The sequence below is a fragment of the Sceloporus occidentalis genome, unplaced genomic scaffold (assembly GCF_023333645.1).
Source record: "Sceloporus occidentalis isolate IW3139 unplaced genomic scaffold, rSceOcc1.0.p SCAF_3, whole genome shotgun sequence".
NCBI classification, from domain to species: Eukaryota; Metazoa; Chordata; class Lepidosauria; order Squamata; family Phrynosomatidae; genus Sceloporus; species Sceloporus occidentalis.
Window position 1 is genome coordinate 46,307,044 of NW_028316983.1, and position 140,453 is coordinate 46,447,496.

General features: G+C 41.0%; 2 protein-coding genes across 3 annotated transcripts; both read right to left on the reverse strand.

The window, feature by feature from the left end:
• Positions 1-16,536: 16,536 nt before the first annotated feature.
• Positions 16,537-72,359, reverse strand: IGFN1 (immunoglobulin like and fibronectin type III domain containing 1). Of its 2 annotated transcripts, XM_089514330.1 has the most exons (24): positions 72,200-72,359; positions 57,284-57,345; positions 54,530-54,649; positions 54,041-54,180; positions 51,080-51,179; positions 48,370-48,414; positions 48,172-48,217; positions 47,140-47,317; positions 46,110-46,226; positions 43,822-43,993; positions 41,053-41,325; positions 36,186-40,265; positions 35,970-36,094; positions 34,920-35,061; positions 34,046-34,342; positions 33,231-33,530; positions 31,605-31,778; positions 31,207-31,335; positions 30,256-30,558; positions 28,371-28,459; positions 26,628-26,823; positions 24,784-25,083; positions 22,585-22,911; positions 16,537-18,564 (listed from the first exon to the last, which is right to left on the reverse strand). In XM_089514330.1, the coding sequence occupies exons 2-24, from the start codon at positions 57,300-57,302 to the stop codon at positions 18,560-18,562; spliced, it is 7,677 nt and encodes a 2,558-aa protein (XP_089370456.1). In that variant the 5' UTR covers positions 57,303-57,345; positions 72,200-72,359; the 3' UTR covers positions 16,537-18,559. The 2 variants fall into 2 exon arrangements, with proteins under 2 accessions (XP_089370456.1, XP_089370457.1); XM_089514331.1 differs by lacking the exons at positions 16,537-18,564; positions 22,585-22,911; positions 26,628-26,823 and having other exon boundaries at positions 24,931-25,083.
• Positions 72,360-81,669: 9,310 nt separating this feature from the next.
• LOC149315870 (uncharacterized) lies at positions 81,670-96,231 on the reverse strand. The gene is made up of 6 exons (XM_089518279.1): positions 96,146-96,231; positions 89,430-89,547; positions 86,498-86,557; positions 84,931-85,101; positions 84,721-84,805; positions 81,670-82,871 (listed from the first exon to the last, which is right to left on the reverse strand). The coding sequence occupies exons 1-6, from the start codon at positions 96,229-96,231 to the stop codon at positions 82,615-82,617; spliced, it is 777 nt and encodes a 258-aa protein (XP_089374405.1). The 3' UTR covers positions 81,670-82,614.
• Positions 96,232-140,453: the final 44,222 nt, after the last annotated feature.

The following is a 140,453-nucleotide window of genomic DNA, read 5'->3' on the forward strand; positions in this document are numbered from 1 at the left end:
AAGGGCCCCACCACACTACCCAAATAAAACACTGTGATTATAGGTCAATTGTCATGGTTCTATCTTATGGAATCTTGGGATCTGAGGTGTAGGGAACGGTATTTAACCTTCTCTGTCAGACAGCTCCAGTGCCTCACCAAACTACAAATTCCAAAATTCCATTAGAGTCACAACAGTTAAAAATGAAATTATAATGTTATAATTGTGTAGTGGGGAAATGTCCCAGTATGTGAGCTCTTCCTTCAAGCTTTGTTGGGTGTGGCATTAAAATATTATGCTAGGGATGGTAACCCAGGAAAAATGCTTCCACCTCTTCTTGTAAATAACATTACATTATAATGAATTCACAGCTGCTCTCAGAGTGAAATAATATGATGTTAACGACATTTGCATGGTGGACATCAGCAGCTAAAAGAAGCTGCAGCTCAGGTGCTTGGTCTCACACATGCAACATATTGTGCACTCAGTAGAACATGATAATGCCATGAATCATACTGCACACCCTGAAAGCTAGGGACACACCCAGAGGACTAGGCTTGTTCAAAGCATTTTTGTTTTGCGTTTCTGGGGACCCTGCCAAGGCATTGATTGCAATCACAAGTCTTGCTGGCCCTATTTTGCTGCCAAAATGCTCAAGATCCTTAGTTGGAACTTGTCAAAACCTCTCAGATGGGTGGAATCCATAAATCCCTGCTTACAGTGTCTTCCAGGAAAACAATGGTTTGCATTAGGGCAAATAGCAGGATGCTTTAATGAAGGCTGTTATGCCTTCCTCACTTAGCTACTAGTCTAATATAGCCCTGCCTATCTATGGGAAATGGATTTGGCAGTCCGTGGCAAGAAATGTGTTCCCTCTGTAGAAAAATACCACAGGAATGGAAAAATTAAATGTGGTGTTAATAGAGTTTCCAGATCAACAACATCCCATGCCCTGAGGTTTCAGGGCAAAAATCTGAGCCATGGGGAGGGCTTCTTATAATGTAACACAAGTAGGATTCTGTCACAGAAAGGCTCTCCAGACCGCCCCAAAAGGGCGGGCTGGAGGCACCCAGTTTTCCTCTGGAAGGACGCCAAAGCACGCAGTGTACCTCTGCCCCCCCCCCAAAAAACTTGGAAAAACTGGGTTCTTTGTGGTGCACATTAACAATGTCATCAATGCAGCACTGGCGCACTGTGGCATATCCATGACACAAGTGCGGCACCCGGACCTGCGAATGTGGCGCCATGCTTGTGTCATGGATGCACGCCCCATGTGGGCAGGGCTGTGCAGTCATGGCATTGCTGACACAAACTAGAGTTTCGGAGCATGCGGTTGCTGTGCACTCCAGAACCCTAGAATCAGCACCGGCATGCTGTTTTTGGACCGTTTGTAGCAGGCCAGAGACAGAACAGGATTTCTGAAACTTCTTCTAAGCCAACAAACTGTGGAAATGGGTACAAATCAAATCTGAGTAAATGAGCACAGAATACTGATAAAACCTACATAACCAGACAATATTGTAAACCAGAGGTGTGTTTGTGTGTGTGGTTCATTCAGAAAGCAGCTAAGCTGGAGGTAAATTTGTGTCAAGTAGCTGCATCCCCACTATTCATGTGCCTCATAGATGTTGTCATCCCCACTGTTTATGTGCCTCAGTAGATAACCTAAGGCTGCTGCCACACTGCAGAATTAATGCAGTTTGACACCACTTTAACTGTCATGGTTCCATCCTATGGAACCCTGGGATTTGTAGTTTGTTGAGGCATGAGAGCGCTCTTATAGAGAAAGCTAAAAATCCCACAAAAACTACAAATCCCAGAATTCCATAGCACTCAGCCCTGGCAGTTAAAACAATGTCTTGTTGTTGTGTGCCTTCAAGTCATTTCGGACTAATGGTGACCCCAAATCAAACCTATCATGGATATTTTTTTCGACAAATTCCTTCATAGAGGGTTTGCCATTTTCATCATCTGAGACTGAGACAGTGTGACTTCTCCAAGGTCACTCAGTGGGTTTTCATGGCCAAGCTGAGATTCAAACCCTGATCTCCAAAGTCATAGTCCAACACTCAAACCACTACACCACATCAAATTGCATTAATTCTGCAGTGTAGATGCAGCCTTAAATGCACAATAAACTCAGAGGCATAGAAGAGGCCAGACATTTCTCATTCATGAAGAGGGAATGCCTATTTGTTCATCTGTGAGAAGTTCCCTTTTGCCTTGCACATTGGTTGCTGCTGAGTGCTGAGATTACTTTGTGCCAGCCTGACCGCGAACTAGGGCTGTGGACGCAGTAGGGCGTAGCATTCACACACTCCCAAACCCTACCGTGCATCCCAGGTGCCATCTTGGCATGTACCCATCCATACAGGGCATGCCATGATGATGCACATGCGTCACAGCACCCAAATGGCGCTGGCTGGAAGGGGAGTCATGATGGTGCGCGAGCGCCACTATGGCGCCCGTTCCAGGAAGCTGCTTATAGCAGCTTTTTTTGCTTCTGAGAGGGAGTGGATTGTTATCGCGGCGTGCGGTTGCCATGACAACAATCTGGGGCAAACAGGGGTGATGGTTAGCCTCCCATCTGTCAAGCCTCTACATTGCAAAGTTCTTGCAAAATTCTGTATAGGTGGCAGAAAAGGGACACTGGAAATTATGATACTTGGTAAAATCTACTACATATTAGATTAGCACTGCATATCTAGGTGTGGGAATGTAAATTTTTGCTCCAGACAAGAAGGTCAGATATGGGATTCTAAGAAATCCTATATGTGAATCACAAACTCATTTGCCAGGTGTGGCTCCCTATGTAGCCAAAATAGTACTTTGCACACAAAGGGGTGGGAAAGATCAGCAACCCTTGAGAACCAAAGTGTACAAAATTGTACAACATCTTGAAAATATCTTCAGGAAAAAAACACTTAAGGCTGTGGAATACAGAACAATGTAATGATTATTGGGCATGCTAAAAATATATATAGTACATACCCTCAAACTGTCCCAGTTTGATAGGGACATTTTTCAATAACTCCTCTCTTGTTCTGTTTTTTCAAATGCTTTTAAAATGTCACTATTTCTCTCTCCTTCTCCCATTTTCTCTTTGTCCTCAGCTGACTTTAATTGCAACAAGCTGAGGTCAAAGTGTAAAAGTAGCTGGCACTATATTAAATCATCAGGAGGCGGAAAATAGAATCTTGCTTTCCCAGTAGGCTCAGGCAAAAGCAAAGTGCTGCAGGCTGTCCTAGCTTGTGTATTTTTTATCATAAGAAAGGGTAGGCAGTGGTTCTGTTGCAGCAAAAGAGAACCTGGTGGCACTTTAAAGGCAAGCATATGAAGTATTTTGTTGCAGGAGCACCTGTGGGCCAGAGGCAGAGCCCACTTTGTCAGATGCACAGAATCCAGTCCTTAGCTGGTAGATTACATGTAGGTATAGGAAGAAGGGAGTGGGTGAGGTGTTATTACAATGTGAGGCCAGAGGCTCAAGAATGTGAGAGGTAGGTGTAGCACGTTACTATGTAAAGTAATGTACTCATATATGATCTGCCTAGTAATATGCCACACCTTATTTTTTACATTGTTGGGCCTCTGGCCTAACTTTGTAACACCACCCTTCTCCCTTCTATAATTGTATGTGTGTGCATGCTTGTGTATGTGCGTGTTTATCTCAGCTGACAGTATCATTTCATGCATCTAGCAAAGCAATGAAAAAGTATGCTGCAATACATTGTTGTTTTGGTTGTTGTTTTCTATTAGGTGATGTGTTCGATTAGGTGAGGCAGTAGGAGGTTGGGGCAGTAAGGCAGTAGGAGGAGGTAGATTTCCTTCTACTCTTCTGTCATTTATTTAGGGTCCTAAAAATTCTCCCAAACATGGATGTAATTCCTTGCTAGTTGTGTTCTTAAAGGAAACGATAAGTAATTTTAGCAATTTTCTTCCTGCTGTGAGAGTCTTTGAAAATTGCAGATTGAAAAGACTTTTTGTAGATTGGTACTTATTCTGAACAAAAGCACCACATGATATTTTTGCACAGAAAACAGCATTTTCTGTGGAAAAAATAGAATTTTCTGTGCAGAAGGTTTTTTTGTTTTTGTTTTTGTTTTTGTTTTTTGTCAAGAAAGGAAATCATGCAACAACAAAACCCCTAAACCACATATTTCTGCACGGCATAATTTCCCCAAGGACTTTAGAATATACAAGTACTAGGCAAAAACTGTGGAGAAATACACATTTTCTCCACAGTGGAGACAAAACTGCAGACATTATTCATTCTCACTTGTAAACACAAAGTAATTAAATATTTACATCTTTATTTCATTTATTAATTTTTTTCCTCTACTGCCTGCACTCAGAGTTACTTTGTTTTCTGTCATTTTTCATAACAGCAAGGCTACTGTAGTTTGTAGGTGCTATGCATAATAACACCAACTGGTTAAAAACGTTTGTATGAAAACTCATATTTATTTTTGAATACATATTGTACTCATATTAATTTTTCCTCTAATGTATGCATTTTTAAACATTTCCACAATGTATTTATTTTATGGTACATCTCTCCCATCATATGCACTTTCCTAATGCAGTGATGGTGAATCTTTTAGGGACCGAGTGCCCAAACTCAAAGGTGTTCTGGCACCAGGTGTTATCCGGTACCAGGGGTGGAACTTCCAGGGAGGTGGGGCTTCCAGGGGTGGGACTTCTGTCCTCCCATACAAGTTTCACTTTTACTTAAGGGAGGAGACAGACATCCAAAAAACAGTGGTGTGCCGGTGCTCATTTTTGCTCCTCAGGGACGGCACAGCCCCCAAATGGCATACCGCCACTGTGGAGCAAAAACCTGTAAGAATGTTCCGAGTGTCCGAAAAGCTTTGTTTCTAGTTGTTTCTTTGTGCGATGCTGCAGTGATGTTGTGAGTGCACCATTGGTGGTGCTTACATCACAATGGTGGTGCCCGTGCACACTGGGGGCCGCCATTGTTACGCCGCCACCACGTAGTAGAATTGCAGGGCGTGTGGTCGCTCTGCTCCTGGGCAACCCTAGTACGTGTCCAGGCCCCATTGAAGTACAATTTTCATTTCTTTGAGTTCCTGATGTAGTCATTCTAACAGCACTAAATGATTTGATAAGGCTATAATAAATTTCCCTTCCACTGAAGGTAGGATTTCAGGAAAGGTGAACATGGTATTGTTTGGCAATAAATGTTTGAACGATACAGCTTGGCAGAAATGTACTGCAGGAGGTGTGGCAGCAATATGCGATCACAACTAGGGTGGTGCTCAGTGTAGCTTATGGAGAAGTGTACAACCTCAAATGTACATTCTGCTTATGTAAGCAGGAAGTGAAAATCAGAAGGTAGGTGGCCAGGCGGTACTTCAGTGTGATGATGGAATTGACTGTGGTTAAGCTCATAAAAAAGAGGATACTTACTAGAGGAAGAAATATTCTGCAGAAATGGAGGGTGATTTATTTGTTCATAGAGGCATGTAGTTGTGTATTGCTTCTAGCTCAACATAGCTATCTCAGCAATGTATAGTGGGGGGGGGGGATTAGACCTATGACACAAGTACATTTTTTTTTAAAGGGAAAGAACGTATCTTGTCAGTTGTGACAATAAACTAGTAAAACATGACAAGAAGTCAGAAATGATGAGAAGTATGTGTGAGAAGAAAACCCTGATTCCTGTGTGCAGAGTTTGTCAGGGGAGTAGCAGAGATGGCTGGTAGGTGGAAAGACACAGCTGGGCAGAATGAGCAGGGGATTGTTGAACACAGTACAGTACAAGCCCTGTTTCCCCAGGTCTGGTACCCATGGGTACAGTTACCTAAGTCCCCCAAAATATGTTCTCTCTATGCATTTTCTAGGTTCTCCAGTATGATTCTATGGTATGCTTCCAGTGGAAGCTGACTATAGAGTCACACTGCAGGACCTTGAAATGCCTAGAGAAGTATTTTCTCCAGGAATCTCTAGTTTCTCCATCATGTCTCTATGGTGAACCTGTGACAGAAATCATTCATTCCAAAAGGGTTTGGTATTATCCACATAACCATGGTAAACCCAGGAATGTGGACCCCACAGATATGAGGGTTGTGATGCAAGTTAAGTTCTTAGTCCTAGATGCAACACAATGCCTGTGCAACTCCTGGTTTCATGAGCCATTGCACATTTTTCATACTTATGTTAAAGAGGCATTCTACATTTCTTTGTGGAAGTGGTTCTCACCATTATAGAGATACTTGACACATAAACTGGATAATGTAGCAGGACAGCTGATATGCCTGTTTGGTGCTGGTGGGACACACAAGCAGATCACAGTGTATCCACATGCCCAGAGCCAATACTACCTGCTAAATCTGCCTGTTATGCTGGCTGGAATGCTTCATCCCTCCTTCCTTCACTTTCCAGATCCCATGTATCTGTGAGCCTTTTGCTGTGCTGGCACTGAATTGGATATTGGCCTGAGAGAAATGACTGGAAGGCCTAAAACAATTGTTTCTTTTCTCATTTCCTCCTATTCTGTCCCTGCAGCATTCAAATAGGATATATCTCCAATTAACTTTGCAGGTCATGATCACACCCATCAGCAATTCATAAATCCCAAACCAAGTATTTTTACATATAAAGGGCTATACTGCTCATCTTTAATCTCTAGACAGGTTAAACTACATAGGGAGAATCTTTGCTGACAAGAATGCTAGGCTACATCGACACTGCAGAAATAATCCAGTTTGACACTACATTAACTGCCATGGCTGAATGGTATTGAATTTTGGGAAGTGTAGTTTTGAGAGACATTTAGCTATGTCCGAGAGCTCTGGTGCCAGAACAAACTACATTTCCCATAACTGCATAGCACTGAGCCAACATAGTTAAAGTAACATCAAACTGAATTATTTCTGCAGTACAAATGCAGCCGTAGTGAAAGGGTAGTTTATCCACAAAAGGATTTATTTGAGCAAATGGCTAGTGTTACTGACAAAACAGAAAGAGCACCTTGCTAATCCTCGTCCTCTTAAAATCTTTATAAGTATTCTGCCACATGAGAGATGGAGGAATTTCCATGCTTGACTCCTACCACTTAGAAGATAGGGTAGGCTGTCTGTTTTAATTGAATTGTCAGGGACACTGTGGGAGTATCTGTCAATCTTATTATACTATCTCTTGTTTCTATTCACATTATTTTTTTTTTCTTTTTCATTGGCTGCTGGCGGATTGCATCAACATAATGCTAATAAAATGTTTTATTTATATATTATTTTATTGTGTTTTGTTTTTAATTTCTGATCCCCAGGGAAACTTATAGCAGCATTATATTGTTATGTGTTAACTAGCAGAGTTTCTGAATATTTATATCACTGTAGATTGTCTTGAATTGGGGGTGGACAAAGTGCAACACTTAAGGATCCACAAGGGATGGACACACACACAGAGAGAGCCATACTTTTTGCTCTCAAATCACCAACACGTTCCCAAGCCTCTGGTGGGGTGTTATAGTCACCGTCATTTTCTGAGCTGGTCTCATCTTTTTAGGGTGTTAAAATCTTCCCTTCAGCTGATACACTCCTATCTTAAATGCAGAAAGTGATTCACTTCTTGTATTCAAGCAAGGATTTTATGGCCTGAAGGAAGAGCTCTAAAGGCCTTAAAAAGATATGAGGGGGCCAAAATGCCTGAAAACATGGTGGGATTTGTGGGTGTTATTGGCTATTTTGGGACAAATCATTGTCCCACAAAATTATTGTCCCGCTAATTGAGGGAAATGGCTGGCATAAATTCAGGTTTTTTCCCCTGTAAGAATCACAGCCAGCTTCCTGCAACATAGAAGATTTTCATACCTGGCTCCAGTGTCACTCCAATGTGGCTGAGTCATCACTTAAAGGTAGAGGAAGGACATGTGTCTGAACACCAGGCACATTTCCTTAATCGTCATGGAAACCTGACTCCCTATAGTGTCCCTGAATCATTGCAAGGGGAGCATATTTCTTATGAATGCAAACGTTTTGTTCATAGGAAATCTGCTCCCCAGGAACAATTCAGGGACGCAAAGGAGGGAGCGACGATTGAATGATGATTAAGGAAGTGTGCCAGGCTTCCAGGCACATGTGCTTCCAACACCTTTGAGCGACAATTGAGCCAAGTATGAAAATCTTCCTATGCAGGCACAACTGAAACCTATAGCTGCCTGTATACTTTTTTTGGTGTTGGCAGATGGAGGAATTCATCATCTCTTCCTCCCTATGCCACTTACCTGTCTGCAGGCCGGTTGCTCCCCCTAGCCATTCAGTGGTTGGAAAGCATGGAGGAAGGCAGCAGGCAGATGCAGGGGGGGGGGGGAGAATCCCAAGCATCCTTGTGGAACTCTTGGGGGTCATCTGGAGGCCCAGGAAAAGGATATCCTCTTGCAGGGCTCCCGCTCTGTGGCATTTCTTTCCCAGCTACTGCACCCTGAATGACCATGGTAGGAAAACCCAGCTGGTGGTGGGGGGACACTTAGTTTTGCACTCAGTCATTATGATGGAGGATTCTGGCCTCCATTATTCATGTAAAATTAATACTGATATGCAAAAAATACCAATTTTGCATCCCAAATCCAAATGTGTTTCTGGAAACAGCGGGAAGTCTTTGTATGGAAATCTATTTAAAAAAATACCTCCACTGCACAAATTTCATGCACCTCCTCCCCCATATACTACCCATAATAATATTCTGCTATACTTTGGTATGTGCAAATACTCAGTGAAAACTGTATGGAAATACTTGTTTTCTTCCACAATGGGGAGAAATTGACCAAAATTATTCCTCCTCCTATGCAAGGACAAAACAGCCAAAATTCTTGCAATCCAAATGCCTGCACACATACACTTTCATGGATGCTTAAATGCTTCACCACCTTCACATCCCAAAGTCTTTCTCGCGTCTCTGCATTATGCACAGAAAGGTTCTCCCATCTTTCTGCATAAAACTTGTCTCACGTTATATAGCCTTGACCCCAGCCAGACTCATTCATTACATCATTGGTCTATATTTAAAGAGAATTTAAAGCTCTCTCCTTGCTCTTCATCTAACACAGTATCCTTTTCAAATAAATTCAAACAACACAGAAATTTGGCAGATCATAGAATAATCAGAACTTCCATGTTTATTAGGGATCACTGTGAGTATTTGTTATGTTAGCCAGAGAGAGAGAGAGAGATGGATGATCAATGTTTGAAAAACACAATTCAAAGTGTTGTACATGACCTATAATGGCCTCTATAGCTCAGATCCAGGCTATCTGGCAAACCATATTTCCCTGTATATGCTTTCTCAGACTCTGAGATAATCAAAAGAGGCCTTCTCAATTCCACCATCTTTATAAGCATGGTTGTTGGGGATGTGAGAGAGGGCCTTCTTAGTCGCTGACTCTGGAAATCCCTTGTTGTGCTTCCACTGGCAGACTTAGGGGCCAAAGAGATGGCTCATAAAAGCCAGCTTCCAGGCAGCATGGGGCATGGCATTTGGAAGCCATACAGCCCCAAGACACCCGGAAGTCTGCTACTATTTGGGCCACCAGTGGGGCAGATTAGGGCCACAGCATGTGCTTGCCATGGCTCCTGGGCAAGCAGCTTCAGGGCAGCATCATTCTGCCCTTTTGGGGCAGTCTGTTTTGCCCCTAAGACATTTTTATTCAGACAGTCTTTTAATACAGAAAGATTTTACAACAGGCCAAGGGGTTCTGTACTGTTTTAAACTGTACTGTTTTTAATAGCTTTTAAATATTTAAAATTGCATTTTATTCTTTTAAGTAGAGATATGAATAAATAAAATAATAATAAAACTTTTATTTGTATCCCACTTTTTGTAAAAACAATCAAAGTGGCAAACAACAATCAACAATAATATAAACAATATTCCCTCTTAAAAAAGAATTAGAATGAAGTGTTAATATTCTGACTTGTTTAATTCTATTTTAATGTTCACCTTTTGTACATTTTAACTGTATTGCTCTTTTAAACTGTAAGCCGTCTTAACTCCCAATTTTAGGAGGAAGGAGGGATACAAATATAATCAGGAGGAGGGGAGGAGATGACAATAATAACTATTAATTTAAGGGGAAATAAGAGATCTTCATGCAAATTTAGAGATCTGACTCATCAGGATGACCATCTCTAGCCACATTTTATAGGCACTAAATCCTGAATTATAACACATTTTTCATGTAGAAAAAATATTCCATTTTTCTACACCTGTGATTTGTTCATTATAAAATTTATGCTGACATGGATAAACCAAAGAGGAAAATTTGTTTAGTTTTAAACCAGATGATTGAAGACGTTTCAATCCAAATTAAGAATAAATTCTATAAATTTATAAAACACCTTATAGCCTGTTTTTAGAAAAGATTCTGGAAATATTTAACATAATTCTAGAGGTGTTTTATGTAGACAAGATCTATCAGATACAGCAATGATCTCCATTTGTACGCGACTATTTCCCCCTTTGGTTAGAAGTTACTTTCTCTGCTATTATGCAAATACCTACATGTCTGGTTCAGACTTGCAAAATTACATAATCCAGGAGAACTGTGAGCATAAGGAATCATGTGGCATACTTTGCACTGGAATTCCTTCTGTGATACCACTTCATGTATTCCCTCATGAATCCAAGAACTTGCACATTCACTGCTTTTATTCAACTGGAACTAAGGTCCTCAAACATGCTGTTTGCCTGGCTCATTTAGTTTTATTAGGAATCATCTCACTTCCTTGCTCTCAGCATTTTGTTCTTACATTCAAGGCTGCTGCTGTGATGGAGCGACTCAGTCCTCCTGAGAATCTTTGTGGCTTTCTGTCTCTGCTAGAAAGATCACATATATGCATTTCTGTATTTGTACCAGTATGTTATATTCTACTCCATGTTTTTAGCTCTGTCATTTGTAAATTGAGCCACACTATTGATTTTATCCCCTTTGCCATAAAATCAATGATAGCAAAAGCCACTACCCACTATCCCAAGAAACACAAGAGAACACTGGTCAGACTTGGCACTGGCTATGAACTTGGGTTCATTTGCTAGCCAAAGTTGTCTTGAATGCTATAGGAACTGAGGAGAAGAAAACAGTACAGTGGTGGAAAGGAAATGTGTTTCCTATGGATGCACATTGTGTTTGTGGCCTGTGCCACTCTCATTAAATGAGTTTCAATGAACATGCTAGAACCCTTCAATATCATGCCATGCCATGTACGAACTGATTTTTCTTTTCAGTGGTTGGCAGGGTGAAGACATTTGCATTTCATCCATTCCTTTTACTGCTAAATGAAATGGATGCTCTTGCCCTCGTAGTTTTAATTATTTTATTTTTATATTCATTCCTATATATATATATATATATATATATATATATATATATACTTCTCACTCTTAATTAAAGTACATATAAAATATTGATATAAAAATAAAATACATATGCAAATAATACATTCTATTTGCTGACATATAAATTGCATTGTTGTGACTGCTGCTCCCTATGGTGGTCACTTACTTATCACCAAAAAAGACATTGCTTTGCATGTGATAATTCATAAGTAGAGACTAAAAGTTAAATCCTAACTTTAGAATTAAGTGATACATTTTTGCACTTCAGGACAGTTATTACATTCTATCCAGTGACAACTAAATTGTGAAGAATGAAAGGATAAATGTAATCGAAAGTATAAATAGCCCGAAAAACACACCAAAACTATGAAAGTATAAATGTTTGTCTCTGGTATGTCGCTGAAAGTGAGTAATTAATAGAACATCATCAAGCAAATGCAGGTGGTGGCGATGGTGGTGGTGAAGGACCAATCTCATTATTTCTCTTACCTCCTTAATTCCGGTAATCTGAGAAACAAAGATGTCCACTAAAATAGTAGGCATGACCATGTGTTGATCTCTCTGTCTCAGTATTATGTTTTGCTGTCCGCAGTAGCAATAAGGAAACTGGCTTGAGCAGCCTTTCCTAATGGTGGACTTTTTGTATTTCTCCCCAAGAATCCTAGACATCATGTTATGCTGGACAGGATGTCCCATCAGTACTATAAGAATTTTATTCAACCTATAATTGTTACAACCAAAATTGTCATTCCAAAATTGCACTTACATTTCAAGGAAAATTACCCCTGTGTGCCAATGAAGGCTTCTTGAAATTACAAATAGGGGCTTTAAAGAGGTCATTTTTGTCAGGGTCAGGACAGGGAGAAAAAGAGTTACATTTCTCCTCTGCATCACCAACAGTCATCCATCTGCTACTCAGTATCCCCACCGTCCATGTCACATACATTATTATATAGAACAGGAAAAATGTAAGTTCAGCTTTGTATGCCTGATGTAACAGTCAAGATATTAGACTGTTACATCAGGCCTACAAAGCTGAACTTGCATATTCAGAAGACAAATTGTGATAATGAAGTAATATCCATCTTTGAATCCTCTAGAGCCAGGGAACGGGGTGAGGAGGGGTGATGGTACAGTTGAATCTTCCAGTGAGGCATGACCAAAATAAACCTCTTGAGGCAGCATTTGGCTATCAAGAACATGGCAGATTAAAAAAATGAATACAGAGAAGCACCAGGAGAAATTGATAGCTGGCATTTTTCAACAACCTAGGGGAAGTGTAAATAAAGTGAGAGCAGGGAATGATTTCCAGTCTAGTCCCAATCTGTATAACTATTGTGGCTGGGAAGATTCAGAGAATGAGTTCAGAGAATGTTTGATATGTGATGGGTACCTCTGGGGAGAAAGGTGGCATACAAATGAAATAAATAAATAAATAAATAAATAAATAAATAAATAAATAAATAAGCAAGCAAGCAAGCAAGCAAGCAAGCAAGCAAGCTTGGAAATAAAGATATTATAAACTATTTTTTTTTAAAAAACTAAAGGGGCAGGAAATTTATGCTCACAATTTTCTTCATACTAGTCTCCCAAGCCAAGATAGTGACATACTGAAAGGTGTAGGGTGGGGTAGAGGAACGAGGCTGGGTTTGTAATAATGGGAGACAACACCCAGTTTCTGAGCTGGAATGCTGGCATGAATGCCAACAGAGCAATATTTTTTTTCTCCACAGGAATAGCTCACTGGTCTTGCTCTGGGGCTCTGCTACTTAAAAGGCACGGTGGAAACTCCCAAATAATGTTCTTCTTGTTTCTAGAACAGGCTCAGGAAACACAACAGCTATCATCCTTGATTAGGAAGCAGCTACATGTGACAATTTCTATGAGAGCTATGATAAGGGTTTTCTCCATCACTACACAAACTAACAACTCTACAGGGAAATGTTAATGCTTCTTCTCCCATTGTGACTGCCTTTTTATTGCCGGATTTAGCACATCCTGACTCAAGGTGAAAGAACTCACGTGGCTGCTACTGGGAAGGCCCATGATGCAACCCTCTTTCCTATTTCACAGGATCGGCATTAGGTCTAATTAGCTGTTAGTAAAGTGTTTGGGAATGGCCAGATGAAAAGGCAGTTCAGCATACCCATCAAGTGGAACATTCTGGTCTATGAGATCAAAGATGGGAAGGAAAGAGGAGTCAGAAGGGAGTTGCATCTAAAGCAGCTTTGTCTACTCCAATGGTAGTATTGCAAGAATGGAAGAAACAAAAACTCTCACAGATAGACATTGGGTGGAGGATTAATTAAGAATGGGGATATTAATTTAAGTAGCATGATGGAGTTGCATAGCTGTAACAAACTTGCCAGTAGTTTCTTTAGATTTCTTGGAAATCCTTGTCAGTCTGCAGGAAAATCATTAATCCCAAATCTACAAAAGGATCCTTTAGCACCCCCTGTTCCACTACTGGCAATCCTCACTTATCCTTCAATATCTAAAAGATGAAAGTAAGTGCAACAGAAAGCAAATGAAGTGAACATTCTACTTGCAGGAGATCTTGTATATCCTTAATTAAAACTTCTGGGAAAATTTATCTTGAAGATACAGACAACCACAGGGTGAAGCAGATGGGACCTAACATGGGTATGGCTTTTAATATGTTGAAACTATCATCTGAAGAATAATAGTTTACAGCATGGTGAGAACAACATCCAGATGTTGATAAGCCACTATGCCACAACATCTGTATTGATCGGGAGTGGACATCTGTGTCAGGATAGGAAGCTGCATTAACTCCCTGGTGGACCTTAAACGGATGTACCATCTCACCAAACCTGCATCCACAACAAAGTTTTCCCCATACCATTTAAAGGACAAGGGGAATTTTCATCATGTTAAAGACACACTTCATGTTCATTTCTTGTTTTTTAAAAAGGCCTCTCTTGGGCCTAAATTGGCCAGGGTGGGCCAAAATGTAATGGAAATGCCCCTTCATGCTCCCTAGAAGGCATTTTGAAGCAAGAAAAGGGAATTTGGAAAATTAAAAAATGTGTTTGATTCCTCCCTGCAAAGCCCAGTGGGCCCCCAAGTGTGATGGAAATGCTCTCCACACACCCCTAAAAAGCATTTTAATGTCATTTTTACCTCCCTTTGGACCCCAGGGGCTATAAAAATGGCTCTAGGGGCCTCATGCAGCCTGTGCTGTACATTCAGCATGTGAGTATCTAAGGGCCCAAACAGACAGGCCAAAATAAAGCTGCTTCGGGTCACTTTGGAGGTATGCTATTTAAATTATGCATACATCCTAAGAGGACGGAAGCCACGCTCCAGTCCCAAAGACTAGAACACAGCTTTGGTGCAGCTTCTGGCCTCTTAAGATACACATGTCATTTAAAAACAACATACGTCCAAAGTGACCTGAAGCAGCTTTATTTTGGCCTGTCTGTTTGGGCCCCAAGATTTTTAATTTCTAGCTTATTTGGTCATACAGCAGATAGGCCTTGGTTTATTACACTGTAAATACATTTTTTTTACATTGCTCTTCCAGAAAATGACAAGTCTCTTTATGGGATGCAAAAGACATTTGCATTGTTAGTCTTGTGATGTGAACCAAAATGTAGAACACAGATATCGTCAAATTGTGTTATGCAGGTCTTCGATGTGCATACAATTTAGAGAAAGAGTAAACAAAATTGTGATATAAGTGAAAACAACAAACATAAATACTATAGGGAAAATGACTTGCAAAAAATATATTTTAAGAAAAATTGTGTACAAAAATCAAAATTAAATCTCACCTGGAATGGGAAAAAATGAGGAATTGAGATAAATTGAAATTGACAAGTTTATGCATCTCCATTTTTATCTCTCTCAAATTTTTTTTTTTAATGTTCCTCAAAATCCTGCCAAATACTTAAGGTAATTCAGAGCAGACATTAATTTCTTTTTCCACTTCCGAGTCTGTGATTTGTTTCAGTAACTTTCAAAAGAGAAATTGAAAAGTTTTCCTGGTTCATCAGGAAAAACATGTGAACTTGTTTTGTAGCTGATGTATGGTAGCTTTTCATGCAACAAGGTTGGGGACCAATAGCAGGGGAATGGGATGTCAGCAGAGGCTGAGAGCAGAGAGAAATGGAGAGGACTGTGAAGGAGAGGTTAAACCTGTACAAGTAAATGAACATGACAAGTGTTCTGTTCATTCTTCCTTAGGTGAGCATCCAAATTGGATGAGTGTTAAGGGGGGGGGGGGTCTTTTAATTCTTATTTCAAACTCTTTAAAAAAAAAGACTATATGAGGTTCTGCCAGAGCAAGATGAACAATAAACACAAGCAGATTTTTATCTTGTGGTTCTTTTTTGTTGATTAGTTTCGGTTGCTCTATTTCATTGCTACTCAAGATAAAATTGCTAAATTGTAATTTAATTAAATCAGCTGACATGCAAACAAAAGGTAATGAATTAAAGTGTTTTTTAAACAACCCAAAATGGATTCTTTTTCTTTTTTTGCTGTAGGAAAAGCAGTAGATCTCCCAAGCAGTTGTCATACTTTTAGCAAAAACAGCTGCCTCCCAAGGAACCTGGTGGAGAGTACCAGAAGTTCGATCAACTGAGGTATTCCTTTGCTGTACTAAATCCAACAGTTTTACACATGCACAGTAGATATATGTATGACAAATAGAAGTACACATACTGAGAAGTAGAATCATAGGGCCATTCAGTCCTTTTCCCTGCCATGCAGGTACACAAAATCAAAGTGCTTCTGACAAATGGCCATCCAGCCTCTGTTTAAAAATCTCCAAAGAAGTAGACTCCTCCACTCTTCAAGACAGCATTTTCCACTGTCAAACAGCTCTTACATGATACAAGTAGTTTCTTGTATCATGCACATTTGTACCCACTACCTCGAATAAGCACATATTTAGCTGTTTCTGAAACATTGGTATCTGATTCATCCAATTTGCATTGGCATTTTATTTGTCCAAAATGGCTAGAATGTCACATATTACGTTGGCAAAACACCAAACATGAAAAACTACAGGCACTGATGAAGCAGCAGAATATGTAAACCTGCCCTTTCTGCTTCCCTTAAGTCTCCCTTTGATTCTTATCCATGCCCATTTGCTGTATGTGCCAAATCTAAAGTCAAGAAAGGTGCCATAACTACAAACTTTAAAAAATGATTTCACAATTTTTTTTCCATACCAAGTTTATTGAAGCCAGTTTTGTCATGCCAAATGTTACACATCATATAAAAACATTTTAGGGCCATGTAAAACCATAAAGGTAAAAGGTAAAGGTAAAACCATACACATCCAATTTTTATTTGTGGTAAGTTTGCTGAGATTTTTCATTTGTCTATGCACCCACTTAAAGCACTTAAAACAAAATGTAACCAAAAACAAAAAAAAAACAAAACCCTAGCAAGAACAATCCCTGTTCTTTCTCACTCACTTTTTCCATGAAGGCAACAAATGCTTCCAGCCTCTTGATTACTTATCACTGTGCTTAAAAGGACTCCCTCTAGTGGAGAAACTTTTCCTTCCTATTTTCTTAGCCATGTAACATTTTGAGAATTTATAACCACGTACTTGTTACTGTTGTGTTTTCAAGTTGTGTCTGGATTATGATGACCCCAAGGCAAACCTATCATGGGGCTTTCTTGCAAAGATTTTTGCAGAGGAGGTTTATCATTGCCTTCCTCTGAGGTTGAGAGCTTATGACGTGCCCAAGTAGGTTTCGTGGCCAAGTAGGGAATTGAACCTTGATGTACTGAAGAATATCATAACACATATGTTAGGCAGTGAAGAAGTACTGACACATAGATCCTCAGTTGAAAGGGTTTCTCAGGTAGTTGTGTTGGGAAAGAAAGACCACTTCCTGCAAGAGGGTCACTCATAACAGCCTGAACTAGGAAAGATGAACTAGAGGATGGGCTCAAGTTTATATGTTCAAGACTTCACTGATAGTTTATTTAAAAATAGGGTCTTTCTTATTTAGGTTTAACAATATGCTTTTATTTTTCTTTGGCCCATACAGTATCATTTCACAATGTGGCTAAAACAAACTTTTTTTAGGGAGAGAGGGGGACTTGTTGAGTAGCCTTAGCCTCTTGCAAGCAGCCTGATGTCATGATAGCTGAATTAAATTTAGTGCAATTTCATTGGACTTTTTTATGGATTCCCATATCCCAGATGAAACACACTAAATCACCAGAATCATGTATTCAAGCCAGGTATTCAGGGGCAGATGGACACCCAATTAATGCTGAGCATGAACAAATATTTGGCAGTATTATTTAAAGACATATGAATAAAATGGTGTTTAGGTTTAATATAACTGTATTTTTGCTTTTAATCCATCAGATTCTGGAATCATATTTGACAGAATGATGTATCAGTCACAGTGCATAGTCATACTGCCCTACTGTACGTATTTTGCTATTCTGCTTTAGGCAACTGAATGCTTTAAAATAGGAATATTAGCCAACTATTAGCTGAAGTGAAAAATTAACAGAGCTGGTAAACTTCCATTTCATTGGGATATTTGGAAAACAATGAAGATGCAAATGACTTGCAACAAACACCTAAAATATCCTTGACTTTATCCTTGTTGATTAAGCAAATGCTATCAGCTCAGAATAAAAAAAAACATTTTCAATGCGCATCAAGATTAATTGCATTAAATAATCTGTCTTTGCTACCCCACATATTATAGGGATGGCATTCCCTCAGTTCTGTTATTTGTCAACCTTACTGATATTGAATAGGTGCAACCAAACTGATATATGAAACCAGTGAGATCTCTTCTTTACATTTTGATATTTTCAGACAGAAGGATTCTGAATGTTCAAACTCTGATCTCAAAACATCTATAGACAACATGTTGAAGTTTGGCTGTTGTGTATGAATTCAGAACATCTCATGGTCCACATCTGAGGGGATTAGTTCCAAGTATTTTGGCAGGTACGTTTCTGTAGGGTTTTTTTTTTTTTTCCTTTATAAATCTCAGTTTCAGTCCTGTTGATATGCATAAATAATCCATTATTGTTGCAGGACCACCTTTCTTTGCTGGGACCCTTCATGCGAACTTCTTTTTTTCTGTTGTCTTTGTTCTTTGTAAAACTATTGGGCAGAATTGCATGCATCCTTTCAGTGGGGTTTCCGCTCATGAAAAATTGTAGAAAAGAACGGCTGTTTTTTTAACCACACTTGCTGTGCCAGGCAGCGCCATCAGGCTGTTGACATAAGGATAAATATGCATCCTTCAGTAAGAGTGACACATAGTTTTACAAGAAAACATTATCACACCGCACTCTGGACAAAGCTGGTACAGTGCAGCCCATGCTAGTAAAAAATGGGATTTTCCACAGGAAAGAGAGAAGACAGAAAGAGAAATGTTAAATGAAAATGTTATGGTTTTATATGGAAGTAAGGAGAATGTGCATAAAAAGGGATTACACGTATTAATAAAATAATATTGTTTTCTAAGGATGATGATGATGTCTATAAATTGCCTAACATAATAAATACTCAACTCATTCTAAGTCTGTGATGGCAAACCACTTTTAATGTAAATATCATGAATTGGTGATTTGCTTCTTCACATCAATTGTAGCAAAAGCAGCAGAAAGGAAAGTCTACATAATTTGAGAAGTCAGAGGAGAGGAGAATAGCAATAGCAATAGCAAATACATTTCTATACCACTTATCAATGCGCTCAAGCACCCCTAAGAGGTTTACAGTGTGTAAGCCAATTGCCCCCAACAAGCTGGGTACTCATTTTAGCAACCTCAAAAGGATGCCAGGCTGAGTCAACCCTGGAGACCCTGGCTGGGATTGAACTCACAACCATGTGGCTTGCGAGTGAGTGGCTGCAGTACTGGCATTTAACCACTGCACCACCAGAAGCAGAATGAAACCATGAAGAAAACATTACTGCTCTGGCATGGGGGTGGGGAGTCTGTAGACATGCAGATGTTTTTGAACTTATTTCCTATAAGTCCCAGCCACCATGGTCCAAAACACACTGCTGAAATAATCCCATTTGAGACCACTTTTACTGCCCTGGCTCAATACTGGGGAATTCTTGAAACTGTAGTTTTGTAAGACATTTTGCCTTCTCTGTGAGACAGCTATGGGGCCACAATGAAATACAATTCCCAGGATTTCCTAGCACTGAGCTAGGGCAGTTAAAGCGGTCTCATTATTTCTGCAGTGTGTTTTTGGAGTGGAGTCAAGTGGCCAGGGATGATAGAAGTTGTGGTAGACAGAGGTCTTAATTCTAGGAAATATTAACTTCAGGAAATGTATCTTCTTTAAGACTGTGGTGTTAAAGAAAAGGAGAGATAGGTTAGTTTCCCTTTCCATGCATGATCTGAATCCATCAGTGATCAGCCCCCCCCCACCATAACTAATGTGATTTGCATTTCTAAAAAACACTGCATGACAGATATTTAACATCAATTATTTAACATCAGGTGTAATTGGTCCTGAATCTTTATTCAAACATGATCTTATAATAGTCTGGAAAGGTATTTTTTGAAAGTAAATCATTGGCCCGTTCCAAACAGGCAGAAAGTATTTGCTGCGCACATACTAGGGTTAGAAAGGGGCGTCCTTTCCAGATGTCCCTAACCCTAGTATGTGCTCGGCGCTTACAAAATGGCAGTGCCCATTCTACATGGGCGCTGCCATCTCAACGTCGCGGATGCCTAGTGTCCGCCCGTCGCATGGCGGAAATGACACCACGAGTGCGTCATTGGCACCTTGTGGCGTCATTTCCGTGGCACAAAAAGAAGCCACTTTTAGCAGCAGCTTTTTGCTCCACAAGGGAGCCCCGCGGTATGGAAGCTGTGGCTCCCTCGTGGAGCGAGCGGAGGCGCCGGCAGACCAACCTTTTCGGGTGGTCTGTAAAGGGCCATTGCTATTCTTTCTTTAAAAAAACCCATTAATGACACTCATTATTTTAAGAGTGCTATGTTTATAACATATTAATTGCTTTTTATTAATGCGTTAGTTACTTTTAAAAAAATGAAAATACAAAACACTCTTCAAAGCAATTCTTTGGGAATAATGAGTAAACTTTACTGTTTATGTTAGAAAGTAACAATGTTAAATGTAAGAAATTAGTTCTGAACTCTTTTCAGAATTTCAGAATTTACTCCAAAATCCCACTGATTTCAATGAAAAAGAGATTTTTAAAATAAGTTTTGAATATTCAGTGTGCCTGTGTCATACGCAGGTGAGATATATGCTGAAAGCTGCACCGGAATTGCCTACAACAAAGTAAACAGCCTCTGTCTTCAGAATCCCTAACTGAACATGAGAGAACAGCAAAACACAGAGAAATGGGGAAAGCCTGCCTCAGTGGTTAACCCCAGAATTTGTTTATTTTATTATTTATTTAGAATGTTTAAAAGGCTACCAAAGTAAAAATCAGAAGACAAGTGGAGGCTGGTGAAAGGGAAAAAAACCCATCCCTCGATATACTGTATTTTCAAAGAAGCTTTCAATTGGTTTCTAGTGCTGTTACCACACTGCAGAATTAACGTGGTTTGGCTCCGCAGCTGCATCCTATGGAATCCTATGGACTTTGTAGTTTGCTGAGACACCAGAGCTCTCTGACAGAGAAGGATAAATGTCTCACAAAACTACAATTCCAATAATTCCATAGCATTAAGCCATGGCAGTTAAAGTGGTGTCAAACTAGATTATTTCTGCAGTATGGAAGCCTGGAAGGTTTAAATGTTTTTCTTTACTAAATTGGTTGTTTAATTTCATATATTCATAGTGTTAGGCTTTTGGGGGTAGGGAGGTTTGCTGAAATATGTTGATTTGCCCTTCTTTTGTGTGGTGTAGGAACAAACCTATCTCAGTTATATCCACATTATTTCTGCCTCTGATACAAAATTTTCTGTTAAAAAAATGATGGCCAGTAACATACCAATTTTGTTAACTAAGGCCCATTACAAACGGGCATAAATTACAGACTGGGTCCGTATTAGGGTTAGAAAGGGGCGTCCCTTCCGGATGCCTCTAACCCTAATACGGACTGAGTCTGTTCAAAATGGTGGTGCCCGTTTCACACGGGGGACACCATCTTTACGTAGCAGATGCGCTGCGTCTGCACATCGCACGGTGCATATGATGCTGCGAATGCACCATTGGCGCCTCGCTGCGTCATAACCGCGCCGCGGAAAGAAGTGCCATTTTGGGGCTTCTTTTTGCTCCGTGAGGGAGCCACGCGGTTTGGCTGCTGCGGCTCCCTCACGGAGCAACCGGCAGCGGCACGAGACTGCCCCTTCTGGGCGGTCTGTAAAGCGCTTTAGGTATATTTGAATTTTCTAGTCTCAGAAGAAACTCTCATCTGATGCATTCCACCACTATCACACCTAAATTAGAATGAATATAAGTGAAGCATAACTGTTGCACAGATCTCTCAAAAGTACAGATTGAGTCTCCTTTATCCCAAATTCTGAAATAGTCTAAAACCCACAATTTTTACATGTTTGGCTGAGATACTGCTTTTTGTTGGTTCAGTGTACACAGACTTTGTTTTATGCACAAAATCATTAAAATATTGTATAAAATTACCTTCAGGCTATGTGTATAAAGCATATATGAAACATAAATGAATTTTGTGTTTAGACCTGGGTCCCATCTCCAAGATATTTCATTATGTACATATGTGCAAATACAGGTATTCAAAAATCCGTAATAATAATAATAATAATAATAATAATAATAATAATCCAACATCCAAAAACACATCTGGTCCCAAGCATTTTGGATAAGGGATATTCAACCTGTACTCTGAATGGAATATCTGCTAAAGATGAATAGACTTCTCATACTGGGCCAGGATTTCACTTGCCACAGTGCTTTTGCCATAGTTTGTGCTTTATGGTAGATTTTCATTGACCTCAAGAAAGGACTGTACTTTGGAGCATGTAAGGTATGTTAAATAATAATATGCTGCATGCAAGTGACAGTCTTCATACGTCTTTGATCAGGCAAAAGAGGTATGTGAGGGGGCAACATGCCCTTAAATAGCCTCCCTCTCACCTCCTGCATGTGATTTCATTTCACCCTATGGGCCAAGTGCAAAGCCTTCAGGTCTCCTCTCATGAAGGCCAATAAAGTCCCTTTCCACTGCAGCACCATTCACCACATAGCTCAGAGACCAGTTGGAGCAAATAAGGGACGTTAAATTTTAATATACTGCATGCGACAAACCTCCAAGTTCTTTGACTTACCTTTTATGGTAAGTTCTGCTTTGCTGGTTGCTTCACCTAGTTCATTGATGGCCACCACCATGTACTGGCCAGCATCTGATGCTGCAACTCCTGGGATCACAAGCGAACAGACCCCAAGGTCATTTTTGCTGAAGAAGGTTGGATCTTTGGAGATATTCCTGCCATCCTTGTACCAGGTTACCTGAGGTGCTGGACATCCAGTCACAGCACAACTCATGTGACAATCAAATCCCACAGTCACCACATGAGGTTTCAGTAGAACAAGGAATCTTGGAGGTTGTTTTTGGTTGATCCCCTTGTATTTTGGAAGCCTAACTTCAAATTTACCTGCATTTGGAATAAAAATAAAACCAGGTGCATACTATACTTGACATTTCATCTTACATGCAACTGGTAATACTGATTTAGTAGGATGGAACTGGAACAACATCTTGAGAGTTTATGATCCCACTAGGCAAATAACATAAAGAGAAAGTACAGACACATCTGACTATTTCTTACCTGTATTACATTTGTTATGTATTAACTCAATTATGTTTTGTTCACTTATCTGTGATTTTTAAAAAGAATTATGAACATTCTCAATTAAATGTATATTTCTGAAATATGATCTCTTAAAATAGTCATTTCTAGATATAATGTTTCTCAAGATATATATTTTAGGAAATATATATTCCTAAAACAACTTGATAAAAAAACTGTGTCACAGTATTTGGAGCAGCATAAAATCAGAAAGACACATATGTGCCAATTAATTCATTAATCTAAAAGTTATGGATCAGGTAATTCATATCAAAATTCAGAAAGATCAAATTATTCAAGCATTCCTATCAACTACTTAACTGGTATTTTCAATAATTAAACCATTCCAATTTGTTAAATCAAAAAGCTATGGGAAAGAGGTTCACAGCAATACCAAAGCCTGAAATCAATAAAGAACAAACAGATTAGGGCAGTCATGCCTTTTATGATTAAGCCTATGATGTTTCAGATGATATACACCCTAAACAGCTAATGAAAGAGCTTCTCCCTTTCATATAATGAGCATTCTAATGAAAGCAGTAGATAGTTGAGCAGTAGATCCAGGACAGATAAAACAAAGTACATTTGTACCCAGTACATAATTTGTTTATGGTGTTCACTGCCACAACACTTGATGAAAGCCACTAGTTTAGATGGCCTTAAAAAGAACATGGACAAATTTATGAAAGATACATCTATCACTGGCTAGATTATCACTGTGATGCTATCTGAGTAGGAATAGGAAAATCTTGTCAGTTTCATTTTGTTCTTTATTTGTATGCTTCAAACCTTAAATCCTTTCCATTCTGAATATGCAGTTTGTGAATTTGGAGAAATTGTTTTAAAAAATGAATTAAAACTAAATTCCTCCTTATTTGATCAGCTGGAATAACTCCATCTTTTGCAGAAAGACTGCAAAATCTGCGCTACTTAGGTCAGGGAAAAGATGAGTAGGCAAACCATGATAGAAATGTGTAGTTGTATGGAGATGCTGACAGGGAGAAAGTTTTCTTCCTCTGTTTAAAAATAACTAAAACTCTGGCCATCCACTGGAGCTGGATGCTAGGAGATTTTAGTATAAATAAAAACAAGTAGTTCTTCACACAAACCACACAGTGGAACAATTTGATTTATTTCCATGAAATGTGGTGATTTTCCCCAATTTGGATGGCTTTAAAGAAACATTTGACAAAATTCAAGGAAGATGGGACTACTTGTGGTTACTAGGTATGATGTATACATTTTCCATCCAGTAGCAGAGGGGATGCACCTCTGTGTATCAGTTGCTGGGGAGCATGTGTAGGGAAGGCAGCAGTGTTGTTGCATGCCCTTCTTGTGGGGTTACAGAATGACTAGATTGATAGACCAACTGGGCCTTTGATCTTCTTATGTTCTTATCCTTCAGGACATACCAAGCAAACATTAATGATACACTGAATAAAGATAGAGTCAACAAAGGGCAGTTTACTTTCAATGCATTTCTGAGAACCAAGGTGTCATAGTGGTTAGACTGAGGATTCTGATCTCTACTGAGCACACTCTGTGACCTTGGGTTGACCAGTAACTCTCAGGACTGTTGTGAAAAGAAAGTGAGGAGAGCTATCCATGTCAGGTTGAGCTCACTGGGGGAAAGGTGAGATATAAATATAATACATTAATCAATTAAATAATATTTACCCCTTTGTTTATGAATACACCAGGGCTGCACAGTTTCAGAAGGCTCACTTATTCCCATATAGTTTTTTGCCAGGACTCTGAAGAAATATTCCCGGCCTGGGATAAAATTTGCAACAGTGCACTTGTTAGTGTAAATCAGGTCAGCCACCATATGCCATGACCCTTTGCTGGCATCACGTCTCATGACCATGTAGTTTAGATTTCTGTCTCTCATTTCAGTTGGTGAAGGCTCCCATATCAAAGTCACTGTCTCAGGGACTTTCTCAACAAGTTGTATAGGGCCTGGGGATTCTGGGACATCTGCAAAGTGAAAACAAGAAAAACTCAAAGTCATAGTGAGCAAATTTGAAATGGGACAAATCAATAATGTATACATTACAAAAGTTGCAAATTAATTGAAGAAAAATATTATCTACACAGAAGCTAACCAAAGGCTTCTTTGGACGCTTTCCTCACCTCATGGGGTTACTGTTATGTGAGGGGGAGAATATGGGGATCCTCCACAAGTAGAAGAGATTGTCCTCACTACAAAAATCGACTCTCTAATTCATTGAAAGTGATGAAGCTGGTGAGAAGGACACAGTGGCAGACTCTCTCTCCTTAATTCTCCTCCTCACATAACAGTAACTCCAGGAGAACACACAAAATACTTTATTGTGAATCTGATGTAAAGAATTAACAGCTAGCATCCTGTTACTGACTCACGTATGCAGAAACCCCTTTTTGGATGGGAGTCAGAGAGTATTTTCTTGCCCTTGCATTCTGTCCAAGAAGCTCCCAACTTGAAATCACCAAGCCCCAGGAGGAACTACTGCTCATCCTTTTTAAAGGTGAGCAGAGGAAGGCAATTTAGACTATGACTATTTGGCTGCTCTGAGTTCCTGGGGGAAGGAATAAGTGAGTGCATACTGTTTCAGAACACACTCTCATTTCTTTCCCCACATCTGATCTGAGACCAACTGCTTCTCTATGGTCTGAATCACCTCCCCCCCCCCCCCCCACATTCCTCTCTTCCCTACTGGAAAAAGACAGCTTGACAGCTGCCAGACAGTGGGAAGATGCACAGCTAAATATGCAAAGCTATGCACACATGTGGGACCTCTACCAAGATGTCTTGTGATCAGAAGGGTTGGAAGGATTGGTGGATTATATACCCCCTTGCTTTGTATGTTTCTTAAATTAACATATTGTTCCCAATTAAGAAGAGCTTTCTAAACAAATGCTAACAAATTTTCAACTAGCCTCAGATTGTAATAGGCTGCTGCAAACATTATTTTAATTACTCAGTTGCTGTCTATATTGAAAGTAAAGATGCAAATAGAGTCAATATCTTCACTATGTTATCATTAGTTTTAATTTGTTACATTGCAAGAGGTAGGGACAACGAGAATTCAGCTTAAATGATCTTAAAGTCAACATAAGCTTTGATCTTCCATATGGAAAGCAGCCAGTTTTCACCCTCTTTGTCTCCCAGGCAGAAATGTCTGTTGACAGTTGGTACAACTGTTTTTGTAAACTGTAAACTAAGGGGATGACAGATTGTGATAACTTGTGGCTGGTGTCTTATTCCATTGCTGACAGTTGCAAAAAAATGTCTGCTATGGTATGTGCTCCATAATCCTTTTTTTGGCAATGCTAAATATGCTGACTTGTGACCTCTAAATCCATCACAGGCTATCCTCTCAAGGACAATAGATAAGTCTGCAGGGGTGACACCACTCTAGCCTGCTTAAATAGCAAAGGATTGTCATTTAAGCAGAAATATGGTGTTCAACTAATTTTCAAGGTAAAGGGATGTAGTCACAGATGGTACATGAACCCCAGCAATCTCCCCCCATCTTTACCTAGAACTTGGACTAGGAAGCTGAAGGTCTCTTTTTCCCCAAGTTCAGATCTGAGGACAATGGAATAATGCCCACTGTCAGAAAAGTCAGCTCCTGGTATAATAAGTTGGCTCACTCCTTCTCTTGTAGCAGTTGTGGCCTTTGCAGGGAGAACATGCCCATCCTTCAGCCAATACACTTCAGGAGGTGGGGAAGCCTGAAAGTGGAAAAGAGGTACTCCCCTTATGCTCTTTTTAGCATAGACATAGTTTACATACAGCAAGTATGGTCAGCCTGTAATTTGTAGGGGCTACTTGATTTCCATACCATGCCTGAAGGTTGTAAATATAAGTTGACTGGTAAACCAATTTTCTCCTGAAGCTTGGTGCCTATCTCACAGTGAGGGTTTTAAATTAAGTGCATAGAGACTCACACACAGCACCACATAACACAGCTTACTGAGAGCTTTGAAATCTTATTCTTTTGTTGTTGTTGTGTGCCTTCAAGTTATTTCAGACTTATGTAAATCCTAAGGAAAACCTTTCATGGGGTTTTCTGGGACTGAGAATGTGTGGCATGCCCAGGGTTACCCAGTAGGGTCCCATGGGTGAGCAAGGAATTCAACCCTGGTGTCCAGAGTCATAGTTCATTGCTCAAACCACTATGCCAGACCATATACTATGTTGGATTACAACCCTCAAAACGCCCCAGTCAGCATAGCCAGTTGTAGCAAGGCCAGATTCTGAGAGCTATAGTTCAAAAAGTAATTTTTACAAGTCCTTATATTATTCTACCTATCAGGCACATAAAATGAAACGTTAAATTGTAACATTACACTGCAAGACACATCTCTGTGCTTCTTACAACATTTTTCTTCTCCTTATGAATGAAACTCAGGGCATTAAAATAATATATGGTTATGAAAAGATAAAATACATTTTTTAAAATGTAGTTGCTTTGTCAAGGGCCATACCAAAGATGTTTCAAGAACTGAATCAAGCCCATTATTGTTATGTCTCTTCAAGTCAACTCCAATTTTCTGGGACTCTATCATAGTGTTTTCTTGGCAAGAGTTATTTCCCTAAGGGTGAAAGATTGTGAGCTGCCCAAGGTAGATTTCAGTGATTGGGTGGGGAGGAGTGGTCTTCCAGTAGCCTTGTCCAACACTCAAACCACTATACCATCTTCATTCTGCAAATCAAACCTAAAAGGCAGCATTTGGCAAATGTAGGTTATAGCCTTGTCATACAAAATTGATTTTCTTTACACTCTTTCCTACTAATCTGTCTGTGGGGGCAAAGCAGCTGGGTAGCTTGGAGTGGCCTCTGACCTCTCCAGCTGTGATCAGCCCCCAGGACCACAGCGACTGGACAGCCTGCTTCCGAAGCTAACTGCCACCATGATTCCAAATGAGCCACCAGTGGTTTTTTATTGCTCCTTTTGTCAGCAGCTTCAGGCCACCTTAGCAAGTCTCAAAGCAGCTTCCAGCCACATTGGGGATATGTGCCATCTAAACGCCAATCAAGTACTTATATTAGACAGTTAATACATCTTGCAGATTTGATATTATTGTACAGATTCTGAGCTTTTTAAATGTCATTTTTGTCTCACTTTATATTCACCTTGAAGATCTTAAAAATATGACATTTTAAAAGCTCAGAATCTGTACAATAATATCAAAGCTAATAAAAGCACTTGATTCGCTTTCTAAGCTAAGAAAATATAGACAACATAGACTTTCTGCATGATAGGTTTCTTACTTACTTCAAAAGGAATGCGTACACGAATGGTATCCCCTGCTTTTACAATCATAAAGCTTTTGACAGTGTCCTTTACTAAAACCTTGGGATGAACTGGAAAGGAAAGAGTATAAGATAAATTTATATCACATAACAAACTATAAGCACCTTGCAAATACATGGAATACATAGAAAAACACTGGCTGTAAATTTTCCAGATACTCCCGAACCTGGGTTTACACAACTATTAAATCACCTTCTGTAAATAATCTGATTATCCTAAACTCTTGTATATAGGTTATAGTTTATTATGAAGAGAAACAGTTAAATCAGTAGTGCTTCCATATTTACTGAATAATTAAGTATAACAGTATTCTATCTTTCTACACAATCTGATGAAGCCACTTGAAATGATGTCCAGAACCTTAGCTATGGGGGTTGTTTAAAAATGTCTCACCTATTCTCCCTTTGTTTCTCGTTCTGTGTAACTGTTATCTATCACACTCTAATTCCTGCCATATTGTTCTGGATGTAGTAACATCATCCATTTCCTTCTGATTCTTATATATAGCAATTTTAGTGCTGATAAACTCACTGATTCCTTAATGCTTCCATTTTCCCCTCCCTCTTCTTATTGTTTCCAATTTGTGCCTTCCATATGCCCTCTCTAATTGCTGTTCTGATCATTTCCCCAAATGTGGTTATGAAACAACAAATGATCAGAATAATGGTTACATAAAATCTAACGACAGAGCTGAGAAGTGCTACTTTTTTGGACTACAATCCTCAAAATTTTCCAGTAGCATGGCCTGTGGCCATTTTTGGCAATATCTTTGAGCAGAGGTACATATCTGTGATTTGAACCATTTTGGACAAACCCATTATTCACAACCCACATCCATGGATTTCAGAATATTTGCCAAGAAGTAACAAAGATGTTCATTTCACATGAATAGAAATTGCAGGTAATTACTTCTTCATATTGTAGTAACTACCACACAGTAAATTTTAAGCACTTACTTTGGAATCCCACAGGTGTTAGTCCATATTGCCTCACCCTTGTCCCACTATTTATTTTCAGAGCTCTCTATCTCTTTTCCCAATTATACCTACTCTCTGACACCTACTTCTCTCTCCCACCACTCTGTTCAAACCCATCTCCTATAAATCACCTTCCAGCATTCCTCTCACTGTGCTCTTCTCTTTTGATGTCCCCTATGTTTAAAATTGTATCCATCTCTTGTGTTCATTAGGCTGCCTCCATTTTTTCCTTTCAAGTTTTTAAATGTTCAAGTTTACTCTACTGTAGGTCATACCTACTCCTCCAGTGGAATTTGTCTTTCTGTCTTCTATTCTAATTTTGCTTATGAAAATTCTGAGGTTTCCCACTGGCTATCCACTCTAGAAAAGTGACCATACCATGGTTGTATATGTGCACCAGCTAGCACTAAATATATGTATAGATATATATTGCTCCTTTCCCAACTGTAGAACCACCACCAGCAGCAATAACATTAGTGATATGAGATCTATCCCCATAATGAACCAGATGCCTATGGGAAGATCACAATAAGACATGAATGCAGTAGCACACTCCTAACAGCAGGAGTCATACTGCCTCTTTGGAGTCATACTGCCTCTGATACAGGAGACTGTACACATATATATCTACCCATCCATCAATTCATCATGCTGAGTTGCCACTGAGCATTTTATTGTCCATAAATTTGTCTAATCTGCTTTGAAAACTGTCCAGTTTAGTAACCAATACTAAAAATCTTGTAACAGTGAATCAATAATTGCATAATACCCATAGTTTCATAGTAGCAGTTGCAAGTATGGAATACCACATAGACTCTCTCATTGTAGACCTTTAATTGTCAAAGCAACAGTTATATATTTTGGCTTACCAATAGGAGGTATAGTTTGGACACATGTGTCAAGTTCTACTGGTTCACCAAACCCCCCATCATTGACTGCTTTCACACGTAGGAAGTACATCTCCCTGGCTTTTAGTCCTCTAACTGTATATGTTGTCATTGGTATTGGGAGAGCATTACACTGGGTCCACTTTAGTATGTCAGAGTGTCGCATCTCTACAATATAGCCTTTGGCACGACTTTCTTCTTCTGATTCTGGTTGTATCCATAACAAGGAGATACTGCAGTAGTCTGTATTCACCACCTTAAGATCCCTCACTGGACCTGGAGGCTCTGAAAAGGGAAGATGAATTGATATTTCTAAATTTAAGTGATTTATTTTTCATTGAAATTCTGCCTCCATCATTTATCTTTGTTTTATTACTCATTGTAGTATATTATTTTATTATTTAATAATAACTAAATGTTTTAATCATTTATAATTTAATGGAAAATTCCATTCTTAATTCATCCTACACCTCTGAAAATCATTCCTTATTCTTTGCTCCACTGCAGATTTTCCTCATCATAATTCACTGGAAATCCCACACTATTCATTCTACAACAAAGAAAATAATTTTTTAATGAAAGACATTATATTGTCACACATAGTTTTAATAAAGCAACATATACAAATCACAAATCTTAACTTTGTATCTGATATTTTCCCCTTACACATTTTTTCATTGCCATTTCTTTTGGTACAATTAGTAACTATTCATATGATTTTGATTTTCCTCATTGAAAGAGATTAGTTTGACAATAGTAAGACAGATAATTTAATGTCACTGTACTATCATTTAAATTAAATTTGAATTTGAAGAATGGCTCTTATCAATTGAACTTATAAGAGTATAGAATATTTTTTGTAATACATTTCTCTCTCTCATTTTCACTATGCTCTTCACATAGATTTTCTGTGCAATGCTTTATATCACTTACTCATGGGATCTCGAGCAAAAACAGCTTCCGAAGGTGCACTGACTTCACCAGTCCCTGCACTATTAATAGCAGCTACACGGAATTCATACTGCAGTCCCTCTTTCAGATCAGTCACCGTATACTTCCTCTCTGTAAAACAGAATAGTGCAATGTGAAATAATTACATTCCAAACATGATGGGGTTTGCTACATCTACAATATACAATAACAGTTCTTCTAGCTAATCTCTCTAAAGGCACTTCTTGTCATGAAGAGAAATTAGTCCAAGGGGAACTGAGGAGCAAAAGAATCCAGAAAAATTGGGATGAAATTCTAATCATACTAGTTTTTCAAGATCTTGTTCCTACTGTCAAACCCTTTAGCCCACTTCCCCTCCTAAAAAATTATGAACTTCTTACCAGTTATGGGCAAATCAGAGACAGGTATCCAGGTGTTGCTGCCTTTCTTGCTTTTCTCAACTGTGTATCCCAAAATCCTAGAGTTTCCGGTTTTATGTGGTGCTGCCCATGAGAGTGTGATGGCACCCCTGTTGGCACTGACAATTTTTGGAGCAGCAGGAGGCCCAGGAAAGACTAGGAAAAAGTGAACTTGTCACATATATATATATATATTTTAAAAATGCTACCTCATAAAATAAGAGTAATTTGTAAGAGACAACTTTACTTCCATGTACTCAGACAGAACATATTTTCAAACAGAATGTCAGTTAGGAAAGAAAAGAAAAGAAAAGAAAAGAAAAGAAAAGAAAAGAAAAGAAAGAAAGAAAGAAAGAAAGAAAGGAAGGAAGGAAGGTAATTCTAGGAAGAACACAATTTTTTCTATTCTTCAATAAGCAAGTTAAAATTCATTATTTTCTAGACTGTATTAGTAATATGCTAGAATGCTGCTACAATGGCTGAAACTATAAAGTGTGGTTGCTTACTCAATGCATTCTCACATAACAGTAGGCAAAGAAATTTTGCTGAATAAACAACAGTATATGTATGTGCTGGTTTATGCACCCTGTTTGCTTTTGTTTTGTCTTCCGTTTGTTTGAGTGAATAAGCAAATAGACTGCACTAAACTGTCTAAATAAACTGGGCTCATAAACCAACTTAAAATTTAGGTTGTTACCATTTGAAGGCTGGATTGTTAGGGGTTATTTAACAATAATTCCAGGTTTATAATTGCAGTGGGCCCTTGATATTGTCTGGGGTTTGGTTCCTGGACCTACCAAAAACAGTGGATGCTCAAATCCCATTAAATAAAATGGCATAGTAAAATGGTGCCCCTTATATAAAAGGGCAAAATCAAGATTTGCCTATGGGAATTTGTATATTTTTAAAGAATTTTCAAGCCATGGATGCTTGAATCAGTGGATAAAATACCCATGGATAAGGAGGGCTGACTGTATTCCCATGAGGGTTAGTGATAGGTTCTCCCCCTCAAGTTTGTTTAATTGCTTTGCAAAGTCAGGTGTGAAAAGAATGCATTGCATCAGTATACAGTTCATTTACACTCTGGATTACTTAGAAAAGGAAGTAATTATCATGATATGTAAACAGAACCTTTATAAATGGAGTTGTCTTTGTTTGGGGAGGGTAACCCACTAATATGAAAAGGTTTTTAAAAACCTTAGCCCATTCAGAATTGAGCTGGGGAATTTCTCACATCACCAAGAACTTGAGGGCTATTTCAGGGTTGAACAATCCTGGAAGGTGACTTCAATTTGAAGTGAAAATTATCTTGGATAACATTTAGCTGGCTGCTAGCTGGAGGGAAAAGCCCAGAAGTCATGGTTCATGTGCTCATCCATAGTAAGGAAATTAACAGAATTAATTTAGAGGATTTGCACAAGGATTTTTAAGATAATACATGGAAAGTGCTCAAGAAATGATATATAGCTGCTAAGTGACAATATTGTAATTATGAAGTAGAATTGTTCAAATCCACTTGAACCTGGTCTACATTTTAATCTAGTTGGGATGCTAGATGTTCTCATGACTATTTGACAAACAAATATGCAGAGAGGTCCCCGCTATTACCTTTGGTAGCAGCCATCACTTCATCAGATTCAAGCACCTCACTGATACCCTCGGCATTCACTGCTCTCACCCTGAAGTAATAACTTTTGTCATGTTCCACTTTGTTGGTGGTAAAAATAGTGCTGTCTCCATTGATTTCTCCTAACGTCAACCAGGTCTTTCTGCCAACTTGCTGCCTCTCAATAATATAGCTTTGAATTGGCTTGCCGCCATCATCCTTTGGGGGCTTCCACTGGATAGTTATGCCACTTGTGGAACTGTCCACAACTTCTATGGGTCCTGTTGGTGGCTGTGGTTTATCTGAAAGGATAAGCAAAAAAGATCATATTGAAAAGTCTTTGCAGCTTCTTAACAGTAATTTTCCCCCTGCTTTCTCTCTCTTTCTCTTAAAGGGAACTAGCAAGATCAATGCAAGGATTCTTTGGACAGAAAAATCGGGCCAAAGAAAGATGTAAGACAAGCAATGATAGCCTGCAATCTTCCTTGTAGCTTTTTATGCATAGCATACTAGTGAACCAAAATAAAGCTTCTATGTTATTGTTGCCCATGTCTATTGTGAACAACCTTATTTTATGCTGGTCTTCAATGATTAGTCAAAAGTGTTGCATGTTTTGCTTTGCAGCTTCCTGTTTTTTAGCAGCACCCCACAAAGTGCCAATAAAGAGCTTCCATTTCCAAATGTACTTCAGTACATATGTTAGATATTAAAGATTCATTTGAGTATTAAATAGCCCAAGTATTAAAACCCACCATAATGTTGCTTCACCATTTCGTGCTTCATCAAAATAACTGTTTGAATACTAGTGATCTCTCACCAATCACTACCAGCTTGAGAGTAGCTTCAATGATTCCGCTCTCATTTTTCAGTTTCACTTTGTAATCCCCACAGTCCTTCCTGTTGGTACTGGATATGCAGAGCCGGGTATAGTTGTCTGAATAGTCAGTGCTGATCCTGGCATCATCTAGAAGTTCACCTTCATCTTTCAGCCAAGTTACTCTGATTGGCTTTCGGCCTTCAAATGGGATCTTAACCATAGCATTCTTTCCTGCCTTTACTACTATAGGTTCCTTTTTCAGTTTTTCCAGAAGTGCAGAGTCAACATTTGGAGGATCTGGACACAGAAACAAAGGTATACTGAATTATGTTAAAATGTGGCGGTTGTTCTGTTTTTAATAATGATGATATTTTTAATAGCCTGCAACAGGGATGCAAATCCTTAACTTATATGTCATCCTCATATGCAAGGACTGATAACTATGGTAGTTGTTTTCTCCTGTTTCAGAGCAGGAGAAAACACATATTCCTTCACAGTATTCTTATAGCTAAACATGCCATAGTATTATATAGGAATTATTCCGTGGGGAAAATGTGGGGAGCTTTTTGCATTAAAAAAAAAAACTGTTTTCTGTTTAAGAAACATATCTTCTGGGTAGAAAATAGGTTGGATTTTTTTAAACTTTTAAAAAATGTGTTTTTCTCCATAAAATAATTCCTCTGCAATATTTTGGGATATTCAGATACTAGGAAAAACTGTGCAAAATTGGCTTATTATTCCTATTGCATATCTCAATTGCTGGGAAACACTTTTTCCCCCCAATTGGGAAAAATCACTTTTTAGATTGATGATGATGATGATGATGATGATGATGATGATGATGACGACAACAGTGTGGTTTGAATAAACTTGCCTTCAACAAAAATTGATGCCTCTGTTCGGACACCTTCAGCTTCAAATTTGTATTTTCCAGCATGATTATCCTGTACTTCGTCTATTATTAGTTTGTGGAGTGAACCCTCTTTCTTAATTGAGACTCCATCCAGGCCTGTTATCTTGCAGGAACATAGAAAGAAGGTAGGGGAGGGAAGTATTTAGAAAGTGCAGGCAACATTTGAATAGTTACAGACTGCATTCCAATCTGCAAATAAATATATTTTCCTGAATTTTTCCTGTACTAATTTCACATCCTGACTTTTCTGAAAGTCCTGCTCCTGCTTCAGTTGTTCAGATATCTAAAACTTAAATGTTCCTGGAGTGTGGGGAGCAAAGAGAATGAGAGGCTCAGAGAGAAATCATTGTTAGATGCACTCATTAGTTCCTACAAAAAGTCTTAAATGCACATCTGATTGGTATCTTGGGATTGTTCCAAAAATTCATATTACAGGTAGTTTATTGTAGCTCCATTATGTAAGTAAACTCCTGGTACCAGGGAGACATTTTACACAGGTGACTATCTACCCCTGAGGGTCTTAAGAATTTCACCTGTAGTAAAAGCATAGCCACCAGAATGCCTAGTGCCAATAAATTAGGATAATTAGGTTGCGAGTAAGACACAGCAGATGACTTGGAGACTAACTTATTTAAAAATAAACAGAGTAGCAAGCAGTTAAGTAGTAACACCTGTTTAGAGGAACATTGCTACTTGAAATGCCTGAAAATTGGATCAGGTATGGGCTTTTGTTGGTCTGCTTTTAATTTCTATGTTGATTTGGTTCAATATAATACAATGTTCCTCAAGCTATATACTGGGCCTTTCTGGATAGTTTGGTAGTCCTCTGCAATGTATCTGCTATTCTTCATTCCATTTTCCTCTTAATGTATAATCTAATATAGTTTATATATGGCATTCTTCCTTCCTTTTCACTTCAATCTGATTTCAAAATAAAATTTCATGTGGCCTCCTTGTAATGTTTGCAGTTTTCAGAACAAGCCTAACACAAGCTACATAGGAAAGATGTACCTTGAAACCATCTTTAAACCAGATTCCTTCAAGTTGATCATTATTGAGACTGCAAGATAACACAGTTGGTCTTCCTTTCTGAGCATGGACATCAAATAAACCTTGAGTGAAACGGCAATGTGGTTCTGCACAAAGAGATGTAACCGCCCATTTTAAAATGTGTATATTTTCAATGTTACATTGTTTAAAGGTAAATAAAAAGTGGTAACATGCTACCTCTCATGTCCTCTTCAAGCAGGTGTCCTCCTCTCCCTTTCCTGTCTCTGCTTCTTGAGGTATCGGCTGAGATAAGTCCACTGGCATCTAAATCTGACAGCTGTCTTCTTCTGTCACCAGTGTACAATCCAGCATCACGAAGGCCAGAAGACTGACCACAAGCCAAGATATCATCACCAGGAATGCCTGACATGTGTCCATGTAGTGATCCACCTGTTCCGGCTCCACCTAATCTACCATCCCTACCATACAAATTGTCTAGTGATCCCCCTTCATCAAAAGCACCAATTCCATTGAACATACCATCCTTGCCATACAGACTACCTACTCCTCCAACTCCACCACTGCCAGCTCCAACTGGCATGTCAACCCTGCCATAGAGGCCACCTGCTTCCCCAGTACTGGATCCAGGTCCACCACTCCCTGCTCCAATCGGCATGCCATCAATACCCCTAGCACCCGGATCATGAACCCCTGCTCCAATTGGCATGCCATCCTTGCCATAGAGTCCACCAATGCCCCCAGCACCACCAGGACCACCAATGCCTGCTCCAAGTGGCATGCCATCCTTGCCATAGAGTCCACCAATGCTCCCAGCACCACCAGGACCACCAATGCCTGCTCCAAGTGGCATGCCATCCTTGCCATAGAGTCCACCAGTGCCCCCAACACCACCAGATCCACCAGTTCCTGCCCCAAGTGGCATGCCATCCTTGCCACAGAGTCCACCAATGCCCCCAGCACCACCAGAACCACCTGTGCCTGCTCCAAGTGGCATGCCATCCTTGCCATAGAGTCCACCAATGCCCCCAGCACCACCAGGCCCACCAGTGCCTGCTCCCAGTGGCATGCCATCCTTGCCATAGAGTCCACCAATGCCCCCAGCACCACCAGGCCCACCAGTGCCTGCTCCCAGTGGCATGCCATCCTTGCCATAGAGTCCACTAATGCCCCCAGCACCACCAGGACCACCAGTGCCTGCTCCAAGTGGCATGCCATCCTTGCCATAGAGTCCACCAATGCCCCCAGAACCACCAGGACCACCAGTCCCTGCTCCAAGTGGCATGCCATCTTTGCCATAGAGTCCACCAATGCCCCCAGAACCACCAGGACCACCAGTGCCTCCTCCAAGCGGCATGCCATCCTTGCCATAGAGTCCACCAATGCCCCCAACACCAACAAGTCCACCACTCCCTGCTCCAAGTGGCATGCCATCCTTGCCATAGATTCCACCAATGCCCCCAGCACTATCTACTCCACCACTGGCTGATCCAACAGGCATGCCATCCTTGTCATAGAGTCCAGTTAGTTCCCCAGCACCACCACCTTCAACTACAATGTCATCTTTGCCATGAAGCCCACCTGCTCCTCGAGCAGTTCCTGCTGTACCAGCACCAACTCCTCTTAGTACACCTTCTCTCCCATGAAGTCCATCTAATCTGCCCACAGAACCAGGTCCACCAAAAGCACCTAGCACTCCATCTTCACCATAGAGTCCTTCACCACCAGGTCCACCAGTGCCTGCTCCACCTGCCATGCCATTTTCCCCATACAGTCCAGCTGCACCCCCAGCACCCCCTGCTCCAACTAGCATACCATCATCGCCATACCGTCCAGCTAATCCTCCAGCACTGCCAGAGGCACCAGTGCCATCTAGCATACCATCCTTGCCATAAGCACCACCTAATCCCTCAACACCACCCGTTCCAGCTAGAATGCCATCCTTCCCATAGAGTTCACCAGGCCTACCAGAGACTGCTCCACCTGGTGCACCATCCTTGCCATACGTTCCACCTAATCCACCAGGTCCACCATTGCCTGTACCAACAAGCATACCATCCTTGCCATAAAGACCTCTTCCTCCTCCTCTAGCACCACCAGGTCCACCAGTGCCTGCTCCAACAGGCATACCATCCTTTCCATAAAGCCCCCTTGATCCCTCTGGACTACTAGATCCGTCTATACCATGCAGTCCACCAAGTCCTCCAGTGCCTTCTCCACTTGGCATACCATCCTTGCCACAAAATCCTCCTGCTCCTCCAGCACCAGCCAGCATGCCATCCTTCCCATAAAGACTACTTTTTCCTCCCATCCCAATACCTGTTACAACTGGTTTGCCATCCTTGTCATAGAGTCCAGATACTCCCCCAGCCCCACCTGCTCCTCCAGACCCACCTAGCATACCATCCTTTGCATAAAGACCTCCTACCCCACCAATAAAGCCAGGTCCCCCAGCACCTGTGCCAACTCCCCCAGCACCACTTCCTATACCATCCTTCCCATAGAGTCCAGCACCTCCACCAGCACCACCAGCTCCAACTAGCATACCATCCTTGCCATAAACTCCACCACCTCCTCCGGCACCACCATATCCAGCTGTACCTGCTGCACCTAGCATACCATCCTTGCCATAAAGAATATCTGTTCCCCCAGCTCCACCAGTACCTCCTCCAAGTGGCATGCCATCCTTGTCATAGAGTCCACCAATGCCTCCAGCACTACCAAGACCTGTTCCAACTGGCATGCCATCCTTGCCAAAGAATCCAATTTCTCCTCTACCTCCACCAATCCCTCCTTCAACTGGAATGCCATCCTTGCCATAGAGTCCTCCAATGCCCCCAACACCCAGAGGTCCACCCATGCCTACACCAACTGGCATGCCATCTTTACCAAAGAGTTCATGTACTCCACTAGCACCAGCAGCACCTATCATTCCATCCTTGCCATAGAGTCCACCAATGCCTGCAGCACCACCAAGTCCAATGCCAGCACCATCAGGTCCACCTGTGCTAGCTCCAACTGGCATGCCATCCTTGCCTTGAAGGCCACGTAATCCTCCAGCACCACTAGAACCACCTGCACCACCTACTCCCCCAGAACCACCAGCTCCACCATTGTCTGCTCCAAGGGGCATGCCATCCTTGCCATAGAGTCCACCAATGACCCCTGCACCCCCAGGCCCACCAGTGCCTGCTCCAACTGGCATGCCATCCTTGCCATAGAGTGCACCAGTGCCCCCAACACCACCAGGTCGACCACTGGCTGCCCCAAGTGGCATGCCATCCTTGCCATAGAGTCCACCAATGCCTCCAGCACCACCAGGACCACCAGTCCCTGCTCCAATTGGCATGCCATCTTTACCATATAGTCCACCAATGCCCCCAGCACCACCAGGACCACCAGTCCCTGCTCCAGTTGGCATGCCATCTTTACCATATAGTCCACCAATGCCCCCAGCACCACCAGGTCCACCACTGCCTGCTACAAGTGGCATGCCATCCTTGTTATAGAGTCCACCAATGCCCCCAGCACCACCAAGTCCCCCAGTCCCTGCTCCAAGTGGCATGCCATCTTTACCATATAGTCCACCAATGCCCCCAGAACTGCCAGGTCCGCCAAATCCTGTTCCAACTAGCATACCATCCTTGCCATAGAGTCCATCAATACCTTCAGCACCCAGTCCACCAGCTTCTGCTCCAACTGGCATGCCATCCTTACCATAGATTACACCAGTGCCCCCAGCACCACCAGGTCCACTAACACCTGCTCCACCTGGCATACCATTCCTGCCATACAGTCTTCCAATACCATCAGCATCACCAGGTCTACAGGCCCCTGCTCCAGCTGGCATACCATCCTTGCCGTAAAGTCCACTAATGCCTCCAGCACCACCAGGCCCACCAAAACCACCTAGCATACCTTCCTTCCCATAGAGTCCTGCAACTCCTCCCATATCACCAAATTCAACAGTGCCTGCTCCCCCTTGTGCACCATCTTTACCATAAAGCCCCCTTTGGCTATTATCATCACCAGCCATGTGTGCCTCCGTTGCAGAAAACTGACCCACCCTCCCATCTTTTCCGAAAGATCTATCCATTCCCAAGGAGCTATACTTTTCTGCACTGCCATCTTGGCCTTTTTTGTATTGGCCATCTTTGCCCACACTGGCATCAGCAAGATGATCTTGATCCTCATGCCCTTCTCCCTGGCGAAGTTTTTTAGCACGGTCTTCATCTAATAGTTTGCTCTGCAGTCCAGCTTTATCACTATCTCCTTCAGTCTGTTTTCTCTTTCCTTTTGCTGCATTATGAAAATAATGATAGTTAATTGAAAATGTAAGGCCATTTACAGGATATTAATGTGAGAATGGTGACTGCAATTTCCCTTATGATATAAAGTTGTAAATGGAGATTCACATTAATCAAAGAAACATTATTCTACCCAAATTTTACATTCTGATGCTGTGTGGATCATTGTATTCTGTATCATAGTAATATGTAGAAACTGGGGTCTGTTTGTTGTTAAATACAGGGGATTTACTTGTTTCCCATTTTCAAATAGCATCTGGAATAATTACTAGCAGTAATACACATGGTATGAGCCCAGAAGACGCAGGAAGTTAAGGCCACTAAATTAAATGTCTTTAACAAAATTGATGAAGAGTGGATCTGTCAGTGACCACTAGCCATGACAGCAAAAAATGGAACATCATTATTCAGGTTGTTGCTGGAGCAAACAACATTGTGCCACTACTGTTCAAGACATTTTGCTGCACCAGACAACTTTGAAAAATGTTTCTGCAATTTAATAAAATTCTCCATGGAACTTTTTTTTAAAAAGCATATACATTAATAGTATATGTTAAACATGCAAAACAGCAATTCAAAAATAAAATCAATGTGTTACAATTTAAAGTGACAAGAGTGAACAACAATGGCAAGAAGCCTGAGGTTTCTTCCAATATCTCCCATTAAAATCAGTTTGCACTCCAGTGAGTTCTTAGATATAGTATTGTTAGGTGTTATTAGGAAAAAAATAGATTGCATTGGATTATATTGTGAGAAATCAAGATTAGATCACCACTCACATTCAACCTCAAGCCAGGCACTTGAAGTACGCCTTCCGATGTCAATGGTGTAAGTTCCTTTGTCAGAAGGCTGGGCGTTTTTGATGACTAGACGGTGAGTTAGGCCATCATTTGAGACTGAAATCTCATACTTGTCATTTGATTTTAGTTGATTTTGTTTGTGAAACCAGACAGCATTGTGGCAGGGTTCATAGACAGTACACTGAAAGACAGCATTTCCTTGCTCGTGGCATCTCGCCTCACCAAGTGGGTAGCGAAAATATATTGGAATGTCTGCAATACCAAATGGATGGTAAACAGATATAAAACAGATTCTAACTATAGGGCAGCTTTGAGAGACTAATTTAAGATGAAAGGCACATTGATAATGCCAGTTGTATTCAGTGATATCTGGGTTGGCTCTGTGCCTTTCAGAATTATCCAACAAATGCTAAAACATAAACCAAACCTTCAATTCCAACTGTGCCTCCAAAGCCCTCTGGTAGGAAGTGTAAGTGAAAAGCAGGAAATTAAGCTTTTTACCTATGCCAAAAGGAAGAATATTTTCATAACCTATGGAGGTTACATTACAGTTTGTAAGGTGGACCATATAATCAAGGCAAATAAGGAGCTGGATGCTACTGTGGATTTTGTAAACATTTTTTTAAAAAAACACAAATGGCAAGCTAATGTTTTGGGAATGAAATAGATAAAGTTACACCACAAGAAACTAAGACTGGGTTGTGAAAGACATATTTTTGTTTAATTATTTGCTTTGCTTTGATATTAAACTCTCATTCATTTAGTCATTCATTGGTTAAAATCACATTCACTTTTTGTTCTTATTTCATACATTTTCATTATTCCCATTTGTTTGCATTTCCTTTCAGTGGGAAATTCAGCTACACTTCTGCTCCATGTAACTTTATTTCCTATCCAACTGACATGACATTTTCAGGCCTTCTGCTATGTCCCCAATTCATTGAACCTACCAAATTTTAGACACACAGAGAGAAGAGGGTACAAAGGTAAACAGAAACAGTTAACAAACATCAGATTAAGGCTGCATCCACACAGCAGAAATAATCCAGTTTGCCACTACCTTAACTGCCATGGCTCAGTGCTATGGAATTATGGGAATTTGTAGTGACACCAAATGTCTCACAAAACCTCAGTTCCCAGAATTCCATAGCACTGAGCCACAGCAGTTAAAGTCATATCAAACTGGATTATTTCTGCACTGCAGATGCAGTCTAAATCCACAATTCTCTTTCAAGCCAGAGGAGCAGAAAAATCCACCAGCACACTTACATGGGATCATGGATTAATTAGAACTTTCCCCCATGAGTCCACCCCAGCTGACAATTGGTTGGAAAGAGAAGGCACAAACGCAGTTGCCACATTTGCATCAGAAAGTCAACAGGCAAGGTTCTTAAGCAAGGAAGGCTAAAGTACAACCTATAGGCTGTGTGCAACCTCCAGAGGAGTTTTTGATTGATCTCTAGGGCTCCCACCAGAATTGACAATTACTTTTGACTTTATTTGGTTTTTTTAAAAAAACTTGTTTGCCTCAAATGGCTTCTAGAGGATGTACAATTATTATTATTATTATTATTATTATTATTATTATTATTATTATTTGGCCATTTTAGGCCAAGGGGAAGCCTTTAAAAAACACTTTCTAGTCACATCCTATTGTAAATAGCAAATACAATAGTCACTTCATATTATAGATTTTTTGATCAAGGGAGGGTCCAAAAATGTGGCAATAATGTTGCCCATGCTTCCAAGGGGGCATTTTTTTTGGGGGGGGGGAGTTGATTTTTCCCCCCAGAGGAATGTAGCCTTCTGGAGAGGAATATTACTGCTTCCTCATCTTCAATAGTTGGCCATGTCTGCTCTTAAGCATGATAACAAGAGGGAAATCATATGAAAAATACCAGCTGCCAGTTTGACAGCTGCAAAAGAAATTTGTGTAGTGGCTTCCTGGCATATGTGTGGCCGTTTCATGGGAGGGGATATTGTACCCAGGTGCCAATTGGTCTGTTCAGGCTGTTGCTCTACTGAGTGATCAGGGAACAACTTATATAACGGGACACCTCATTACACAAGGTTGTAAAACACACAACCTGTGGATCAATCAGGAATTATGCTGGTGTACTGCCTCAGTAGGATCCTGGCTTTTGTATTTACTATCAGTAAAGAGGGAAAGTGTCTGTGGAATGCCAGAGAGTGGAAGAAGCAGGATTAAATAAGAACCAAATAAAAATATATTTTAAAAGGTTTTCTCAACTTAAACAAACACACACCACTGCGCTTCTTCAGTCTGTGCCATAAAGCTTTGATTACTAATGTTTCTATTTCTATTGAATCCATGATGTTTTGTTTTCTCTGAAGGCATCTTTTCCCAAGTAGCCTTCTGGCAGGAACAAACTTTCTAGAATGCTTGAGAGGCAATATAATGACAAAATGTGATCTCATGGAAATTCCATGAAGAGTGCTGGCCATGAAAGTGTCTGTTTTTCCCTTCATTTATTTTTTCCCTACACTTCCTTACAACTTCCATTTGATCTCTAGTGGCAGCTAGGTGAAAACAAATGGCTAGAAAATAAGTAGTAAATAACAAATGAACATATGACATTCATAACTCATCAGTGAATCTAGCATTCATTTCTTCATAGTAACAGTTGAAATGAATGGATCCCATTTGTTTCCATATTTCATTTGTTACACTACAAATGCACACTCTTATTGGGTTTGGTGCACCAGCTCAGGGTCATAAAGCCTTACTTTCTGCTTCCAGTTCAGTGGAGAAGATATCTACATCTTCTATCTTAATCTGATATACACCGGCATCTTCTGGCTGCAGATCGTTGATGGTAAAATTGTACTTTTTGCCAACCTTTCGCAAGCAATGCTTTATATTGTCACTGTCCAATCCAAAATTGATCATTTCTCCATCCTGAAGGTAGCAGGAGACAGAAGACAATGGGTCATCATAAAAAATACCAATATTGATCATCTTAAGTACTGAAAGTGAAACATGCTATGAAGCAGCCTATGATGTTTGGATGACCAAACCTTAGCTTAGTAGGTAGACATATGAATGCATGTAGTGGGCTGCCAGGTATGCATGTTTTATTCTTCTTTTCAAAAAAGTGAGTCAGACATCCTCAGGATGCGGCGGCCTGGGGTCAAAATTAGGGCTCAGGAGTGTGAAGTATCTGCACGCTCCTGAGCCCTAGTACGTAGCGGTGGTGCCATCATGGGGGCCTCCCATCCACACGGGGGCTGCCATGATGACGCAAGTGTCCACACGTCACGGTGCCACACTTGTGTCATCGATGCACCACAATGCGCCAATGGTGGTGGCTGTGCACACCAAGAAGAATCTGCTTTTAGCAGGTTCTTTTTGGTGCAGAGGGAGCCCGCATGGTTAAGTTGCTGCAGGCTCCCTCGGGAACAAAAATGGGCGAATCCAGCCCACCCTTTCGGGGCGGTCTGTCGAGCCCCTATATTATCCTGTTACATCCCAAATGGAAATAATAGTTAATGGCTTCCAAACAATAAAGGATATAAAGCCATGGTTTAAAACTGCTTTAAAAGTCTGGTTTCTCTGGAAGTTGTTAATCAGGTTTTCCTGGTTTGAAATGCATGGGAAACTATGGACCCGAACAGACAGGCCAAAATAAAGCTGCTTTGGGTCACTTTGCAGGTATGCTGTTTAAATGCTGCATGCTTCCTTAGGACTGGACTGGAGTGCAGCTTCTGGCCTCTTAAGATGTGTGTGTCCTTTAAATAGCATACCTCCAAAGTGACCCGAAGCAGTTTATTTTGGCCTGTCTGTTCAGGCCCTATAGTTAAGTAAAGACATTCTGGCTTGTTAACTCACTTTCACAAACGAAGGAGCAAAGCAGCTACACAATTCATAGCCAAAATAATATACTCTGAATACAGCTACAGCAAATCAAAGTAATGCCAAAGTGATGTTTGTGAATGTCTAACATGCTATTAGACACCTTCTTACATATTAGTTGCAAGAAACCTACAGATAACAAAAATGCAAAACTTCTCTACTTCAGTATCATGGATGAGCCCCTTAGGAAAGTTGTACAATAGAAAATAAGCTAACCATGGAGTTCAGAAAATGAACAATATACTCTTGATATAGAGAGTTTGGATGGTCTGTTGACTATTGTGTGATCAATGGTTCTCTTAACTGGAAGATTTGAAGTGTCTCACTTTTATTTTAATACCTCTCCCTTCTAATATTATCATGAATATTAATACTCTCATGAAGGGAAGTTTATGCTGCTGGACCACAGCATCAAATCTGCCACAAGAAATTTTGCTACCTGCAGTGGAATAGCAAATGATATTCTCACACACTCAAATGAAGGTACCCAAACCAACCATGAGTTAGCATGTGAGTTAGAAAATCATACAAACACATCTGCTGATTTCTAGTAATAAAAATATAATGACAACACTAACTAATAATTTTCTGCCATTCCATAAAAAAACAAAACCCCTAAATCTGCTGAGACTGCACTCTGCTTAATAGTAGTCCCAGCCCTGATTCTATCCTTTACCCAAATTTGCCACTATTGCATCAAGCAGTGTGGTTATCATTTCTCTGTTGTGCTCCTTGTGCTAATAGGGGAAAAACAGACTGCCCCGATAGAGTGGCTCTGCACTGCCCCTGGGAGTGCCGGATCGGGCCCGCAGCAACCATATGCTATAGCCCCAATCCGGCACTATGCCAGCCCAAAAAGGGCCAGCAAAATGCCACTCATAGTTAAAGCATCAAAAAAGTCAGTCTTGTTGCGGTGGCAGCAGCTATTAGGAGTTTCTTTGACTTAGTACATCTAAACGCTGCGCTAAAGACACACTCTTTTCTGCCCACCATGCAGTCAGGTGTTAGTGCAGCATCAGGGTGTGCAGCATGCGGATGCTATGCCCCCACTCTGTCCTGAAGCCGCCGGTCTGTTTAGCCCCCTAGTTCTAGTGCAGCAGTCCAGACTTATGTTTTAGTAAGAAACAGTGAGTTGACCTAGCCAGCCATTATTCTGTCTTACCTTGTACAGATAAATTCTGCTCTCTGGATTTTTCAGATCCATCTCTACATCAATTGAAGCATTTGCTTGCTCTTGATTTATTTTGACATGTTTTAGGTTTGCAATACTGTATACATACTGCAAAGAACAAGAAGTTGCAAACATATGAATATACTATGAGATTTCCAGGACCATTCCACTATCTAAACTGGCTACTAAAAGCTGTTCTGAGGATAACTGTATCATTACTGCAAAAGCAACAAAGAAATGTAACTCCTTTTTACATTTCTTGACAATAGCATTCTTTCTAAGAACAAAGGATTAGATTTAGACACAGTCATATTTGAAGTGAAACCTCTGTAATAGATTTATCCCATTGATTTCAATGACCCTAGTCTAAGCATGACTAAGAGTGCAATCCTAACTGGCCAAGATGGTCAAGCAACAGTTTAGCATACACTGGTCTAAAGCCCATCTAGCCTTGAGATGCTGGAAATTACTTAGGACTAGCTTTACCCTGGCCAAACTTTGTTCTGCTGCTGTGCTGGCACGTGGTTGTGTCTGTAACCTGGAGGTGGTTTGGATCGGGCATAAATAAAGCTTCTTCCTGTTCCCATCCTTTCTCCATCCCACTGTTTGTTTGTTTTTTGGCTCTTCTGACAGATTCTTCTAGTAGCAGGGCAATGAGATCAGTTAGCAGAAGAGTGTTCTGCTGGCAGAATGGAATTTCTGGTAACCTAAAAGGATTGTGCCTAATCCTAACCCACTACAACCATCACATCTTTGAGTTAGGTCATACAGTTTATCTAAATTCAACTTGATGTGCTATGAGCTATGAATACAAACCCTGGGGAAGTGTTTCTTTATGGATGCCATTATAATTCCTAGACTCTTTGGGGGAAGGGGAAATCAAATTGCACTAGAACATTTAATCAACACAGTATCTTGAGAAAAGAAATCATGTCATACCTTGTCCCTATTTGCAACATAAATGTGAAACATGATGAAAAAAATGCCTACCTAGACTTCAGTATCAAATGAATGGCCTCACCTGTGCCTGCTTGTCCTCCCTCTCCTTTCTCATCTCCTGAAGAGTTTTTAGCATCCCACGGAAGTCAACAACACCATACTTCAAGCAGATCTTCTCGTAATCCTTCTTGTCTGCATTCAGCAGTAATTGCCAGACCTGTTCCATATCAATTTCCTTCTTTGGAGCAGCTGTAGGTGTTCTGAGAATTAATCCAAGAACAGAAATCCAAATTGTATGTGAGTGGGAGAAGAAGCCTTTTTAAAATATAATTGTTTTTTGAAAGATGGAAGTTGCTTTTACGCCGATGTCCTTTTACATCTATCTCCAGCCTCACATCCCTCACCAGCCTTGCCAATGTACATACTACACTATTTGTCTTGTAGCTATGAAAGTTTAGAATTTTGTAGCATTTTGGATTTTAGATAAGGGAGACTCAACCTGTCATTAAGGAAAGGAACTTGAAAATCAGAGAGAAAAGTTACAAAGGAGCTGCAAAACAGAATCACGTGTATAAGAAATCATACTAACAATAGCAACTTCTGTTAAAAGACAAGCCATCACTACTATCAGAATCAAGAAAGATGTTTTTAATTGGATTTCATTTGCCAATATGTCACTGGGTGCAACAATTCACTGCATGGTTGGTGTATCGCTCGTGCGACCAGTCACAAAGGGAGTCCAATGGGATGGCAGCTAGGCAGGATAAGGGAGGTACTTGGCAGTCACAGGCAGTGTGTTTGTGTGATCATGTGCATACATGTACAGCATGTAAAAAAAAAATCAGTGGCCTGGCATGACATTGTGTTTTGTGGACTGCCTATGGGTGTTTGGCCTGCCTTGAGAATGGGCAATATGGACAGTGGGGGTTCCAGCTGATTTGAGAAAACCCAGGAATAGCCTCATTTTTCCTTTCCATCTGCTCAGCCCCTATGATGTCTTCTACAACAAATGTCCTGCACTTTAGTGTGGAATATCTACTTTTATTGCAGCACACAGCAATGGGTGAAAATAAATTAAAACAAAACAATGCAAAACATTATTGAAAGCACTCACCTTTTCTTTAATGTTTTTCTGAAATCCTCAATTTCCTTCTTGAGGTCTGTAAGGGATTTAAAAAACTGATACGTTGTGAAAATGAGGTTTACATAACTCAGAACTTAATAAAGAGTCTCGGTGTGGTTTACCTATTTTTGGCCCTCCAGAGTAATGTAGCCATTGGCTGAATTTTCACTGTGTAGCTGGAAAACTTACCTTTCTGTGGTGCAGCAGCCTCCTTTGTTTTTTTCTTGAAGCCAACTAATCAGTTATGGGAAGAAAAAGACAGAAAGGAAGAGAGGAAGCAAGAGGGAGAAAGAATTCTTTCATTAACAACATAGCTGTAGGAATGCCTTCTCTAAGCACTAGCAGTTGGTACAATTTTGAAGTTAAGCATACTCACTCCCCACATAATTTGAAAGGATTAAGTGTATAGGTCAGGTTCATGTTGACTGCAGTGAGATAAGTATATTTCACTTTCTGTTAGACTGACTGGGAAACCTGTTTGTTGCTTTTTAAAGTGTCATCTATATTTTTTTTCCCAAGGGACCCATTTAAAGCAGACCATTAACCATCAAGAATGGGAAATTACAGTTTAATGGAAAGGCCTAATGGGTTTTAATATGGAAATGAATTTTAATTGGTGATTTTAGTGTAGATCTAGGAAATATGTGGCCCTCCGGATGTTGCTGGGTTTCCTGCCCTAGCAGCCCTACCGAGCATACTGAAAGTTGAGGAATGCTAGGAGTTGCAATCTGACAACATCTGGACCATCATTCTTATCTCTGCATTAGTGGATAGGAACATAGGAAGCTGCCTTAAACAAAGTATCCACACTGAGTTCAGCAGGTCTCTGGTATGTTTTGCATAGGGATGATTCCCATCATCTGATACCTGATACTGAAATTGAAATGTCAGAAACTGAACCTCTGATCATCCCCTATATACAAATATGTACTAATGTTTTCCATGTCAGCAGAACAGGGAATCAACTCTGAGTTGTAGTCTAGACTAAAAACAAACAAACAAACAAAACAGTGCTACAAACTGTCTTTAACAACATCTATCATCTTTAATCATAAACAGCCACATATGCAATGACTTCAAATAGGATATGCAACCTTTCTTATAAAATAGACAACTTTGCATCCGCCCTCCTAGTTTGTTTCTGTTCTGTTTCCCTTTATTGATAGTTGTAAGTCATTGCATATTTCTGACTTTCTACTTAGTTGGTTAGGGTTTTTCTAATTGTCTCTTTTTCTTGGTTTTCTTTTTATGCATATATTATTCTACATCTTCTAAACATTACATGTATTCTCGCTTACTTTTGCTAACTCTCTGTCTTTCTTAATTCATGGCAGTCTCCAAGTATCTCAGAATTTTTCCTCTTTCTCCCTTTGTGCATTCTCATTTTTCTGTCCTTTTGTAGTCTAGACTTTGAAGGAGCTATGTAAAGTACAGAAGCCTATTGTAATATCCTGCCTGAATGAGACTTTGGATTTTTTTGCACTGCCTCCAGTTCCCGACTTACCTCTTCCAAAGTTATGCTGATTTTATCGTGTGGACTTTCCCCTCAAAATAGCTTCCCGTTGCCTCCAGTGTTGAATTCAGGCCCCATAACTCACTTTGTCAGCTATTTTTTTCCAATTCCAAAACTTCCAATCTAGAAAAAATAGCCACTGAAGTGACTTATGGGCCCTGAATTCAACACTGGAGGCAACGGGAAGCTGTTTTGAGAGAAAAGTCCATGTGATAAAATCAGTGTAACTTCTCAATTTGGCTAAATTTCAGAAGAGGTAAGTCGGGGCACAGAGGTGGTGTGATAAAGCCCTTTCTCTGAAGAGAAAGGGAAAGAGAAGGGCCCAGGAAACAAAGAGGCTGACAACACTGCCCTGGAAACAGAGCCTGGACCACACCTTATTGACCCCAAAAGTCAGGAATCAGACCCACTGCATCTTTCTAAATGTCAGAGACTCAAGAGGCAGCTCCACATTCTGCATTGTGTGACACCCCTTCTTTCCTGAACTTTGGCTTTTTTTTTTTTTTACTTCTCTATGGTGACATTCTGACTGGCTTTGGATTCTTTTTGAACTACTTCTCATGATAATGCAAGCGTTTACTGTAATTCAGAGGTTTGCCGTTATACAGTTAAAATCACATATAATTAGACAAATTCAATCTCTTCCCATGGACCATCAGACATAAGATAATTTTGTGTGCATCAAATAATTGCAAAACATTAATAAGAAATTTAGGCACTTTAGAAGATACATAATTATCAACATTAGACTTTCACAGTTGCTTTTTTTCTCAGACTCTTGACTGCATTGCCCACACTACTGCTGTCACAGACCTTCTGTATATGACCCTGGACTGGCTTGGTTCCTCCATTTCTTGTTTTCTTGAACCACAGGTGCACTTTCCTGATCTCTTATGTCACTGAAAAAGGACAGCTATCCTCAAAATACATTCAGCACATTGGACAGCTCTGCCAGGCTTCAGACTAAAACCTCCTAGAGTGAATTCATGGTCCTGCTGCACATGGAGGTCACCAACTGCCACTATGTTTACTACTGAGCTAGTTCCCATGCCCTAATTATTATTGCTTTTATTAAAATACTACAGTGTTGTCCAATTAAGGTAAAGAAATATTTCCAGTTGCATGTAAGTGATTAATAAAGACATTCTAGCCCTTCTTCCTCTGATGTCATTCTTACTGTGCTGACTGGTAAATGTGCTTATGACTGCAGCCTAAGTAATCTATGCTGAAAAGCTATTTGCTGTTTTCTGTTACCTGCCTCGATCTTGTTTGCTGTTACCTGTCTCGATCCAATACAGGGAAAGGAGGGATACAAATAAATATTATTATTATTATTATTATTATTATTATTATTATTATTATTATTTCCTTGGCTCCTTAACTTACCTTGTATGATCTTGAGGCCAGCAGTGCATGTTGCTTCCCCATAGTCATTAACTGCTGTGAAACGGTACACATCAGCATCATCTGCAGTAATTTTGTTTATCTTTAAAAATAAAATAATAAAATAGGGAAAATGAAACCATTATTGTGGCCTGGACAGATGGAATATGCTTCCCAGTTTTCTCCTTCTTCTTCTTCTCTCTCTCTCTCTATACACACACACACACACACACACACACACACACACAGTGTGACACTGACCTCACCAAAGTTGCTCTAATGTTCTGTATAAGGGTGAACAAGCCTTTAATTATAATTATAATTATTTAATAGGCTTTTACTAATGTCCTGTTGTGTTGATTTTTATATTTTGTCTTTTAACAGATTGTAAATAATTTTAATTCTATAGGTTAATTGTGCTTCAAAAGTAACTTTTATATGTTGTATTATTTTTTTTTCAATCTATACAGTATATTAATCTGTATTTGTTTTAATCTTTGCATGCTGCCTTAAATCCAAATTTAGGTAGAAAGGTGGGATTTGAATGCTGCTACCATCACCACCACCACTTCTACTTATCTCTTCCAATCTGGTATCACTTAGGTTTCTATGCTTCCATAGGACAATGCATAAAACCCAAATCAAGGTAAGAAATTTTACATATTTATATGCAAAGCAGGTTAATCATAACTTCCTATGGCCAGTCCTGGATGTCCCATATGTCAAAAACATGACTTGTAGCAGTGACCTAACCACAGATTCCAAGGAAAGGGCTAGTGGTATAGAAGAGGTCCTGGGCTAAAGCCTAATGCTGTAATAGTTTAATTTTATTTTAATACTCACTTTTTGTTTATTTTAATTGTATTGTTCTTTTAAACTGTGAGCCAGTTTGAGTCCCAATTGTAGGAAAAATTGGGATATAAATAAATATAACAACACTGAGATCTAGCTGAATAAGCCTCTCTGAACCTAGCACCTGATTCTGGACACTAGACTGCCTGCCCTCAAGCTCAGTTTGACTGAGCAAATTATATTTTGATCATCAGTGATAATGGGGGTTCAGAGGTCAAAAAATGTTTGGCTCAAGGCCAGAGAGCTTCTCCTTAAGACTCTGTATTCCTCACTAGTGGAGGCAAAACCTCAGAGGCGGAGTTGTACCCCAAATTTTTAAGGCTTGCAGTCCTGATAAAAATTCCCAAATGAGAAATTTTGTGCAAATTGCATGGGGGTGATTGCTGAAAAGAGATGGCAAAAGTGTCTTCCATCTGTCACACTTTGGGAACGTTGACATGTTTTGAGAGTGGCAAGCCTAATTCTCTGGCATCCCCCTTCACTCTTCTCTGCTGTTGGTTACCATTTTTGTTTTCCCAGAATGACATGATCAAGAGACCTTTTGAGTTGATTAAAACAATGCCTCTTAAATTATAAATGTTACAGGTTTGTGCCAGGTGTATAGTACTGCATAATTATTTTTCTTTTTGTTTGTACTCTTTAATAATTTTACATAGCCTATCTTTCTTACAATGGTTGAGAACGTACACCAAGCAAAAATACCATAATGTTCCACCTGTGCAGTTCTATGTCTTAATGCCAAAGATGTCTTTTTCAGGATGGGGCACTTTTAGGCCTATCTAACCCAGTCATCCCCATCTCACAGCTCCCAAGAGGGACTGCTGCTGCTGCTGCTTCTGCTACTTACCACTAGGAAGGAGAAGGAGCAGGGAGGCAATTCAGGCAATGAAGCTCAGAGGGAGAAGGACATAGGCATGCACTCACAGATGGAGTATGCCCTCCAAACCTACCCCTTCAAGCTACATAGTCAGAACTGCCTCCCCCTTCTGGGTCTCCTCACTGCTAAGCAGCAGCAATGGCACCATCTGGGACTTGACTGCTACAGAGGGTGCGGGGGGGGGGGGGTGGATTCTGCACATTGTGCAAAGGACTACGGAACATAACACTCTCCTCTTTTCAAAAAGAAATATACAAAAGCATAAACTACACTTACATGTACTAGGAATGGAAATAAAAAAATCCAAAATGTTCAAACAAATGTTCAAAAACATGTTTTTCAAGTACCCTGGTGATAGGACACCTGCTATGGGACATGCTGCTTTCTATGCAAGAAAACAAAACAAAACAATGCTGTGCAAAACAAGCAGCTCTGAAAGTTTGCATATAAAACATCATGAATTGCAAATCGACTTTAAAAACTGTGTGATTTAAAAAGTTTTTTTCTTTAAGTGTTTAAAAAATTGCAAAAATTACTTTTTCTTTTCTTTCATAAGAAATTAGTGACAAATTATATTCCCGATATGCACACGTGGCACTAACAAAAATCCAACCATTATTTCCAGTAGCTCATAACTTTCTCTGGTATGTTGATTATTCCAACACAAAACAAAAAATGTCATCTAAACAAGATTAAGGCCCATAAAAATGTCCTTTTTCTGAGAATAAGATGTATAAGTCCCAAGTACAGTACAGTATTTATTATTACAGTCCATAGACACATCAATTCAAACAAATAACAGACAAAAAATGTACAGTATCAGGTAGGATACAATTTGACATTCCATAAACACAATAAAATTGATATTCTCCATAAGAATTTTTTAAATACACTGGCCAATTCTAGGAGTTTTTTTTCTCTCAAGCACAAAATTTATTTTATCAAGTGCAGAACTAATCCCTTCAATCCAAACTGCAGGAGAAAACATAGATATAATCTTGGCATTATAAACCTTGATAACACAAGGAACATATTGATTCCCTTTAATAATAATAAAAAAATAAATAAAAACAAGAAACCCCAACAAGAAACCTTAAAATAGCTATTTACAGCTTAGTGCTTTACTAATTTATGCAGATTTATGAGAGGTCCATAAATACTTATTGTGGTATTAGAAACTTAAAATATTTTACTGAATGTTACCAGATTGAATATTCAACAGCGGGGCTAGTTACCTGCAGGGTAAATTCATTTGTTCCAGGGACAGAAGCAATCTGGTATTTTTGGGGATCATCCATTTTCCCACTATTGCGTTTCCACAACATCTCTGGTTTTGGTTCACCCTTGACCACAGCTCTGAAAATGGCATTTTTACCTTGCAAAAGAAATTAAACAATGATTTTCTTCCCCAGTAGAAAGAAGAAATCTGTAATCAAAATGGTACTGAGTAACAGAATTCCCTTTTAGAACAGTTGCCATATCTTCTGAATTCCCTTCTGCATATTAACAATAAATCAAAGTGCAGCCTTTGAGAAAACCTGTGGCACAGAGTACAAGACAGGTAACAGAAGGTCATGCTCTCATCGCTAACTCTTGAGATGATCCCTCCAAAGCTCCTTAGAGCACTTGGGAGAGTCTTCAGACTGGGCTTCCTATGGATGGCTTTTAAAATAAACTGGTGGAATCTCAGCTACCTCATTACAAAGAATAAATGGAACCCTCACCTTCTGATAATGTTAAGGTAATTGGTTTCCTTTCAAAGTCAGGGGTGCTGCAACCCTTAGGAACATCTTCCACAAACTGTGTGATGGTCACTCCAGGAATGGCAGATTTCTTTGTTTTTACTGAAAAGGAAAAAAAAATGACCAGGGGAAAAATCAAATCAAATCCATTAACTAAAAATGGAATTGCATCTCATATCATTTCCACAAGGCTGTCAAGTTTCAAAGCTTGTCAGATTTTAGAAGACCCAAATGCCTGTAAAAGGTTTCAGCTCTGAACTCCACCAAAATATGCTGAATCTTAACACTGTGATACAAACCCATTATTTTAATACACAGTCAAATGGTCACAGTATGGGTGCAGGTCTCCAGAAAATGTGTATTGTTCACATGGTAAATGATCTGTTACAGTTCTGTAGCCAAGATTTGGCAGTTATTGTGAATCCATTATATGAAAATAAAACCTAGCTGTGCCTCCAGATCCCAAGATACTGTATTCCCTCAGTCCTTTGTCTTTGTAATCCATGTTTCCTTCCCACAACCCCAGCCCCCAGTCTGCTCTGCCCCTAAGAACTATGTGAAGCTGTTCTTAAACTGCAACACCCTTTTGCTTAGTAGTAAATAGTTGTAACTGTGACATTACATTGGGAATATTTTTTAACATTCCATTGTATCACAGAAATTCCTATAGTGGTTAGAAGGTTACTTTTAGAAAGAAGCAACATTTTTTTCTGCTATTTCTTATTTAATTTATATAATGGAAATTAAGAATGTTTTCACCAACAGCCCCATGAGAGCCCAACATGCTTAGAAAGCATAGAATGATGAACAACTGATGGGGAAGAAAAATAGATGGGAGGGATAAAATGAACCATCTACAATCATGAGCAGAAGGCAACATCACAATTTGTTGGAGGTTCCTGCTTGTCTTAACAAAATCTAGTCTGAGGTTTCTACCTATCCATGCTTACAGTACTTGGAAGAAAGTCTCATGAATGCTAATGGAGTAAACAGGACTCAATTGTAGAGGTGGAAAGGCTTTGGGGGGGGGGCGTGTTTTGATTTTGTACTATCAGTTCCTTGGATGTTTTAAATTTTGGCCTCCAGGGATATATTTTTTCAAGTGAGCACCTAAGAACTGGTACCAGAAAAACAAAACAAAACACCAAATCAAAATGTAGCCAATTCCTTTCAAGGGTCAAGTATCCCCGCTCTACACACACACTTACAGAGAGAGGGGGGGAAGGAAATTTTTCCACCTGTCTTGAATGGAGTCACACTTCCCCTGAAGGACGAAGTTCGCAGCTTAGGAGTACTTCTGGATTCGTCCCTGCAGTTGACATCTCAAGTAGATGTGACGGCCAGAAGTGCTTACTATCAACTTCGGTTGACACGTCAACTGCGACCCTACCTGGGCCAAAGGGACCTTGAAACTGTGGTACATGCTCTGGTAACCTCTCGTCTAGTTTTCTGTAATGCGCTCTACATGGGGCTACCCTTGTATCAAGTCCGGAAGCATCAGTTAGTACAAAATATGGCAGCCAGATTGGGCACTGGTGCATCTAGGTTTGACCATACAACACCTATCTTGAGAGATCTTCATTGGCTTCCTATTCGCTTCTGGGCACAGTACAAGGTGTTGGTTATCACCTATAAAGCCCTACATGGCTTGGGCCCGAATTACTTGAGGGACCGCATCTCCCCGTATGATCCACCCCGCACAATCAGAACATCTAGTAAGAATTTATTGGAAACACCATCTTCCAAATATATTTCCTCATCCCAAAAGGCCTTTACTATAATGGGCCTGTGGATCTGGAATAGCCTACCTAAGGAGCTCCGTCTCATGACCCCCTTGGAAACATTTAAAAAGAGACTTAAAACGGTACTCTTTTGTCAAGCTTCCCCCCCCCCCCCCGAAGAATGAAGACCAATATCCCTGCTGACAACAATATTCTGCCTTGCCCCTGGATGCTGGATGGTTGATGGATTTTTGTACTGTTGTATTGATGAGTGTTGATGTAATATTTTTTATGTTTTTATAAGAGTGTTATATGTATTGATTTTAATAGTCTGTAGCCCTGCTTCGATCCACTGGGAGAGGCGGGGAAACACAAATAAATATTATTATTATTATTATTATTATTATTATTATTATTATTATTATTACCTGATGGTAATCTGAACGCAATCATGGGTTTTAACGTTATTGCGTGATAACCCACTACATGCAAATTCAGGCAATGGGAAGTCAGTCCAAACGCAATCATGTGGTTTCATGTTATTGCGTGATAGACTGCCACATGCAAATTTGGGCAATGACATGCTATTTTCGGGCAATGAGAAGCCAGTTTGAACGCAATGTGCATTCACGTAATTGCGCTAAACTAGCGAACTGGCCCCACTTTCTTTTCATTCGAATTTAAGAGAAATTCCTCCCTTTGATAAACTCCATAGGCTCACTATTTTCTTTACCTGAGAGAATACATTTCTAGTTAACTGTAAGTCCTCCAGGGCAAACATTTCTCTAGACCTTTGAAGGACCTACAGATGCCTAGAGAAGTGTTCTCTCTAAGCAACTGTAGGTCCTCTAGAACAACTCTCTGGTCAACGTCTGGCAAGAATTTACTATAGAACTGCACTGGAGGAATTACAGATTCTGTGAATAATCAGATTTGTGAATGCTTAACCCACAAATGTGGAAACATATTTGGGTTTCCAGTTGAGTGTTTTGACTCATTTGTTTGTGTTTCTTACCTCCTCTCCGTCCAGACATGGCTCTTCTGTCAAATGCTGTAAATCAGTTTGATGAAATCCTCCTGCAAATAAAATATAGTGTCAATGTAAAAATGCTAATAGTTAAAAGTTAGCAGATATTTCTTTTAAAAAAATCCTATAGGCTGCTGTCAGTTTGACAGTTATGCCAAATTCTGAGTCACATAATGCAATAAGGTTTTTAAAAGCAGCCTTTCCCAACCTGGTGCCCTTAGACTGAAAATATCCAGTACTGCAAGTTGGAAATAATGGGCACTGTAGACTAAAGCATCTTGATGGAACCATGTTGAGAAACACTGTTTTAGAAGCATGCACACTACAGTTGCCCCTCTTAACTTGCGGATCTTGAATCTGCAACCTTGGAAATTGCGGAGGGGTGACCTCTGCTATTTTTAATGGGAAGCACCCCCACATGCACATGCCCCATTCAAGCCTATGGGGCTTGAATATGCGCAAGCCTCCATTTTCACTGGAATGGATCCCTTGTGAAAACTGAGGTCCAACTGTATATTCACAACCCCCAAAAAGTACTCAGAAAAATCAAAGATCCTAAAACTGCAGTCCTGAACTTACTAACAAGGAAATAACACCCAATTTTAAAACTGGTCACTTTATTTTAGATATGGCAATGACAGTAACATTTATATCAGGGGTAGAATATCTTTACCCTATTAGTCACATGTGGTTCCCAAGACTGTTCTTGAGGCCTACAAGTTCCTGCAGCACCACTAAGATTTTCTGAGGGGAAAAATGTGAACTATTTATTTTTAATGAACTACTCTTAGTGTAGAATTCAAAAATATAGCCATGTTAGTCTGTTGAATCAGTACATAGAGAGATCTTGTAGCACCTTTAAGACTTACTCAACAGTTCTACAAGATCTCTCTATGCACCCTTTTGAGTGACTTCTGTTTTATCCCCTGCTTAAATAAGGACTAAAAAAAGCGACTTGCCGCTGCCGAATTCAAATTCGAATTTGGGATACATCTGGATTTTATCGCATGGATTTTTGCCATCAACACCACTGGGTGAGTGCATCCTGGGTAACATCCAGTTAGAATCCAAGTTCAGATAGTCCCTTTTCAATGCTGGAAGCTTCCTGGCTTTGTAAATTGGCTGTGCTTATTTTAAGTCCAATTTAGGATCAGACAATTCAAATTACATCACTATTACAGCCCCAGTGAATCGACCCAAGTGGGATAGTTTCAACAGATATGCATATAAACCTCACAAATGAAGAAAATGGTTTTATATTACTCCCATGACTGATGCACAATTAAATACTTTGAAACAATGGGAGACAATATTTGAATGTTTTACAAGATTACTTTCTCATTCCAATTTTAGCAGAGAATATGGCTGTATTCAAGGAATGAAAGCACTAGGTGGTGCTAGAGAGACAGCTCAGAATCCATTTCCAGAGGAAAACAAGAGTCATGTGGCACTGTAAAGACTAATGTATACTAGAATGAGGTTTGATGGACATAGCCCAGCTCACCAGATAAATTAACAGATATGCAAAATTTCATATACAGTGGGCCCTTGGTATTCACTAGGGATTAGTTCCAAGACCTCCCATGGATATCAGAATCTGAGGATTTTAAAATCTGTAGATACTATTTAGGTTTCCTTAAATACAATGGCATAGTAAAATGATGCCCCTTGTATAAAATGGTAAAATTAAGATTTGCTTTTTTAAAATGTGCATGTGTGTAATATTCTGAAGCCATAGATGATTGAATCTGTGGATACAAAATCCATAGACAGAGAGAGCCGACTGTACATCAACAGTGCACAGTGTTAAGACTTTGGGACAGCAGGTAGTGAGATCAGGGTCAAATTAATTACAGAAACAACTGTACTGACAGTGACAACTACACTACATACAAATACAATACAAATATAATACAAGTAATTCAAATAACCTTAGAAGTGGTAAGCGACTAATCTGGAATCTGTTTATGTTTGCTTATTACATTTCCTGCAACAGGTTAACATCTTCTTGGAAATTTCAAACTAACAAATGCTGTCAGTTTATTCTGACAAAAGTAAAAGCATAGAACATGACAATTGTGCCAAAGTTTAAATATATTTAAATAGTCACAATGACCATCCATGATGCAGTATTTGTGACAACACAAACATCTTAGCACTGACAATGAATTGTACTAAGTTCTCCATGCAGTTCCCATATCCCTTTCCGAGTCAGTCAATACAACCTCAGCCATCTGTCTGTCTGTCTGTCTGTCTGTCTGTCTGTCTGTCTGTCTGTCTGTCTGTCTCTCAATAGATACAATATATGCATATGTGAATATAGGATTTTTTAAATTTAATTTTATAGTATTTCCATAAACAAATATCTCCCTACATTCTATTACATTTTAATAATAGGATTTTTACCCCAATGCACATCACTCTACATTTATGTATTGCATTCACACAGTTTGGAGAGATGGTTTTCGGGCTCTCCAAAATCCCCTATTGTGTTTATTTTCCTAAGTGATTTGATGTCAACGCTGGTCCCAATGCAGAAACTTGAGGTTTCACATTCTTACATGCCTCCAGTGTGAGAATGATTTGATGTCAACACTGGTCCCAATGCAGAAATCTGAGGTGTGACATTCTTACACGCCTCCATTGTGAGAACAGTCAATTTATTCATACTATTTGCTTCTTGTTCATTAACCAGTTACAGAGCCATGGAAGCATGAAATATTAGTAACAGATGCAGCTGGTTAATGCTCCGAGCCTTTGGTGCATGTCTGACAAGAAAACCTGTTCTATTATTCCACGGCTACTGGATTTGTTCAATAGCCTTGGGTGAAGGAATTCATCAAAACCATTTGGAAAGTCTTAAGTAAAGAGAGTCTACTAGATCACTACTGCAAACATGCTTGTTGATGCTCTCAACAAATTAGCTAATGGGCCAAGTCATTTGCAGAAACCAGGACTTTTCTCCATTAAGACAACTTCAGTGTTACTGATAATTTTGTCTTTAATAACAGTTCACTTAGAATAGATGTTAAACTAACTGTAATTTCCTGGATCCTACTTTAATCCCTGTTTAAAAACTGGTGATACTGTATACAGTATTTATTTTCTTCTTACTGGGCTGGTATTTAAGATTAAAGTCCACAGAGTATTCTCCTCTGATTAGGACTGGGGCTCACTTCTTCCCAGCCTCTGGGGCACAATTATTTGTTGTGCCTTGAACACTCATTTACACCATCACATACATAAACATTCTCATCTTTGATGTGAAAAAGAGTGCACTTGCACATCAAAATATCCCAGTGAAAAAAAATCACAACAAGATTTTTCACATTCAGGGACTCTGCAAAAATGTGTGTGTGTGTGTGTTGTCGTTGTTTTAAAAAAACACAATTCTGAACATTAAACAATGTTTTGGCACAGAAATCAGTGACTTTTGTTTTTGAAAAGGTTGTTTTTGCAGAAATGGTGTTTATGAATAGAAATAAAGCCCTGAAGCACAAAGAACTTATTAGTTTGCTTCTGGCTGTTGCCAGGCTTGAGATAGCCAAGAACTGGAAAACTGGAAAGTTGAATATTGCAGGATGGTGGACTGGACTCTGGGACGTGATTAATGGAGAAAATGGCAGATAATAACAACAGAGCAAGAGGCTTACACTCTGGATTGACCTTTCCTAAGATTTGGCACCCATTTATTGAAAAGATCCAGCAAGATTTAGTCTCTAGACATCCCCCAATTTTAGCTAAATTTTATGGAAAGATGTGTTTCAGGATCCTTGAATACACCTTTTATCTATAATTTTCAGGGTCTTATCTGGGTTATTGTCTTTATTTGTTGTTGTTCTGGTGTACTGATTGTTGTCATGTTTTGTTCTAGAATGTATTAGTAAATGTATCCAAAAAAAGAAACAGCGTTTATGTGAGAAATTATTGTAAAAATGTTTTTTCACATAAAATTGGGTTGGTTTTTTTTTTACAATAATTTCTCACATAAACATTGTTTCTGCACAAACAACCTTTTCAAAAACACTTCCCTATGTATGAAAAAAATTCACAAAAATGCATTCTTGCATGGTAGGGAGAAAACCTTTAAAATGCTTAATTCATGCCTATGAGAATGAAATATGTCATACAGATATCATACCAACTGGAATCACTTAGTATCACTCTAAAGGTAAGAAATTAGTGGAGTTGCATGATAGATATTTGCACAACTTTCTATTGTTATTACACAATACGTATCACTGGAACAGATTTGTAAATTCTATCTCACGAAAAACTAGCAAGTGGTGATATCATCTGAAGCGAGTTATGCTAAATGAAATAAGAAAAGATACTCAAGACAGGATATCCTTATTGGAAAAGGATGCAAGAATCATGGCCAGCTCTTCTAACTGGCAAGCCTAAAACATTGCCTCCTGATTAAAGAATGCTTTAAGTTGATTAACTTTATGAGCTTACAGATTGCCATTTGTTGCTGTTATGTGCTATTCAACTTATGGTGACCTTATGAACAAGATGCAAATGATCCACTTATTAACAGATAAGTTGAAGACTGCATTACAGCTGGATTGACAGGCTTACCATACATACCAAGATGTATGTTCCAGCGAACAAGTTCTGAAGAAGCACACATAAGATATGATTACTGATCAGCTAAATCTATATAATGCTACATATGAATAAAACAATACTACTGAAAGAAAATCACACTGAGAGTCAGAATGGTGTAGTGGCTTGAGTGCTGGACTAAGACTCTGGGGGACTAGGGTTCAAATCCTGGCTCAACCATGTAAAAACTTACTGGGTGACCTTGGGCAAGTCATATTATCTCAGCTTCAGATGATGGCAATGGCAAACCTGCTGTGAAGAAACTTGCCAAGCAAAAAAAGATAATAGGTCTGCCTTAGGGTTGCCATAAGTCCAAAATGACTTGTAGGCGCACAACAACAACAACAACAACAACAACATGCTTTTAGCAGATATTCTCTAATATTTTTTAAAGAACCCAACAGTTCCCCAATTAATTGTTTAGGAACATTTTTGTTAACTGAAAGATTTTGGATGAATTGAACTGATTAATTGACTTAACAACTGCAACCTCACCTAAAGATCTCTGGGATAAATGCATACCACCATTTCATTTTGCCCTTCAGATATATACTTTGTCCCATTTAAACATTGAGTTATCCTTGGAAATGTATCAACACTGTGGCTATGTTTGTTTATATTCTACCCAACTGTTTGGACATTCATAAGATATCATGTCTCCATGGGAATTCTTTTCAAATAACTTAAAAAAAAAAAAACAGTGAGTAGCCAATGTGTATAACTGGTATAATCAGTGGGCTAGTTCTATGCAAGAGGGTGCAGCTCTCCCTTGACAAAACAATTCTAAGTATGAACCTACACCCTTTCTGTTCCAAATAATATTTGACATCCTGTTACACTAGCCACCCAAGATGGGAGTATGGCTACTGAGGAAGGAGTAGGATTGATTTGAAATTGCTAGGATTATTAAACTCAAGGAGGGATATAGTGTGTCCCAATAGTGACACAGTAGAAAAAGTACTCATTTTTTTGCAGGTCAATATGGCTGACATTCATTTCTGTGAAGAAGATAAAATGCTGCTTTTGAAATATTAAGAAATATTAACCCAGTCTCACAGAAGAGGTGGATTTTATTCAACCATGATGCATTGTTCTTTCAGTGATGTAACCAAGAGGGGGTTGTCCTATGTGGTCCAGACCCCTCTTCCTTTAATTAATGTTAAAAATAATATCAACCAAACCTAATCTAATCACAAAATATATGTTTCCCCCAGTGGATCTAGTTAAAATTGTATTTATTACTTTAATATCCTGATGTATTTGCCATGTGTTTGGCCCCCCACCCACCCCAAAATGGTGGCACTTACTCTGGACACCCCCCCCCCTTTCCAAAATCCTGGCTATGTCCCTGGTTCTTTCCATTCACAACACATGTGTTTAGATGGTCTTCTTACTTGTCTAAAATAATTCCCTCCACCATTCTGCATCCCCCTCTGTAAATAGATTTTAGAGTGTGGATTTTGCAAATAAATTATTGTCTCATGGCAGTTGCAAACCACATTTCTGTTAAATTAAATGAGAGTGGAATTAATAGGAGAAGTTAAATAAACTAAATAAACTAAACCATGAGTAGCTGTCCTTTCTCTTGTTTTGTGATGTGATCACCAGGAAGATACATCACTATAAATAATTCATGCACAGTAATTTAAAATCTTTCGAGTACCATAAAACCATTAACCTTAAATGAAACCCAACCTTATGTTTAGCCAGAGGAGCTTAGCTATACTATGCCCAATGAGGCTTCCTCCTGGATGTGTATGCACTGTTAAGTCCCATTGAATCCAGTAGAGAAAGGACAGCTACTCATAGGCCTGTTACAGACTGCCAAAATAAAGCTGCTTCGGGTCTCTTTGGAGGTATGCTATTTAAATGATGCATGGGTCCTAAGAGTCCGGAGGTCGCACCAAAGCCACACTCCATTCCTAAGCACCGGAGTGCAGCTTTTGGTGCAGCTTCCGGATTCTTAGGACCCATACATCATTTAAACAGCATACCTCCAAAGAGACCCGAAGCAGCTTTATTTTGGCAGTCTGTAACAGGCCATAGTTTAGCTTAGAGCACTTATTCATTTAAATTATTTGATACATACTTAATCCCCCTATTAATATCCTGGGTTAATGCAATCATCATTCTATCCTCCATTTTTGTTTCTCAAAAGGTCGCTCCTATTTGTCTTAGCAGCTTTATACATTGCTTGTTTTATGACTTTAAGAGGATATCCTCTATGCAAAAAGTCTGATTTTAATTTATGGGCCTGTTTAAAAAAAAGAAAATAAAGTACTGCAGTCTGAATTCTCAATATCTGAGAATAAGGGAGGTTCCTTTTAAGACCAGTGGGATGATAGCTATCATAAGAAAGAAAAGAATTTACATCTGTAGGTTTTCTGTAGGTATCAGTGAGTACATGTTCACATTCCGTAATGATGGTTACATCCAGGAAATGTACTTTCTTTAGGTCACAAGTCATGTCAAATTTAATGCTAGTATGGATGGAGTTGAGATACCTAGTGAATTCTAATAATTCAATGTCGCTACCATTCCAAATATCATCCAAAAATCTTTTGAAATGACTGATATGTCCCCTATATGGATTGTGCAAAGGTAAAATATATGTCTGTTCAAACCAATCCATATAGATGTTAGTCAGTTCAGGGGCACTGTGCTATGCCCCTTCTGGGGTTAATGCCAGGAGGTTCAGTTGCCTTCAAGCCCTGCTGGATGGTCACCCAGTAGCATCTTCTAAGAAAGAGGATGCTGTGCTAAATGGACCTTACACCTTTCAGTGTCCTTCTGTAGCTCCAACAGCATTGGCAACAATATGGAAAACCCAACAAAAACGAAAAGGAATCTTATTGCTCAAACTTTGTAGCAGAAATAAAAGATTAATATGGTTTGATTGGGTTGAGGAGAAAAAACAACCAGAGGCATTTATAGGGCATGGGGCTTTTAAAAAATCAGATATTGGCATTAATTTCTGGGTTGCCCATTAGTTATACAATGTCTGACTGCCCCAGGGCCAGAAGGTTAACAATTCTTTTGTCATTTGACTGTAATGCATTTAAGTTTGCATGACCGACTGTAATAAATACTAGTCTTGTTTCAAGCGTGTGTGTGTTTTTAAAAAACTCAATTAATTTTAGAAGGATAAACAAGCAGAATAGTATCAGATGATTTGTAATACAGCATTTATAGGACTTTTCACACAAGGAAACATAATATGCAGCATCTTTTATTAAACACCATATCTTTGTAATTTAATGTAACATATCTTCCTGCAGGCCAAGATGGGAGACTGGGATATGAAACTCATTTTTGTTTCTGCTTGCATATGGAATACATAGGTAACATAGTGCATAGAAGTTATTATATTTGTGTTCATTTCTTAAGGAATAGACATATGAAGCTTTTCCATGATTGCTGTGAATCAGAGTTTGTTTTCCTATTGTGAAATGGACAAGATGTTTTGACACTTATGGTTTTGCACCATATTTCTACGTTTGTATAAGATTTCATATTAAATTTATTTATTTGGTGGAAAACACCATGGTCCTGGTCCTTTTCTGTCAAGATCCCATTTTGGGAGTAAGGTGGGATATAAGTGCAATAAATAAATAAATAAGTTGAAGTATGCTTACTACTGAAAATTTTTATTTTATTTTGATGGACACCATCCTGAGAACCATTTCATCAGGAAGGGACACAGTATGGCCCTTCAGATGCTACTGGACTGTAATCAGCCCTAACCAGACTAGCCAATGGTGAGGAATGCTGGGAACTGAAGTCCAACAACATCTGGAGGAACACATTTTGGGGGATACTGACAGAAAAAAACCAGAATCTAGAGACTCGGGGCCCTTCTAAAGACTTTTAACAAGGCTGGTTAGTTTAAAGCTAAATAGACGTGAAGAGAGATCCTGTTATTAAGAATGGTTATTGCACATTTTCACCAAAATCAAATTGTTAATCCTAAGCAAAGTAAACCTACAAAATCAATGGAATTTACATTTTTGTTTTTCTGATGTGCCTTCAAGACATTTCTGACTTATTGTGACCATAACATGAACCTATCCTGGGGTTTTCTTGGCAAGATTTGTTCTAAGGAGGTTTGTCATTGCCTTCTGTGAGGCTAAGAACATTTCATGCATCCACTTTAGTTAGGACTAACAACTGGATTTAGGTCTTTGGGTGCAAACCACTTACTAAATTATTTAGAAGGTAAACCTTCAACATATTGTCAGTCAGAAGCTGTAGAATGGGTGAGTAGAGATGAGGAGCCATAATGCTTGATAAAGTTTGAGATGCATTTTATTTTAGAATATGTGGCAGGAAGGAAATTGCACCATATTTTTGTTGAAGACAGATGACCAAACAAATACATGGTAGAAAGTCCTTTAAAACCAGATAAGAAACCCATTCTTAGTAAAGTCATTCAAAAACCAAGACAAAACCTCTGCTTGGTAGTGGTCTTTATTCCCCAAAGCCACGTTTGAACTGAAGCAGACCTGGAATCTAAATCAACTACCAGAAGACCTGCAACCTATCAAGTGTCGCCATATCCTCCAACTGTTGGTCTGCCTAGCAATGGCAATCATTGGTTATTATTTTAATTTCTTAAATTAAATTCTTAAATTAAATTTCCTAAATTAAATGGCATAGTAGGAGTATGGAGGAGTGGATCTCCTAGTAACAGACCTGGTAGATCAAGGGACCTCTCAAACCTGTAGCTGGTCCTGATATAAAATATCACATACAATGTTTTTTTAAAAAAATGAAAGGCAACCACAAAGCAGAGTTCACTAAAGCAATGACTAAATCATTAGGACAACAATTACTAAAGAACTAAAACTTTCGCTTGAATGTAAGTGAAATTACAGTTATTACAGTTTCTCACAAAAACTGTTCCACTTGGTCCAAGATGTCCTGACATCAACTACTGTGATTCAGACTTCTTAGCATGTTTCTTTGAATGTCCCATTCTCTCAGTGCTTCTGCTGAATTTTTCTGTTCTCCCTTAATTTTTACAGTTGCTGCCCCTCAGAGATGACATGCTCACCTACTGCAGTGATGGAACACATTGTCGCCTAAATTTAAAAACCAATATTTGCACTCTTACAGGACTGCTCTCAGATAGGAAGGCTAGCTCCACCCCACACATAGTGGCGAGGGGGGATACAGTTGCAGATTGACATAATAGCTGTCATGGAAGACTTAACTACCTGTAAAAGGCTTCAGAACCTCTGTTAGCCCACACAGTTTTTACAGATGTTCACACAGGTACCGAAACCAGAATTCTTCTGGTGCTGGTCAATTTCAGCCCCCAGGCAGAAAATGGAACCAGCATGTCCTACAGATAGTCTGAGAACTTAAAACCATCTGTGAGAAAGCCAAATTCTCCCAGACACTGACCTTCTTCTATTTCATAGTCTTATCATGCTCCACCCAGCCCAGTGCAATTAACTCTTGAGTGTCCACTAAAACGCAATGGAATATTAGAAAGGCACTGTGCACATTGAGCAGCCGTCATGAATTTCAGCGCATCATTTTCATGTGACCAAATGCGCTTTGCCAGCATCAGTGAAAAAGGATCGGGGAAAACAACTGCCATGTAGTGCAGTCCTATCCACCTCCGTCATCTCAGGATTAAATTTAACAGCACTCTTAGGGTGGAGGTAAGGTTCCCAACAATATCCTCCATTTTCTGTACTGAGCAGACTTCATGTGTCATTTATTGACTCTTTCACTGTGCTCAAGGTGCAGTTCGATTCAGTTCATCTTTATTACAGACATAGACCGGCACAAGCTCAAGGTTCAGGAAATCCCCAAAAATAAGTATTTGTCTCTTCAGACTGTTTGAGCAGCCTGAGCTGTAGTGATGTATGATAATTTACCAAGAGTCATGCTATCTTTCTAACTGTCAGTCTGATATGAAGTTGAAGGCTTTCGCGGCCTGCATCCATAGTTTTTTTAGGGTGTTTCGGGCTATGAGGCCATGTTCTAGAAGAACATGGCCTCATAGAAGATGCCGGCCACCCCTTCAGTCTGATAAATAAGAAGTCAAGATCAATATCTGGACTTTGACTAGCCAACCTTTGATTCAGCTGGCTCACAGACATGTGTTTTGGTGGCAATGATAGAAAAAGGCCATGATTGGTAGAGTTGTTCTGGGAAATAACAGCATGGAAGACTTCATCGTTAACTATTGGGATTTCAAACGGATCTTCAAAAACATTTATGGAATGGCATTAATGAGATTTAAGAGTTTCCATTTCTACAAGGTATTCCCACAAAATAAGACATATTAAACTTTAATCGTGGTGATTAGCACCTTGTGAATGCAATTTGCAACACAGAGGATTTATACAAGGCAAGTCTATATATAAAAAAAAACCCTTACTTTCATAGTGAGGAGGTGTTACCACTTACAACTCCCTTTAGGTGTGACAGATCCTACCTACTATAACTTGAAATATATGCTGCTGTTCACAGAGATGGTCATGTTCTCCATGGACTGATAAGATGAACTGAATTCTGCATACATTGATTGTTACCATGCTATTGATAAAACTGGCGGAGCGCTAAATGTTAATGAACACAGCATTCTGTCTATACAATTGGTATGGGTATAAGCATTGCCATTGCAGCTAGAAGACAGTGAAAATAGCAGCTGCCACACTGAGGGCCATTGTGGGTAGAATTCAGAAACAGCCGTGTTAGTATGAAATATCAGTATGCACATTGAAAGCCTGTCCATTAAGGATGGAAGAAAAATGTTTTATTTTAGTTAAACTCTTTGGCTGTAGAATTTGAGAGCATTTCCCAAGTTATTTTTATTTGTAAAAAAGAGGTGTGTTCCAAGAAGTTATTACTTTACCCTAAGATGCATGGACTGATAATGTCAGAAAGTGCTTTGCATCTACCAGTATGTCATATAGACACCAAAGACTGTGGCATCTTAAAGGCTGATAGTGTTTTAATAACATAAACTTTGGAGGATTCATCTTTGAGATGCCATTGGAATTTGTTGTTTGTATATTTCTGCTATGCAGACAAAGCTTTTGAAAATTATTTAACACAGAAGACACATGTCCACAGTCTTTCAAAAATGATTGGCATTGAAACATATTTAATATGCTAGTCTTCAAACATTACATTTTCATGAATCTAAAGAGAAGAAAAGTAACCATGACAAAGAAATAGTTGATATTTGAGTCATCATATGTTTGACACTTAATGAAAGACACTGCATTGTTTGTTTATTTATTCAATTTATAGCCCATCTTTTTCCTATATGGGACACAAGGCATTATCTGTAAGTTAGCACGACCAAATTCAGGATGGCTTCCTCCCTGCTATGTTCACATAAAATTGCAACCTTCAACAATTAATTGTATTTGTTTTAACAGATTAGCTAAGACTAATATAGTTCCACAGAGAAATAAAAGCAATTCTTCTGAAGAAAAAGGATCATACAGCAGATGAGCCAGGGACTGTAATTGACTGATCCAGAATTTGTACGTGTTCTTCATATATTCATGTTCAAACTCAAATCAACATTCATTTTCACAAAATAAGTTGTTTGTATGAACACAACAAGCATTTCTTCTGATGTGATACTTTTCCAATTTTCTCATGAGTTTTCCACAGTTCTGTCCCAGTGTATAGGCTGTACCACATTTCTGAAATGTTCACATTCATCAGACCTGAGATGCCACCTTCAGACACTGGAATATGGAAATAACTGAAAGCCTCAAACCCATTCATGAACATGGTTTGAATAATGTGACAATACTTTCTGGTTTTACTCCATCCCAATTTGATGGCAAAGAAAGCAGCCAGTCTTGTATACTTCACTAAAACTTAATATTTTGAGATGAAACGTCCACACTTTGTCTGTCCAGGATTCCAAGCACATCAGCTAAAATTATGCTATAGATGATGAACAAACATTCATTTTGCACACTGACCATACTTGAATGGAATAACTTTGCATATGCTTTAAACCTGATCTTACCCATAGCCTTTAAATAACAAAGAGAACATTTGTCACTGGCTGCAACAGGAATTCAGAACTTGCACTGTACAGATCAGAAGCAGGACCTGTATTTTCAAAGAGTTCTAAAATATAGAATGCCTCCCAAGCAAGCAATAGTTGTCATTCCAATATTGTTGCACAGCTTAAGTAGTGTGTTTGTTGCTGGTTGTCAGAGGACAGGGGTTAAAATCTAACCTCACAAATGCAGAATGCAGCAACATGCTGTTCCCAAGCTGTAAATTAGCTCCTTCCTTCCCCATGACATATACAATCTCTGCTATTCCCTCAATTAACATTGATTTAAATGACTGACCAGCGTTGTCAACTTGGTGTGTGATTTAAAAGGTGCATGGTTTGCTTTTAAATCTGACACTCGGTACTTCTTCTCTGAATAACTTGCTCTATAACTTCCATTCTCCTTGGTGCCCACCTTAACAACCTCTAATGTTGGACACCAAGTCCAAGTACCATTTTCCTAGTTCAAACCTTGGAAAGTTAATTTTTGGAGTACAATTACCAGAATTCTTAAACCAATGCCTGTTGGACTATGGGAGTTATCATCCTAAAAAGTAGCTTTTAAAACTCTCTTTCCTACTATGAGAAGCTAACAGATACAGAAGGACTGAGCAGCCCCATCACCTACTCTGAGAGGCAGAAGGCCCAATAGATGCATTCTGAGCTCTTCCTGTGCTACAGAAATACCAGAGAAAGGGGTTTCAACACAGCCTGAATGTTAACAGACACAGTGGCGCTGCTTCGTATAGCCTTATATGGTCACCGTGCCTCATCAGATGGCTTCTCGCTTAAGCTAAAATTAACAGCGGGCACTACAAATATTTTGTGTGTGGTGCCACCTGGCACATGTAGGGTTAACAAAATAACGATATCCTTTAAAACTGTAAGAGTAGCAGAACATTCCTTAGTTTGAGAATATAGATTTTTTTTTTCACATAGTGGAAATAGGAGGGGGCAAAATTGTTTGAACAGTGACACTACCTACCTTGGTTGCAAATCTCAGTTTCATGCACACTTAAGTGGAAATGCATTCAATGGAACTTAAGCGCGCATAATTGTGCAACATGACAACCACAAAGAAACCTTTGGAAAAACTCAGTTTTTTAATACATATTTTTGATCATCTTTCATTCACTAGGTATCTTTACTTGAAATGGCATTCTGTATTCCATATATTTATGGGAATGTAATTAATCGTATATTTTGATATAAATTGGTAGTGCTGGGTGTGCCGCCATACATGAACCATTTTTTTAACTTCATTTTAAGTAAAGCTTTGGCCAATATTGGGTAAGAATAAAAATCCCAAATTTGATTAGAAGCAATTAAATCGCCAGAGAATCCAAACCATTGGATTTGTGTGTGTGTGTGTGAGTGTCTTCCCATCACCTATTGATTTATGGAAATCCCATGAATTTCGTAGGGTTTTCTTAGGTAAGAAATACTCAGATGCAGTTTTGACAGTCCTTCCTCTGAAATATAGCCTGCAGCACTTAGGTTAAAAACCTTCCTCTTCCAACAGGCTTTCCCCTAGATGCTGTAATATCTGCTCTCTCCCCGTTGCACCAGCACTTTAAGCTAGTTATTGTGTGGTTTTAATCTTGTAATTTTAACATTGTTTTTAATAGTTTATATATTGATTTGAATGTTTATGTGATTACTGTTTGTAAAGTGTACATTTGTGTACTTCTGTGTAACCCGCTTTGATCTGCCAAGGAAAACCGGGCTATAAATGAACAGTTTATTATTTATTATTATTATTAGTATTAGTATTCATTGATAGTCTCCCATCTGAGTACTAATCAGGGCAGACCCTGCTTAGCTTTCAAGATCAGACAGGATCTGGTGCCTTTAGAGTATTTACATTCCCCAGTTTACAACCTGCTCTTTCAATGCTTTCTATCTCCCCAAGTAAATCCCTCTTTAGTTAAGAATGAACTAAACAAAGGACCATCAGCATGAACTCATAAAGCTATCTGTAACTTTTCTCCAGAATATATGAAAAATAATATGAATTATCCAATCCGCAAGGACCTCCCTCAACCCACACACTGCTTTGGAAACCCAATGCAGATACAGAAGCTTTCAAGAAGCTATTTTGGAATCCTTGCACTTTTCTAGTTCAGCACATTGAGAGGTATCACTGCTGCTCATTACCCAGCTGTCAAAACAAGATTACTAAAAGATGACTTTGTCATACAACAACAATCTACAACTTTGTTCATGAGCTTCAAGAATCTGGGACTCACCTGTTTCTGCTACTATGCTTGCTTTCTCTCTTTATTAACATTTGCCTCTTCACCTCTTCTCACAAGGGTTTCTGTTATAGTCAGTACCCAGCAACTGAAGAGCTAACTTAGAACTAGGTCAGTAAGAGCCTTCTGTTTCTCTCTTAGTCCGTCTCATTTTCTCTCTCTCTCTCTCCCTCACTCACTCTCTTCCCCCCTCCCCCCTTTCATAGGTGAAAGCTTGTCATAGAGTGGTTAGCCTGTAATAAATCCAATTTTTTTTTCCAATTGGAAACTTAAGGCATCTGCCCTCTAGCCATGATTATTCCAGTGCATGCCAGAGATGGTGTTGCACAAATTTGAGATTAAGTTAATTCTTTGGCATTTCATGAATCAATTTGAAGCGTTAATTTTCTGCTGATCTGATTTCCTTGTCGAAATGTGGCTTTCAAAGCCTGGCTCTCCTAAAGCCTCTAAAACATTTCCACAAGAAGCATAAACAACTGCATATCAAGGAAGATCTTCCTGGTTTATGCAACCATTATTTTCAGTGAACCAACTAAGATCTGAAGAAAAAAAACCAACCATCATCAGAGTACAAATAACTGTTTAATTGTGACTGTAGATACTTTAGACTACCCATAAGAACAATTGTTGCTCTTATTTATTTCATATTTTCTAAAACTTTTCGAAAGCCTATATTCTAAACAAGGATTTTATTATTATTATTTTGTTAATAAAGTTGGCTTGGGAAGGGCAAATCTGGGTGGATTATATATTTACACATACCATCATGTGCAGAGGAAACAGACTCTCTTTCTTTGAGTAGGCAAAAGGAAAGGAAGTGAAATACTATATATGGAGTGGGATTCTGTAGAATTTCTAGGAGATATTTTAATTGTGTTATAATTTATACATTCCTAGTCTTAATATTTGGGGGTTAAATCTGAAGTCAGACAAATTTAGAGAAGATGCAATGAAATGAAGGGGACTCCAGCAAGTTATGACTGACCTAATTCCCATCCATTTTAATGGGTGACTAATTCTGGATTCATTAGCAAACTTTGCCAATTGGTTTCTCACACACACACACACACACACACACACTGCCAGGTTGCAACTCCTGTCATCCCTCACCACTGGCTATGCTGGCTGGGGCTGATGGGAATTGCAGATCACCAATATTTGGGGGGGGGGGTCATACCTCCCCCCCTCCACTGCTGTATGGTTCAGAACAGTGCAGAGGTATGCTGGCTGGGGCTGATGGGAATTGCAGATCACCAATATTTGGGGGGGGGTCATAACTCCCCCCCTCCACTGGTGTATGGTTCAGAACAGTGCAGAGGACAATTTTCTGCTTGGGGCTGCTTTCACTCATGGGTAATCTGTAGCAGCTTCATGCCACCAGCTGTGCAATAGGAAGGGCTGAGGTCACTGGTTGGCAGTCCAACCTTTTTTCTCTCTCTTCTCCCACTCTCTTTACTCTATTTCTTCCCCTCCCCTCATCTCCAGAAACTGTTTTTCCACAGTCTGGACTGATCACTTGCAGGGGAATTTGAAATTAAGGTGTGTCACTACAGGCTGCCCATCTCATGAACAGAAGAACCAGTGCATGTACAGCTTTTCACTAGTGTTCTCATTCTTTCAGCAAAGGGATTGGCTCTACGTACACAAAAGACAGTATATGTGGATCATTCCCACCAGCCCTAGCAAGCACAGTCAATGGTAAGGAATGCTGGAAAGAGGAGTGCAACAACGCCCAGAGTGTTCATGATTCTTACCCTGATCTAAACACATGATGGATCTCTGGAATGATGGGCAAGTATCACTGCAACCTGCACAGAATCATTAAGATAAAGGTGTGACACACATTGAAAATATTTCTTTAAAATATGTGCTGGACAGTGACATCCACATCCAAATGCATGAAAATTTCATCATACATTTTCCCAATTTTCAATCAGAAACAAGTAAACACTAACAATAACATTTAGATAACTGTGAAAATACACTGATGAATGTTAACATTCACAAGACATACCTGGGATTGTCATATGAAAATGCAATCACCAAAATTCAGACATCACTGGAGAACACATAATCCAGATTAAGCACACATGCACTCCATATTGTTTAACAGCAGTTGTGTTAGGAAACACATACAATTCAGTGAACAATTATTTAAGCCCTGGTGGCGCAGTGGTTAAACACCAGTACTTCGATCCCAGGCAAGGGCTCCACTGTTGACTCAAGCTTCCATCCTTTCGTAGGTCAGTAAAATGAGTACCCACTGTAAACCACTCAGAGAATGCTGAGTTCACTGATAAGTGGTATAGAAATGTACAGTACATGCTGTCACTAATTTCAATTGTCCAATATCTTGCTGGCAGGAAGAGATCATCAGCAGGAGGAGGTGGCCATCAAAAGCACTGAGATGATAGCCCTCTCAAGTTTGAGATGGGTCCTACATTTTTTTCCTCCTTGGTATAAAGTACATAGCAGTATTGGTGGCAGATGCCATTGGAACGCCTAACAGATCACTGTGAGTTGATGTAGCTAACATATGAAATGTACAATCATGACTTTTGCACTCCAAAGTGTGCTGTCCAGAATGGTTATCCAATCCCTTAGTCCAGCATACATCATCTCTACCATGGCACTATTTCTCATTGTATTACATAGCCCATCAAGCCTTTCTGTCAGCCTTCCTACCTTAAAATCTAACTGTTCCAAGGTATCGCATCTTGTTCACTAAGGTGAGATGTAATGTTTTCTCTTCTAACTTACTTTTTGGTAGGTATGCTGTGCTACCCACCTCAGCTTGATTTTGCCCTTGTGGACAGCAAGTAGTTGAGATTCTATCACACATTTTGTTCTCATTATAACCAGTGCTGCAACCAACTGATTGCCCCCTTACAAGCTATTCTGAAATGTTTTGTATCAAAAGGCTGTTGCAAGACAAATGCATGAATATTACATTTTCAGATGCAATTTTTTTGTCTTCAGCTGTTAAAATCAGAGAGATCAAATTATCAAAAAGGGAGCAGACTAATGGCAACATACCCTAGGCCTATAATTATATGACCAAAACCAATCTCCAGTGTTGTAACCCAATCAGATAATTTAATTTTATGTACACTTCCTGTATCCTTTATAATATAATAAAATTTTATTTCTATACCGCTATTCCAGCGATCACAGCGGTGTACATCAAAGAGTAAGACAATTAAAACATCAGCATGACAATAATACAATGTTAACAATTAAGAACAGTAAAACCTAACAACACCCTATACAAGTGGCTGTGTAGAATGGAATACACAAAAACATTGCCAAGGGGAAGAGAATGACCACAAGGCTCACGGGGGGAAAGCCTGGCGGAACAAAAAAGTCTTCAAGTTCTTCTTGAAAGCATCGAGGGAGGTGGAAGTACGGAGCTCATTGGGGAGGGAGTTCCAGAGCTGAGGGGCTGAAATAGAGAAAGCCCTCTGAGCTGATACATATTGAGCGTCTGGAACTCTTAAAATATGTCTTTCACCCGACCTGAGAGTGCGGGGCGGATTGTATGGGGAGAGGCGGTCCTCCAAGTACCCTGGGCCCAAGCCATTTAGGGCTTTATAGGTGATAACCAACACCTTGTATTTGGCCCGGAAGCGAATAGGCAGCCAATGGAGACCTTTTAGGACTGGTGTTATATGGCTGGCCCTGGAACATCCAGTAACCAGCCTAGCAGCCATATTCTGCACTAATTGAAGCTTCCAGGTTTGGTACAAGGGTTGCCCCATATAAAGCGCATTACAGAAATCTAATCGAGAGGTTACCAGAGCATGTACAATGGTTTCAAGGTCCCCCCGGCCAAGGAAGGGTCGCAGTTGGCGTATCAGCCGAAGCTGATAACAGGTGCTCCTGACCGTCGCATCCACCTGAGCAGTAAGGTGAAGAAGCAAGTCCAGAAGCACCCCCAAACTGCGAAAAGAGTCCTTCACAGGGAGCGTGACCCCATTTAGGACAGGTAGAAAAATTTCCTTACCTGGGCCAGGAGAGCCAATCACCAGTACTTCCGTTTTCTCTGGATTCAGGCTGAGTCTGTTTTCCCTCATCCAGCCCATTACCGACTCCAAGCAAGCATTAAGAGGAGAGATGCCATCCCTAGTTAATGCATCAGTCGGAGACACAGAGAAAACTATTTGGGTGTCATCAGCGTACTGATAACACCGTGCCCCGTGTCTCCAGATGATCTCTCCCAGCGGCTTCATGTAAATGTTAAATAGCATAGGGGACAAAATCGCTCCCTGAGGGACCCCAGATGTCAGGGCCCTCCTATCAGAGCGACAGTCCCCCAGCTCCACCATCTGGAATCTGCCCGAGAGGTAGGAATGGAACCACTGCAAAGCAGAGCCCCCGATACCCAACTCCCTCAGGCGACCCAGAAGGATACCATGGTTGATGGTATCGAAGGCCACTGAGATGTCCAAGAGCACTAACAGGGACACGCTCCCCCTGTCCATACCCAGACGGAGATCATCAACTGGCAACCATAGTAGTCTCAACTCCATAGCCCGCCTGGAAGCCGGTTTGAAATGGGTCCAGATAATCCATCTCATCCAAGATCCCTTGAAACTGAAAGGCAACTGCCCTCTCGATCACCTTCCCTAAAAATGGCAGCAGCGAGACAGGCCGATAATTGTTCCGAATTAGGGGGTCAAGGGAGGGCTTTTTCAACAAAGGTTTAACAATGGCCATCTTCAAAGTTGATGGAAACTGCCCATCCCTGAAGGATGTATTGATAATACGGTGCAACATATTAGTCACAACCGTTCCCCCTTGAGCTGTCAGCCATGAAGGACAGGGATCGAGAGAGCAAGTCGTCTTCCTAACACTTCGAAGAATCTTGTCCACATCCTCAGTACAGACAGACTCAAAGTGATCCAGTTTAACCAAGTCCACGGAGGCTCTGGACACCTCTACTCTAGATTCTGAACTAATAATGGAGTCGAGATCAACCCTTATCCTTTATGCAACCTTTCTGTTTTATACGGTTTTAAGTTATATGTAGTCATTGTATTTTATATGGTTTTAGGGAACAAATAACAATGTGATTTTTATGATAACCCAAATCTGCTGCCTCATTCTACCTAGTAGCAGGGCCAGCCCTCAAAAGCACTGCTGCATCCTATGAGGCACACAGATTATGCTATGGGTGAAAGCAATTATGTGTTTCACACTAAAATCGTACATTTAAATAGCATTCACTCCTCCCCTCTTTTAGTTCTTTTGTGTTGCTAGTATAGCAAAACTCAAAATTGCCTAAATTTAGAGTTGGCATTTCTCAAAAGGAAAACAGTTTATTCCTAAACGTGGTTCCATCTTGTCAGAAAAAGATGTAATAAAATAACATCCACAGAAAAGCAAGACATTGAAAGTAGAATTTTAACTATAAATAATATTATCCACAAGAAAGATCTACACTCACCCCTCCATTTTTGCAGACTTTGACTCTTGGCAAATGCAGGGGGACAAAATGGGGTGCGTGCTGCCATTCAAGCCATTGGGACTTGAATATCAGTGATTTTCCATTTTCATGGGGGGGGGGGAGATCCTCCCACAAAAACAGAGGGGCTACTGTAATTTGTTTTTAAAATTCAACACCTAATTGAATTCTGCCACCTTATGTATACTATTTGTGATAGCTATAAATAGTAGAACCCAAGCTGTATGAGTATGAGATCATTCTTGCTGTCACTAGCATCCTCTGGGCTGCTGATCTGCCAAGACATCCATATATCTCAGCTCATGTAGGCACATCCAGATCTTATGTAAGCTGTCTTAGGGTGTGTCAAGGCTAGCAGCTATTCACATAAATATGCATAGAAAATTGTATATGGTAACACTGCAGTCCACTCCCCCTTATGTGGTCTGTTACCAGTTAGTAGTCAACCTCTGAGTTCTCTGTTTTAGGAAGGATAACAAGAATGATAAGAGGTATGGTGAACAGAACATATGAGAAAAGGTTGATGGAGTCAAGCATATTCAACCTGGTAAAGAGAAGACTGAAAGATGACATGGTTATACACTTCTGTGAAAGGCTGTCACACAAAGGATATGGGTGTCTTCTCTGTTGCCCCAAAGGGTAGGACCAGGTCTAATGGTTTTGGGTTATAGGAGGGTAGATTTTGACTGAAATGCAGAAGGAATTTGTGTTCACCAACATAACAAATTATCTAGAAAGTTGGTGGGTGTCTTTTTCTTTGGACATCAAGAAGATGCTAGACTGGAATTAAAATTTTCTTAAGAACCCCCCCCCCCCACACACACACACACAGCTATCTGTATGTCACTCAAAAAGAAAGAATCAGTATTTGTCTCAGCTAATGGATACAAATGTCACCTTAAGTTAGAAATGATTTGAGGGCACACAATAGATCAAAGCTAACAAAATGGATTTCAACATGGAGAAATGTAAGGTACTACACTTCGGGCAGAAAAATGAAATGTACAGATATAGGATGGGGGACACATGGCTTAATGAGGATCTAGAAGTCCTAGTAGACCACAAGTTGAACATGAGTCAACAGTGTGATGTGGCAGCTAAAAAGGCCAATGTGATTCTACACTGCATCAAGAGAAGTATAGTGTATAGATCAAGGGAAGCAATAATTCCACTGTATTATGCTTTGGTCAGGCCTCACCTGAAATACTGTGTCCAGTTCTGGATACCACAATTCATAAAGGATCTCCAAAGGATGGCGACTAAAATGGTGAAGGGTCTGGAAACCCATGCCCTATGAGGAGTGACTTAAGGACCTGGGGATGTTTACCTTGGAGAAGAGAAGATTAAGAGGTTATATGATAGCCCTGTTTAAATATTTGAAGGGATGTCATATTGAGGATAGAGCAAGCTTGTTTTCTGATGCACCAGAGACATGGACATGGAGCAATGGATGCAAGCTACAGGAAGAGATTCCACCTAAACATTAGGAGGAACTTCCTGATAGTAAGAACTGTTTGACAGTGGAACACACTCCCTCAGAGGATGATGGAGTCTCCTTCTTTGGAGGTCTTTAAACAGAGGCTGGATGGCCACCTGTCAGGGATGCTTTGTCTGAGAATTCCTGCTTGGCAGAATGGGGTTGGACTGGAGGGCCCCTGAGGTCTCTTCTAACTCTACGATTCTATAGAGTTTATCACATGGAGGCAAACTGCCCAAATCCCATGCAGAAGCAGGATTTAAAAGCAAGAAAAAAACAAAACAAAAGCAGGTTGTTTTTTAGACACATCAGGGTTGATGAGTATTAACGCGACATTAATCTGGATGGAAAGTTGACGAAATGTGCCACTTTTTACTTTCAGGATTTTCCGAGTTAATGTCACGTTAATGCTCACTAACTCCGATGTCATCTGAAAAACAATCCCCCCCCCCCACTTTCTGTCCTGTTTGATGTCAGACGTTCTCTGAAAATCAATCCACTTTTGTGGTTTTTTTCCAATTTAAAGACCATTTCTGCATGGGATCCCACCTGTGTGATAAATCTCTGATTCTATGAACAATAAAATAGAATAAACATACACATGTTAATACTTGGAGTGAAATGAAATGTCACAAGCTTGCTGTGAAACAAGTTCCATCAAAGACAAATTGGCAGGTCAGATACTCAATCTCACTTTCATCATCTATTTCTCACAGTTTTCCAAAATCAGCAATTTCTTTTGCTGATCTTCCTGGGTGTATCAGTTTTCCTATGTCCATCCTGGGGTTGCAGGATGCAAAAGAAATCACTACATGCAGAAACATAATTTTGTCCAAAGTGCACAGCAGAATAGACTCCACCTTAACCCTGGTGGAGCAGTGGTTAAATGCCTGTACTGCAGCCACTCACTCAAAACCATAAGGTTGCAAATTGAAGACCAGAAAAAGGGTTCAAGTTTGACTCAGGCTTGCATTCTTCTGAGGTCGCTAAAATGAGTACCCAGATTGTTGGGGGCAAATTAGCTTAACAGTTGTAAACTGCTTAGGCGATATGAAGCGGTATATAAATGAAGCGTGTTTGTTGTTTAACTGTAATATTTGTAATATTTCTTCCAAAGTTCTTTCAGATACTGCAGGATCCAGTTATATAGAGAAGGGAAGGCAACATGTGGTCCATGTTCCAGGTTCTGGACCAACCCTAAACATTTCAAATAGAGAAGTATTCTCCTGGGAGCCTCTCCTTTAACACAAGGCATATGGCTCCTATATGCCTTGTTTTGATACAAAAACAAAAGCATGGAGTTGAAACCCAAACTGGACATCCAGCCAGGAGAGATGGAGGTGACTGAAGATTTGACAGTGTTGTCCACTTCCAGGATAACTTTGCCAAAGGATAGGAGAGTGCTCCAGTTCTGCCCTCACTACTCCTGGCTTCCTAGTATTGACAAGAAAGGTCTTCAAAGGAACTGAATGAATGCAGTAAGAGACTACAACTGTTTAGAGCTTTGTAACTATGTTTAGTCTAATGTATTTACAGCACCTTTGCAAGCCCTGAAATAGTGCAGATAAAAAAAATATTATAACCCTTGCTACAAGTACCCCCCCCCCCCAAAAGAGTAAAAAACAAATAGATATGGAGACAAAAACCCGCAAAATCTTACAAAAAGCAAGGCCATATAGCATGACAACCCATGCTTGTTTAGACCAATCTGGAAGAGCCCTTTGTTAGTTTCAAAATCTCTTTCCAGTTCACAAAGTTGGACTGTGTGCCCTCCTTTCCTGTTACAAACCAAAGCCTCAGCATTTACATGAAAATATATAACTTCACCACCAGTCATCTTCTTATTTTGCACATTTATTAGTTTAACATCTCACCATTCTAAAGATCTAAAAGACAAATGAAACCACACATACAGTGATACTTAAACAATGAGCAGTTAAACAAAAAAGACCTTGTATTCCCTATGAAACTGTATGGGCTTCACTTGGCATCTAAAATGCTATCCTCTATTGACACTTTAGGCACTGTCTGGATAGGTCATTTCTTAGTTCTCCATGAGAAGTTATTTTAAAGTATACCTAGAAGCAGAACTAAGAGCCATCAATGACAAGCAATTAAGAAATCTAAGAATTTAAATTTAGCTGGGATTAGCCACAAGAGTTAATCTTCAAAAATCACTGTGGTTAGGATCATCACAGTGAATCAGTTGTACCAACTTGAGGACTAGGGTCACTGATACCTATAATGAGGAAATCAAATTCTGTGTATTTTACTATAGTACAGTGGGTCCACTGGATTCACTGCGGTTAGGAGTGTGGGACCCCCATGAAAGTGGAAAAAACATAAATAGAGGAACACTTGTAAAGTCAAAGGCTTTCATGGCCAGCATCCATAGTTTTTTGTGGGTTTTTCGGGCTATGTGGCCATGTTCTAGCAGAGTTTCTTTCTGACGTTTCACCAGCATCTGTGGCTGGCATTCTCTGAAGATGCCAGCCACAGATGCTGGAGAAACGTCAGGAAGAAACTCTGCTAGAACATGGCCACATAGCCCGAAAAACCCACAAAAAACTAGAGGAACACTTATTTTTCCCTGAGAGAACACCTCTCTAGGAATTTCTAGATCTTCCAGCACAACTCTATGGTTAACATTTGCCAGAGGTTGACCATAGAATCACGCTGGAGGACCTACAATTGTCTAGAGAAGTGTTTTCTTTAAAAATTGCTAGGTCATCCATCGTGACTCTATGATCAACTTGCAGAAGAGTCATGCTGGAGGACCTATAGTTTTCTAGAGATAAGATATTAATAAAATCCTCAAAAAAATCAAATCTACAAAGTCAAATCTGCAAATGTGAAGGGCCAACTGTACCTTTTGAGGAAATACCTCCAAAAGGCTACCAATAAGGAGTCCTGGTGGTGCAGTGGTTAAATGCTGGTACTGCAGCCACAAGGTTGGGAGTGCAGTTCCAGGGGCTCCAGGGTTGACTCAGGCTTCCATCCTTTTGTAAGCTGCTAAAATGAGTACCCAGCTTGTTGGGGGCAATTATCTTACAGACTGTAAGCTACTTAGAGAGTGCTGAGTTCACTGATAAATGGTATAGAAATATACATGCCATTAATAATGCTATATTCTCAGGAAAGGAACATAACAAAGACCTTTCTTCAAATGTGCCTAGAGTTTAGAGGATCTGGACTACCCCATGATTACCTGAGTTGAAAAGTCTGATCTTAAATACAGGAAGTCTATGTGAAACTGCTGTGTGATTATCACTTTATGTATCTCTGAGTGCTGGATTATGTGCCACCACTCAGTTCAGTGTCAAGACATTAACAGAGAATTCTTAATATAAGATGTCTGGAATTGACTGTGACTGTCAAGTATAAATTCCATGATAGATTCTAATGTCCAAATTGTACCACATTGGTGAAATATGCCTTTTGTTTAACTTCACGCTCTTGCAGACATCTTCATGCTTCCTTGAAGAAAATCTTTGTGCCTTCACCTTCCATCAGCTCCCCTGTCAAACAAGCCCTTTCAGCTGCATCACTGTCCAGCTTGCAGATGAGAACAGGAATAGCTCCCTTGCTCTGAGAAACTATATTTAAAGCAGTTTGTAATTTCAAAGACACACCTCCAGTAGTGTCATGTGGCAGCACAGATGTGAGGACAGGTGGTTCCATAGTTCCACCAGGATGAATGATAATGGAATCCAGAAGTTTAGCACCTGTTACAGAATAAACATAGGTTTTAGAAGTGGGATTACAAGAAAATGTACCAGGAAACCCTCATTTATGAGACACTGGTGCTTTACAGAGCACCCAAAAAGGGCACTCTGCCGGTGCCCGTATTTGCTGCACGAGGGAGCTGCAGCAGACAAACCACGTGGCTCCCCTGCGCAGCAAAAAGAACCCACAAAAGCGGGTTCTTCTTGCAGTGCAGTTGTGTTGCTGCAAGGCACCAAGGGCGCACTTGCGGCGTCACAACCACGCCACGACGTGCGGACGCTAAGCATCCGTCATGTCAAAATGGCAGCACCCATGTGTATAGGGCACCACTATTTTGGGTCACAACTGTGAGGGAATAGAAAACAGCAGGAGGGAAATAATGTATATAAAAGGGGATTGCGAACCAGCACTGCTACTTATCACATGCTATTTTTTTGTTATTATCATATGCCATCGCATTGGCCCGTTACAAACAGGCATAAAGCACGGACTGAGTCCGTATTAGGATTAGAAAGGGGCGTCCCTTCTGGACGCCCCTAACCCTAATATGGACCCAGTCCATATAAAATGGCAGTGCCCGTTCCACACGGGGACTGCCATCTTTACTTAGCGGACGCACTGCGTCTGCACGTCACACAGCGCATATGACACTGCAAGCCATTGGCGCCTCGCGGCATCCTATCCGCGCCGTGGAAAGAAGCGCCATTTTGGGGCTTCTTTTTGCTCCACGAGGGAGCCGCGCGGTTTGGCTGCTGCAGCTCCCTCATGGAGCAACCGGCAGCGGCGCGAGACTGCCCCTTCTGTGCGGTCTGTAACGCGCCATTGATTCCAAAGTTGACTTGCTCAAGGTCACCCAGTGGGTCTACATGGCTGAGTGGCCATTTGAACTCTGGACTCCTTAAATCTTAGTTCTACACGCAAACTGCTAACTATTCTGTCTCTCTTTTAAATGTAGCTGGGATTGCTTTTAAAGCAAACTACAAAATGGGGGAAAGACTTATCCTTCTAATTCCTAAATCTAACATCTAAATCTACACTGTCCACTTTACTAACAATTCATTTAATGTCAGCACTGCTGAGAGCAGGGAAAAACATAGTTCAATCTGATATAGCCTGGTCTAGTCAGGGTTTATCCAGATTGGCCAAAGACCTCAGGATTTGGCAAGCTAATCCATGTCTGGGTGGCATGCCTCTTTAACAGATTAACAGATCCAGGTTCCCCAAACATACTGGGGATTCATTTTTTAATTTTGGGGGGGAGAGGTCTGGCATGAATTGCACTATGGGCAGGGGTTTCCTCTTCTCATCAGACATAGACTGCAGGAATGATCAGAGGAGAATATCAGTGGCAAAAGGCATTTCCACAATCATCATGCTGTAATGAGACTATCCGGAAACACGGCCAGTGTCAGGGAAGAAATGAGCTAATGGAAACAAATGTGGGAATTAAAACTTTTACTGTTTCAGAAACTCCCGGGTGTCATGAAAAAGAACTTGTGTTGTCCTGGGTTTAAAAATTTGTGGTTGGTCCTAAAGGTTCACCCATAATGGTCTGGGACTGAAGGTACATTGTTTGAACATTTAAAAAAACTAATAAACCTGATAAGTATAGGAACAACTCCCATAAAATTCCAAGGATTTGGTCCAGTGTGGATGTAGTTATGCTCTTAAGTATCCCACTATTCGTTTAAGTACCCCATTGTATATGATAGAAAAATCCTTGAGCATCCACAAATTTTCATATCCACAAGGGCTCCAGGATCCAAAACCCAGCCTATAACAAAGGACCACTACAATTAATGTTATACATACAATCACTAGGCTTCATGCCAGCTACTTAATCTATACCTTGTGTGTCAGGTGGACAAGTGAAAATTCCTCTCACATCTGTGAGAAACACAACTCGCTTAGGAGAGAACTTCTTAGCAAGAACCTGGAAGAGGAGAAAAGGACCATGAGCTGTCTTATATGAAAGTAGAAATGGAAGGGAATTATGTGTTAAATCTAAATATTTAGTGTTACTGCTGCTATTCAAAAATCTGCACCCTCTTTTTCCACATCTCTTAACTCAATGATTGTATCTCCAGATAAGATACAGCAATGTTGTTCCAAATCCAGAGCACAATCTCCATGTAAAACTGGAACATAACCTGCATCTAAAGTATCTTTTATGACATCAGTACCATCCTGGCTGACATTCTTGGATGCTGTTTTCCAGGTTCCAAAGGGCTATCAGAGAAACAACAAAGATAAAAAAAATTCTGTTGTAACACACAAATCCCCAGAATGTTGCTGCCCCCCAGAGCTACAGTCTTGGGATGTTCGAGTTCAGGCAGGAAGACTGCTGGGCAGCAAGGTGGGCAGTACACCAGCAGAAAGTAGAAAAGACTTGGAAATATTACTAGCAAAAACAGTAAATACTTTGAATGCATACAGGTGAAAGTTTAAGAAGAAAATGCAAAACAAACATTACAGCTGAATATTACGAAAACAACAATGACCACAGGAGAGTGGGTAAGAATGACACAGAAATTACTCATTTCTAGAGAAATTATAGATGGAAGTTATAGATTTTCTTCACTCTGACTCAGTCACAAATCAAAATGGAGATTGTGATCAAGAAATCAGAAAAAGACTAGGGCTTGCAAGGGCACCTATAAGAATCTCAATTCCAAAGATAAATCATTGAACACTGAAGTCAGGATCATGGCACAGTATTTCTGATTTCTGTATATGGTTGTGAAAGCTGAACAATTAAGAAAGCTAATCTGGAGAAAGTAATCTCTTTTGAAATGTGGTGCTGGATGATAGTTCTACAGATACCATGGACTGCCAAAATAAATAAATAAATGGGTTCAAGAGTAAACCTGAGCTCTCACTAGAAGCCAAAATGGCTAAACTGAAGCTGTGGTATTTGGGGCATAACTTGCCTCAAAGTAGAAGGCTGTAGAAAGACCACATTACAAATAGATTGACTCCATAAAAGAAAACATGACCCTGAGTTTGCAAAACAGGTGCAAAGCTGTTAATAACCAGGACTCTTTGAGGTCACTCATTCCTAGAGTTACCATAAATTGAGGATAACTTGATGGAAAACAGCAACAACAACAAAAACAAAAACACATTATCTGAATACATTTGTACTTAAAAGGGCAACTATACAGAGGAACTGTCAAAAATGAAAAGTAATTAATTACTTAATTAATTAAATGACTTAGAAATTAAAAGACAGATGAACTAACTATAGCTATTGCCACACTACATAAATAAAAAAACAAAGGTCTGACACCACTTCTAGGGCTCAATGCTATGGAATTCTGGGACTTGTAGTTTGGTGGCATACCAGGGCTCTCTGACGGGCAACGCTAAATATCTCACAAAACTATAAAACCCAGAATTCCATAGCATTGAATCATGGCAGTTGAAATGGTGTCATATTGCTGTATTTCTGCAGTGCTGATACACCCTATGATAATTTAGACTAGATATAAGACTTGTACATAATCATATGAATTTGACACCTAACTCCACTAACAGCTTCCAGTTCCCCCCATAGCCCCATCCATAGAACTTTCTTGAAAAAACTGAATAGCCTTAAAAAACTAAAGCCAACAGGTGTCCTTACCGAAATGCTCACTGCTGGAATCCCATAGCTTACCAAATGTCCTGTCACCAGATGGTTCAGCTGTGAGAAGAAAAACAGTGGCTTTGAATCCCCAAAAGCTTTAAGTTTCCTGTACTCAAGTTGCATTATTAGTTCAATAATACATTTGGATAATAAAAGTAGGATTTGAGGGGTGTATGTGTGAAAAAGCAACAAGATCAGCCAAATGCATTTTTAGTTGTGTTTCAAGATGTTTCATAAGGAACATCTGGAGGCACGAGATCCCTTTCCATTCAATGAAGTATTGTTTTTAAGCTATTTGCACACCTGGACATACAACAGACCTTCCAGGTGATCAGGTAGAACCCATACTGATAAAATCAGAATATTTTAAGTAAACCAGCTAAAATTTAGCCTTCAGAAATTGGAATACTTGAGGATTCTGAAGTCCAGTGCTGGCCCACTATTTCCCCAAATGTGTCACAAAATAAGTCCCAAATCTGAGATAGTATAGCTCAAACTGCACACTATTGTAAATAACAGGCCCTGCTGCAAGGTTTTGGAGAAATTTAGCTCTACACCTCTGAGGTGGTAAAACAAACAGCAGTATTAATCTGTCAGATCCACAGGCTGTCCTTTTATCCACTTTGATACAAACTACCACTATTTGTGACACCAGCAGAAGTAGAGATTTAGATTAGGTGCCCATGGTCAAAAACCTATTATCTCTCTCTCCACAATTAATATCCATTTTAATGAGAACCATCTTTAATTGTAGTATAGAACCTGAAGCCCTCAATACTTCATCAAAGAAGCCACAGAAGCACTATGGGCCAGTCTCAGAGGTGGGGAGGGGAGTTAATTTGCTAACCTTTGTTTGAAAGTAAGTAGATCTCAGGATTGCTTAATGATCTCTGATATTCCACACAGATGCTAAGCCAATTTAGAGCTCAGATAGATGAGGTTTCAAGCCTGCTCTTTAATGCCAGCTTGAATGTAATGTAACCATTTATGACATGGGAGGAGTCATGTTAGGTACAGGCATTAGATTCCTCTGGAGACACCACATGTTTGTCTGAGACTGGACAGTGAGCTATTGCTCCAGGCTGTGGATGACTTGGACTCTAGTCAAGGAAACATCACTGCTATAGTATGATGCAATGGTTTCCAATGGACTTATCAGTCAGCGCTACTCAACATCCCTTCTCTCCTACTGGAGCTGGGAATGAATGCTTGTTTTTCAACTAAAAAGTAACCACATTGCTGGATCTCTCTACAGATCTAGAATTGACAGAATCTTTCAGACTTCAGCATAAATTGAAATAGCTATGGTTTGTATTTTCTTATTGTTTTTTTTTTAAATAAGATACAAAGTGTTGGTTAATTATTAATAAATTGAGCTTTGTGATTTTTGTGCACCATATTCTAACACTTGCTAGAAAAACACCAATGATAAAATTTCATGTGGTTTTGTGTACTTTCCTCCCATTTTCTCAACTTTACCTGTTTCAACCATTACAATGAGTAATTTCTTTCTTTGTTTTACATTTATACAAATAACAAATATTAAGGCACAATTCTTCTCTGAATTTGAAGGAGAGAAAGATTAGAAATTATAGCCCTGTACAAGTGCTCACTAATACCATAAGTGTATACCTCATAGTTCTGCCAATTATATAAAGTAATGTGCTCTATAAAGTTGGTACCAGAGAGGAGGATTTGGTTCTGAATTGGGAGGGTGCATTGAACTTGGAACCTACAAGCTACATAGCTGATCTCAAATTAGCCTTGGAGGGGAACCAGTTGCTCATATCTGCAGTAAGGTCATGCCCTCTCAAAGCAGATATTCCCCACTAGCCAGAGATTTAAGTCCACTTTTCTGTCTCTCAGCTTAGGTAGACTTTAACTGTTATACCACCTTTCTCCAGACATGGGACATAGGGCACAGCTTAAGACAAATTAAAACAAACACAGCTAAAATTTTATTATACAAAAGTTAGAAAAAGGAAGTAACTATTCAATAAATAAATAAATAAAATAACTATTCAATTAAATAAATAAAATAACTGTTCAATTAAAAGTACCAAGTTAAACCAGTCTAAAACACATTTAAATAATTATTTGGAACTAGAGGGCCTTGAAATGTAAATAGCTCCTGCTTGGGCTATGGAACTATTTTAACATAGTTCATGGATCAGTGTTAGAACAGGCAGCTTTTTCCTTCCTCACTCAGACTGGTGAAACAGGGTTTCAGGTGGGGTTGTCAAGAATTACTTTGCTCAGTTTCTCACTCTCCTGACTGTACATTCTGGCTCATTTCTGTATCAACTTTTCAATTTTGGCCAAAATATCCTGGAAAGAAAAATTGTATTTCTGCATACTTTTCTCCAAATATGTGCATTTTTTGTATGCACATTTCCTAACAATACAACACATTTTCATATGCATGTTTATCTAATATATGTACTTCTGTGGGCACTTTTCTTTAACATCCACTTTTTCCTGCACATGTTTGGGGTAAAAAAAATAACAACACAAAATTCTGAAAAGTGTAGATGGTGTGCAAGTGTATTTGATTTGTATATAGCTTCAGAAAGTGTGTGTTGGTTAAGTCTGTATAAAATCTTAGATGAAACACATTTCTCCTCCTCCTCTAGTTGCAAGATCTACTTAGACCTGCAAAACTATCTGAAAGGATAGATTCTATTCTGCATTGACATGGCAGCAAGTATACATAATGTTGAAAAATACTTAAACAGTCTGTTGTGCAGCCACTGATTTTACAAGTCTGTCAAACCATCTTGTTAAAATAAATCTGCATAGCTGATGCCCATGCATCATCTGTCTGCCAATATGCACTTCACATAAGGAGTCTCAGCAGGAGCTGTGGCATAGCAGAGGGGCAATTTACAAGGATGCTGAATGAAGTTGTTACATACTGGTTGCAGAGTACCTTTGTGACAGAAAGCCTAGTCAGGCATAGTCCTTGTCTTAAATTGTGACTTGCAGCCAATCCTTCCGAGGTCCCTGAGGCAACATTATATTCTTTAGCTTGGAAATGTCCAAATGACCTAGAATGGCAAAAGAAAGTTAGTTATACGGGAGAAAAAAGTTTGGTTCTATTAATTTATGAGGTTGCTTTAAAGTTCCATTTGTAGGTTACTCATCTGAGACAGCCCAATTAGATATGTAAAGCGCTTGCTCCATCAGGGAAAGAATCTAAATGAATGAAGGGCATGCTTGCACTAGCTACACATTACAAGTCTCTGCATATCTGAAGCATCTTAAATGTCTGCCTTGTCACAACATTTAATCTACAGCTGAACTTGAATGTATGTTGGAACTGTGGTCCAATTCAACTGATCATATTGCGCAGGATTAAGCGTAACACAACTACAAAACTTTAAAAGATAACTTTAAAAGTGGTGTGTAAAAACCACAATCATGCCTGATACAAGTATCCATTCATAGATAAAGAGTAGACACACAAAGGTTTTCAGGGCTGGAGTTCAGTGGATTTGTGAACTTGATCTTAAACCTTTGTAGCAAAAAGAGTTCATTACAGAGTGTCCTGATAATGCATTGCAATAAGATATACATGCAGAAATCAAACAGCACACCATAGTGGTTTGAGTGTTGGACTAGGAGTGTGGAGACCAGGGTTTGATACCCTGATCAGCCATGTAAACCCACTGGGTAAGCACTCACACTCTCTCAGCCTCAGGGGAAAGCAATGGCAAACCTCCTCTGAATAAATCTCGTAAAGAAACCCCCATGATAGATTCGCCTTAGGATCACCATTAGTACAAAACAACTTGAAGGGACACAACAATAACAACAACAAAGGGAACACATTTTAGAGTCAGAAAAGAACAAAAAGATTTTTCCTTCAGCCACTCTTTTCTGATACATATCTTTACACAGAAGTAGGGTCAGTTCGCATTGGTCGATGCGTATTCGCGTTATATCGCATTGGTGTTTCACACCTTTGAGCTCAGAATACGTATTGACCAATGCGATATAACGTGAATACGCTTTGGCCAATGCGTATTCACAGTGGGGTTCCAAACTGAAGGCAGCCGGCTCCTCCGTTTTGCGAGTCCACAAAAATAGTGGATTCACGGGATCCGTATCGATGGCCAGTGCGAAACCTCTGCTGCTTTGGCTGGTGTGTACATCCAATCCGCTGGTTCTCCTGAAGACCACTGGGTTACAAATTTCCCAAGATGCTGCACTGGAATTTCCCCCATCTCCTTCCGCTGGCCCTTTCCCCTTTCAGGACAACCGCCGGGGCTGGGGAACGATTTTTCCACTGACTGAGATAAAGCAGAAACCTTTTGTGTCGGGGGGGGGGGGCTAAGCATTCAGCGTTTTTATTACATTAGTATTGTCGCATTATAACTCCGGCGCATGTATATATGTATCTATGTATCTGTCTATACATGTAAACATATGCATGCACAGGCACAAACACATATCCATATAGGCCCCCTTGCATATTCAAATGTGCACACGTGTACATACATGTATGTGTATACAAATATCTGCATATATATATGCATATACCGATAGATAGATAGATAGATAGATAGATAGATAGATAGATAGATAGATGTGAATATATAAATACATATATAGATAGATGTGTCAAGCATTAAGTCTTGGTCTGTACCAATGAATTTTTTTTATATACATGGAAAGACGCAAGCAGATGCAGACATATACTGCTGACTCTCCTCGTTAGTATACATGTCAGCATGTGTGTGTGTGTACATATATGTATACACTTAGGTCTATTGCTATGCACATATGTGTGTGTGTGTGTGTGTATTCGTAATATGCTGAAATTTCCTGACATGTCTCTTTGCATCTACACATGTGCAAATGTGTATGTGTGTGCGTGTGTTTGTGTGTGGGGGCTCATGTATGTTTGTGTTTGGATACACACACACATACACACACACACACAAAGATGTGTGTGTAAGCATATACATGCAGCAGTACACTTTCGGCTGCTCCACAGTTTGTGTGTGTGTGTGTGTGTGTGTGTGTGTGTGTGTGTATGTATATGTATATGTGTGTATATATGTATATGTATACATATATACACACAAATGTGTGTGTACACATAAAAAAGGCATCTCACTTTTGGCTGTACCACTATGTGTGTGTATGTATGTATGTGTGTGTGTGTGTGTGTGTGTATATATATATATATATATGTGTGTGTGTGTGCATATATATATATATATATACACACACACACACACATACACACACGCGTGCACACACACACATATACAGATGGTGCATACCCCTTTCGTAAGTGGCTAAAGGCAGCAATTCTCACGATATTACGCGCTAAACAGTGACCTCATTCTTCACCCTGGAAGTTAAAAATGTTGCACCCCGTTCAGAGCCCCACAGAGCATGCGCAAGGCTGCCGATGCGAATCGGCCAATACACATTGTATTGGGCTGCTGTGGTAATCCAATCTGCACTTGCCTCACTTTGCCTGAATACGCATTAGCCGATTCGCAAAACCTCGATTCAGAAGGCCGCCCAGGTGTGAAAAAACAATGTGATATGACGCGAATACGAATCAGCAAAGCGTGGGTGTGAATTAACGATGCAATATAACGTGAATATGCATCAACCAATGCGAACTGACCCTACTTCTGTGCTCAAAAAATCCCTGTGTGGTAAAGTCCATAGAATCACCACCTCACTTATAGAGGGAGTAATACTATAAGGAGGGGAAACTATGTAGAAAATCCTGAATTCAACATTGTCATCAAGATACAGGCTATCAACATAGTAGTAAATCCCACTTCTTTGGAGAAAATCACAAAACTGGTGCATGCAATGCCAAATCTACTTGAAAGGGTGTGTGTGCTAAATCCAATTTTAGTCCTAACTAGAACAGACACATTTAAATTAATGGAACATGTTTGTCACCACTTATGTAAATTGCATTGATTTTAATTGGTCCACTGCAGGTGAGATTAAATTTGGATGTAGCCATACAGGCTTTGAAAACTAGCACCTGCACTCGAAGCTGAAGTCAAAAGGGGTACACATAGTGTACCACCATTTTTCTGCCCTGGATGAACTAATTATGAGCATAAGATACTGCAACATCACACTCAGGCTACAAAGCAGACTTATTTATTTGTGGCCCCTCATGCTCTTAACCATCATGCAATGATGAAAATTGAGCCACACCTCTTCCCCCACTCCTGCCTTTCCACTCATATATGTGAACAAAATGAATCAGCACTCTTTTCCTATCTCTTTGAGATAGGCAGAAAGAAATTATTAACCTTTATAAGAAGACAAGTTGGCTCAGTTATTCTTTTGAAGCTTGCCAAGAAAAAGCAATTACTGTAGAAGTAAAAGATTTCTGGACTTTACATGCAATTTGGCCTCTTTCCAATGTTGTTAGTTGGCTCAGGAAAATCCACCTTAATGAAAAGGTTATACACAACCTGGATGGATGTATCTGCAACTCAAACTGTTGACTGGGACAACATCTTCATAGACAGATTAATCCCAAAGGATGCAAACAAATGAAGTGTGCAAATGGATTTGACCACAATGCAGATAATGAAGTGTAGAAATTACTATGTGACAGGTAAAGAAAAGAAATGATTTGTCTGATATGGTAGAAAATATCAGAAAGCTTCTATGAGGGTGTGGAACCTCCAGTGGATTCTTGGAAGGGATAGGTGATTGATAGGGCAGGACATGTAAATAAAACCATGAGAAACAGGGGAATAATGTTCTTCCTTTTTGTTGTCCAATTTCAACTGGTACAAATCCAAGTCTTTGAAGTAAAGATAATGGCAGGCAAACAGTTTTCCGCCTTGGACATAAATGAAGCCCAGCAGGCTCCTGTCAATCTTTTTTATTGGTAGATCAGGTAACCCCAGATGGTCTAAGGGGCCCGTTTGTGACATGTTTATCTTCATGACAGTGAATGGATAATCTCTCATTGCCTTTCCCTAGTCATGTGCTTTTTAGATCCATTCAGCATATTTTTCCAGGCATAGCTCATTTTACATTCTACATCCTTGAACTTCTCTCTTTTCAACTAGCAACTGTTTTCTATTTTGAGGAGAAACACACCTAATTTGCAGCCAAAACAGGCCTATTCCCAATCACACCAGGGGGGCTAAAGGTGCACAGTGCGGGAAACTAGTGTTAAGACTTGCAGCAGGAGCTTGGCTGATGACATATTTATATTCAAGGAAGACCTATCCTGTATCCCGTAGTTCCACGAAGATCTTGGTCAGCACCCCTCAGTCCTTAAAGGACCAGGGAGACTTTAAGCACAGCTCATTCTTCATTAAATGAATGGCCAACACCAGTAAAAAAATATTTCAGTTAGATGTTGTCATTACCTACAGACAAATTGAAAACAATATCAGAAGCAACATACCATTGTTAGGGAAGATGACATATTATTCCTAACAAGGCTGCAATTTGCCCAGCCCTGTCTAACACCACAATCTACAAATATAGTTGGATTTAATACAGTACAGATTAAATACAGATTCTATACCTGCAAAGGAGGAAGTGGCTTATATTAACATTTATAATATGATATTTCATAAGCAGACTTCCCTCATAAATAGTTTAAGCTAAAGCATGGAAGGGAATGCTGTTCAAGGAAGAACAACACAAATTCACAGATGAACATACCAGCCTTGCCCAAGTTAAGAGGTAAAATGCACATGCCACATTGACACCATAAACAGCTGTATGATTTCAGTTGACATTCTAAAATTACAGGTTTGCAGCACTTTGACTTGTACCATAACATACCTATTGCAGTAGAACATGTGAGCTGAATTGAGAATGTGTGTACCATTATGCTGTGCACAGTGCAGGATGACTGTACACCACAAGAACAAACATGGAATACAATAATAAAACTGCAATTGGGAATTGCTGTAGGATGTGGTCCTTCCCAGGACACCAGCCAGGTTATTTTGTCAAGGATAAGAGGTTATAAAAGATTCTTTCTTGCATACAACTAGCAGAATCTCCCAGAGAACACAGCCAAATTGTATACATTTTCAATAAAAGACTTTCATTATTTTTAAGGTTTTTTCCAAATTAGCTTTAACTGAATTTAAACTTTGGATTCCCTCCCCCCCTAGATTTGACCAAATATCACTGACTCCATAAAGTTGCACATTATGACACCAAAATATTATTTTCCAAAGCTTGGTTGAACTGCAGTTCATTGTTTGAAACACATCCCTGGCATCCTGTTCATACTTTTCAAGAATCAAAGGCTTAAAAGAGTCTTACATTTATTCCAAGTGCTAATTACAGCCAATAATTATGTCTACTCTCCTTGTCTGGCATGTTCTTTTCTTATAATATAATGGAAGGAATGTTGGAGGGCTACTGTCCTCTTTTCTTTAACAGAAAGCATAGCTTTCTCTTCTAATGCTCTTCTAATATTGATTTTACACAACAGAACTGTATGAGGCATTTATTTACTGAGATTGGGGTCAATATAGGTGGCTATTTGCTAAAATTCATGTTCCAGTAGGGACACCACTAAGAATGCCCCTGTGATACTCTTCTTCTTCTGGCCTTAGGATGGTCCACCATAGAGAAATGACAATCAGGAAAAGGAAGCACAGCAGCTACTAGGTAATTGCTCACTAACTTTCTGTGGCAACCAAGCAGAAGGAAGCAGTGGTGGTATGAATACAATAGTATCATGGTGAAGTGGAGAGGACAATAACAGAGGGAGACCACTGTCATGAAGACTGTTCCCACTACAAAATCCTTTATCATTTCTTAAAGACTTAAGTTTGGTGATCTGAATTATGTTTGATATATCATAGAATTTTTCAAAATATAAGCTAGAGAAAGCATCAGCAATTAAAACAGCCAATATTCCCATCCAAGCAAAACCAAGACAACTATAAAAACGTACATTTTAATTCTTTAATTCCCATGATTTATAAGATTACTATCATTGTACTACCCAGACAATGACAAAACTATTTGTTACAAGAAACATACAGCTACCCTAATAAAAAGCAACAATATGTTCCCTCATCTCCCTTAATAATTTCTAGTAGACTGTGTCATTTGTGTGTTTTAGCACCCTCAAACATACTACCAGTTAAAAGAAGTTCAAGAAAGTCTTTTTCTTCTGCCACTGCAAAATTGCTGCCAATTAGAGAAGACAATATTGGTCAAGAAGGACAAAAAGGCTGACACACCCAGAATATGTTGTGGATCAGACTGGCTTACACCAGAGCTTAGAAAAGTTACTTTTAGAACTAGAACTCCCAGAATATGTACTAGCATGGTCAGACTTCCTGACTTCCTGGCCACTACCTGTTTCAAAAAAAGGCCTCTCCTGGCTTAAAACAACTGGGGAGGGGGGTATCATGGCAACAATATCCCCATGCCCACGAGAAAGCATTTAGGGGTGAAAACATCCTTTGGGCCACAAAAATGGCCCATGGACCACATTTTGCCCATCCTGGCTTTAAAGGTAGTCAACATTCTAAATTTCATAATTATATATAAATTTAAGGACAATATAAGCCCAAAGAAACTGAACAGATGTAAGAATGCTCATATCATTTCATATCATTTTTTAAAAAAGGAGAAGAAACAACCACAATCACAGACCAGGGGAAGCACTGAAGCAACTGGTCAGCAAAATGCTCAACATCTGACCCCTGCTGGGTGAAGATAATCCAAACAGCTCTTAGCATTCCTGAGGGAGCAATCCCACAGAGACTGCCCTTTCACACCGCCAGCAGTAGTATTTGTTTACCGTCAACACCCATACTTTCTCCATGGTGGCAGCTCTAATAGAAATTATTTTAGCACAGACCTTGGGTGTATATGCACAGATTTTACGGATAACCCATCATGTAATGTTGAGACCAGGCCCACATTCCCCCTACTTAAACTGAAGTACAACATCCAATGCTCTGCATATTTGACATTGCCAACGTCTGAGGCTCTAGTTGCTGGGCACTGGCCTTTGAGAGGGTGAATTGAGTGACCAGTGTGAATTACCTCTGAAAGTGTTTATCACCTCTTTATATAGTTATTTATAAAACTGACATCAGGGCCTGTAGCTTCTGCTTTCTAACTGCCCAGTATACAGTCTTCATAACTTTGCCTGGCTGAAAACGTGACAAAAAGCCAGTAATAATAATATGGTTTGAATCAGCCATGCCCTCGTCTCAGAGAGAAGAAAATAAAGCAAATAAGACAGCAATGCTATTTTTTAAACACAAAATTCTAATGCAAACAATAAAAATAAAAAATAGAGCTAAATTCTACCAGTGAGAGACTGTCAAAGAAAAGACTGAACAGAATTGTTTACATTTCAATACAGTCAGCCCTCAATACCTACGGATTCTTTATCAGCCCTCAATACCTACGGATTCTTTATCCATGGATTAAAATGTTCCTAAAAGATTTTTAAAAATCCAAAGAGTAAGTTTAATTTTACTATTTTATATATGGAACATAATTTCACTACACCATTGTATTTAATGGGACTTGAGCATTCATGGATTTTGATATTCATGGGGGGGGGGGGGTGTCCTAGAACCAAATCTCAGTGGATACCAAAAGCCCAGTGTACAAATACAGTTCCTACTCCCAAACTAAAGTTATATTGAGACTAAATACTAGAAGTACTCCATTTTTATGATAATGGCAAACTGGAGACTGCATACTGAGACAGAAAATCTAGCTTGGAGGAGAACAAAAACACTTCCAACTTTGGAAAAAGGCAGTGGAGATTCTTCAGTAGGCTCCATTGTGAAAAAGTTTCAAGTCAAAGTACTCTGACAACTCCTATGTGAGACTAAGATATGGGGACATGATCAGGCTGCAAGAGTTGAGACCACTCAAAATACATTTGTGAAGATACTGCTGGTACTTCCCATGTCCTGCTATGGCTGGAGGTTGGTCTTCCATCCATAAAGGCAAGAATTTAAAAAGTACTTATCTGTTATGTGAAAAGACTGAAGAAGCCAGAGAAAAGCACTCTAGTAAAACTATGGCCTGGTACAGACTGGTGCCTTGTGCCATCCCGCGGGTAGGGTTGCCATAAATGAGGAGCTCTGAACCGGGACAAATGTAGGACAAGGCTTAAAAATGTAGGACCATTTTTTTTAAAGGTCCTACATTTTAAAACCTTGTCCTCCTCCTCCTTCCTGGCTTGGGAGGAAGCCTCGGCCTCCTCTCAGGCCGGGAAGGATGCAAGGGCTGCTCCTCATCGCGGCGATCACCGCGGTGGGAAGCAGCCTCCTCCCGGCCCCCACTCCCTTTCCCGGCCTCTGTGAAGGCTTGGGCCTCCATAGAGGCCGGGAAGGAGGGAGGAGAGCGCCCGCGATCAGCGCGATCGCCGCGATCGCGGGCGGCCCCCACTCCCTTTCCCGGCCTCTGTGAAGGCTTGGGCCTCCATAGGGGCTGGGAAGGAGGGAGGAGAGCGCCCGCGATCGGCGCGATCGGCGCGATCGCGGGCGGCCCCCACTCCCTTTGCCGGCCTCTGTGAAGGCTTGGGCCTCCATAGGGGCTGGGAAGGAGGGAGGAGAGCGCCCGCGATCGCCGCGATCGCGGGCGGCCCCCACTCCCTTTCCCGGCCTCTGTGAAGGCTTGGGCCTCCATAGGGGCCGGGAAGGAGGGAGGAGAGCGCCCGCGATCGCGGCAATCGCGGGCGGCCCCCACTCCCTTTCCCGGCCTCTGTGGAGGCCCAAGCCTCCACAGAGGCCGGGAAGGAGGGCCAGGGCCGCCTGTCATCGCGGCGATCGCCGCGGTGGCAAACGGCCTCCCCCTCCTTCCTGGCCTGGGAGGAAGCCTCGGCATGCTCCCAGGCCGGGAAGGAGGGGGAGGCCGCCCCTCATCGCGGTGATTGCCACGGTGGGAAGCGGCCTCCTCCTCCTCTCGGTCTGGGAGCAAGCCTCGGCCGGCTCCCAGGCCGGGAAGGAGGCGGAGGCCGCCCCTCATCGCAGTGATCACCGCGGTGGGAAGCGGCCGCCTCCTCCTCCTCCTCCCTGGCCTCGCTGGGGCCCGGGAGGGAGCGTCTCCGCGGCTGGAGCTCCAACCGCGGAGAGCCCTCCCAGGCCTCAGCAAGGCCTTGGAGCCGCCGCGGCGGCTGAGGCGGCCGCGGTGGGCGGGGCCGTCCCGGTTTGGGTGCCAAACCGGACCGGGACCGGGATGGCACCACCCAAACCGGGATTGTCCCGCCCCCCAGCGGGATATGGCAACCCTACCTGCGGGCCAATTTTAGGGCTCCAGAGAGCAGAGCGTCCACACGCTCCTGAGCCCTACCGCACTGTCTGGGAACCATCTTGGAGTGTGCCCATTCAGACGGTGCATGCAGCGATGACATGCATTTTGCACCATGTCCAAATGGTATGGCATACAAGGGACATCACCATGCCACTCCAAAATGCTAATGGAGCCTTGGCAGTGGCAGAGAATGGAACTGTGTTTTGCGGCTCCTTTTCCAGGTGCATCATTGCTGCACCATTTGGTTGGTGCAGCTACGATCCGGGGGAGAAATGGGCGGCCTCTGTCCACCCATTTACCCCAGTCTGTACAGGCCCCATGGAACAATGCCGTCAAGGTCAATGGACTTGTTACAGTCAACACTGTCACAGCCTTATTTTGAGGATACCAAAACTCCTTTAACCCACAATGTACTAGAGATAGAATTTTTAAAAGAGAAAATCCTGTTGTTTTTGTGGGTTTTTCAGGCTACGTGACCATGTTCGAGAAGAGTTTATTCCTGACATTTCTTCAGAGATGCCCGCCACAGATAGGGTTGCCATAAGTCAGGACCTCCAAACCGGGACAAATGTAGGACAAATGTAGGACATTTTCAAATGTAGGACACATTTTTATAAGAAATGGAGGACACGTGAAAAAATTTGATTTTTAAAAAATGTTAATATAAATGCATGTTTCTTAGGCATAATCAAAATGGAGGACATTTTGGCATTATTCGTAGACAGATGGCAGAAATGTACTTCCCTTTCTGGCCACACACACACACCCATTCCAAAACACACACAACAGCACATTTGAGCATTGAACATGGCTTTATTGAACATGGCCTCTTGCATATTTCAGAGGCTTATTCCATAACCAAACCCCTTGGGTTTAACACTTAGCATGGTTTAACATGGCTATGCATATTGAACATGATGTCCAGGTGGTTTCACAAGAAGTGGATTTGCCATTTCAGGTTTCTTGTGCTAACTGTACTTCTCAGAAGTGTGTACTTGGTCAAGGGAAAGCACAAAAAATACACCAAAAACACACCTTGGAAGGTGACACTGTCTTGCCTTCAGAAACAATGCGCACATACCTCAGAAGCTGATTGATATCAATATCACCATCCTTATCATCATCACTATCACTGTTAAAACAAAGCAGGCTTGTTTATTTTTAATAATAAAAATAAAATAAAATAAAAAGGAAGGGTTGTTTATTTTCAATAATAAAAATAAAATAAAATAAAAAGAAGGGTTGTTTATTTTTAATAATTAAAAAAAAAAGAAATAAGGCAGAGCCGAAATGACCACTCACTTCTCCACTTCCTGCTCCTCAGCACCATTTGGAAATGGCGCTCTCCCCTCCCCCTGGCCCAGAGGCCTACCCTCATTGGTCCTCCTCCTCCTCCTCCTAGTCCTCCTCCTCCAAAGCTCTTTGGCACTGGCCAATGGCACATTGGGGCTGGAAACAGCCCCGCCCCTGCTCTTCAGCCATTGGCCAGCCAGCCAAAGGGGACCAGCTCCCCCTTTCCAGCCCCGTGCGCGGGCATGCTAATGGGGCAAGCGCGTGCTGTTGCAGCCGTGTGGGGCTAGAAAAGAGGAGCTTGTCCCCTTTGGCTGGCTGGCCAATGGCTAGCTGGCCAAAGAGGACGAGGTCCTCTTTTCTAGCCCCGCACGTGGGCGTGCTAGAGGGGTGAGCGCGCGCTGTTGCCTGCCCAGCCAAGTGCCATGGGCTGCGCAGTCGCGCGGAGGAGGGCGGCGCTGCCGAGGAGGAGGAGGTGGGTGGCCGCCGGCTGCGCGCATTAGCAGCAGTGGCAATGGCTGCATGAGCAGGCCCGGCCCAGAGGCCGGGTCCAAAGCCAGGATTTGGGGGGAACCGGGCCAGGGCGGGCAGGGGTCCCCCAAAAGCAGGTTTGTCCCGGGAGCCGCCGGGATATGGCATCCCTAGCCACAGATGCCAGCCACAGATGCTGGCGAAACATCAGGAATAAACTCTTCTCAAATTCCTGTTCCTTGAAAAGTATGGGAGAAGTCTGGATTGATAGAGGATGCCATGATTGGGTACTGGATGTCTCCTGCCTGGGCACGGAGGCGTGCGATAAAACCCATGTTTAAAAGTTTCATCCTGGGCCTAGCTCAGGAGGGAAGGATTGAAAAGAACACTGTGATAAACTGTTTTGTTTAGCTTTCTCTATTCTCTAACAGTATTCTTGGAAGGAAAGTATAATGGAATCCCCTATACACAGTGGTTATGTGTTTGAGACTCTGGAGAGGTGGAAGACCTGTGTAGTTCACTATTAACAACACTGCCCAAGACTCATTTCTTGGGAAATCCTTTGAAAGAGTTGGTTGAATGTTGCTTGACTTCACTTGTGGCCTCTTGCAGATTACACTACACTACTAAAGGTGGAAATGGATATAATTTGCCATATTTAGAAACCCAAAGTGCTCATAAACCCAGCATTCATGAAGGAAGAACCTTTGCCTAAAATCTAGGATTGACAGATAGCACAGGTAATACTGTCTAGGACAATCAAAATTCTGATTCAGAACAAGGCATCCTTAAACAGCTGGAGGGAGTAGAACCACCGGATGTGGTCTTCAGTATAGACCGAGAATATCCATGGGTGGAGGTAAAGGATATCTCCCCCCTGTCATGGACAGACCATTTCCTGGTCAAGGTAGGACTGAAGGCCACAATCCAAAAACCCCTCGGGGGTGGAGGACCTATTAGAATGGTCCGCTCTTGAAGGCTGATGAAACCCAAAAGGTTCCAAGAAGCCCTAGAAGGAGTTATGATTGGGAACGATGGCGATTCTGTCGAAACCCTGGTTAATAATTGGAACAACAACCTTACCGGGGTAATAGACTATCGCTCCTGAGCGTCCTTTCCAGCTTGCTCCAAATAGAAAACCCTGGTATACGGAAGATCATCAGATGAAGTGGGCTGCGCAACGACTAGAGCACTGCTGGTGGAAACATCAGCGCATATCTGACAAGTCACTCCATGAGAACATGTTACGTTCCTATGGAGTGGCAATTGATGCAGCAAAAAATTCATTCTGTGCTGCACAGATTGCATCAGCAGAGTCTCATCCAGTAGAGCTGTTCAGGGTGGTTAAGGAATTAACTCAACTGCTGACCACCCTGAACCCCTTACTAGAACCAACCATACCCTGCTGTGATGCCTTTAATGACTTTTTCGCCAATAAAATCTCTCAGATAAGGGCTGATCTCGATGCTGGCTTTTTGACAGAATCAATAGAAGAGGTATCCAATGACTCTGGAAAGAGGATTATACTGGATCACTTTGATTTTGTAAATACTGATGACGTGAACAAGCTTCTTGGTTGTGTAAAGAAGACGACGTGTCCTCTAGACCCTTGCCCATCTTGGTTGACTGTCCAGGGAGGAGATGCAATAAAAACTTCACTACACCTTATAATTAATGCATCCCTTCGGGAGGGTATATTTCCATCTGCCTTAAAACAGGCAATAGTGAAGCCACTCTTGAAGAAACCCTCCCTAGATCCCCTGCTGAGGAGTAACTATAGACCAGTCTCCTTACTACCATTCTTGGGCAAGGTGATCAAGAGGGCAGTCGCCTTCCAACTCCAAGCCGTCTTGGCTGAAACCGATTAGCTGGACCCATTTCAAACTGGCTTCAGAGCGGGATACGGACTAGAGACTGCCATGGTCGCCTTAGTCAATGATCTCCGTCTGGGCATCGACAGGGGAAGTGTGACCCTGTTGGTGCTCTTGGACATCTCAGCAGCCTTTCATACCATCAACCATGGTATCCTTCTGGAACGCCTGAAAGAGTTGGGTACTGGGGACACTGCGCTCCAGTGGCTCCGATCCTACCTCTCGGGAAGGTTCCAGATGGTGAGACTGGGGGACTGTTGCTCTCGGAAAAGAGAGCTGACATCTGGCGTCCCTCAGGATGCCATTCTGTCCCCCATGCTGTTTAACATTTACATGAAGCCGCTGGGAGAGATCATCCGGAAACATGGAGCACGGTGTTATCAGTACGCCGATGACACCCAGATCTATTTCTCCATGTCTCTGACTGACACAGTGACTAAGGAAGGCATCTCTCCTCTGGATGCCTGCCTGGGGTCAGTAATGGGCTGGATGAGGGAAAACAAACTCAAGCTGAATCCAGAGAAAACAGAGGTACTCGTGATAGGCACCCCAAGTCCAGACAGGGAAATTTGCCATCCAGTCCTGGATGGGGTCACACTTCCCCTAAAGGACAAAGTTCGTAGTTTGGGAGTACTCCTGGACTCATCTCTACAGTTATCATCTCAAGTGGATGCAATGGCCAGGAGTGCTTGGTACTAGCTTTAGCTGATATGCCAACTGTGTCCTTGCCTGGACCAAAAGGACCTTGAAACTGTAGTCCACACACTGGTAACCTCTCACTTAGATTTCTGTAACGCGCTCTACATGGGGCTACCTTTGTACCAAGTTCGGAAGCGTCAGCTAGTCCAAAATGCTGCAGCCAGATTGGTCGCTGGAACCTCAAGGTCAGACCACATAACACCTGTATTAAAATCTCTTCACTGGCTCCCAATTCGCTTCCGGGCCCAATACAAAGTGTTGGCTATGACCTTTAAAGCCCTAAATGGCTTGGGCCCGAGTTACTTGAGGGAACGCCTCTCCCTACACAATCCGCCCTGCACTCTCAGAACAACTGGGAAGCATCTACTCGAGCATCCCAAGGTGAAACTAACAACTACTCACCAAAGAGCATTTACGGCCATGGTCCCTACGCACTGGAACAATCTTCCGGAAGAGATCCAACTTATATCTACCCTGGATGCCTTCAAGAAGGCGCTGAAAACTCACCTCTTCCAATTAGCATACCCCCCTGACTCTCTATAATAGAATATCATTCCCAAACAGGAGCCTACCTCAAGATGCTAATTAGGATTGCATATTGCATGTTTTTAGACAGATTATTTTTTATACTTTGTTTTTAATAATCGTTACTTGGAATTGTTTGTAATTGCATTTGTATCTGTAATAATAACATTATTATTATTATTATTATTATTATTATTATTATTATTATTATTATTATTATCAGGCATCTTCCAATATGCCAGCTGAGAAATTCCCTCCCTTCAGTGGCCAACAGGGGGGAAGAGGCATTAGCTCTTACATTGTATTCCGTGACCTACATAATGGGCTACCTGCTGAACTGAACTTACTACTAGCTGGCTTTTGTAACACAAAATTGAGCACCTGGATTTGTTTTTTCTTCTACCCTCAATTCATTTCCCTTTTCTTTCATATATTTTAAATTATAAGTCTGCATTTAGGGACTGACTCCTAAATTGCTCTGGTAACAGGCAGTGTTTAAATAAATGAATTATACCATGTACATTCTAAAAATTTTGTCCCACTCTTGGTGTTTGATAAGGTGGTCATTGGCCACCTATATATCACCAAATGTCCCCTAAAGTAGTCTCCAAAGTGTTGTAAATAACTTATATGTTATGTTCATCCTGCTAGCTACTTTAAAAATTGTACTATAGCAGCAAAATGGCAATACAGTGGACCCTTGTTATACGCTGGGGTTTGGTTCCAAGATCCCATGTGGATAACAAAATCCATGGATGTTCAAGTCCCATTAAATATAATGACATAGCAAAATGGTGTCCCTTATAAAAATTGGAAAATCAAGGTTTGTTATTTGAAATTTATACTTTTTTTTTTTGAACATTTCAAACAGTGGATGCTTGAATTCGTGGATAAAAAATCTGTGTATAAGAAGGGCCGACTGTATATAGCAATCAATCACCAAGAAAATATAGCTAGTTTAACACAGATTGCTTTCCTAATCCTTCCGGAGACCACATAGATTCACTCCCTCATCTGAAGGTTCAGCTGTTGTAATGATTTATGCTCCAGCACAATGAAAGCATCCACAGGAGAGTGCTTATAGTTGACAGTGCTGGGGGAAGATTAGCCTTCGAAAGCACTTGTACTGGTGGGAGCTCTCAGCATCAGTCCCTTAAGGAGTATTTCATTTTCACTGCAGACTCAAAGCTCTCACTTAATCTTGAGAAGGATGGGAAAGGAGAGAGAGAGAGATGACAGAGACCAAGAACAGGGAGCCTTCAATAACATATAGATGAAGGCAGGAAGTACAAACATTCTGGAAAATTGTCTTAGCTAGGCCCACACATCATTGTAAGCAATGAATCAATATTCACAAGCATTGTTCTGATGCTGCCCTGTCAGAAGGATCTAAATGAAACGGTGACCTTTCCATATGTGCCTTACTTGTAAGTCACTCTTCCTTGTCAGTTCACTGAGACACCAAAGAAATAACAAGACATGGATTATTTATCTGTAGAACTTGGGGGGGAAAATAACCATTTTAGGCACCCTCCAACTTGCTTGGATGGAACTCATTAACAATTAATTAAACTAAATTCACAATACATTCACCCCCATGTGGCCTAGCGCCAGATATCTAATTAAAGCTAAAGTTAAACCTATACTTGAAATAATTAATTGAGTTAAATTGTGAGAAATAATTTGGGGGTACATGTTGGCTCTTTTCTCATCCATTGAAACAGATAGGCCTCCAGAAAAGGAGGATGAGGATTCAGATTGGAAGGAACTCGTCAGATTGCTCGGTGATGGCTGGTTAGTTCTAATAAAGCAAGAAAATGGTGGATTAGGAATGTAATATGTGTTGGTTAGGGGATGGGATTGATTTCAGGTCCCTTTAAGCCTAAAGGCCGATATCCTCCCATACTCCTCTGGCCTATCTGGCATTTTCAATCTTCCCAGGTGGTTGTGGTTTCAATTCTCCTCTAATTTTTATTAATTTTATTTTCTTATTTTGTATGTTATTGTTGGATGTCCTGCAACAAACCCCCCAGCACTCCTTTAGTGTGCTTATTATTGCAGATCACAGTTCTTAACTGTGAGTATAGAAGCAGGAAGGGAGCAATGCTTCAGTTGTGCAAAAATTCTGCACATACTCAGCAATACTCAAAACATGTCTGATTAAGGGCTTTGTAGCCTTGTGTTACTGACTGATCTTTGTAGCCAGCCACTTATGGCTGCATTTGCAGTGGTTCACAGTGTTCACTAGCTTCTTCTTCCATTCTTATTGTTGTAGTTTTAATTGTATTTGTATGTAATGTATCATGTTTAGTTTCTATTTTGCTGGCTATTTGCTGTAATAAATTATTTTGTTATTATTTATTATTATAGCTGAAATAAACACATCATTACTTGCCAGCCTTTAACATTAACTCATTATTTACCTTTAGAGAGAATGAAATGTATATGGTGAGAGTTGAGAAAGGAAAAGCAGTGACAAAAAATAAATGAAGAGGTTGTGAGATAATATCCCAGTTTGTAGATATATTGTACTCCCAGCAACCCTTGTAGCAGAGTATTATAGTCCATCTGGGTTTGGTAATCCATCAGGAAAAAGATTCCAGGTGTGTGTGTGAGGGGAGGGGGGTGTTGTTCATTGTTGTGTGCCTTCAAGTTGTTTTGATCTTGTGGTATTTTCTTGGCAGGATGTTTTCAGAGGAGGTTTGACATTGCCTTCCCATGAAACTGAGAGAGTGTAGAATCATAGAGTCGGAAGAGACCGCAAGGGCCATCCAGTCCAACCCCCTGCTATGCAGGAAATCTAAATCAAAGCATCCCCAACAGATGTTCATCCAGCCTCTGTTTAAGGACTTCTAAGGAAGGAGACTCCACTACACTCCGAGGGAGTTTGTTCCACTGTTCCTCCTAATGTTGAGGTGGAATCTCTTTTCCTTTAGCTTCCATCCATTGCTCCGGGTCCTAGTCTCTCGAGCAGCAGAAAAGAAGCTAGCTCCCTCCTCAATATGACATCCCTTCAACTATTTAAACAGGGCTATCATATCACCTCTTAGCCTTCTCTTCTCCAGGCTAAACATCCCCAGCTCCCTGAGGCATTCCTCATAGGACATGGTTTCCAGACCCTTCATCATTTTAGTCACCCCCTTTGGACACGCTCCAGTTTCTCAACATCCTTTTTAAATTGTGGTGCCCAGAACTGGACACAATATTCCAGGTGTGGTCTGACCAGAACAGAATAGAGTGGCACTATTATTTCCCTTGATCTAGACAGTATTCTCCTATTGATGCGGCCTAAAATCGCATTGGCCTTGATAGCTGCCGCATCGCACTGTTGACTCATGTTCAACTTGTGGTCTACTTGGACTCCTAGATCCCTTTCACACATAGTCTCCTTTAGCCAGGTGTCACCCATCCTATATCTGTTCATTTCATTTTTCTGCCCTATGTGCAGTATCTTACATTTCTCCATGTTGAAATTCATTTTGTTAGCTTTGGCCCAGCTTTCTAATCTATTCAGGTCATTTTGAATTTTGATCCTGTCCTCTGGAGTATTAGCTACTCCTCCTAATTTGATACCATCTGCAAATTTATCATCCAAGTCATTGATAATGATGTTGAATAACACTGGCCCCAGGACAGAACACTGTGGGACCCCATTGGTCACTTCTCTCTAGGATGAAACGGAGCCATTGTTGAGCACCCTTTGGGTTCAGCTAGTCAACCAGTTACAAATCAATGTAACAGTTACCTTGTCTAGCTGACATTTTACAAGCTTGTTTGCAAGAATGTCAAAATCCTTACTGAAATCAAGATATACTATGTCCACAGCATTCCTTTCATCTGACAAGCTGGTAATTTTATATTAAAAAAAAAAAGATTAGATTTGTCTGGCATGACTTCTTTTTCTGAAACCTGTGTTGACTTTTTCTGATTATGGCATTGCTTTCTAGATGTTCACAGACTCTCTGTTTAATGATCTGCTCCAGAATCTTTCCTGGTATTGATGTCAGACTAACTGGATGATAATTGCTGGGATCCTCTTTTCCCCCCCTTTTGAAGATGGGGACGTTTGCCCTCCTCCAGTCTGCTGGGATTTCTCCTGTTCTCCAGGAGTTCTCAAAGATTATTGCCAATGGCTTCGATATTACATTTGCCAGTTCTTTTAATATTCTTGGATGTAGTTCATTTGGTCCTGGAGATTTTTATTCATTTAGATTAACCAGATATTCCTGCACTATCTTTACTTATTCTGTGTTGAAATTCCCCTATTCTGTCCTCTGCTCCATTATCTTCAGGTTGATCACTCTTTGCCTTTTCTGAGAACACTGAGGCAAAGAAGCTGTTGAGTAATTCTGCTTTTTCTCTGTCCTGTTAGCATTTTGCCATCTTCTCCACATAGTGGCCCTACCATTTCTTTCCGTTTGCTGTGGACATACCAAAAAAAGCCCTTTTTGTTGTTCTTAACCTCTCTAGCAAGCCTGAGTTCATTCTGCGCTTTAGCTTTTCTGACTTTACCCCTACATGTGTTCGCTATTTGTTTGAATTCTTCTTTGGTGATTTCCCCATTTCTTATACATGTCCCGTTTAAAACTTAGCTCAGTTGAAAGTTCTTTAGTCATCCATCCTGGTTTCTTGAGACATCTCCCATTTTTCTTCCTCATTGGAACTGTTTGAAATTGTGCCTTCAGTATCTCCCCTTGAGAAACTCCCATCCATCTTGCCCAAAGTCATGCAGTGGGTTTCATGGCCTAGCAGGGAATCAAATCCTGGTGTCCAGAGTCATAGTCCAACACTCAAACCACTACAACACACTGGTTCCCCCAGTTGTGGGGGAAGCAATTTTAAAAACAAAATAAAAAGAAGACTTTTGAAGCAGCAGTAACATGTGTTCCAGAGATCAATAGAGACCATCTCTACAATAATAATAATAATAATAATAATAATAATAATAATAAAATGTATTTATATACCGCTATTCCATAGATCATAGCGGTTCACAACAATAATAAAACCAGTTAAAAACAACAATGTACAACAACAATCACAGTAAAACGTAACATCAACATTTATACAAAAGGCTAAAAGGTGGAATACATCACAATTTCAGGGGAGAAGAATGACAACAAGGTTCATGGGGGGAAAGCCTGGCGGAATAGCTAAGTCTTCAAGTTTTTCTTGAATACATCAAGGGAACTGGACATGCGGAGCTCATTGGGGAGAGAGTTCTTAATCAAGCTCATTGTCTGTTCTGAGAACCACATTTTCAAGGTCAGGCAGCAGTTTTCAGGCCAGGCTCACATCTGGACAGGAAAACTGCTGCCAATCAGAATAGACATCACAGAGATTGAACTTCAGTTGGATCCTGAGTTATTTTTATTAGGTCTTTTAGATGATCCTTTGTGGAAGATTCATGAAAGAATACTACAATCAATGACAACTGAGACTAAAATGATCTATGCACAAAGATGGCAGATAGTGGCACGACCACTCCGCCACACCACCATGAAAGACAATGGCACTTTGGAGGAGCTGCCTCCTCTTCCTCCTCTCCTCCCCAGCCTCTTCTTTCTCCTTCACCTCTTCCCCACCTCCACTTCCTCCTCCTCCTCACGCCATGACCCCCCTCCTCCTCCTCCTCCTCCCACTGCGCTGCACCTTCCTCCCACCTCACCTTCCTCTTCCTCCTGCCTTGTGACACGCCATGTCACCCCTTCCTCCTCCTCTTCCTCTCTGTGCATTCTTCCGCCTCTTCCTCGCACCACACTGCTATTTCCTCCTCCTTCTCTTCCTCCTGCCTCATGCCACGTCTTCCTCCTCCTCTTCCTCTTCCTTCTGCCTTGTGCCACGCACTCCTCCTCCTCTGCCTCATGCCCCCTTCTTCTCCTCCTGCCTCCCACCATGCGATGCCACACCGCGATTTCCTCCTCTTCTTCCTCCTCCCACCTTGCACAATGCCTTCCTCCTCCTCTTATTCCCAACTCATGCCACACTGCTCTTTCCTCCTCCCCCACCCCCCACAGGCTTGCCATCCATGGATGCTCAAATCCATCAATGGCAAGTCCGCAGATAAGGAAGGCCCACTATATATGAGAAAACACTGGATAAATTTAACAGATTTAAGAGTTGATTGAATACAAGGGGGTATTGTAAAGTAATAATTATCATCCAGATATTATTATGGTATATTGATGAAATTTTGTCAGTGTCATCATTCATCCTTAAGTGCATGCTGATGAGAAAATCAGCTCATTGGCCTGTTACAGACTGCCAAAATAAAGCTGCTTCGGGTCTCTTTGGAGGTATGCTGTTTAAATGATGCATGCATCCTAAGAATCCAGAAGCTGCACCAAAGCTGCACTCCAGTGCTTAGGAATGGAGTGTGGCTTTGGCGCGACCTCCGGACTCTTAGGACCCATGCATCATTTAAATAGCATACCTCCAAAGAGACCCGAAGCAGCTTTATTTTGGCAGTCTGTAACAGGCCATTGTGTCCTTTATTTTTGTTATAGTTTGTGCCAGAAGTGACTAAAGTGTAAGATGGAGAAGATTGAGGCTCGCAGCATGATAAAGTTCCTGCATTTAAAGGATAATAGTGCCTGGCAAGTTCATGATGAGATGATGGTAGTTTATGGAAACGATTGTCCATTTTATGACACTATTGTGAGGTGGAAAAGGAATTTCCAAACTGGTCACATGTCCCTCACAGACGCGCCAAGACCTGGAATACCATCATTGATGGACAATGCAGCCACAGAGATGAAAGTGGAGTGTTTAATCCTGGAAGACAGACCAGCAACCATCCAAATGATCATGAATGAATGGTCTCAGTTATGGTAGTATGTGGAAAATAACTGCACATGTCTGAGGTATCTGCACATTGGGTTCCATGTTTGCTAACCCCTTTCCAGAAACAAACAAGGTGTGACCTTTCAAGACAGATGTTGACACTGTTGGAACAGGATGAAGAGGAATTTTTTGATTGTCCGGTAACCATGGAGAAATCTTGGATATATTAAAGACCAAAACCATGAGCATGGGGTGGAAGCATGCTGACTCCCCTCCTTACAAAAAGCAAAGGTGAAAAATTCAGCAGGGAAGGTGATGCTCTCAGTTTTTTGGGATTGTGGTAGAGTCATTCTCACAGATTACTTTGCAAAGGGACAAACCATGTGGCACATGCTACAGTAATCTTCTGTGAGTTGTGTGATGCTCTGAAAAAGCATCTCCAGAGGCATTCGTCTCCTAGCTGACAATGCACCAGCTCACTCATCTCAAGTTACAGTTAAAAAAGCAAGGGCATGTGGCTTTGAGATTTTGCAGCATCTGCCTTATTCTCCCAACCTCACACCAAGTGACTTTTTCTTGTTCCCAGAAATGAAAAATCCATTGGGGGGTTGCAAATCTGACAACACAAATGTTGTCATTCATGAAATGGATGAGTGGTTTGAGGCGCAATCTGTAGACCTCTACAATAATGGTATTTGGAAGGTCAAGAAACACTGGGGGAAATGTGTAAATCTGGAGGGTGACTATGTAGAGAAGAGTTAACAACTACAAAAAAAATCCTTTCCGTCAAATTTTTTAAAAGGTGATAATTAAAATTTTAAGATACCCCCTTGTATATGGAAAAAAGGTAAGTCCTATTATGGATCAAGTTTTTTGGAAGATTGATATAAAGAGTAGGGGACTTAGGGGCTCAACAAACTGCCTCTTTTAGTGCTGGACTGGGGCAACGGCAGCCACATGCTGCAACCCCGATCTCACCTTTCTGCAGTGAAAAATGGAGCCGTAAAAAGTTGCTCCTTTCTGTGCCACAAAAAGGGCGCAGTAGCCACTGACACCATGGCTTTGTGGTGCGGCGCATGGTGCAACGCCGGCCTGGGGGCAGAATCAGGGTGTGTGTTGTATGGACACCATGCCCCAACTCTGCCCCCAGCACAGCCTTAATGGCCAGTCTGTACAGCCCCTTAACTTTCAAAATGTTTTAATTTTTAAAACATCATTTGGTAAGGATTTTTATTATATGTATGAGAGCTGGAATGCATTTTTTAAAGAAAAAACATTAATCTTTGAATAGAGGGAGTTTAAGTAATGTGCGAATAAAAGAACTATAGGTATGCTGGAAGCCTTTCTTTCCCTGTTTGTTTAGCTTTTATATGTTTTTGTGTTAGTTTATATTAGTTTTTAATTAGTTTTGTTTGTTATTAGTTACACTTGTTTTTGTTTGTTTCCTTGTATGTCTTTTAGATACGGGAAGTTTGTATGTATTTGTATGCTTTGTTGTTTAATAAAATTATAATTTTAAGAATAGGCAGCACAGTGAGTAGAGGGACAGAGAGCTTGGAAAAGTTATCTGTCTGAACTACAACACTGAGAATTCACCAGCCAGAGTTCCTGAGAGCTGTAACAAAAACAAAACAACAACAACAACAACAACAACCACTTTCCTAAGCTCTCAGAAGAACCTTCAGAGGCATTTGGCACCAATCCAATCCATGTGATTCTACTTTATTAGCACAAGTAGAAGATGTTTCTCCAGCAGCCCTCCACCCCCACACTGTCTCCAGCCACTAAGGAGAATCAGCAATGAAGAGATGCATTAAAAACCTTTCTTGAAAGGAGCTGGTACTCCCATTTATTTTCTGCCCTGTTTCGTCTTTCTGAATTCAAACCTTTGCATACTTCTGTCTCCTTGCAAAGCTGAGCTGTGGACTGTTAGAACTTCACCAAGCAAGACTCAATTAAACTAAGATGGGTGTGTGGTAAGGAGGGCCCCCCTGAAAAGACTGGTAGTTAAAGGAGAGCTACAAGCACGCACCTGTTGTGAATGAGTGGCCAAGGCTTATGTCAGAGTGCCACAAATATTCTCCCTCCACGAGGGACCCGACCTTTTCAAGCATGTTTTATGACAGCCTGCACCCATTAAGTGCTACTTGATCCTCTGCTAATGCAGCAATTACAAAAGGAACACGGGGGCTTGTCTGACTGCTTGTCAATGGGATAAACACCTTTCCTAGGGGAGGAGGTTGCTGGAAAGGTGCACATTTCCTATTGGCCTAATTGGACTTTTTAAGCACTCAAATAAAACTGAATTTTAACCTTAGTGCAAGCCTCACCACAGTGGCCAAGTGCCAGCAGCACGATATCCTATCCTCACTTGTGGGAAGGAGTGATAATGTAGCTGCTGAAAGGCAGTCACATTGTTGTTCTCAACTACTTGTTGCTGCTATTGTTATGTTTCTTTTCCAGGAGAGTGCACAATCCATAAGAAAATACTTTTAAAAATGAAGCAAAAATTATTTTGAAAGGGATGCTGAACTAGGAGACAGCCATGCTGGATTGCATACATTCAAATAACCATCAAATTTTCAAATATTTAATGCATTTCAGTAGCACCCCCGACTGATGACCATCCAGCCTCTGTTTAAAAACCTCCAGAGAAGGAGACTTCATCATAATCTGAGGGAGTGTGCTCCACTGTCGAACTGCTCTTACTGTCCTCTTAATGTTTAGGTGGAATCTCTTTTCCCATAGTTTCCATCCATTGTTCTGTGTCTTATTCTCTGAGGCAGCAGAAAACAAGCTTGCTCCATCCTCTATGTGACACCCCTTCAAATAGGGCTATCATATCACCTCTTAACCATCTTTCTCTAGGCTAAACATCCTCACCTCCTTATGTCTATCCTCATAAGGAATGGTTTTCAGACCCTTCAGCATTTTGATCCCTTCCTCTGGTCACGCTGCAGTTTCTCAACATGGTGCCCAGAACTGGACATAGTACTCCAGGTGAAGTCTGACCAAAACAGAATAGAGTGGCACTATTACTTCCCTTATCCCCTCTGTTTCTACTGTTCAGCAAAGAGTGCCTGTGCTTATACAGGCAAACCAAAACAGAAGTCCTAGTAGACTTCAAGATACTAAACAGGTTTGAAGAAGTATAAATGATCCAAACAACATCAAGGAGAAGGAAGCCCAAGGGGGACTAAATGTACTCACTGGCCACAACACATGGATGTGGCATGCAATAGCAATAGCATTTACATTTCTGTACCACTTAATACAGAACGCAGTAGTCTCTAAGCAGTTTACAACATGTAAGCTAATTGCCCTCAACAAGCTGGGTACTAATTTTAATGACCTACAGAAGAATGCAAGGCTGAGTCAATCCTGGAGCCTTGGGACTGAACTTACATCTGCAATACTGGCAGCATTACTGGCATTACTAGCATTTAACTACTGCCCCATCATGGCCATTAAGAGACAAAGAATAATAATCCTAATGCAAGAGTGGGGAAAGTGTGGTCCCTGGGCCTCATGTGCTCCCCAATGCCATCTCTCAGGCCTCAAGAACCTTCCAGCATCAACACCAATTTTTGCAATTATTTTTTCAAAAAATGCTCCCACCCATCTAAGGGGGGTAGGGGGAAATTTTGTGATGGGAGTAGACCATATTAGAATAGAGAAACCTTTTCTAATCAGGAAGTCAATTGGACTTCCAATTGACTTCCTGAAGAGAAAAGGTTCCCTCTTGAGCCTCCAATGGCTTGGGGAAGGCAACCATAATAAAATTGCTCCTCGTGCCCCTAAAAATCTCATTGACATTTTTAGCAACATGGCAACAAACAAACAAAAAGTTTTAAAAAACATTTGAGGACAGGGTGCAAATTTTAAATATCCTGTGGAGGGTCAATACAACCCCACAAACCTTTGGCAGCTGCCCATACTATGCCAATGAGAAATTCTTTAAAGCTTAGCACTAACATGAAAGAGATCAGACTGTCAGACTGTCAGATGCAAATAAATGGAGGACTATCCCTTACCATTCCACAATTATATACCTAATGCTATTGAAAGGGCAGGGCATACTTTATGCAGCAAATTAGACCCCTAATGTCTATAATTCTCCAAGAATAGTGTGACCTTAAATCACCCTAAGAAAGTTTGAATTTAACATGAAACAAGGGCAGATAATTAATTTTTTGACCCAACAACAGAAAATGTTCCAAGTTAGTGATTAGAGAAACCCATGTTTTTCTTCTCGTTAACTGAGAGCTTGAGGAGAACTTTTTTAAAAAATATTCGTTCCACAAATCCCTCTTTCAAAGGGTGATTTCTTCTCTCCCTTTCAGCAACTAGCGAAATATTTTTCACAGATTTCTCTGAATGACAATAAAAGACAAGGCGAATAATTACGCTAATTACTTTGCATTTCAAACTCAATTACCATGTCAAAAGGAAGTTTGGCAGAGGTTTAAAGAACATTCCTATGCTTAAAAAAACCTGAAGGCACACACACAAAAGGCAAAAAAAGCACAGTGTCAACAAATAAACAGTCCCAACAAGAAATGCTAGAGTTGAGGGGACCCTCAAGGACTATCCAGTCCAACCCCCTTCTGCTATGAAGTAATACATAGGAATACATGGCATACTAGAGGACATGTATTATTATTATTATTATTATTATTATTATTATTATTAACCTTTATTTATAAAGCACTGCAAATTTACACAGTGCAGTACATACAATCTTTTTAATCGGACAGTTCCCTGCCCTCACGCTTACAATCTAACAAGACACAACACAAAAGGAGAAGGGAGTAGTGGTGAGGAAGGGACCTCTCTAGTAGCATGTCCTAGAGGACATGTAGTCTGACCCCTGTTCAACATCAGGATGTCACTGGAAGATGGGACAAACTGAGGGTTTTCTTGGCATAAAGAGGAGTTTTGCCATGGGATGCCCCTCAAGCTGAGACAGTGTGACCCACCAGGGACGTAGCCAGGATTTTGGGAAGGGGGGGTCAAGACTAAGTGCCACCATTTTGAGAGGCTAAGAGCCCCCCCAAGACACAAAAAGAGGGTCGAGCGTTTACCCTTGACACCTCGATGGCACCACTTTAACTTCCGTTATGGCTTCGTGCTATGGAATCTTGGGATCTGTAGTTTTGAGGACCTGTTGAGTCATCTGTCAGGTTCCACAACAAACTACAAATCCCAGCATTTCACAACATGGCGCCAAGGGCAGTTAAAGTGGCCAGCTGGATTATTTTTTCAGTGCAGATGCAAACTGAGTCCTTCCTCTGAAGGTGTTTACATCAGATAAATTCATCTTGATCAAGCAAAGTGCAGCTGCTCGAGCAATGAGCGGCAGCCACTCTGTTCATGCTCAGAGGCACTCTGCTCATGCTTTGAGACACTGTATTCCAACTTCTGAGCTGAGTTAAGAACCCAGGCTGCATCCACACATTTCATTCCCACTTCCAAGAGGGATTTTTAATTTTAAGACACACACACACACTTTTTAATTCCAAGATCTATCTATCTATCTATCTATCTATCTATCTACCAACCATAATTTTTAATTCCAAGCCATTATACGTTCCTTTCTTTTTATAAGAAACAAACCCCTTTAAGAGAATCCTATTTTGGGAGAAAGGCAGGGTATAAAATCAATCAATAAAAAATTATAGTGCAATAGTCCATCAGTGCATGGCTTGCATTATAAGACTTTATACCTTTATACATTTAAAAACAATTAAAATCACAGTAGGCTCAGAGTGCTATAGAATCATGGAATCATAGCGTTAGAAGAGACCCCTAGAAGGGCCATCCAGTCCAACCCCATTCTGCCATGCAGGAACTCCCAGTCAAAGCATCCTCAACAAATTATGTAATGGAGGTGTCCATCTACATTGTAGAAAGATATACTATAGCCTTATTAGACTGCAGTTCCCAGCAGTCTGTGGTGCTCCTCTTTTTTGTTGTTGCAAAAATCCAGAAATGACTGTTTTTGAAAACATGAGTCCATTCTCAGGAGAAATGTCCAGAGTAGAGTCTGAGTCTCCTTTCTCTGGACTTCTGAAACCTAAATTATCAGCTCAGTGTGCAGAAGCACAACATTATTTTAAAAATATTGTGCATTAAATTACCTTCAGTCTATGTCTATGAGATGTATATGAGACATACATGGATCCCATCTCCCATTATATCCCATTAGACATACTGTATAAAAATATACCAAACTCTGAAAAACTCCAAAATACATCTAGTCCTCAGCATTTTGGGTAAGGGATATTATTATTATTATTATTATTATTATTATTATTGCATGACCTTAGCATCACCATGAGAGAGGTGCAGAGGCATGTCTTGCCTCTGAGGCTGAGAGAATGTGACCCTCACAAAAGAGAATGAGGATCTGCTGAACTTTTCCCCTGCCATTCGCTTCTCCTTTTGTCTCTTGTCCCTTTAGATTGCAAGCCTGAGGGCAGGGAAATATCTAGTAATTTGTAAGCTGCTCTGACAGCCTTTTGGCTGAAGAGCTGGGCATAAATTATTATTATTATTATTATTATTATTATTATTATTATTATTGGCAAGGAGAGTGCAGAATTTCCAGGAATGAGAGAGTGTGACTTACCCAATGTCACCCTGTGGATTTACATGGCTGAGCTGGGATCAGGACTCTAGCCTCCCAGTTCACCATAGAAATTCACTGGCTGACCTTGGGCAAGTCACATCCTCTCAGCTTCAACTCCAACTCCTAGGTATTCCTTCATGGTAGGTTTTATTCATGGCAGAATTCTTGCCATCACACCCTACTCTGCTCCTAATTGAGGATTCCTGCTTGGCAGAAGAGCATTGCCACTTGGCACCCGACCCCTCCCCTTCTCATCTGTGAGGGTCACACTATCTCAGCTTCAGGGGCATCCCATGACAAAACTCCTCTTTATGCCAATAAAACCCTTGGTTTGTCCCATCTTCCAGTGTCATCCTGATGAGACAGTGTGACCCACTTGGCTGTTGATGTTTGTTGCCTTCTGGTGGGCACTCTCAGTGCTTTGGGAGGACCCTGGCAAAACGGGGCAAGAAGGGGGGGGGGTTGTGGGTTTTGTGTGTGTTTAGAGGCCTCTTGCAATGAGGACATGCCAGTGTCTTCCTCTGAGACCCAGAGAGTGTGACTTGCCCAAGGCCTCCCAGAGGGCTCCTATGGCCATCCAAGCCCTGAGCTCCCTTTCCCCATGACCTCTTGGAAACATGGCTGTTGTCGTGTGTTGTGACTTTTAGGACTCTCCTGGCATGCAAGGCTTGTTGGGGGGGGGGGGGCAGTGCCTCCCTTTGAGGCTGAGAGTCTGTGCCAGAGATATAAGAAAACAACAACAACAACAACAACAATATCTGGGTATTGTAGTTTTGTGAGACATTTAGCCTTCTTTGTCAGAGAGCTCTGGTGGCACAACATACTACAAATCCCAGGAGTTTCCATAGCATTAAAGTATTGTCGAACTGGATTATTTCTGAGGTGTGCAGCCTTATTAGACTGCAGTTCCCAGCAGTCTGTGGTGCTATCAGAGCAGCTTACAAATTGTTAGACATTTCCCTGCCCTCTCTCTCTGCACCTCTCCCATGGTGATGCTAAGAGGTCATGCAATAATAATAATAATAATAGGCACATTCTCTCAGCCTCAGAGGCAGGACATGACAAACCTCTCTCTCCAGCTCTCTCAAGGTGATGCTAAGGCAAACCTACGTTTATTTTGCATTGTGTGTGTGTGTGTGTGTGTGTGTGCTTGAATTTCTTGGCCTTGGAGAACCCAAATCAATGTCTCCACTGCAAGGTAGTCTCTAGATCATAGTGATGTAACTGTATTTCATCAAAGTGATTAGTCATTTTTTTATCATCAAAATACCTGTCTTAATCCAAAAAAACTGTGGCCAAGACCTTTCCTGCTAAGTTTTGAGATTTCAAGTTCTTCTCTTCTGTGAGAATTTGAATGTCAGAGCATGGCATAAAGGGCAGAAGCCTCACCTTTTGTTATCTTTTGTTTTTCAAAGCAAAGCTGTGATTAAGCAAAGTTGGAGCAAATCACCCTAACAAAGGAAATAGCCTCCAGGATGAATGGTAGCTTTTCTTACACAAAATATGCAAATAGTGGCCATCGAGAGTCAGATGAAGGATTCTTCTCTCCCCCTCATTTCGAAATGACTAACCATCAAGATTCTTACTCATTGATCGAGAACTGCTCAGAATTTCTCCTCTCTAAAATGTTATAGAAATTGTCGAATTAGGCATATTTCTCCTAATTTTCGAATTTTGGAGAATATTCTTTACATCCCTATACCCAACCCTACCTACCCCTCAAAAAACAAACAGCAGAAATCCTTTGGAAATGAGGTTAACTGGAAGTGGTAACTAAAGACAAGGTGCGGTGAAAAACAATGGAGCAAAAGAGGTGGTGATTTCACATCTATGGCTTGGCAATAATTTTTAACAGAGAGGGGATGGTTGTTTCAAACTATTTTTAATATAACATAGACACTGAATGAGATTGTCACATGTCCCAAAAGATTTGAAGAACAGCTGCCACAATTCTGTTCATGACAGGTTAAACTTAAAAAGATGAAATCAAGAGGATAGGATATTTGTAGCTGGCTCCATAAACTATTGCAATCATATGCAGGCATGTCAAATGACAACATTGCAGTCCTGCCACTGAGTCTGTAGAGTTTTCCCTTCATGTCTAGCTACCATTCTATATCAAAGGTTAAGAACAACAAAAAGGGCTTTTTTGGATATGTCCGCAGCAAAAGGAAGAAGGAAACGGTAGGGCCACTGCGTGCAGAAGATGGCAAAATGCTAACAGAGGGCAGAGAAAAGGCAGAATTACTCAACACCTTCTTTGCCTCAGTCTTCTCAGAAAAGGCAAAGGGAACTCAACCTGAGGATAATGGAGCAAAGGACAGAAAAGAGGAATTTCAGCACAGAATAAGCAAAGAGATAGTACAGGAATACCTGTTTAACCTAAACGAATATAAGTCTCCAGGACCAGATGAACTACATCCAAGGGTATTAAAAGAACTGGCAAATGTAATATCGGAGCCATTGGCAATAATCTTTGAGAAGTCCTGGAGAACAGGAGAAGTGCCAGCAGACTGGAGGAGGGCAAACGTTGTCCCCATCTTCAAAAAGGGGAAAAAAGAGGATTCCCAACAATTATTGTTCAGTTAGTCTGACATCGATACCAGGAAAAATTCTAGAGCAGATAATTAAACAAAGAGTCTGTGAACATCTAGAAAGCAATTCCATAATCACAAAAAATCAACACGGGTTTCAGAGAAAGAAGTCATGCCAGACAAACCTGATCTCTTTTTTTTTTAATATAAAATTACCAGCTTGTTAGATGAAGGGAATGCTGTGGATATAGTATATCTTGATTTCAGTAAGGCCTTTGACAAAGTTCCCCATGATATTCTTGCAAACAAGCTTGTAAAATGTGGGCTAGACAAGGCAACTGTTACATGGATTTGTAATTGGTTGACCGGCCGAAGCCAAAGGGTGTTCAACAATGTCTCCTTTTCATCCTGGAGAGAAGTGACCAGTGGGGTCCCACAGGGCTCTGTCCTGGGGCCAGTGCTATTCAACATCTTCATCAATGACTTGGAGGACAAAATTGGGGGCATACTTATCAAATTTGCAGATGACCCCAAATTAGGAGGAATAGCTAATACTCCAGAGGACAGGATCAAAATTCAAAATGATCTGAATAGACTAGAAAACTGGGCCATAGCTAACAAAATGAAATTCAACACGGAGAAATGTAAGGTACTGCACTTAGGGCAGAAAAATGAAAAGCACAGATATAGGATGGAGGACACCTGGTTGAATGAAACTACGTGTGAAAGGGATCTAGGAGTCCAAGTAGACCATAAATCGAACATGAGTCAACAATGCGATGCGGCAGCTAGCAAGGCCAATGCAATTTTAGGCTGCATCAATAGATGTATAGTGTCCAGATCAAGGGAAATAATAGTGCCACTCTATTCTGCTCTGGTCAGGCCCCACCTGGAATATTGTGTCCAGTTCTGGGCACCACAATTAAAAAAAGACATTGAGAAATTGGAGCGTGTCCAAAGGAGAGTAACTAAAATGGTGAAAGGTCTGGAAACCATGCACTATGAGGAACAACTTAGGGAGCTGGGGATGTTTAGCCTGGAGAAGAGAAGGTTAAGAGGCGATATGATAGCCCTGTTTAAATATTTGAAGGGATGTCATATTGAGGAGGGAGCAAGCTTGTTTTCTGCTGCTCCAGAGGCTAGGACCCAGAGCAATGGATGCAAACTGCAGGAAAAGAGATTCCACCTCAACATTAGGAGGAACTTCCTGACAATAAGGGCTGTTCAACAGTGGAACAAACTCCCCCGGAGTGTAGTGGAGTCTCCTTCCTTGGAGGTCTTCAAGCAGAGGCTGGATGGCCATCTGTCGGGGATGCTTTGATTGTGATTTTCTGCATGCCAGGGGGTTGGACTGGATGTCCCTTGTGGTCTCTTCCAACTCTATGATTCTATGATTCTATGATTCTATCTCTCAGAGTGCATTCCACTTAGCCACTCCAAAGCCCAACACTTCACTGGATGATCGTGAACAGCAAGAAAATCAGGACTACTTCCATAGTATCTCCCAGGTAACTAGCAGTGGAAATTAATGAGGACAAATTCATGCTCTAGGACAGACGGGCAGGAAGGGCCGTCCTCGGGCCAATTCTAGGGTTCCAGAGCATGTGGCAACCGCATGCTCCAGAACCCTAGACCGTGCCGCCGCCACCATCATGCTGGCTTCCCATCCACATGGGGGCCACCATTTTGACGTAAGCATCCCAAAAAGAACCCACCCTTTTGGGGCAGTTTGTACCGGGCCCTAGTTGTCAAATTTACAGATTAATTGATTATCATTTCACTGCTGTCAAATATTCTATGCAGTGAGCAATATCAAGCCATAATCTGGTTTTACATTATCTTTTGGAGTCAGTGATGGAATAGAAACCAACAGCAGGACTCTTTCTTCCACAACCCTTCAGGAGCAACCATCATTCATACCACCACAGTTTAGGAGTACCCACTCCCTGCCCTGTAACCGATCTGTTCAGGGAACGTCTCTCTTCATTAATCTGCATGATCTTCCATCTCTTATTGGCAGATCAAGGCAAAACTGACATTGGAATAGGAAGCGACTTCTGATTTAAACATTTTGATTATATTTGTACTGTGTAGTAGTTTGATTGTTGAACTAGGACTCTGGGAGACCAGGGTTTGAATCTCCAGTCAGCCATGGAACCACTCTTCATTGATCTTGGGCAAGTCACACTTTCTCAGCCATAGGTGGAGGCAAGAACAAATCTCCTCTAAATATATCTTGCCAAGAAACCCCTATGAAAAGATCACTATACATCAGAGTTGGCTTGAAGACACATAACAACAAAATCCTATGATGTTCAGCACATCTGCTTGAGTTCTTCCACAGCACTGTGTACTAGCATCACCAGGTGGCAAAATACTTCAGGAGAAAATCAAAGTACATGGAATAATTCTGATGGCAGTCTGACCAGCAACCAGATACACTAGTCACCATGTGAGCCAATGAAATAGATCAATGTTTGTTTCTAGACTCCAAACCCTCCCTGGAATCCAAGCGCAGGTTCTCCTCACACACAAAAATGCCTCTTCAGTTGGGATGTCATACTGAGAGGCTTTCCAAGAGGCTTTTCAGAGAGAAGTAAGCCAATGGACAGACTCTCACATGAAGAGGGATTTACTATAATAAGTTCATGTTTCTTATGGATCAAGGAGATGAGTGGAAATCAATAGTTCCCGCACTATGAAAACAGTCTCCATAGGTTTTATTCTCAAATAGTAAGGCAATACTCAAGCTTGTGGATACACTGGTAGTTGGCACATGGAACAATATGGCACATGAAGAGAATAAGATATGCCAACGCCTGTGATTTCAGGATGATTTGATTCAACTGTTATATCTTGAAATTTATTTTATATCTTACCTTTGTCCTGACACAGGACCCAAAGAATCTTACAAGAAATTAAAATAAAGTATGAGTACTGCTAATATCTTATTGATACAAAAGTTAAGACATGGCTGAATAAATTTTCTTAAAACACTCAGTTAAAACTATTTAAAACATAGTAGAAAAGATAAAAGAACAGCATACCCAGTTAAAAGTCCCTTCTGCCATGTGTTGAGAACCAAAGGGAGGGCCTAAACAGAGGCAGTTAGGAAGCAACTGTCAAGATGGCTCTCTACAACATCCTCAAAATAATGGAAGGAGCAAAAGACCTTAATACTTGGTCAAGCATTTCTACTAATATTTGGAAACTGTTAAAAAAACCCTAAATGCATAAAATTAATATTTTTTCAAGAAATGGGACTACAGGCATTTCAATTTAATTCAGATTTTTTACTTTTACATTAGAATAATAGAGTTGGAAGAGACCACAGGGGCCATCCCATCCAACCCCTGCCATGCAGGAACTCTCAATCAAAGCATACCTGAAAGATGGCCATCCAGCCTCTGTTTAAAGACTTCCAAGGAGGGAAACTCCACCACACTCTGAGGGACTGTGTTCCACTGTCAAATAGCCCTTACTATCAGGAAGTTCCTCCTAATGCTGAGGTGTAATCTCTTTTCCTGTAGTTTGCATCCACTGTTCTGGGTCCTGTTCTCTGGAGCAGCAGCAAACGAGCTTGTTTCCTCCTCAATACGACATCCCTTCAAATATTTAAACAGGGCTATCATATCACCTCTAACCTTCTCTTCTCCAGGCTAAACATCCCCAGCTCCCCGAGTCTTTCCTCATAGGACATGGTTTCCAGACCCTTCACCGTTTTAGTCGTTTAGTCCTTTGAACATGCTCCAGTTTCTCAAGATCCTTTTTGAATTGTGGTGCCCAGAACTGGACACAGTATTCCACAGTATTGGATTGTTAAAATTTTAATTTCTGTTAAAAGTCTGAAAATTGACCGACTTAAAATTTGTTGTTTATAACTTCATTCAAATATGAAGCCTCTCATCTCTGAAGCCATGCCCTTTCTTTAAAATACCTGTTACAATCAAATATCACCATCCTGATGCTTTAAACCATGGTTTCGAAGCTGAAGAAAGACCAGTAGGTTACACCTCACCTATTCTTCTTGCACATGACCCAGCGTAACACTTTCTGATTTCTCCAACCCAGTTTGCTAGGACGTTTAAACCAGGACACTGTGGGTTCTGCAGTTCTTTCAAAGTGAGATTTGAAAGCATTGTTTTATTTTATTTTTCATCTTTTTAAACAAGGTTAATGGTGCAGTACTGACACTTCCATTTCCTTCCAGCTCTTCTGTCATCAGACTCATTGTAATTCTCACAATGTTAGAGATAGATCTGCCACACTGGAAAGTTCTACTTTAATTGTTAGTATTGTATCATAAAGATATAGTGAGGAAGGTAATACTTTGCTAGTCATCTTTAAAGTTTCTTCGTAATTTGTCTCTTTGAGCATTTGGAGACCTATGCTGGCTTGGTCCACTAGCCTGCACATTCACATAGTGGTCAACTACTTGCTATGCTGAATGGGGGAGAAATACTGTATTGTCCCAGCTCTCATACTGACCTGTCTCATCAGTTAAGCAAGCTAAGAATGTTTGGCTTTTAAAAGCTCTCATAATTGACATAGCTACCTTTGGATTTAATTTGGCTCTCTGTATAAAAAGCAACACATAGCATAAACAGCAGAGGGGGGGACCCTATGACCAGCTTCACAAAAACCCATTCTGTTGTTAATGTTCTATTAAATTCTGACAAGACCTTAGCTAACAGATCAGTGGCTTATTTTACACAGCTACTTTAATTTCACATTGCTATCACCTATGGTCATACAAGACTACTACTACCCAAACTAATGCCGAATTTGCCAGTTTAGCTCTTACTTAAGGGTAAATGCCTCATGCTGCTCGTTCACTGCAATAAGTTAGCATCTGAAATAGGACATATTTTGCTCACTAGCAACAAGGTCAGAGGGTTTATTCTGTGTGAGATTTATGAGACCAGCTTCAAATGTTTTGTTAATTGCAAGGAATCAGAAGCATGAAGCAGCTTGCTTTTTTCCCCCTCTTTAAGTAAAGTCACTTACCATCTACTCTGAAGGTCTCCTTGAGGATTCTGGAGGTCTACCACATCTAAGTATTTCCTGCCTAACAAAACTGTATTATTACGCTTTGTACAAATTCACTGGAGAGACAATTTTCTGTGGTAGCATCCTACTGTGTTCATTACATGTAATGATTTGGACACACTTCCCTTGCTTATCCACAAAGTGCTTTTCACCTTACCTTTGCCCACCCCTGTTTTATAGAGAAATAAAAATACTGAATCAGGTTCACACAGTGCTTTGGTGTTTGTAGGTTTTCCCAAACCTACTGTTACCTGAATGATGTTATTATGACATTTTCTTGTCAAACTGACCAAAAAACAAACAGAACTGGAGGAGCTGGATCATTCCAACAGAGATTGTGGACTCTCCTTTATAAGGAATAACTATAAAATAACTTATTTTTCATGGCATCCCCCCTACCCAATATTAACATTTGAACATGTTTTACATGGCACTACAAAGATGGGAACTTGTGAGTGGGGAGAGACAAAACGATTTCAGCACCTTAGAGGATTGTCTGAGAGATGCCCATTTTCTGGCTGTTCTCCAATAGCCACACCAATCTGTTAGCATTCAGCGCTGACTAAACCGTGTAACAGACCATTCGATCATTTTTTTTTTTTTATGTCTTCCCAGAAGGAAATTATTCTGAGCAATTTGGCAACAGGCATCATCTCCCTTGGGAACTATGTCTGAATTTATTCCTAAACTCTGCAACATCTCTAATCCTTGAGTTTCATCAGTGGTCTAAAGGGAAACATTTTTGGCTGAAACCTGTTGCTTAAACGCTGCCAGCATTTACTTCCCATAATGCCTGGTAGGGGGTTTGAAGAATTTACTGAACCTCCCCACTGAAAAGAGGCAGCTGTTTTACAGGGCATGGCAGTTCCATATAAATGGTGAAGGACAGAAGCCAAAAGACTCTCATAAACTGTTAAAATGCAGGGGGAGAATTTCAGAGATGCCAAATGCAATTGCCCAAGTTGAAATCCAGCCAGATCTCATGAGCTAATTCCCCTTCTCAAGAAAAAAATAGCCACAAGACTGCAGACCAGAATTAACACTATGGTGGGTTACAGACCGCCATAAAGTACGTGCTCTGCACGTACTAGAGTTAGGAAGGACCATATTAGGGTTAGGAAGGGTCTTACCTTCCTCACGGCCTTTCTCTGTAGTACGCGTGGAGCGCGTCGTAAATGGCAGCACCCATCCACATGGGTGCCGCCATTTTGACGTCTTGGACGCATAGCGTCCAGACGTGTCGCGGCAGAAGTGACGCCGCAAGGGCGTGCTTCGCCCCTCGTGGTTCCACTTCCGCGTTTTGAAAAGGAGCACCATTTCGGCACTCCTTTTTCTCTGCGCCGGGAAGCCTCTTGGTCTGGCCGCTGGGGCTTCCTTCCGCAGCGAATGGCGGTGGCGTGAAAATGGCCGGTTGAGGGCGGTCTGTAACCCGCCTAAATCTAAAATATAGCACTGAAAATTGATTAACATTGGAAATGTTTTGGCAATGTTGCTATCCAACTACTTGCTAAAGTCCAATCTAGACAATAAGGGTAAGAGCTACAATGCAACACTAATTCCACATTGAAAAGACTGGCCAGATCGGGGAGGGGGGGGGATCACCACATGCAATGCAATTACAGTTAGCCCTCTATATCCACAGATTCTTTATCCATGGATTTTAAGCATCCACGACATGAAAATATTAAAAAATATATACAAATTCCAAAAAGCAAACTTTGACTTTGCCAATTTTTGTAAGGGTCACCATTATATTATCCATTGTATTTAACGGGACTTGAACATCCATGAATTTTAGTATCAAAAGGAGGTCCTGGAACCAAACCCCAGCAGATATCAAGGGCTGACTGTATTATAATCCAAAGATGGGAACAAGGCAGATTAAAACCTGTACTCATGTTTCTGTAGTTTACAACAGATCTGACTCACTACTGTTTCGGAATGAGTAGAATGTTTTCAAGGAGAGGTTTTCTTCACTCAAAATGTATATTTAACATATTTAACTTATGCAAAATGATCTGTAGTATTAATGAACCATAACAGACATCTGATGAATTCAGTAAGAAACATTTTTCAATGCTGTTATTAAAGAGTAATTTGGTTCCTCTCTCACCTTGCCTATTCTCCACTTCATTTTTCAAACTTTAGCCCACAGAACAATTATGCCAGCAGTTGTGCCTCTGCCAGCACATTTCTGAAATCAGCTGGCAGAAGGAGGTAATATTACCCATAAATGCAGTTAAACCAGCAGAATTCCAGTTCAGCCAACACAAAAAAATTCAGCCAGTTCCTAACCCTAACCCCCTATAGTCAGGTTACAGTTTGGTTCACAATTCTGATGATACAAAACAAATGAACAATGCAATGTGAGACATGCTTACTTGAAAGAAAGCTCCACAAAACAAAGTGGCTGTTACTTCTGGAAAAAACATGATTAGACTATATAAAATGCGTTAGATTTTTATTTATTTATTTTACTCTATAAACAATCTAAAATATTTAAATATATACAGCTGCTTAGAACATTTCATAATTATTCTGAATAATAATAATGTATATGCTGATTTACATTAAACAAATAAATAAGCATTTTTATTTAAATAGTAAAATAATAGATTTGATGGGAAAATAGCTATGTTTATTTCAGTTTTCCGCAAATTAATTTACTTACTCTCCAGGAAAAAATACACATTTACCTTACAGTTTCAAAAATTCCACCAATTTTAACCTCTCATAATAAGTAACATGGATGTTTTAGACATAATGTATAACCAATTGATATTGTGTGCCTTCATCATTTCAGATTTATGTTGAGCCTAAAGCAAACCTATCAGGTGTTTTCTTGGCACATTTTGTTCAGAGGGGGTTTCCCTTTACCTTCCTCTGAGATGGAAAGAATGTGACTTGCCCAAGGTCACCCATGGCCAAGCAAGGATTCAAACTCTGGTCTCCAAAGTTGCAGTCCAATGTTGAAACAATCACACGATGCTGACTCTCATTATAACCAATACACACATGCAAGTTATCATGTGATGCTAAAATCATTAAGTTAGTGATTCTCAAACCTTTTACCCTTGTGATCGACCCATTTTCTATCTTCAGCTGGACGTCGTACCCCCTCAAAACTGTTTATGAATAATATTTTGTTTGTTTAGTGTAGTATTTTCATTCACAAATTTATGTATATTCAAATTTTAACATTTTATAAGAAAATTGCTCTTCTACTCCTCCTCCTCCCTCAGGCAGATGCTCCAAGCATCCTTCTTGCCTTTCGCTTCCCCTCCAGGACAGAATAAGTTTGGGAGGAGGAGTGGAGATCAGGGCCTCCAAGTCTTCCTGAGCTCTCCCTCTTAAGGATCCTACCCCACAGTTTCAAAACCACTACATTAAATGAAACATATACATCTGGACAGACCCTCAATGCTCAAGTCAAATTAACCTGTCCCTGACATTCCAGGCACAATTTTTCAACATTGTCAGTGTCAACATAAATATGACTTGTGCTGCCCTTAAAGAGTCAGTATCAGACAATACTGACTCTGACAATTGCAGGATCGGCAGCTCAACACTTCAAGGCCCAAGCACCTGATGACAGAGTGAGCTCCTGTCACTTGTCCCTGTTTCTGCCAACCTAGCAGTTCAAAAGCATGCAAAAGTGCAAGTAGATAAATAAGTACCACTTTGGTGGGAAGCTAACAGCCTTTCTGTCCAGTCATGCTGGCCACATGATCTTTCACAGGAAAGCAGAAGGTTCACAAAATGTCAAGGAATCAGTATTGATTGATGTGTTCTGATAAAGTTAAAATGGTGCCCTGCTTTAGGGGGCAGTGCTTATCTCCATTACTAAGCCGAAGAGCCAGTGTTGTCAAAGACAACTCTGTGATCATGTGGATATCACTAATTCAGCCCCCTCACCCTATGTGTCCCCAAGTAAAAGAATCATATGAGATGACATCATTGCCGTCTTCAAGGGGCAGCCAATGAACTGATATGAGGGGGTCAAGGATATGCTGAGTACAAAGACCTCATCCATGTATCTTCTGTATTATTAGATGTCATCAGGGAGGTCACTAGCAGGAGCTACATGTTCCCTGTAATGGCCAGCCAGCCCAGAGAGGGCCAAGTGGGTGGAAGCAAGGGACCAATCACAGAAAGAACAAATGCAGAAGGAAGATTTCTCTGAAGATGCCAGCCACAGATGCTGGTGAAATGTCAGGAATAAACTCTTCTAGAACATGGCCACATAGCCTGAAAAACTCACAAAAAACTATGGATGCCGACCGTGAAAGCCTTCAACTGCACAAGGAAGGCTTTCACCCTGTCTTGACTCTTCTCCAAGTCCCCGAAAACATTATTCATGTATCCCATCTTTGAATCACCCTTCTCTTCCGAAAGCTTAAGGAGGCTTTAAGAACTGGCAAACACCCCAGCTGCAACTCTTGAGAGCCAGTGCCGAGCAACAGTGTTTGGATTTATTCAGTCATGGCAATTGAGTTAATGGCTGTTCACAGCCTGGTACTGCTCCTATGGGAGCTGTCTCCTGACACAGGGCTGTTCACACCGCCTGTCTGTCTGCATGTAACCAAAGGCCAGTCACTGATACTATATCTGCCCTCTCTACTGCATACTGGGAAATCCACATTTCCCTCCCACTTCATGAGCAAACCAGCTGCTCCTGAGCTTGATTAATGGCAATTATGCATTAAGAGATTCTAGACTATTTCTGATTGAATAATCTGCTTTGAATATCTCCAGGGCCTTATAGAGCAGGAGTGCAAACTGTCTCTCAAGGGACAGAAGTTTCCTGGTGGTCCAGAAAATAATTTCAAAATGTTGTAAAGATAGCAGACCAGGGTTCCTTTTTTAAAATAATCCAATCAACTTTGATCTTTGCTGTGGACTCAGCTGTTGATGTCACCTACTGATCTGAAAAACCACTGGCAGTTGCATTGTTTCCAGTGGCCTGTGTCATGGTTGCATTTGTGATGCATTCAATAAAATTACTATGAACCATTGGTGAGTTTGGCACACTATTTGTAAATACTGCTCTAAGGGATTGATTAACTAATTCTGTTTTAAAGACTAAATGACAGAGTAAAAGGATCCTCCAGTACTATGGTGGAAAAAAATACGAATTCAACTACTCTTGCAGATATGCAACACCAAGCAAGCCATTAGGCAAGGCTGGGGGAAATCTAAGTCCATCAAGATGCTGATGAATACTACTCTCAACATGCCACACCATTTGGCCAGACTGGAGAGTCAATGCTCTCCGGCTCTGTCATAAGATAAATGTTCAAAAGCAATAAATTGTGCTTCCCTAATAGGGTTGGGACTAGTTTATTAAATTACCATCCCGATACTACTGTATCTAAAGCAAATTTAACTCCTTCCTCTCAAGACAGACAGTTGGCTATGGCTACTTTGGGGTCAGTCTGTCCTGGTGCATGATATTTATGAACCTCTCATGCAATTTCACTTTGTAACACAATCCAGCAGACATTAAATTAATGGGATCTATTTACCAGATACTGCACCAGATCCTCTTTCCTCTTTCTATTCCCACAACCAGGTTTCCCCAAGAAACACTTTTTGAAATGCTTTTCAATTAAGTCAAAAAGAAAGGTATTTTCAATTTGTGGCTTAACATGACAATGCAAAGCCAGTGACTGAAAGTTGGCAATAACAACACCTTGATTCAGACCTTTATCCAGTCATAGTCTGTTGCATACTCCAGGTAACTCCTGCCAGTCACTGATCTTTTTCACTTGTGTTCCCATTCACTGTTAGTACAGCCCCTTAAGTTCAAAAGTAACCTTTGGCTAAATCTAATAAGAGAGATGGCAAGAAGTCCACCTTACTTCTACAAACAAAATAAGCTTACTATGGGCCTGAACAGACAGGCCAAAATAAAGCTGTCTGCTCGGGCCCAGGCTTGTTGGAGAGGATTCATGCCAACAAATCACACCACACTGTTGGCAAGGATGTTTCAGATGGCCAAAATGGATATACAGGCTCATTTCTGCCAAGTGTACATGATAGGCAACAGTCACTTGAGTCATATTTAGAGAAAGAAAGACTGTCGGTCTCTCAAAATATTTGTTGGGAGAGTGGTAATTAAAAGATCTTTACACCTGTTCATGAGACTTGTTCAGAGAGTTGGGCTAAGCCCTTGAGCATCAAAGCACATTACTCTCAAGCACTGCATATTACAGATCTTCCAGCTGGCTCCAATACATGCTACAGATGCTTCGATTCTAATGCAGATCCATCCTCTGAATACTAACTCCCAAGTGTAATCCAATAGCAGCAGACAATGCCTCACTGGTCTCCGTACCAACAACATGCCAGTCATTTTGTAGGCCATAGAATCTGACTTGGATCTTTCCAGAACTAATCTATGCTTATCAGCAGTAAATGACAAGTGGCAAGTTAAGGATAGAAATCTGGAGAGTAGATGTAAACTAAGGGTGGCAGGGACAGATAGGAGAAACTTGTTGTTATGTGCCCTCAAGTCATTTCATGCTTATGGTGACACTAAGTGGGGGGGGGGGGGGACGCTATCATGGGATTTTCTTGGCCAGATTTGTTCACGAGAGGTTTGTCCCCCCTGAGGCTGAATGCATGTGACTTGCCTAAGGTCACCCAGTGGGTCTCCAGATTCTTACAACCTACCTCACAGGGTTGATGTGATAATAAAATGTTAATTTCTAAGGCTAAATTATTTCAGAATCCTGGCATACTGGCTATTGTATTTCTCATTTCTGTGTATGGCTGTGAAACCTGGACAGTAAAAAAAAGCTGCTAGCAAGAAAATCAACTCATTTGAAATGTAATGCTGAAGAAGAGTTCTACGGATACTACAGACCACTAAAAAACCAAACAAATGGGTTCTAGAAAAAAAAAATCAAGCCTAGAAGCCAGGATGACTAAACTGAGATTGCTATACTTTGGCCATATCATCAGAAGACATGAATCACTAGAAAAGACAGTACCGGCTGGCAAGGTAGAAAGCAGTAGGAAAAGTGGAAGACTGCATTCCAGATGGATAGACTAATTATTCTATTATAGTGTTGTGTTTTATTGTTTCGTTTTTGATTATATATGTCTGATGTCCCACCCTTTAAGAAAAGGGTTTTATAAATAAAAGTTACTATTGTTGTTGTTATTTATCACCATCATCATTATCATCATCATCATCATCATCATCATCATCATCATCTAGCAAGAAAGCCATGACCCTGAGTCTGCAAGATCTGAGCAGGGTGGCTGATGACAGGGGGACTTGGAGGTCTCCCATTCATAGGGCCACCATAATTCGAAGTCTACTTGATGGCAGATAACAACAACAGATTTTTATGAATGCCACTGCACATAAGATACAGGGAACTTTGGTAATGCCAAAACAAAGGGTCACTCAAGTATAATGCATTCACTAAATGAATGGGAAATTTAGAAGCAATTAATGTAAGTGAGCAAACAATATTCATATATATCACAGAGGTTGTGAACTACTGCCACCTTCTGGAAACAAAAGTCCAAAACATAATCCAATTGGATGGTAGTTTACTGTGACACAGCTCTCTGACACAGAAGGCTAAATATCTTACAAAACTACATTTCCCAGAATTCCCTAGCATTGAGTCAGGACACTTAAAGCGGTCTCAAACTGGATTATTTCTGCAATTTGTTTTGGACCAAAGGCAGCATCTTGTACAAACTCTGTCCTTCAAAGAAGTAGGTGCAGCACAGTAAACCAGAATTTTCATAGAACCAAAGAACTGGAAGGGTCATCTATTCCAACCCACTTCTGCCACAGCTGATATCCACAGCTAAAGCATACCCTTAACAATAAATCTTCATACTTCCTTGGTCAGGAGAAGACTTTAAAGGATTGTACCCAGAACTAAACATAATGAGAAGGGCCAATTCCACTGGCAATGTATTTGTGTATCCCAGGGCAAACAACAGACCAATGAAAAAGAAAAGAGATGGATTTACATATACAATGCACCATCTGGATTTTTCTTCCTTGGCCACAAAAATGTTTTGGGTCATCTCTGATAACAAACCATTCAACTAAAGCCAATTGGGGGAGGAGGGGAGAGTCCCCAGCAATCAGTTGAACCAGACAATCGTATCTCCATTTATTACAACTCTCTCTCTCTCTCTCTCTCTCTCTCTCTCTCTCTCACTCTCTCTCACACACAGAATGCACGCAGCTCCTTTCCTCCTCTCATCAACTGAGTCATGATTAAGCCAAGAGGCCTAGGGCAAACCAAGACATTTTGCTGCCTGTGACAAAAGACAAGATGGTACCCCCATTCCCTGCAAAGAAGGTGATTGGTGTGGTAAATGTTTTGGTAATGGCAAACATTGGCAATGGCCTTCCCCGACACCTGAGAAAGTAAGATTGGTCAACTGTTATTGACTATGGGAGTGTTCCCACTCGCTTATACACCGGTTTACAAATCAAATCCAAGGTGTATCATTCCCACTCAATCCTGAATTAACTCTAGAACAGTTCTAGATTAACCCGCAATCATTCCCACTGTGATTCGAATCTGATTCGAATCGTAACATTTAACCCGGATTAGAAGCCTATAAACCAGCGTTAAAAAATAGTAGGGTCTACCCTAGTATTATCCCTTGATCCGATATAGGAATTGCTGTATTTAAATGGGAACGTTTCGGCGTCTGATTCAGGTTCCACAGGATGGGAGGAGCAGTGCTCAAAGGACTGGCCTGGGGGTGTCACCCTCTTTGGTTTCTTTCTGCATTGCTGGCGCCATTTTCTTCCATTCACATAATAGCCTTTCCTCCGGTGGATTGCAACCTCCCCTCTGCTCCTCTTTCATAGACCGATGTGTGAGGAGAGCCATTGAACACCATTTTTAACTATTCTTTTTTTCTTTTTCACCTCTGCCTGAGCACCAGAGGGGCTTTGGAGGACAGCCCAGAGATCAATGGGTCAGGCATAGCGAATTTGGGGAACCGAGGCTCTTTCCAGAGGAACTATGGGATGGGTTTTGCAGGACATCCCCGCTTCATGGCTCTCCAGACAGCCCAGGGAGCAATCTCCCCCAAAGATTCTTTCCCCATGGGGTGGCCAAAGCGAATTTGGGAAAGCGAGGCTCTTTCCAGAGGAACTATGGGATGGGTTTTGCAGGACATCCCTGCTTCATGGCTCCCAAGACAGCCCAGGGAGCAATCTTCCCCAAAGATTCTTTCCCCATGGGGCGGCCAAAGCGAATTTGGGGAACCAAGGTTCTTTCCAGAGGAACTATGGGATGGTTGTGTTTGTTGTGTTTGTGAGACATTTAATTATCCTCCTCTGCCAGAGAGTGCTGGTGCCATAATAAACTACCATTCCCAGGATTCCCTAGCACTGAGTTATGGCAGTTAATATGGGGAGACACAGAAGAGGACGAATAAGTGCCTCCTGATTGGCTCTTTTTAAAAAAACGCAAAATTTATAACGAATTAAAAACGGCCAGGTAGTGGGGACGCAGGTACAGGCTACATCAGTGTATGTTACTCCAAATTAATGTGACGTCATGATGACGTCGCTTTGATTGACAGCCGAAACAAGTGAATGTGAACGAAAAAGTAACAAAACCGGTTTAAATATATACTGATTCATCCTTGAATGGGAACGAAACAGGGTCAATTACAGCGAATTAAAATAGAACGTTACATAAATGGAAACGATACAAATAAAGCGATTTGAAAAGCGGGATAACACTCGCTTTATTTTGAATCGCTTTAAAACGAACCGCTGTATTTAAATTCATTTTAAATCGCAAGTGGGAACGCCCCCTATGTAGTTTATCACATGGAAGCAAATCCTGTGCAGAAATGGGATTTTAAAATCTGCTAAACACCTGCAAATATGAGTTGTTTTTCAGATGTGTTGGCAAAAAGAGAAATAATGCAAAAATAACCTGAATGGAAAGCTGACAAAAACCACTCTTGACTTTCGGAATTTCCCTGAAAGTAAAAAGGAGCGAGTTTTGTCCGCTTTTCATTTGGGTTATTTTCATTTTAAATCTAGTTTCTGCACATGATTTGTCCCATGTGTTAAACTAGTATGTTACCACGATCTCATGTTTTCCCAGATCACCAACAGGAATTGCTGATTTATTTTCTGCCTGAAAATGACCTCATTGTGAAAGGCTCCCTCAATGAACATTTGTATTCATCCTAATCATACAACATCACTCAGATAACTGCCCAAACAGAATTGCCTGTTAAGCATTCCTTATATGTGTTTTTCTATTAATTTGTATCCTAAGTCTGTTTGAAATGAAATAAATAAAAGTTTATGGAGTTTCTTTTAAACGAAATACATTAGTAGGGCTTGAAGAATACAACTTTGGCCCTTATCACATGTGAGGGGTTTGCAATTCAGATCCACAGTCACTCCTGTTCTACCAACGCAAAACGTGATGTTTTTCCACACCAGATCCAGAGTCACTCCTGTCCAGCAATGCGACTTCACGTTAAAACGTGATGTTTTAACCTGGTTGCCTTTCGGTTGCCCTTCCAAATCGAGGGGGAAATGGAGTCAGTTCAATTCCACGCAAGTCACGTGATGCGGATTCAAGCAAAGCGTGGTGAGTGCACATTGTATTACCACACTGGAGGATTCAACGATTCGAATTGGCACCCTTGCGCATGCTCAATGGGGCTCTGGACGCTGTCCTCCTTCTCTGCCCCCTCCTTAGCTGTCATCCTTCATCGGGGTGAAGGAGCAGTCAGAGGATGATGGGATAGGTTGCAAGGGGTCACTGGGGCCAGGATCAGAATGCAGGAGCAGTCAGGGGATGATGGGATAGGTGGCAGGGGTCACTGGGGCCAGGATCGGAATGCAGGAGCAGGCAGGGGATGATGGGACAGGACGCATGGGGTCACTGGGGGCTAGATCAGGGTGATGAAAAATGCAGGGGATGATGAGATTGGACGCAGGGGGTCACTGGGGCCAGGATCGGGCTGCAGGAGCAGTCAGAGGATGATGGGATGGGTCGCAGGGGTCACTGGGGCTAGGATCGGGATGCAGGAGCAGTCAGGGGATGATGGGATGGTGGCAGGGTGGCAGAGAGGACGAGATGGCATGAAGGAGGAGGATGCAGGGGGCCAAGGGGGGTGACATCGGAGCTATATTCCACACCAGACCAATTCAAAGTGAAATCGAAGTGAGCTTGAATGTGAATTCTGTGAATTCAATTTTTTCCGCTTTCACCAAAATGAGGGGTCACTTTGGAATCACTGCGGAAGTGCCACGGGAGGAGCTCCCATAGAAATGAATCACATGATAACACATTCACATTATGACGTGAAGTCGCATTGTTGTACCCGCAGTCATATCGGATCTGAGCCGCAAACCTCCCCAAAAAACTCTATGTGATAAATGCCTTTGTCTCCCAAGAGGGGGCGGGGTGACCAGAGAGCTCAGCTGGCTGTGCTACTGCCTCCCAACATCTGCTGGCTAAGACAGTTGCCTCTTTCTGGTCCCTAGTCACACCAAGGAATTATACCTCTATTATTCCACTTTAACTGCCATGGTTCCATCATGTGAAATCCTGGGCGCATTACAGATGGGCCCATAGAGGCGCCGTCATTACGCACGAGGGGTGGTGCTTCCTGACGCACCTTGCCCCTTGCGCATAACGAGTACGTCAAAATGGCGGCGCCACATACAGATGGGCGCCGCCATTTTGATGTCGCATGCCGGAAGTGGCACCACGAGTGCGCGCCTCGCGCCTTGCAGTGCCACTTCCGGGGCCCAGGAAGAAGCACCATTTCGGCGCTTCTTTCTTGCTGCACCCGGGAACCGCACGGTTTGGCTGCTGCGGTTCCCGGACGCAGCAACCGGCAGCGGCGCAAGGCCGCCCGTTTTGGGTGGTCTGTAACACGCCTTGGATTGGCAGGGAGGAGTGTTTCATCTAGTACCTCATCAAACTAGAAATTCCAGGATTCCACAGGATGAAACCATTGCAATTAAAAGAAAATAATAGTGCTATATTTGTGCAGTGTTCCTGGGTTATTTAATGAAGCTAACAACCATAGCTCTGCAGTTCTGGCACAGCAAGAAACAATTTTGTCTAATCTGATGAGGCATCTTGGTTCAGCCATGTGCGATGTGACCAAAAGGCTCACAGCCCATAGACCATAAAGCCATAAAGTTAATTTTTTTAAAATGACAACAATCTTGAATTTCCTAGCATTTGTTTTTTAACTGTCCAGTGACAAAACAGTTGCATTTTTGTATCCAGTTCAGAAAGGAATCCAAAATAAGAAGCACATGTTTGATTAGATCTTTTCACAAAATGCAACATTCCAGCCCAGCTGGAAGGTACACAACTGCTTGAAATACTCATGTCTACTAAAATTGGGAAAATGACAAGGAAACAAAAAGGCAGTTTAAGATCCAAAACACACTGCAGAAATAATCCAGTTTGAGGCCACTTTAACTGCCCTGTCTCAATGCTATGGAATTCTGGGAACTGTAGTTTTGTGAGACATTTAGCCTTCTCTGGCAGAGAGTCCTGGTGCCACAACAGACTACAATTCCCAGGATTCCCTAGCAATGAGCCAGGGCAGTTAAAGCAGTCTCAAACTGGAGTATTTCTGCAGTGAGTTTTGGGCCTAAAAATCTAAACATCTCCAGATATCTGGGGAATAGGCTATTAGTATAAATGGACAGTGTGGTTCTATAAATACTTGCTAAGAAGTAAGATGTAGTAGATTCAACAGGTCTGCCTCTATGCAAACTGACATAGGACTCCAATCCAGAAAGAGGAAAGGCATAAAATATATTCACAAAGGATAGTAAACCAAATAAAGCATATTCTAAGAAATAGATAGGTAATGTGAATAGCTAGGTAATGAGGGTGAAATGGTTTGAGTGTTGGACTGGGACACTGGGAGATAAGGGTTCAGTTCCAGCCTTGGCCATGGAAACCCACTGGATGACATTGAGCAAGTCACACTCTCTCAGCCTCCGAGGAAGGCAATGGCAAACCTGTTCTGAAGAAACTTGCCAAGAAAACCCCATGATAGGGTCCCCCCAGGGTCACTATAAGTCAGAAATGACTTGAAGTCATACAATAATAATGTGTATTGTACATAATATGTAATACATAATATCTACATAAAATATACATGATCACAGTGATAGTCTGCCATACATGAAAATGTATCCTCTAATACTTCACAGATGAAAACTGGTATACATGTGGCTAAGGAACATCAGATTGTGGACAAGGTGGCAAAACAAGCTAGAAGGTACAAGAATAAGCTAGTAGAGGCAGCAGCACTCTGGTTTTATCCAAGCCTACTGGGAAGGCCAAGATTCTGGCCCCTTGTGTCCTCCATCCCCAACCTTCTGCTAAGTTATCTGAGTGAAAACCACATTTGCACTATAAACTTAGGGGCTGTACAGACTAGCCCAGGGGTCGGCAAACCCCGGCCCGCGGGCCGCATGCGGCCCACAGAGGCGGCAGGACCGGCCCCAGCCCAGTCCTGCCACCACCGCTGCCGCCTCCTCCTCCTCCTCTGCCCCAGGCCGCGTGGCCCTCCTCCTCCTCCACTGCGCGGAGGAGGAAGAGGAGGGCCGCATGGTCTGGGGCAGAGGAGGCAAAGGGGGCAGCCCCACACCGCCCTCCCTGCCTCCCCGCGCGGGCCCCGGCAAGGCCTTGGAGGTGGCTCCACAGTCGGAGCTCCAGCCGTGGGGTCCTCCAAGGCCTTGCTGAGGCCTGGGAGGGCTCTCCGCGGTCCGAGCTCCAGCCGCGGAGACGCTCTCTCCCAGGCCCCAGCGAGGCCTTGGAGGCGGCTCCACAGTTGGAGCTCCGGTCGCGGGGTCCTCCAAGGCCTCTCTGAGTCCTGGGAGGGCTCTCCGCGGTCCGAGCTCCGGCCGCGGAGACCCTCCCTCCCGGGAAGAGGAGAAGGAAGAGGTGGAGGGGGAAGGAGAAGAAGGAAGAGGAGGAGGAGGAAGAGGAGGAGGGGGAAGAGAAGAAGGAAGAGAAGGAAGAGGAGGAGGGGGAGGAGGAAGAGGAGGAAGAGGAGGAGGAAGAGGAGGAGGGGGGAGGAGAAGAAGGAAGAGGAGGAGGAGGAAGAGGAGAAGGAAGAGGAGGAGGGGATAGGAGAAGGAGGAGGAAGAGGAGGAGGAGGGAAGACAAGAAGGAAGAGAAGGAAGATGAGGAGGAGGAAGAAGAGGAGGAGGAGAAGGAAGAGGAGGAGGGGGGAGGAGAAGAAGGAAGAGGAGGAGGAGGAAGAAAGAGGTGGTGAGTGTCCAGAGGCCTCAAGGTTTTTTTAAATTTTATTTTGGGTGCTTTTAATGCTAACAAGTCTCCCTTGCTTTGACAGTGATAGTGTGGTGATGATGATGATGATATGACTCAGCTTGAGAGACATGCAGGCACTGTTTCTTAAGCCGAGAGAGTGTCACCTTCCAAAGTGTGTTTTGGGTGCTTTTAATGCTAACAAGTCTCCCTTGCTTTGACAATCATAGTGTGATGTTGATGATGATGATGATGATATGAGTCAGCTTGAGTGGCATGCAGGCACTGTTTCTTTAGCCGAGATAGTGTCACCTTCCAAAGTGTGTTTTGGGTGCTTTTAATGCTAACAAGTCTCCCTTGTTTTGACAGTGATAGTGTGGTGGTGGTGATGATGATGACATGAGTCAGCTTGAGAGGCATGCACGCACTGTTTCTGAAGCCAAGAGAGTGTGACTTTCCAAAGTGCATTTTCTGTGTGTTTTTTGTTCTTTAACGGTGATATTGATATCACCAAGCCTCTGAGGCAAGGCCAATGTAAATTGCTGTGATTTTTACAAACTCATGCGCAGTGAAGAAAAACCAAAGTCCCTTGACCAAGTACACACTTCTGAGAAGTACACTTGGTGCAAGAACGGTGAAACCACCTTGACATGTTCAATATGTTAAACCATGCTAAGTGTTAAACCCAAGGGGTTTGGTTATGGAATAAGTCTCTGAAATATGCAAGAGGCCACATTAAGTAAAGCCATGTGAAATGCACAAATGTGCTGTTGTGTGTGTTTTGGAATGCAGGTTGGGGGTGTTTGGCCAGAAAGGGACCGAGGAGGAGAGGGCGGGCACACGCCTCCTCCCCCCAACGGGGCTTTGGTGGAAGCTCCGTCCCCGATGTGCGTCTCTGCCCCCGGAGGGTGGAAGCTCTGCTCCCGGCATGTGACCCCGCCCCCAGAGGGTGGAAGCTCCACCCCCGGCTTCGGTCCCCCGAGTTGTCTGAGGGACAGCAACCCGGCCCCCGGCTCAAAAAGTTTGTCTACCCCTGGACTAGCCATTAAGGCATGCACGGGGGCGGAGTCAGGGTGTGGTGTCCATATGACACATGCCCTGACTCTGCCCCCAGGCTGTTGTGATGTTGTGCACCGCACCACACAGCACATGGCATCATGGTGCTCCTCTAGTGCTGTGTCTAGATGACGCAGAGCTAATGGAGTGCTGTGGCACCAGCAGCTATGGTGCCCTATCTGGGGCACAAAAAGGAGCTGCTTTTTGAGGCTCCTTTTTGTGCCACGGAAAGGTGCAATCAGGGCTGTGGTGTGTGGTTGCCATGGCCCCAATGTGGCACTAAAAGGGGTGGCTGCAGGCTGCCCCTTAGGGGTACGGCAATTGAAGTAAGCTGAGCACAAAATGAGGAAGTGGGAGAAGGAGAAAGAAATTGGGACATTTTAATATTGGCAGAATATTAACTGGGACTGTCTCTCACAAATTGGTAGTTTGAGGGCACGTAAAAAGAAACATCTTCACTCCCCCTTAAAAGCAGTTTATGTATCAATC

What these genes read in the sequence shown, in the direction of transcription:
- LOC149315870 (XM_089518279.1), bottom strand. Translation starts at nt 96,231, where the DNA reads ATGCTAAGAGCTGTTTGGATTATCTTCACCCAGCAGGGGTCAGATGTT. An exon ending in TTGCTTCAGTGCTTCCCCTG is followed by an intron (nt 89,548 to 96,145) that starts GTCTGTGATTGT and finishes TTGCCATTCTAG; the next exon opens with GTCATTTGGACATTTCCAAG. An exon ending in TTGTCCACCTGACACACAAG is followed by an intron (nt 82,872 to 84,720) that starts GTATAGATTAAG and finishes ATTCTGTAACAG; the next exon opens with GTGCTAAACTTCTGGATTCC.
- IGFN1 (XM_089514330.1), bottom strand. An exon ending in GGCTGCTGCACCACAGAAAG is followed by an intron (nt 48,218 to 48,369) that starts GTAAGTTTTCCA and finishes AATCCCTTACAG; the next exon opens with ACCTCAAGAAGGAAATTGAG. An exon ending in TTTTGCTCGAGATCCCATGA is followed by an intron (nt 30,559 to 31,206) that starts GTAAGTGATATA and finishes TTCCCTTTTCAG; the next exon opens with AGCCTCCAGGTCCAGTGAGG.